Genomic DNA, 132,743 nt, shown 5'->3' on the forward strand with positions numbered 1-132,743 from the left:
TACATAAACCACTGAACCATAATCTTCAAATACAAAAACAACATTTAATAAAATACTCTGAAAGACACAAAGATAAAGGCATATATCTCGTCCAATATGCTAGGACAAATTTGTACAAATACTCCTTCTAGCAGGAATTACCAAATGTTTCAATCTATCTACGACAATTGCTGACCTCAAGTAATTCTTCATTAGTTTCAGGCGCGAGAAGCTTCTTTGACCAGATTCCACAATAACGGGTAATGCATAATGTCGTTTTTATTTATCGCGCGTAGAATTGGCGTTTTCCATTTTGAATGACACCCCAAAATGACAATTTTTGTCAATATATTTCAGGATATTTTTTTTTTTAGTTTTCAAAAGAATTTAATAATTTCAGGAGATTTCCATGACTTTTTCGTATATTTTGCAATTTCTGGAGATTTCAAGGAGCTCCTGGTAAATCAGGAGGCTGTGGGAATTCTATTATAAGTTATAAATTGGTTTAATTTAATAATTTACACCTAGAATTAGCGCGGCTCCTTTGAAAGTGTGGACCCTCTGCGGTCGCATAGGTTGCATTGACCTAAGGCCGGCCCTGCAAAATATGTATGCTACGCCGTGGGTAGTTAATTTATAAAGTTCTTGAATATTATAAAGGCTGCATGCAGAAATACACGTAGACGTCTGGTGTGTCCAAGAAAAATCTATTTTCGTTCTATGGACAAATGTCAATTTGTTTGGACAACAAAACTACAGTTTTCCCATTTTGACCAACGCGTCAGTACATCTTTTCCCAACGATATACAGCAGGTGTCAATTTTCTAGGAAATTCATTAGAGCCGTTTTCGAGAATCGCGTCACCCACCCAGACGTTTTTAGCCAGATTGTAAGATTGTGTTTACTTGAAGCTACGAAGAGATGACAGGTATTATAATAAAACGAGATGTTTTAAGGTAATAAGTTTGTTCCAAAACTGATACACAAATAGTTGCTAAAGTACTGATCCTGTGTCTAAATACTGTAGAACCAAGAGTCATTTTTTAAAATTCCGACAACTGTCATAAGCATGATTTGCAGTTAATTATAGTCACATCTGGAAGAATGTATGCAAGAAACGTGTATGCTGTTTATTATAGTCACATCTGCAAGAATGTATGCAAGAAACGTGTATGCTGTTTATTATAGTCACATCTGCAAGAATGTATGCAAGAAACGTGTATGCTGTTTATTATAGTCGCATCTGCAAGAATGTATGCAAGAAACGTGTATGCTGTTTATTATAGTCACATCTGGAAGAATGTGTGCAAGAAACGTGTATGCTGTTTATTATAGTCACATCTGGAAGAATGTATGCAAGAAACGTGTATGCTGTTTATTATAGTCACATCTGGAAGAATGTATGCAAGAAACGTGTATGCTGTTTATTATAGTCACATCTGGAAGAATGTATGCAAGAAACGTGTATGCTGTTTATTATAGTCACATCTGGAAGAATGTGTGCAAGAAACGTGTATGCTGTTTATTATAGTCACATCTGCAAGAATGTATGCAAGAAACGTGTATGCTGTTTATTATAGTCACATCTGGAAGAATGTGTGCAAGAAACGTGTATGCTGTTTATTATAGTCACATCTGGAAGAATGTATGCAAGAAACGTGTATGCTGTTTATTATAGTCACATCTGGAAGAATGTATGCAAGAAACGTGTATGCTGTTTATTATAGTCACATCTGGAAGAATGTGTGCAAGAAACGTGTATGCTGTTTATTATAGTCACATCTGCAAGAATGTATGCAAGAAACGTGTATGCTGTTTATTATAGTCACATCTGCAAGAATGTATGCAAGAAACGTGTATGCTGTTTATTATAGTCACATCTGGAAGAATGTATGCAAGAAACGTGTATGCTGTTTATTATAGTCACATCTGGAAGAATGTGTGCAAGAAACGTGTATGCTGTTTATTATAGTCACATCTGCAAGAATGTATGCAAGAAACGTGTATGCTGTTTATTATAGTCACATCTGCAAGAATGTATGCAAGAAACGTGTATGCTGTTTATTATAGTCACATCTGCAAGAATGTATGCAAGAAACGTGTATGCTGTTTATTATAGTCACATCTGCAAGAATGTGTGCAAGAAACGTGTATGCTGTTTATTATAGTCACATCTGCAAGAATGTATGCAAGAAACGTGTATGCTGTTTATTATAGTCACATCTGCAAGAATGTATGCAAGAAACGTGTATGCTGTTTATTATAGTCACATCTGCAAGAATGTATGCAAGAAACGTGTATGCTGTTTATTATAGTCACATCTGGAAGAATGTATGCAAGAAACGTGTATGCTGTTTATTATAGTCACATCTGCAAGAATGTATGCAAGAAACGTGTATGCTGTTTATTATAGTCACATCTGGAAGAATGTATGCAAGAAACGTGTATGCTGTTTATTATAGTCACATCTGGAAGAATGTATGCAAGAAACGTGTATGCTGTTTATTATAGTCACATCTGCAAGAATGTATGCAAGAAACGTGTATGCTGTTTATTATAGTCACATCTGCAAGAATGTATGCAAGAAACGTGTATGCTGTTTATTATAGTCACATCTGGAAGAATGTATGCGAGAAACGTGTATGCTGTTTATTATAGTCACATCTGGAAGAATGTGTGCAAGAAACGTGTATGCTGTTTATTATAGTCACATCTGCAAGAATGTATGCAAGAAACGTGTATGCTGTTTATTATAGTCACATCTGCAAGAATGTATGCAAGAAACGTGTATGCTGTTTATTATAGTCACATCTGCAAGAATGTATGCAAGAAACGTGTATGCTGTTTATTATAGTCACATCTGCAAGAATGTATGCAAGAAACGTGTATGCTGTTTATTATAGTCACATCTGCAAGAATGTGTGCAAGAAACGTGTATGCTGTTTATTATAGTCACATCTGCAAGAATGTATGCAAGAAACGTGTATGATGTTTATTATAGTCACATCTGCAAGAATGTATGCAAGAAACGTGTATGCTGTTTATTATAGTCACATCTGCAAGAATGTATGCAAGAAACGTGTATGCTGTTTATTATAGTCACATCTGGAAGAATGTATGCAAGAAACTTGTATGCTGTTTATTATAGTCACATCTGCAAGAATGTATGCAAGAAACGTGTATGCTGTTTATTATAGTCACATCTGGAAGAATGTATGCAAGAAACGTGTATGCTGTTTATTATAGTCACATCTGGAAGAATGTATGCAAGAAACGTGTATGCTGTTTATTATAGTCACATCTGCAAGAATGTATGCAAGAAACGTGTATGCTGTTTATTATAGTCACATCTGCAAGAATGTATGCAAGAAACGTGTATGCTGTTTATTATAGTCACATCTGGAAGAATGTATGCAAGAAACGTGTATGCTGTTTATTATAGTCACATCTGGAAGAATGTGTGCAAGAAAAGTGTATGCTGTTTATTATAGTCACATCTGCAAGAATGTATGCAAGAAACGTGTATGCTGTTTATTATAGTCACATCTGCAAGAATGTATGCAAGAAACGTGTATGCTGTTTATTATAGTCACATCTGCAAGAATGTATGCAAGAAACGTGTATGCTGTTTATTATAGTCACATCTGGAAGAATGTATGCAAGAAACGTGTATGCTGTTTATTATAGTCACATCTGCAAGAATGTATGCAAGAAACGTGTATGCTGTTTATTATAGTCACATCTGCAAGAATGTATGCAAGAAACGTGTATGCTGTTTATTATAGTCACATCTGCAAGAATGTGTGCAAGAAACGTGTATGCTGTTTATTATAGTCACATCTGCAAGAATGTATGCAAGAAACGTGTATGCTGTTTATTATAGTCACATCTGCAAGAATGTATGCAAGAAACGTGTATGCTGTTTATTATAGTCACATCTGCAAGAATGTATGCAAGAAACGTGTATGCTGTTTATTATAGTCACATCTGGAAGAATGTATGCAAGAAACGTGTATGCTGTTTATTATAGTCACATCTGCAAGAATGTATGCAAGAAACGTGTATGCTGTTTATTATAGTCACATCTGCAAGAATGTATGCAAGAAACGTGTATGCTGTTTATTATAGTCACATCTGGAAGAATGTATGCAAGAAACGTGTATGCTGTTTATTATAGTCACATCTGGAAGAATGTATGCAAGAAACGTGTATGCTGTTTATTATAGTCACATCTGGAAGAATGTATGCAAGAAACGTGTATGCTGTTTATTATAGTCACATCTGGAAGAATGTATGCAAGAAACGTGTATGCTGTTTATTATAGTCACATCTGGAAGAATGTATGCAAGAAACGTGTATGCTGTTTATTATAGTCACATCTGGAAGAATGTATGCAAGAAACGTGTATGCTGTTTATTATAGTCACATCTGGAAGAATGTATGCAAGAAACGTGTATGCTGTTTATTATAGTCACATCTGGAAGAATGTATGCAAGAAACGTGTATGCTGTTTATTATAGTCACATCTGCAAGAATGTGTGCAAGAAACGTGTATGCTGTTTATTATAGTCACATCTGGAAGAATGTATGCAAGAAACGTGTATGCTGTTTATTATAGTCACATCTGGAAGAATGTATGCAAGAAACGTGTATGCTGTTTATTATAGTCACATCTGGAAGAATGTATGCAAGAAACGTGTATGCTGTTTATTATAGTCACATCTGGAAGAATGTATGCAAGAAACGTGTATGCTGTTTATTATAGTCACATCTGGAAGAATGTATGCAAGAAACGTGTATGCTGTTTATTATAGTCACATCTGGAAGAATGTGTGCAAGAAACGTGTATGCTGTTTATTATAGTCACATCTGGAAGAATGTATGCAAGAAACGTGTATGCTGTTTATTATAGTCACATCTGGAAGAATGTATGCAAGAAACGTGTATGCTGTTTATTATAGTCACATCTGGAAGAATGTATGCAAGAAACGTGTATGCTGTTTATTATAGTCACATCCGGAAGAATGTGTGCAAGAAACGTGTATGCTGTTTATTATAGTCACATCTGGAAGAATGTATGCAAGAAACGTGTATGCTGTTTATTATAGTCACATCTGGAAGAATGTGTGCAAGAAACGTGTATGCTGTTTATTATAGTCACATCTGCAAGAATGTATGCAAGAAACGTGTATGCTGTTTATTATAGTCACATCTGGAAGAATGTATGCAAGAAACGTTCATGCTGTTTATTATACTCACATCTGGAAGAATGTATGCAAGAAACGTGTATGCTGTTTATTATAGTCACATCTGGAAGAATGTATGCAAGAAACGTGTATGCTGTTTATTATAGTCACATCTGGAAGAATGTATGCAAGAAACGTGTATGCTGTTTATTATAGTCACATCTGGAAGAATGTATGCAAGAAACGTGTATGCTGTTTATTATAGTCACATCTGGAAGAATGTGTGCAAGAAACGTGTATGCTGTTTATTATAGTCACATCTGGAAGAATGTATGCAAGAAACGTGTATGCTGTTTATTATAGTCACATCTGGAAGAATGTATGCAAGAAACGTGTATGCTGTTTATTATAGTCACATCTGGAAGAATGTATGCAAGAAACGTGTATGCTGTTTATTATAGTCACATATGGAAGAATGTATGCAAGAAACGTGTATGCTGTTTATTATAGTCACATCTGGAAGAATGTGTGCAAGAAACGTGTATGCTGTTTATTATAGTCACATCTGGAAGAATGTATGCAAGAAACGTGTATGCTGTTTATTATAGTCACATCTGGAAGAATGTATGCAAGAAACGTGTATGCTGTTTATTATAGTCACATCTGGAAGAATGTATGCAAGAAACGTGTATGCTGTTTATTATAGTCACATCTGCAAGAATGTGTGCAAGAAACGTGTATGCTGTTTATTATAGTCACATCTGGAAGAATGTATGCAAGAAACGTGTATGCTGTTTATTATAGTCACATCTGGAAGAATGTATGCAAGAAACGTGTATGCTGTTTATTATAGTCACATCTGGAAGAATGTGTGCAAGAAACGTGTATGCTGTTTATTATAGTCACATCTGGAAGAATGTATGCAAGAAACGTGTATGCTGTTTATTATAGTCACATCTGGAAGAATGTGTGCAAGAAACGTGTATGCTGTTTATTATAGTCACATCTGGAAGAATGTATGCAAGAAACGTGTATGCTGTTAATTATAGACACATCTGGAAGAATGTGTGCAAGAAACGTGTATGCTGTTAATTATAGTCACATCTGGAAGAATGTGTGCAAGAAACGTGTATGCTGTTTATTATAGTCACATCTGCAAGAATGTATGCAAGAAACGTGTATGCTGTTTATTATAGTCACATCTGCAAGAATGTGTGCAAGAAACGTGTATGCTGTTTATTATAGTCACATCTGCAAGAATGTATGCAAGAAACGTGTATGCTGTTTATTATAGTCACATCTGGAAGAATGTATGGAAGAAACGTGTATGCTGTTTATTATAGTCACATCTGGAAGAATGTATGCAAGAAACGTGTATGCTGTTTATTATAGTCACATCTGGAAGAATGTATGCAAGAAACGTGTATGCTGTTAATTATAGTCACATCTGGAAGAATGTATGCAAGAAACGTGTATGCTGTTTATTATAGTCACATCTGCAAGAATGTGTGCAAGAAACGTGTATGCTGTTTATTATAGTCACATCTGCAAGAATGTATGCAAGAAACGTGTATGCTGTTTATTATAGTCACATCTGCAAGAATGTATGCAAGATACGTGTATGCTGTTTATTATAGTCACATCTGCAAGAATGTATGCAAGAAACGTGTATGCTGTTTATTATAGTCACATCTGCAAGAATGTGTGCAAGAAACGTGTATGCTGTTTATTATTGTCACATTTGCAAGAATGTATGCAAGAAACGTGTATGCTGTTTATTATAGTCACATCTGCAAAAATGTGTGCAAGAAACGTGTATGCTGTTTATTATAGTCACATCTGCAAGAATGTGTGCAAGAAACGTGTATGCTGTTTATTATAGTCACATCTGCAAGAATGTATGCAAGAAACGTGTATGCTGTTTATTATAGTCACATCTGAAAGAATGTATGCAAGAAACGTGTATGCTGTTTATTATAGTCACATCTGCAAGAATGTATGCAAGAAACGTGTATGCTGTTTATTATAGTCACATCTGAAAGAATGTATGCAAGAAACGTGTATGCTGTTTATTATAGTCACATCTGCAAGAAAGTGTGCAAGAAACGTGTATGCTGTTTATTATAGTCACATCTGAAAGAATGTATGCAAGAAACGTGTATGCTGTTTATTATAGTCACATCTGGAAGAATGTATGCAAGAAACGTGTATGCTGTTTATTATAGTCACATCTGGAAGAATGTATGCAAGAAACGTGTATGCTGTTTATTATAGTCACATCTGCAAGAATGTGTGCAAGAAACGTGTATGCTGTTTATTATAGTCACATCTGGAAGAATGTATGCAAGAAACGTGTATGCTGTTTATTATAGTCACATCTGGAAGAATGTATGCAAGAAACGTGTATGCTGTTTATTATAGTCACATCTGGAAGAATGTATGCAAGAAACGTGTATGCTGTTTATTATAGTCACATCTGGAAGAATGTATGCAAGAAACGTGTATGCTGTTTATTATAGTCACATCTGGAAGAATGTATGCAAGAAACGTGTATGCTGTTTATTATAGTCACATCTGGAAGAATGTGTGCAAGAAACGTGTATGCTGTTTATTATAGTCACATCTGGAAGAATGTATGCAAGAAACGTGTATGCTGTTTATTATAGTCACATCTGGAAGAATGTATGCAAGAAACGTGTATGCTGTTTATTATAGTCACATCTGGAAGAATGTATGCAAGAAACGTGTATGCTGTTTATTATAGTCACATCTGGAAGAATGTATGCAAGAAACGTGTATGCTGTTTATTATAGTCACATCTGGAAGAATGTGTGCAAGAAACGTGTATGCTGTTTATTATAGTCACATCTGGAAGAATGTATGCAAGAAACGTGTATGCTGTTTATTATAGTCACATCTGGAAGAATGTGTGCAAGAAACGTGTATGCTGTTTATTATAGTCACATCTGCAAGAATGTATGCAAGAAACGTGTATGCTGTTTATTATAGTCACATCTGGAAGAATGTATGCAAGAAACGTGTATGCTGTTTATTATAGTCACATCTGGAAGAATGTGTGCAAGAAACGTGTATGCTGTTTATTATAGTCACATCTGGAAGAATGTATGCAAGAAACGTGTATGCTGTTTATTATAGTCACATCTGCAAGAATGTGTGCAAGAAACGTGTATGCTGTTTATTATAGTCACATCTGCAAGAATGTATGCAAGAAACGTGTATGCTGTTTATTATAGTCACATCTGGAAGAATGTATGCAAGAAACGTGTATGCTGTTTATTATAGTCACATCTGGAAGAATGTATGCAAGAAACGTGTATGCTGTTTATTATAGTGACATCTGCAAGAATGTATGCAAGAAACGTGTATGCTGTTTATTATAGTCACATCTGGAAGAATGTATGCAAGAAACGTGTATGCTGTTTATTATAGTCACATCTGCAAGAATGTGTGCAAGAAACGTGTATGCTGTTTATTATAGTCACATCTGGAAGAATGTATGCAAGAAACGTGTATGCTGTTTATTATAGTCACATCTGCAAGAATGTATGCAAGAAACGTGTATGCTGTTTATTATAGTCACATCTGCAAGAATGTATGCAAGAAACGTGTATGCTGTTAATTATAGTCACATCTGGAAGAATGTATGCAAGAAACGTGTATGCTGTTTATTATAGTCACATCTGCAAGAATGTATGCAAGAAACGTGTATGCTGTTTATTATAGTCACATCTGCAAAAATGTGTGCAAGAAACGTGTATGCTGTTTATTATAGTCACATCTGCAAGAATGTGTGCAAGAAACGTGTATGCTGTTTATTATAGTCACATCTGCAAGAATGTATGCAAGAAACGTGTATGCTGTTTATTATAGTCACATCTGAAAGAATGTATGCAAGAAACGTGTATGCTGTTTATTATAGTCACATCTGCAAGAATGTATGCAAGAAACGTGTATGCTGTTTATTATAGTCACATCTGAAAGAATGTATGCAAGAAACGTGTATGCTGTTTATTATAGTCACATCTGCAAGAATGTGTGCAAGAAACGTGTATGCTGTTTATTATAGTCACATCTGAAAGAATGTATGCAAGAAACGTGTATGCTGTTTATTATAGTCACATCTGGAAGAATGTATGCAAGAAACGTGTATGCTGTTTATTATAGTCACATCTGGAAGAATGTGTGCAAGAAACGTGTATGCTGTTTATTATAGTCACATCTGGAAGAATGTGTGCAAGAAACGTGTATGCTGTTTATTATAGTCACATCTGCAAGAATGTATGCAAGAAACGTGTATGCTGTTTATTATAGTCACATCTGGAAGAATGTGTGCAAGAAACGTGTATGCTGTTTATTATAGTCACATCTGGAAGAATGTGTGCAAGAAACGTGTATGCTGTTTATTATAGTCACATCTGCAAGAATGTGTGCAAGAAACGTTTATGCTGTTTATTATAGTCACATCTGCAAGAATGTGTGCAAGAAACGTGTATGCTGTTTATTATAGTCACATCTGCAAGAATGTATGCAAGAAACGTGTATGCTGTTTATTATAGTCACATCTGCAAGAATGTGTGCAAGAAACGTGTATGCTGTTTATTATAGTGACATCTGGAAGAATGTATGCAAGAAACGTGTATGCTGTTTATTATAGTCACATCTGCAAGAATGTATGCAAGAAACGTGTATGCTGTTTATTATAGTCACATCTGCAAGAATGTATGCAAGAAACGTGTATGCTGTTTATTATAGTCACATCTGGAAGAATGTGTGCAAGAAACTTGTATGCTGTTTATTATAGTCACATCTGCAAGAATGTGTGCAAGAAACGTGTATGCTGTTTATTATAGTCACATCTGCAAGAATGTATGCAAGAAACGTGTATGCTGTTTATTATAGTCACATCTGCAAGAATGTATGCAAGAAACGTGTATGCTGTTTATTATAGTCACATCTGCAAGAATGTATGCAAGAAACGTGTATGCTGTTTATTATAGTCACATCTGCAAGAATGTGTGCAAGAAACGTGTATGCTGTTTATTATAGTCACATCTGCAAGAATGTATGCAAGAAACGTGTATGCTGTTTTTTATAGTCACATCTGCAAGAATGTATGCAAGAAACGTGTATGCTGTTTATTATAGTCACATCTGCAAGAATGTATGCAAGAAACGTGTATGCTGTTTATTATAGTCACATCTGCAAGAATGTATGCAAGAAACGTGTATGCTGTTTATTATAGTCACATCTGCAAGAATGTATGCAAGAAACGTGTATGCTGTTTATTATAGTCACATCTGCAAGAATGTATGCAAGAAACGTGTATGCTGTTTATTATAGTCACATCTGCAAGAATGTATGCAAGAAACGTGTATGCTGTTTATTATAGTCACATCTGCAAGAATGTATGCAAGAAACGTGTATGCTGTTTATTATAGTCACATCTGCAAGAATGTATGCAAGAAACGTGTATGCTGTTTATTATAGTCACATCTGGAAGAATGTATGCAAGAAACGTGTATGCTGTTTATTATAGTCACATCTGGAAGAATGTATGCAAGAAACGTGTATGCTGTTTATTATAGTCACATCTGGAAGAATGTATGCAAGAAACGTGTATGCTGTTTATTATAGTCACATCTGGAAGAATGTATGCAAGAAACGTGTATGCTGTTTATTATAGTCACATCTGGAAGAATGTATGCAAGAAACGTGTATGCTGTTTATTATAGTCACATCTGCAAGAATGTATGCAAGAAACGTGTATGCTGTTTATTATAGTCACATCTGGAAGAATGTATGCAAGAAACGTGTATGCTGTTTATTATAGTCACATCTGGAAGAATGTATGCAAGAAACGTGTATGCTGTTTATTATAGTCACATCTGCAAGAATGTGTGCAAGAAACGTGTATGCTGTTTATTATAGTCACATCTGGAAGAATGTGTGCAAGAAACGTGTATGCTGTTTATTATAGTCACATCTGGAAGAATGTGTGCAAGAAACGTGTATGCTGTTTATTATAGTCACATCTGGAAGAATGTATGCAAGAAACGTGTATGCTGTTTATTATAGTCACATCTGGAAGAATGTATGCAAGAAACGTGTATGCTGTTTATTCCAGCAGTTTCACTAACATTTTAGAATAGTCTATTAATGTCACGTGATACGCCTATGTATAGCCGAGGACCTTTGACCTTATGATGGTAGCAATAAGCATGACCAACTAGAAAATAATATATTTGTTATTATATGAATATATTCAAGGGTGAGTTGCTTTTTCACCAGAAATAACTTTCTACCTTAATATACTGTACCTACTTAGTCTTTCACTTGGCTTGCTTCACCAGAATCACATTTCCTTTCTATGTATGCTCCAAAAATGTTCTCTTTATGTCTGGCTTTGTTAAGATTCAAATTGCTCACGTATTCTTTATGTTCAGGTCAGGGTCACCTTCGCTAGTTGAGCTACTTTGAGGCACTGGCCGCGGGGGAGGGGGGATTTTTAGATTATATATGTTGGCCGGTTTGGTGGAGTGGGGAAGCCATAGCATCTACTGTACTCCTTAACCCTTCGAGTGGGGGGGGGGGTAAGGCGATCCAATATTTAAGCAGAAATCATAGTGTGTGAACACAGTCGAATATCTTTATGATGTAATCTAGTTATTACTTTTTGAACCCATTGTTTATTATGTCGCAACACATTTAAAATCTCAAATTAAATCATATAGTAAACATAAAATGAAAGAGGGTGGTCGGTACCAGGTGGAACCGTGGGAGGGGCGATGCAAAAAAAAAGACCAACACTTTTTCTATCGTACACAATTGTTTTTTAATCTGTCATTAATATGAGGTGTATATGCCTTATGGAGGCGCGGTGGCTGAGCGGTGAAGCACTTGACTTTCGAACCGGGGTCCCGGGTTCTAATCCCTTTGAAGACTGCTATTTTTAAATTTCGAGATTTTTGGTCCACCTAGCTCTAACATTATCTGGGGAAAGTGAAGGCCGTTGGTCGTTGTGCTGGCCGCATGAGATCCTCGTGAACTGTTGGTCACAGAAACAGATGACCTTTACATCATCTGCCCTATAGATAGCTTGGTCTGAGGCGGAAACTTTTAAAGGCTATATATTACATTTTTATATAGAGTCGCCCAAACACCTATTCTCTAATATCCAATGCAATCATATTAACAATAATTATAAAATGGAGAGAGGACTCTTGCTTGATTAATCTTTTAGACTTTACCACCTCCTTCCCTGTGTAGACAAAAACATGCCTGTTAAACTGAATAGTCCAATATGGAGACATTCTATGCACATGCTAGACAATTTCTATCCTCTGGCATGAATTTGTCATAATTATTTAAAGAAAAACTTTTTTTTGGAAAATTTAGAATTTTTGAGAAACTTTTAAGCATAAGAGTAATAACAGAAATGAGTTTTGAACCCAATTTTTTTTTCTATTCGCTTTTTTCCCAACCATTTCTTTTGTATAACTAACTTTGAGACTTGAATTCACAATTTATACTTAAATCTTAAAAATACACAAAATTTAAGGTAGAAAATAATTTATAATTTCTCCTCTTTGTTCAGAGCTTTGCATTATATAGAAAAACAAAGTTACAAACTGGCGTGTTGAACAAAATGAACCACTTATAAATAAACGCCTTTTTCAAATATTATTTTTCGAAAGCAATTCTTTTTTTTTCGGTGGCGACCCTCAAAGCCTTAATATAAGTCTGTGGGGTATCTTTTCTTTTCAAGGAACGAATCGGTTTTATTTGCAATATAGTTATGGCCTATACATTTATAATAGAATATTTTTATGTCTAATCATTATTCAAAATGTTCTGAAAAATTAGGCATTTTTGCGATCGTCAAAACGGTCGAACATATAAAAGCGTTTAACCATCGTTCTCTTGGCGTCTTACTCTGACCAAAACAAGTCAACTACAAGTCTCACTTAACGATAAATACCAACCATAAAGATATGATTGCGCTGCTTGTGGCATCGAATGTCAGTCACATGTCAGTATCTGCCCTATGCCCCACGTTACTTTAGTTTACTTAATTCGAACTTTTTAAAAAGGATGAATAAAAAGTCTTAGCTGTCAGGAGAATGTGTTTCTGAAGTGGAGAATGCAAGAACACAATGCTGTCAAAAGAAAGGCCGCCAACGTACAACGTAACTTGTTTTTTTCACGAAGGTTAAGAAACACTGCTCTAATCATGGCCTAGATAACTTTTGGTTTGTCTCTGATATATATATATATGTTGTTGTTGTAATTCTATGGCAGGCACCCAACAAAGGAAGAATAACTGTGATAGTGATTTAATAAATACAATAAATAACACACACACAAACCAACAGGACGCCAAGTTCTCTTAGTTCTTCTTCTCCACTCAGCCGGAATTCATCATGTCTCTCTTTCCTATCTTGTATTTTTACCTCTCGTGTGGAACAGTGTGCTAGTGCGCACCATGTATATCAGTGCGGGAACAGAGTTACAACACTTCTCCCCCCTTATCAAACCTGTTCGTCCCGAACAGAACCTGTTCCGCCACTATACTGATGGAGTCATTCCACATGGACGACCTTCAGTTTGGACCTTGAACTTTTTTGTATCCTATGGACTCTTTACGACGCGGTATGGACCTTCCCAGTCTCTTTGTAGCTTTGGAGATCTGCATTTTCGCCTCTGAGGGTTGTACAACCATACCATCTGAAATAGTCTACTAGTGCTGTGCGTCGCACTTGGAACACTAAGGCCAGCAAAAGCGAATAAAAGCTCCATTTCACCAGCCTAAATTGGGCAGCGAGTTCCTCCTTCCCGCCACCCTGACCGACAGGGGGTGAGACTCGAGGTTAAACTTTTTTTTTATGCGTTCACTTCCAATGGACACGGACACTCCAGTCTCGAGGGCTAGAGACGCGGCCGAAAGCCGCACCACTGGATTCCTCCGTCGTTCTCGTAAACTGTAGCAGGCTAACCGTGCGGGACACGCCATTTATGTAACGGCTCTTGAGGGACGGCGCCTGGACGTTGACAGATCGCTGCGGGAGCTTTTTACATCCCTGCACAGTGTAAATGGAGATGCTCTCGCACCACCTTAGGCACTCCCGCGGGAGCCTTGTTTCGCTACCCTTTTGCCTAGTCGTCCCCTCGCATTACGGTTTCCACCCGGGCACCACTATGAGGCAGGGTAGCAAGCCCGGGGTACAACCATACCAGATCGCTCTCTTGAAACCCAGAGGAATTGGCCCGTTGTCATATCGTGTCTTCATCGAGTCGCTATTGATCTTGATCTTCTTACGGGCTAGACCATGAACACACTCCAATCTTTTTCAAAGATTGAATACATACTCAGATGCACTGACTGGTGTATCTCCCGGAAGAGCAAATAATAGGTCACATGGTAATCTAAGTTCACGGCCAAAAAACATCTTTTCTGGGGTATATCCTGTGCTGGCGTGAATGGATCTTCTATATGACATGAGGAACAACGGAATATAAATATCTAAGTCGTCTTGTCGTTCATCGACAAACTTTAAAAGGTGTTGCTCCATGGTTTGGTTGAATCCATCCACCATCCATCTGATTGGGGTGAAGAGGGGTATTGCGAGTTTTCGTGATTCCTAATATCTATCACATTTCTTGGAGGACTTTGGATTCAAAGTTTCGGCCCTGGTCGGAGTGTAACTCAATAGGGGCACCAAACCGACTTATACAATTTTATATTAGTTTTTCAGCTACCGTGATTGTTTCTTGATTGGGAATTGCATATGCCTCAGGTCATTTGGTAAAGTAATCAATTGCCACCAAGATGTACCTATTCCCGTTTTCGGTTTCAGGAAATGGCCCTGCTACATCAATTGCTATTCTCTCAAAGGGGACACCCACGTTGTGGCTGTGCTGCTGCATATGCCCCCTTATTTTAGTTGCGGGCCTTTTAATGCTGCATAGACGTCGCATCTTCGACATCATTCCTCCACGTCTTCTCAGTACCTGAACCAGTAGAAACGTTGGCGAACCCTTTCCAAAGTCTTGCTTACACCGAGATGAGATCCACTGGAGCCATTATGCATCTCTTGTAGTACTTTACACACTTTCACTTTAGGCAACATCAGCTGAAGACTATTAGTTGTGCCGTCTGCGGATTCTCAAACCCTCTTGATGATACCATTAACGACGATTAGCAAGTCCCACTGAGCCCAGTATGCTTTGGTGGCAGCCACTTTCTCTGAGATGTGTTGAAAGTCTGATCGTTGTCCCTCCTCCTACCACAAGAGAATGAAAGTTAAATCTTCATCTTTTAGTTGGTCTTCCCGTATCTTTTCATTGGACTAGGATGATCCGGAAACATCCACTTACGATGTGCAATGTCCAATTCATAAGTTTGTAGACATTCAATCTGTCTGGCTACCTGACCTTCGGGACTATTAAATGAAATCAACCATTGGAGGGCTGCGTGATCAGTTCTTAAAAGAAATTTTTCTCCATATAAGTATTAATGAAAATATATGAAAACGTTTTACTGCATCCACAATAGCCAGGAGTTTACGTCTTGTGGCACAGTCTTGATGATACCATTAACGACGATTAGCAAGTTTCAGCCTTTGACAAGCTACGACTGAAATAGGCAATGACTCGTTCAGTTTCATCCACTTTTTGGGACAAGACGGCGCCTATTACGGTACCACTCGCATCTGTGTCCAGTCTGAATGTCATGCCTGGTATAGGGTAGGCCAATATGGGGGATGAGGCAAGTGTGTTTTTCAGCCTTTCAAATGTTTCTTGACATTCCTTCGTCCTAATAAATTGCTTCTTTTGCTCTGCCAGTTGATGAAGAACCCTACAAACGTTGGAGAAATTAGGCACAAAACGTCTGTAATATGTACAAAGCCCCAGAAAGCTTCTCAATTCATGAATATTCGCTGGGACAGTCCATTGAGTTACTGCCTCGACCTTGTCGGGATCAGTGCTAACTCCGTCCTTTGAAACGATGTGCCCAAGATATTTAACACTCTTTCCAAACAAAGAGCACTTCTTTGGGTTGAGTTTCATCCCAGCGCCTCTTTGAAACACCTCCTTCAAATTTGCAAGATGCTCTTCAAACGTCCTACCTAAGACGATAATGTCATCCATATAGACAAGGCGGTTGTTCCAGTTAAGTCTATATAAGACACTCTCCATCAATCGCTCAAAGGTGGCGGAGCATTGCAGAGCCCAAAAGGCATTACAGTAAATTGCCAGAGACCATTGCTTCTAGAGAACGCCGTTTTCTCTCTATCTTCGGGATGCACACCAATTAGCCAATAACCGCTTTTTAAATCAAAAGTAGAGAATATCTGTGCTCCTGTAAGCGTATCCAATGTGTCGTCAATTCTATGTAAAGGATAACTGTCCTTATGGGTGACCTCGTTCAACTATCTATAGTCTACACAAAATCGCATAGAACCGTCTTTTTTCTTCACTAAGACTATTGGCGAACACTAAGGACTATTTGAAGGCTCAATGACTCCTTGTCGTCTCATGCATTCTATCATGTCCATGGCTTCTTGTAGTTTTGCCAGAGGAAGACGAGGTGGTGGATGTCGAATTGGTCTGGTGTTTCCTGTGTCGATACGATGTTGAACCATATTCATACGGCCGCATTCTGTCTCATCAGTCGGCAAGATATCACCAAACTCACAAAGCAATTTTTCGGCATTGGCATATTGTTCCTCTGATAAATTCGTCTTAATCTCTAACAGGAGCTTTGTAATATGCGGGTGGGCTGATTCAGTGCTGTCACTGGTGATGTTATCATCGCTGCAATTTTGGATTAGGTCAACCGTATGGCAAACAGCTATGATGCTGTCTTTTTTTTAGGTTTTTTTTCACCCAAGCCAAGGTTCATAACTCTAACAGGTACTTTCTGATCTCTATCGATCATGACCAACGTCTTACCTACGGCAAATTTACTGTAGTTATCTTCCTTGCCCTAAACCAGTGCCGTTCTCGTCTTTGTATGATCAGGCTCTAATTTTCCCCAAATAATTAATTCAGATAGTGCAGGCAAGCTCGTATCAACATGATTCTTCTGATTCGACCATTCTCTTCCTCATCCTCGTCATTTAGCAAAGGAATGTCTACGTCCCCACATATCAAAGCTCCTCCGCCAATGTTAATGAAAAACCCAAATTTCTGCATAAAGTCAAGTCCTATATTACAGTCATCGGTTATATTGGCTATAAGGAATTCATGAATGAATAACTGATTCCCGAGCTCGAATTTAAGACTCGTGAATCCTTGTACAGGCATCAGTTCAATCCTTGTACAGGCATCAGTTCAATCCTTGTATAGGCATCAGTTCAATTCTTGTACAGGCATCATTTCAATCCTTGTATAGGCATTAGTTCAATCCTTGTATAGGCATAGGCATCAGTTCAATCCTTGTATAGGCATCAGTTCAATCCTTGTATAGGCATCAGTTCAATCCTTGTATAGGCATCAGCTCAATCCTTGTATAGGCATCAGTTCAATCATTGTATAGGCATCAGTTCAATCATTGTATAGGCATCAGTTCAATCCTTGTACAGGCATCAGTTCAATCCTTGTACAGGCATCAGTTCAATCCTTGTATAGGCATCAGTTCAATCCTTGTATAGGCATCAGTTCAATCCTTGTATAGGCATCAGCTCAATCCTTGTATAGGCATCAGTTCAATCATTGTATAGGCATCAGTTCAATCATTGTATAGGCATCAGTTCAATCCTTGTACAGGCATCAGTTCAATCCTTGTATAGGCATCAGTTCAATCCTTGTACAGGCATCAGTTCAATCCTTGTATAGGCATTAACTAACCGCTGGCGGTGTTTTAAGGAGTATGAGTTCACTTTTGTTATTTTGTTTTTGTTGACGACACCTGGCCAATTGACTGATCGAGATGCCCCAGTGTCAAGAAGAAAGCGATAATTTTCAGCACCGATTTTGCCGTCTACCTTCAGACCCTTGCGACGGGAATAATATTTAATAGGGGTCCCCACTTTGTATAGATTTCTCCTTTTGGCAATTACTTAACATTCCAATAATCTCGTGATGCCGGGAATACAAATGTCAACTATCAATTCAAAACTGAGATCCTTAAACAATAGATACAAAACTTTATTCTGGAACAAGGAATCACTTGAATACTATAGACGATGTACAATTTCAACATATACCCCGTCATCGTTCAAGCTCCCAAGTTGACATGTATCTCTTTAAATAATTGTTACAATCCCTTTTCCCGCTTTTTTCAAAACCTCCCCAAGCTTCTCGCGCGCGCTTGGAATTTCCAACCATTCCTTCTGTTATTTTTAAGACTGATGTAGATCCCGTCAACAATATACTGCCAAGATCTTATGCTGCAAACATTCAACCAAAGAAAGAATAATAAATTGTAATCCAAAATGACCTTGCTTGCTTTCGCTCAGACTCACATGATTCCAAAATGAAGAAGCTTATAATTTAGATCTTTTACAATACTTGTATTTTAAAAAAATGCATTCACAGCAGGAATGTCGATGAATGTCATGAGGTCAGCAATACATCACAGTCTTTTTACAATTCTTTTTGAAGCTAATTTATTAGTAAATGTTATTTTTTTATATTTGTATTATTTTTTTATGTGGAAATTCCAAAATTTAGAACCATTTGTAAGGTAGAAGAACGCGTACTTGGAATCTAAATATGCCAAGACTCTCATCAAAGTTCGTTTCCAGCGTTGGACTTAAAATGAAGATTGATAATAAAAGAGACATGTTTGTACAAGAGAAAGATTCATAAATAAGAAATGATTGATGTCTACTTCGAGTACATCAAGACTTCTCGTTAGCCTCAAAGCGTTACTTTATTTGTTGAAACTTGAAGCTGCACAATGATTACTCCCCACTTCTGCTTACAATTTGTTCTATGACCTAGTTAAACCTAAACGCTGCAAGATTTATATGCGTGTCAATTAAATTTGTTGAAATTTTGTTTGTTGGCGAAACAGTTGGTAAGTAATGAACAAACTGACCGCAGGGCAAGGAAATGTAGTATCAAGACTTTCAGTTCTTTGGTTTCTCATTATTTGCTGCAGACGACAAGCAATATGGCGGTTTAATCATACAGAGACAACTTTCCAACTAATAAATTACACACACACACACACACACACATTTTACGTCTTCATAAGGTAGAAAACACATGCGCTAGATCACAAGAGAATACAAACAGAAGAGTGCAAACAGGAGAATATAAACATGGGGGGGGGGGACAAAGAAAAGAGAGGGAGGAGTCCAAACCAGAGAGTACAAAGATTAAAATACAAACAAACGACTACAAAAGTAGAATAGCATTGAGGGAGTAAAAAAGTACAATTATTAGAATACAAACCGGGAAGTACAAACAGGGAAGTACAAACAGGAGAGTACAAACAAGAGAGTACAAACAGGCACGTACAAACAGGAAAGTACAAACAGGGAAGTACAAACAGGAAAGTACAAACAGGAGAGTACAAACAGGGAAGTACAAACAGGGACGTACAAACAGAAGAGTACAAACAGAGGAGTACAAAAAGAAGAGTACAAACAAGAGAGTACAAACAGGCACGTACAAACAGGAAAGTACAAACAGGGAAGTACAAACAGGAAAGTACAAACAGGAGAGTACAAACAGGGAAGTACTAACAGGGAAGTACAAACAGGGAAGTACAAACAGGAGAGTACAAACAGGGAAGTACAAACAGGAGAGTACAAACAGGGAAGTACAAACAGGGAAGTACTAACACGGAAGTACAAAAAGGTGAGTACAAACAGGTGAGTACAAACAGGGAAGTACAAACAGGGGAGTACAAACAGGGAAGTACAAACAGGAGAGTACAACAAGCAAAATACAAAAAAAATATTTACTGTTGAAACAAAAAACAAAGCTTATATTAATGTGTATCAATTAGTTTGCATCAGTCATGTAAATAAATGTGTAATAGATCTAGATTAACAATAATAAATCTGCGCGATTAGAAATATTCTTTTACAAATTGTTTTTGTTGAGCGATACTTCATGCTTTGAGCTTTCTCAGTTGAATGACAGTAGATACTAGTCCTTCGTCAGCTAGGGTGCCATCACCTCTCCCCTAGAGGGGACGGGCTGAGCCACGGAGCCAAGCGTTTTTGTTTCCTAAATTCTGAGCGTTTTCAGAGGTATCTAAAGCGCAATGTCCTGCTATAGTTCTAACAAAAACAAAAAGGTCAAATATCAACACTACTATTCACTGCCCTCTATTTGTTACAGCCTAGCGACTGATACACAATGTGTGCATGAACTGGAGAAGGGTTGAACTTTTACTTTTACTTTTTTTGGTAGGAGGAGGGAGGATGTCATACCTTAGCGTTCGTGGAATTTGGTAATTGTAGTATTTCTTTAGTCTTTACTGACGGAGAGGGCTAAACATTTATTTTCAACCCCTAACTAATCTCATCTAGTGCGGTAACTGTAATATTGCTCGAATTTTTATTAGGGGTGGTGAACCTATGCACCCCTCCCTTAGAGTTTAGTGCCTAGTTTGCCTTACCTAAGGTTGTCGTTTAAATATTCTCCTAAGTTTACTTTTATTTAATTTTGGGAATAGTTTGAGCCTAAAATAAAAACCTTCCTGGCTACGTCAACGTATCTCTATATAATTGTGTCACTTTGGAAGGTTCTGTGAGTACTCATTTTCTCAACATAATACTTTTCTAAAAAGCAACGCTCTCCTCTTGACAACGCTAAAACCTTTATCAAATAGTTTCTTTGCCGCCAAGTCTAAATATCACCAAAAGTGGCACACCATGTTGATGACGTCACAGACGTACTTTAGTTCCTAGGATGATACTAACTTTAAACTGGCAACAACCATCCACACTGGCCAGGTCTCTGCAGGTGACCTGTCTCAAGTATCATTCACTCAAAATAAAGCCCACTAAACAGACTCTCTCGTATGTCTGCAAGCAGATACACACACACACACACACACACACATAGAGACACAGAGAACTAGCGCTCTAAAGTAAAGCCACCAGTAAACGGTAAAAATGGCGGCAATGAAATGGGTCGTCATCCCACCAGGAAGTGGATGTACCTTCAAAGAAACTCAACGTGATGCTTGGAAGGTTTTGTTTCACTTTGTCATTAGGTTTAGCTAAAATCTCTTTGTCAGTATTTCATTTCCTTTTTACAACTCACGCATTCTGTCTGGTAAAAAGTGTGTACACGTTATTTCCCCTACACCCTTTCTCGGATCAAGATTAAATTTTGCATAATTATCTTGAGTAAAAAAAATTACTAATTAGTTTACTTACTACTGCTAATTAATTGTTTTTGCTTGGTATCTAACAAAGGAAAGAAATTGTACTTGACAGATGTGGTGGTATACGTTGAATTAGTCCTCTTTAGGAAGCTTGAGCCATGAGTGAGTTCTTTTTAATGCACTTCAAAAGAGATCACGGTAACATTCATTCAGATATCTCTTATCCCCATCCCCAACTGGTCCAGACAAGTGATAGGAGTTTAGACAAGTGATAGGAGATTAGACAAGTGATAGGAGTTTAGACAAGTGATAGGAGTTTAGACAAGTGATAGGAGTTTAGACAAGTGATAGGAGTTTAGACAAGTGATAGGAGTTTAGACAAGTGATAGGAGTTTAGACAAGTGATAGGAGTCCAGACAAGTGATAGGAGTTTAGACAAGTGATAGGAGTTTAGACAAGTGATAGGAGTCCAGACAAGTAATAATAATAATAATAATAATAATCTTTATTATCCGTAAAGAAATTTGTCTTACTATTTGTGCATTACCAAACATAAAACATTTTAACTATAAGAAACCAAAGTGTACATTCACACCAGACTCACTCATAATTTACATGTGACAAAGTTTGTACCAGATTGTTCTTATTTAATGATTTGATTGCCAGGGGAACAAAAGAGTGTTTGTGTCTGTTTGTCTTTGCTATCGGTGTCTTGTATCTCTTTTGTGATGGTAAAATCACAAAATCCTGACACAAAGGGTGATTCTTTATTTCAAGGATCTTGTTAGCTTTTTTATAGATGTTTGTCTCAAACAACTGCCCAAATGGGGTTTGTTTTTTGCCAATGATTTTGCCAGCAGCATTGAGGATTCTATTAAGTTTATTCCTATTTTTAATGCTCAGATTGCCATACCAGGCAGTGATATTGAAACTGAAAACATTGCAGATGTGAGCGTGATAAAACATAGCCAAGGCCTTTTCGCTAACATTAAACGAGGACAGTTTTCTTAGTAGTCGTAATCTTTGTTGCCCTTTTTTGCTGATATAATCAGTATTTACAGTAAAATTTAGTTTATTGTCTAGGATAGTACCAAGGTATTTAAAGGTTTGCACAATTTCAATAGTTTAGACAAGTGATAGGAGTCCAGACAAGTGATAGGAGTCCAGACAAGTGATAGGAGTCCAGACAAGTGATAGGAGTCAAGACAAGTGATAGGAGTCCAGACCAGTGATAGGAGTCCAGACAAGTGATAGGAGTTCAGACAAGTGATATGAGTCCAGATAAGTGATAGGAGTCGAGATAAGTGATAGGAGTTCAGATAAGTGATAGGAGCCCAGATAAGTGATAGGAGTCCAGACAAGTGATAGGAGTCCAGACAAGTGATAGGAGTCCAGACAAGTGATAGGCGCCCAGACAAGTGATAGGAGTCCAGACAAGTGATAGGAGTCCAGACAAATGATAGGATTCTAGACAAGTGATAGGTGTCCAGACAAGTGATAGGAGTCCAGACAAGTGATAGGAGTCCAGACAAGTGATAGGAGCCCAGACAAGTGATAGGAGTCCAGACAAGAGATAGGAGTCCAGACAAGTGATAGGAGTCCAGACAAGTGATAGGCGCCCAGACAAGTGATAGGAGTCCAGACAAGTGATAGAAGTCCAGACAAGTGAAAGGCGCCCAGACAAGTGATAGGAGTCCAGACAAGTGATAGTTGTCCAGACAAGTGATAGGAGTCCAGATAAGTGATAGGAGTGCAGATAAGTGATAGGCGCCCAGATAAGTGATAGGAGTCCAGACAAGTGATAGGAGTCCAGATAAGTGATAGGAGTCCAGACAAGTGATAGGAGTCCAGACAAGTGATAGGAGTCCAGACAAGTGATAGGAGTCCAGACAAGTGATAGGAGTCCAGACAATTGATAGGAGTCCAGACAAGTGATAGGAGTTCAGACAAGAGATAGGAGTCCAGATAAGTGATAGGAGTCCAGACAAGAGATAGGAGTCCAGACAAGTGATAGGAGTCCAGACAAGTGATAGGAGTCCAGACAAGTGATAGGAGTCCAGATAAGTGATAGGAGTCCAGACACGTGACAGGAGTCCAGATAAGTGATAGGAGTCCAGACACGTGATAGGAGTCCAGATAAGTGATAGGAGTCCAGACAAGAGATAGGAGTCCAGATAAGTGATAAGAGTCCAGATAAGTGATAGGAGTCCAGATAAGTGATAGGAGTCCAGACAAGAGATAGGAGTCCAGACAAGAGATAGGAGTCTAGACAAGTGATAGGAGTCCAGACAAGTGATAGGAGTCCAGACAAGTGATAGGAGTCCAGACAAGTGATAGGAGTCCAGACAAGTGATAGGAGTCCAGACAAGTGATAGGAGCCCAGACAAGTGATAGGAGTCCAGACAAGAGATAGGAGTCAAGACAAGTGATAGGAGTCCAGACAAGAGATAGGAGTCCAGATAAGTGATAGGAGTCCAGACAAGAGATAGGAGTCCAGACAAGTGATAGGAGTCCAGACAAGTGATAGGAGTCCAGACAAGTGATAGGAGTCCAGATAAGTGATAGGAGTCCAGACACGTGACAGGAGTCCAGATAAGTGATAGGAGTCCAGACACGTGATAGGAGTCCAGATAAGTGATAGGAGTCCAGACAAGAGATAGGAGTCCAGATAAGTGATAAGAGTCCAGATAAGTGATAGGAGTCCAGATAAGTGATAGGAGTCCAGACTAGAGATAGGAGTCCAGACAAGAGATAGGAGTCTAGACAAGTGATAGGAGTCCAGACAAGTGATAGGAGTCCAGACAAGTGATAGGAGTCCAGACAAGTGATAGGAGTCCAGACAAGTGATAGGAGTCCAGACAAGTGATAGGAGTCCAGACAAGTGATAGGAGTCCAGACAAGTGATAGGAGTCCAGACACGTGATAGGAGTCCAGACAAGTGATAGAAGTCCAGACAAGTGATAGGCGCCCAGACAAGTGATAGGAGTCCAGACAAGTGATAGGAGTCCAGACAAGTGATAGGAGTCCAGACAAGTGATAGGAGTCCAGACCAGTGATAGGCGCCCAGACAAGTGATAGGAGTCCAGACAAGTGATAGGAGTCCAGACAAGTGATAGGAGTTTAGACAAGTGATAGGAGTCCAGACAAGTGATAGGAGTCCAGACAAGTAATAATAATAATAATAATAATAATCTTTATTATCCGTAAAGAAATTTGTCTTACTATTTGTGCATTACCAAACATAAAACATTTTAACTATAAGAAACCAAAGTGTACATTCACACCAGACTCACTCATAATTTACATGTGACAAAGTTTGTACCAGATTGTTCTTATTTAATGATTTGATTGCCAGGGGAACAAAAGAGTGTTTGTGTCTGTTTGTCTTTGCTATCGGTGTCTTGTATCTCTTTTGTGATGGTAAAATCACAAAATCCTGACACAAAGGGTGATTCTTTATTTCAAGGATCTTGTTAGCTTTTTTATAGATGTTTGTCTCAAACAACTGCCCAAATGGGGTTTGTTTTTTGCCAATGATTTTGCCAGCAGCATTGAGGATTCTATTAAGTTTATTCCTATTTTTAATGCTCAGATTGCCATACCAGGCAGTGATATTGAAACTGAAAACATTGCAGATGTGAGCGTGATAAAACATAGCCAAGGCCTTTTCGCTAACATTAAACGAGGACAGTTTTCTTAGTAGTCGTAATCTTTGTTGCCCTTTTTTGCTGATATAATCAGTATTTACAGTAAAATTTAGTTTATTGTCTAGGATAGTACCAAGGTATTTAAAGGTTTGCACAATTTCAATAGTTTAGACAAGTGATAGGAGTCCAGACAAGTGATAGGAGTCCAGACAAGTGATAGGAGTCCAGACAAGTGATAGGAGTCAAGACAAGTGATAGGAGTCCAGACCAGTGATAGGAGTCCAGACAAGTGATAGGAGTTCAGACAAGTGATATGAGTCCAGATAAGTGATAGGAGTCGAGATAAGTGATAGGAGTTCAGATAAGTGATAGGAGCCCAGATAAGTGATAGGAGTCCAGACAAGTGATAGGAGTCCAGACAAGTGATAGGAGTCCAGACAAGTGATAGGCGCCCAGACAAGTGATAGGAGTCCAGACAAGTGATAGGAGTCCAGACAAATGATAGGATTCTAGACAAGTGATAGGTGTCCAGACAAGTGATAGGAGTCCAGACAAGTGATAGGAGTCCAGACAAGTGATAGGAGCCCAGACAAGTGATAGGAGTCCAGACAAGAGATAGGAGTCCAGACAAGTGATAGGAGTCCAGACAAGTGATAGGCGCCCAGACAAGTGATAGGAGTCCAGACAAGTGATAGAAGTCCAGACAAGTGAAAGGCGCCCAGACAAGTGATAGGAGTCCAGACAAGTGATAGTTGTCCAGACAAGTGATAGGAGTCCAGATAAGTGATAGGAGTGCAGATAAGTGATAGGCGCCCAGATAAGTGATAGGAGTCCAGACAAGTGATAGGAGTCCAGATAAGTGATAGGAGTCCAGACAAGTGATAGGAGTCCAGACAAGTGATAGGAGTCCAGACAAGTGATAGGAGTCCAGACAAGTGATAGGAGTCCAGACAATTGATAGGAGTCCAGACAAGTGATAGGAGTTCAGACAAGAGATAGGAGTCCAGATAAGTGATAGGAGTCCAGACAAGAGATAGGAGTCCAGACAAGTGATAGGAGTCCAGACAAGTGATAGGAGTCCAGACAAGTGATAGGAGTCCAGATAAGTGATAGGAGTCCAGACACGTGACAGGAGTCCAGATAAGTGATAGGAGTCCAGACACGTGATAGGAGTCCAGATAAGTGATAGGAGTCCAGACAAGAGATAGGAGTCCAGATAAGTGATAAGAGTCCAGATAAGTGATAGGAGTCCAGATAAGTGATAGGAGTCCAGACAAGAGATAGGAGTCCAGACAAGAGATAGGAGTCTAGACAAGTGATAGGAGTCCAGACAAGTGATAGGAGTCCAGACAAGTGATAGGAGTCCAGACAAGTGATAGGAGTCCAGACAAGTGATAGGAGTCCAGACAAGTGATAGGAGCCCAGACAAGTGATAGGAGTCCAGACAAGAGATAGGAGTCAAGACAAGTGATAGGAGTCCAGACAAGAGATAGGAGTCCAGATAAGTGATAGGAGTCCAGACAAGAGATAGGAGTCCAGACAAGTGATAGGAGTCCAGACAAGTGATAGGAGTCCAGACAAGTGATAGGAGTCCAGATAAGTGATAGGAGTCCAGACACGTGACAGGAGTCCAGATAAGTGATAGGAGTCCAGACACGTGATAGGAGTCCAGATAAGTGATAGGAGTCCAGACAAGAGATAGGAGTCCAGATAAGTGATAAGAGTCCAGATAAGTGATAGGAGTCCAGATAAGTGATAGGAGTCCAGACTAGAGATAGGAGTCCAGACAAGAGATAGGAGTCTAGACAAGTGATAGGAGTCCAGACAAGTGATAGGAGTCCAGACAAGTGATAGGAGTCCAGACAAGTGATAGGAGTCCAGACAAGTGATAGGAGTCCAGACAAGTGATAGGAGTCCAGACAAGTGATAGGAGTCCAGACAAGTGATAGGAGTCCAGACACGTGATAGGAGTCCAGACAAGTGATAGAAGTCCAGACAAGTGATAGGCGCCCAGACAAGTGATAGGAGTCCAGACAAGTGATAGGAGTCCAGACAAGTGATAGGAGTCCAGACAAGTGATAGGAGTCCAGACCAGTGATAGGCGCCCAGACAAGTGATAGGAGTCCAGACAAGTGATAGGAGTCCAGACAAGTGATAGGAGTCCAGACAAGTGATAGGAGTCCAGACAAGTGATAGGAGTCCAGACAAGTGATAGGAGTCCAGACAAGTGATAGGAGTCCAGACAAGTGATAGGAGTCCAGACAAGTGATAGGAGTCCAGACAAGTGATAGGAGTCCAGACAAGTGATAGGAGTCCAGACAAGTGATAGGAGTCGAGATAAGTGATAGAATCATAGCGAAAGCTAAAAGCATGAAATTGCGCTAAACAAAAACAATTGGTAACAAGATAAGCCTGATTAATACTTTGAACAAAAACAAAGTGTAATTGTATCAATTAGTTTGGATCAGTCATGTAATTAAATTGTCAATAGATCTAGGAAAATAACAATAAATCTGTGCGATTAATAATATATTTACCAATTTATTTTGTTGAGCACTCCTTCATGCTTTTAGCATTCTCAATACGTGAGATACATACTGGACAACTTCTTAGCATCAACAGATTGTATAAAGATCTCTCCACTATGGTTCATCAAACTTTCATGCTTGACTATCCCAAAATTTTAATTATAGTTATATTCCGGAATTATATATATATATATATATATATATATTAAAAAGTAAATTCCCTTTAAAGACCTTGCGATCTCTCTCTCTCTCTCTCCATATATAAATATATATATATATATATATATATATATATATATATATATATATATATATATATATATAAATATATATATATATATATATATATATATATATATATATATATGTATATATATATATATATATATATATATATATATATATATATATATATATATATATATATATATATATTGTTATAAACCTGGTGGTGGCACAGATGGGGGTAGTGGTGTGTGTGTAGTCAGCCGACGCAAATCGCCCCAGGTCAGCGCTAGACGAGCGGTCAACCGTGACGAGTTACGACTGTCAGCCGAGTCGAGTGTCAACAGGACAGTTCGGGAAGGATCGCCGACGTGAACAGAGCTCAGGAGCGTCACGAGAGTTGTAGTCATCTGACCACCTAGAAACGTCGAGCGGCGTTCTGTCCGGTTCGAGAAGGCCAGCAGGGACCCTATATAAAGAGCGAAGTCAGTCACAACTTCCCGATCTACAGTTCGTTACAACGGCTCAGTACAAGTCCGAGACGAGACAGAGAGACCAGTGCAAGAGTTGATACGGCGGAGAGATATTTGTACAGTCTTGTGTTACGGGCTGCCAATTGTACAGTATTGGCTGTTATTTATTGACATTAAACTATTACGTTATTTTCAAGCCCAGAGTTGTCAAGTTCTTTAAGTTGGTGGTGTCGTTTGGTGCAATTTGCAGAGAGCCTGGATAGTGAGATTCGTAACAACTGGTGTCAGAAGTGGGATCACGACAGGAGTTCAGAACACGTGTATGCTGTTTATTATAGTCACATCTGGAAGAATGTATGCAAGAAACGTGTATGCTGTTTATTATAGTCACATCTGGAAGAATGTATGCAAGAAACGTGTATGCTGTTTATTCCAGCAGTTTCACTAACATTTTAGAATAGTCTATTAATGTCACGTGATACGCCTATGTATAGCCGAGGACCTTTGACCTTATGATGGTAGCAATAAGCATGACCAACTAGAAAATAATATATTTGTTATTATATGAATATATTCAAGGGTGAGTTGCTTTTTCACCAGAAATAACTTTCTACCTTAATATACTGTACCTACTTAGTCTTTCACTTGGCTTGCTTCACCAGAATCACATTTCCTTTCTATGTATGCTCCAAAAATGTTCTCTTTATGTCTGGCTTTGTTAAGATTCAAATTGCTCACGTATTCTTTATGTTCAGGTCAGGGTCACCTTCGCTAGTTGAGCTACTTTGAGGCACTGGCCGCGGGGGAGGGGGGATTTTTAGATTATATATGTTGGCCGGTTTGGTGGAGTGGGGAAGCCATAGCATCTACTGTACTCCTTAACCCTTCGAGTGGGGGGGGGGGTAAGGCGATCCAATATTTAAGCAGAAATCATAGTGTGTGAACACAGTCGAATATCTTTATGATGTAATCTAGTTATTACTTTTTGAACCCATTGTTTATTATGTCGCAACACATTTAAAATCTCAAATTAAATCATATAGTAAACATAAAATGAAAGAGGGTGGTCGGTACCAGGTGGAACCGTGGGAGGGGCGATGCAAAAAAAAAGACCAACACTTTTTCTATCGTACACAATTGTTTTTTAATCTGTCATTAATATGAGGTGTATATGCCTTATGGAGGCGCGGTGGCTGAGCGGTGAAGCACTTGACTTTCGAACCGGGGTCCCGGGTTCTAATCCCTTTGAAGACTGCTATTTTTAAATTTCGAGATTTTTGGTCCACCTAGCTCTAACATTATCTGGGGAAAGTGAAGGCCGTTGGTCGTTGTGCTGGCCGCATGAGATCCTCGTGAACTGTTGGTCACAGAAACAGATGACCTTTACATCATCTGCCCTATAGATAGCTTGGTCTGAGGCGGAAACTTTTAAAGGCTATATATTACATTTTTATATAGAGTCGCCCAAACACCTATTCTCTAATATCCAATGCAATCATATTAACAATAATTATAAAATGGAGAGAGGACTCTTGCTTGATTAATCTTTTAGACTTTACCACCTCCTTCCCTGTGTAGACAAAAACATGCCTGTTAAACTGAATAGTCCAATATGGAGACATTCTATGCACATGCTAGACAATTTCTATCCTCTGGCATGAATTTGTCATAATTATTTAAAGAAAAACTTTTTTTTGGAAAATTTAGAATTTTTGAGAAACTTTTAAGCATAAGAGTAATAACAGAAATGAGTTTTGAACCCAATTTTTTTTTCTATTCGCTTTTTTCCCAACCATTTCTTTTGTATAACTAACTTTGAGACTTGAATTCACAATTTATACTTAAATCTTAAAAATACACAAAATTTAAGGTAGAAAATAATTTATAATTTCTCCTCTTTGTTCAGAGCTTTGCATTATATAGAAAAACAAAGTTACAAACTGGCGTGTTGAACAAAATGAACCACTTATAAATAAACGCCTTTTTCAAATATTATTTTTCGAAAGCAATTCTTTTTTTTTCGGTGGCGACCCTCAAAGCCTTAATATAAGTCTGTGGGGTATCTTTTCTTTTCAAGGAACGAATCGGTTTTATTTGCAATATAGTTATGGCCTATACATTTATAATAGAATATTTTTATGTCTAATCATTATTCAAAATGTTCTGAAAAATTAGGCATTTTTGCGATCGTCAAAACGGTCGAACATATAAAAGCGTTTAACCATCGTTCTCTTGGCGTCTTACTCTGACCAAAACAAGTCAACTACAAGTCTCACTTAACGATAAATACCAACCATAAAGATATGATTGCGCTGCTTGTGGCATCGAATGTCAGTCACATGTCAGTATCTGCCCTATGCCCCACGTTACTTTAGTTTACTTAATTCGAACTTTTTAAAAAGGATGAATAAAAAGTCTTAGCTGTCAGGAGAATGTGTTTCTGAAGTGGAGAATGCAAGAACACAATGCTGTCAAAAGAAAGGCCGCCAACGTACAACGTAACTTGTTTTTTTCACGAAGGTTAAGAAACACTGCTCTAATCATGGCCTAGATAACTTTTGGTTTGTCTCTGATATATATATATATGTTGTTGTTGTAATTCTATGGCAGGCACCCAACAAAGGAAGAATAACTGTGATAGTGATTTAATAAATACAATAAATAACACACACACAAACCAACAGGACGCCAAGTTCTCTTAGTTCTTCTTCTCCACTCAGCCGGAATTCATCATGTCTCTCTTTCCTATCTTGTATTTTTACCTCTCGTGTGGAACAGTGTGCTAGTGCGCACCATGTATATCAGTGCGGGAACAGAGTTACAACACTTCTCCCCCCTTATCAAACCTGTTCGTCCCGAACAGAACCTGTTCCGCCACTATACTGATGGAGTCATTCCACATGGACGACCTTCAGTTTGGACCTTGAACTTTTTTGTATCCTATGGACTCTTTACGACGCGGTATGGACCTTCCCAGTCTCTTTGTAGCTTTGGAGATCTGCATTTTCGCCTCTGAGGGTTGTACAACCATACCATCTGAAATAGTCTACTAGTGCTGTGCGTCGCACTTGGAACACTAAGGCCAGCAAAAGCGAATAAAAGCTCCATTTCACCAGCCTAAATTGGGCAGCGAGTTCCTCCTTCCCGCCACCCTGACCGACAGGGGGTGAGACTCGAGGTTAAACTTTTTTTTTATGCGTTCACTTCCAATGGACACGGACACTCCAGTCTCGAGGGCTAGAGACGCGGCCGAAAGCCGCACCACTGGATTCCTCCGTCGTTCTCGTAAACTGTAGCAGGCTAACCGTGCGGGACACGCCATTTATGTAACGGCTCTTGAGGGACGGCGCCTGGACGTTGACAGATCGCTGCGGGAGCTTTTTACATCCCTGCACAGTGTAAATGGAGATGCTCTCGCACCACCTTAGGCACTCCCGCGGGAGCCTTGTTTCGCTACCCTTTTGCCTAGTCGTCCCCTCGCATTACGGTTTCCACCCGGGCACCACTATGAGGCAGGGTAGCAAGCCCGGGGTACAACCATACCAGATCGCTCTCTTGAAACCCAGAGGAATTGGCCCGTTGTCATATCGTGTCTTCATCGAGTCGCTATTGATCTTGATCTTCTTACGGGCTAGACCATGAACACACTCCAATCTTTTTCAAAGATTGAATACATACTCAGATGCACTGACTGGTGTATCTCCCGGAAGAGCAAATAATAGGTCACATGGTAATCTAAGTTCACGGCCAAAAAACATCTTTTCTGGGGTATATCCTGTGCTGGCGTGAATGGATCTTCTATATGACATGAGGAACAACGGAATATAAATATCTAAGTCGTCTTGTCGTTCATCGACAAACTTTAAAAGGTGTTGCTCCATGGTTTGGTTGAATCCATCCACCATCCATCTGATTGGGGTGAAGAGGGGTATTGCGAGTTTTCGTGATTCCTAATATCTATCACATTTCTTGGAGGACTTTGGATTCAAAGTTTCGGCCCTGGTCGGAGTGTAACTCAATAGGGGCACCAAACCGACTTATACAATTTTATATTAGTTTTTCAGCTACCGTGATTGTTTCTTGATTGGGAATTGCATATGCCTCAGGTCATTTGGTAAAGTAATCAATTGCCACCAAGATGTACCTATTCCCGTTTTCGGTTTCAGGAAATGGCCCTGCTACATCAATTGCTATTCTCTCAAAGGGGACACCCACGTTGTGGCTGTGCTGCTGCATATGCCCCCTTATTTTAGTTGCGGGCCTTTTAATGCTGCATAGACGTCGCATCTTCGACATCATTCCTCCACGTCTTCTCAGTACCTGAACCAGTAGAAACGTTGGCGAACCCTTTCCAAAGTCTTGCTTACACCGAGATGAGATCCACTGGAGCCATTATGCATCTCTTGTAGTACTTTACACACTTTCACTTTAGGCAACATCAGCTGAAGACTATTAGTTGTGCCGTCTGCGGATTCTCAAACCCTCTTGATGATACCATTAACGACGATTAGCAAGTCCCACTGAGCCCAGTATGCTTTGGTGGCAGCCACTTTCTCTGAGATGTGTTGAAAGTCTGATCGTTGTCCCTCCTCCTACCACAAGAGAATGAAAGTTAAATCTTCATCTTTTAGTTGGTCTTCCCGTATCTTTTCATTGGACTAGGATGATCCGGAAACATCCACTTACGATGTGCAATGTCCAATTCATAAGTTTGTAGACATTCAATCTGTCTGGCTACCTGACCTTCGGGACTATTAAATGAAATCAACCATTGGAGGGCTGCGTGATCAGTTCTTAAAAGAAATTTTTCTCCATATAAGTATTAATGAAAATATATGAAAACGTTTTACTGCATCCACAATAGCCAGGAGTTTACGTCTTGTGGCACAGTCTTGATGATACCATTAACGACGATTAGCAAGTTTCAGCCTTTGACAAGCTACGACTGAAATAGGCAATGACTCGTTCAGTTTCATCCACTTTTTGGGACAAGACGGCGCCTATTACGGTACCACTCGCATCTGTGTCCAGTCTGAATGTCATGCCTGGTATAGGGTAGGCCAATATGGGGGATGAGGCAAGTGTGTTTTTCAGCCTTTCAAATGTTTCTTGACATTCCTTCGTCCTAATAAATTGCTTCTTTTGCTCTGCCAGTTGATGAAGAACCCTACAAACGTTGGAGAAATTAGGCACAAAACGTCTGTAATATGTACAAAGCCCCAGAAAGCTTCTCAATTCATGAATATTCGCTGGGACAGTCCATTGAGTTACTGCCTCGACCTTGTCGGGATCAGTGCTAACTCCGTCCTTTGAAACGATGTGCCCAAGATATTTAACACTCTTTCCAAACAAAGAGCACTTCTTTGGGTTGAGTTTCATCCCAGCGCCTCTTTGAAACACCTCCTTCAAATTTGCAAGATGCTCTTCAAACGTCCTACCTAAGACGATAATGTCATCCATATAGACAAGGCGGTTGTTCCAGTTAAGTCTATATAAGACACTCTCCATCAATCGCTCAAAGGTGGCGGAGCATTGCAGAGCCCAAAAGGCATTACAGTAAATTGCCAGAGACCATTGCTTCTAGAGAACGCCGTTTTCTCTCTATCTTCGGGATGCACACCAATTAGCCAATAACCGCTTTTTAAATCAAAAGTAGAGAATATCTGTGCTCCTGTAAGCGTATCCAATGTGTCGTCAATTCTATGTAAAGGATAACTGTCCTTATGGGTGACCTCGTTCAACTATCTATAGTCTACACAAAATCGCATAGAACCGTCTTTTTTCTTCACTAAGACTATTGGCGAACACTAAGGACTATTTGAAGGCTCAATGACTCCTTGTCGTCTCATGCATTCTATCATGTCCATGGCTTCTTGTAGTTTTGCCAGAGGAAGACGAGGTGGTGGATGTCGAATTGGTCTGGTGTTTCCTGTGTCGATACGATGTTGAACCATATTCATACGGCCGCATTCTGTCTCATCAGTCGGCAAGATATCACCAAACTCACAAAGCAATTTTTCGGCATTGGCATATTGTTCCTCTGATAAATTCGTCTTAATCTCTAACAGGAGCTTTGTAATATGCGGGTGGGCTGATTCAGTGCTGTCACTGGTGATGTTATCATCGCTGCAATTTTGGATTAGGTCAACCGTATGGCAAACAGCTATGATGCTGTCTTTTTTTTAGGTTTTTTTTCACCCAAGCCAAGGTTCATAACTCTAACAGGTACTTTCTGATCTCTATCGATCATGACCAACGTCTTACCTACGGCAAATTTACTGTAGTTATCTTCCTTGCCCTAAACCAGTGCCGTTCTCGTCTTTGTATGATCAGGCTCTAATTTTCCCCAAATAATTAATTCAGATAGTGCAGGCAAGCTCGTATCAACATGATTCTTCTGATTCGACCATTCTCTTCCTCATCCTCGTCATTTAGCAAAGGAATGTCTACGTCCCCACATATCAAAGCTCCTCCGCCAATGTTAATGAAAAACCCAAATTTCTGCATAAAGTCAAGTCCTATATTACAGTCATCGGTTATATTGGCTATAAGGAATTCATGAATGAATAACTGATTCCCGAGCTCGAATTTAAGACTCGTGAATCCTTGTACAGGCATCAGTTCAATCCTTGTACAGGCATCAGTTCAATCCTTGTATAGGCATCAGTTCAATTCTTGTACAGGCATCATTTCAATCCTTGTATAGGCATTAGTTCAATCCTTGTATAGGCATAGGCATCAGTTCAATCCTTGTATAGGCATCAGTTCAATCCTTGTATAGGCATCAGTTCAATCCTTGTATAGGCATCAGCTCAATCCTTGTATAGGCATCAGTTCAATCATTGTATAGGCATCAGTTCAATCATTGTATAGGCATCAGTTCAATCCTTGTACAGGCATCAGTTCAATCCTTGTACAGGCATCAGTTCAATCCTTGTATAGGCATCAGTTCAATCCTTGTATAGGCATCAGTTCAATCCTTGTATAGGCATCAGCTCAATCCTTGTATAGGCATCAGTTCAATCATTGTATAGGCATCAGTTCAATCATTGTATAGGCATCAGTTCAATCCTTGTACAGGCATCAGTTCAATCCTTGTATAGGCATCAGTTCAATCCTTGTACAGGCATCAGTTCAATCCTTGTATAGGCATTAACTAACCGCTGGCGGTGTTTTAAGGAGTATGAGTTCACTTTTGTTATTTTGTTTTTGTTGACGACACCTGGCCAATTGACTGATCGAGATGCCCCAGTGTCAAGAAGAAAGCGATAATTTTCAGCACCGATTTTGCCGTCTACCTTCAGACCCTTGCGACGGGAATAATATTTAATAGGGGTCCCCACTTTGTATAGATTTCTCCTTTTGGCAATTACTTAACATTCCAATAATCTCGTGATGCCGGGAATACAAATGTCAACTATCAATTCAAAACTGAGATCCTTAAACAATAGATACAAAACTTTATTCTGGAACAAGGAATCACTTGAATACTATAGACGATGTACAATTTCAACATATACCCCGTCATCGTTCAAGCTCCCAAGTTGACATGTATCTCTTTAAATAATTGTTACAATCCCTTTTCCCGCTTTTTTCAAAACCTCCCCAAGCTTCTCGCGCGCGCTTGGAATTTCCAACCATTCCTTCTGTTATTTTTAAGACTGATGTAGATCCCGTCAACAATATACTGCCAAGATCTTATGCTGCAAACATTCAACCAAAGAAAGAATAATAAATTGTAATCCAAAATGACCTTGCTTGCTTTCGCTCAGACTCACATGATTCCAAAATGAAGAAGCTTATAATTTAGATCTTTTACAATACTTGTATTTTAAAAAAATGCATTCACAGCAGGAATGTCGATGAATGTCATGAGGTCAGCAATACATCACAGTCTTTTTACAATTCTTTTTGAAGCTAATTTATTAGTAAATGTTATTTTTTTATATTTGTATTATTTTTTTATGTGGAAATTCCAAAATTTAGAACCATTTGTAAGGTAGAAGAACGCGTACTTGGAATCTAAATATGCCAAGACTCTCATCAAAGTTCGTTTCCAGCGTTGGACTTAAAATGAAGATTGATAATAAAAGAGACATGTTTGTACAAGAGAAAGATTCATAAATAAGAAATGATTGATGTCTACTTCGAGTACATCAAGACTTCTCGTTAGCCTCAAAGCGTTACTTTATTTGTTGAAACTTGAAGCTGCACAATGATTACTCCCCACTTCTGCTTACAATTTGTTCTATGACCTAGTTAAACCTAAACGCTGCAAGATTTATATGCGTGTCAATTAAATTTGTTGAAATTTTGTTTGTTGGCGAAACAGTTGGTAAGTAATGAACAAACTGACCGCAGGGCAAGGAAATGTAGTATCAAGACTTTCAGTTCTTTGGTTTCTCATTATTTGCTGCAGACGACAAGCAATATGGCGGTTTAATCATACAGAGACAACTTTCCAACTAATAAATTACACACACACACACACACACACATTTTACGTCTTCATAAGGTAGAAAACACATGCGCTAGATCACAAGAGAATACAAACAGAAGAGTGCAAACAGGAGAATATAAACATGGGGGGGGGGGACAAAGAAAAGAGAGGGAGGAGTCCAAACCAGAGAGTACAAAGATTAAAATACAAACAAACGACTACAAAAGTAGAATAGCATTGAGGGAGTAAAAAAGTACAATTATTAGAATACAAACCGGGAAGTACAAACAGGGAAGTACAAACAGGAGAGTACAAACAAGAGAGTACAAACAGGCACGTACAAACAGGAAAGTACAAACAGGGAAGTACAAACAGGAAAGTACAAACAGGAGAGTACAAACAGGGAAGTACAAACAGGGACGTACAAACAGAAGAGTACAAACAGAGGAGTACAAAAAGAAGAGTACAAACAAGAGAGTACAAACAGGCACGTACAAACAGGAAAGTACAAACAGGGAAGTACAAACAGGAAAGTACAAACAGGAGAGTACAAACAGGGAAGTACTAACAGGGAAGTACAAACAGGGAAGTACAAACAGGAGAGTACAAACAGGGAAGTACAAACAGGAGAGTACAAACAGGGAAGTACAAACAGGGAAGTACTAACACGGAAGTACAAAAAGGTGAGTACAAACAGGTGAGTACAAACAGGGAAGTACAAACAGGGGAGTACAAACAGGGAAGTACAAACAGGAGAGTACAACAAGCAAAATACAAAAAAAATATTTACTGTTGAAACAAAAAACAAAGCTTATATTAATGTGTATCAATTAGTTTGCATCAGTCATGTAAATAAATGTGTAATAGATCTAGATTAACAATAATAAATCTGCGCGATTAGAAATATTCTTTTACAAATTGTTTTTGTTGAGCGATACTTCATGCTTTGAGCTTTCTCAGTTGAATGACAGTAGATACTAGTCCTTCGTCAGCTAGGGTGCCATCACCTCTCCCCTAGAGGGGACGGGCTGAGCCACGGAGCCAAGCGTTTTTGTTTCCTAAATTCTGAGCGTTTTCAGAGGTATCTAAAGCGCAATGTCCTGCTATAGTTCTAACAAAAACAAAAAGGTCAAATATCAACACTACTATTCACTGCCCTCTATTTGTTACAGCCTAGCGACTGATACACAATGTGTGCATGAACTGGAGAAGGGTTGAACTTTTACTTTTACTTTTTTTGGTAGGAGGAGGGAGGATGTCATACCTTAGCGTTCGTGGAATTTGGTAATTGTAGTATTTCTTTAGTCTTTACTGACGGAGAGGGCTAAACATTTATTTTCAACCCCTAACTAATCTCATCTAGTGCGGTAACTGTAATATTGCTCGAATTTTTATTAGGGGTGGTGAACCTATGCACCCCTCCCTTAGAGTTTAGTGCCTAGTTTGCCTTACCTAAGGTTGTCGTTTAAATATTCTCCTAAGTTTACTTTTATTTAATTTTGGGAATAGTTTGAGCCTAAAATAAAAACCTTCCTGGCTACGTCAACGTATCTCTATATAATTGTGTCACTTTGGAAGGTTCTGTGAGTACTCATTTTCTCAACATAATACTTTTCTAAAAAGCAACGCTCTCCTCTTGACAACGCTAAAACCTTTATCAAATAGTTTCTTTGCCGCCAAGTCTAAATATCACCAAAAGTGGCACACCATGTTGATGACGTCACAGACGTACTTTAGTTCCTAGGATGATACTAACTTTAAACTGGCAACAACCATCCACACTGGCCAGGTCTCTGCAGGTGACCTGTCTCAAGTATCATTCACTCAAAATAAAGCCCACTAAACAGACTCTCTCGTATGTCTGCAAGCAGATACACACACACACACACACACACACATAGAGACACAGAGAACTAGCGCTCTAAAGTAAAGCCACCAGTAAACGGTAAAAATGGCGGCAATGAAATGGGTCGTCATCCCACCAGGAAGTGGATGTACCTTCAAAGAAACTCAACGTGATGCTTGGAAGGTTTTGTTTCACTTTGTCATTAGGTTTAGCTAAAATCTCTTTGTCAGTATTTCATTTCCTTTTTACAACTCACGCATTCTGTCTGGTAAAAAGTGTGTACACGTTATTTCCCCTACACCCTTTCTCGGATCAAGATTAAATTTTGCATAATTATCTTGAGTAAAAAAAATTACTAATTAGTTTACTTACTACTGCTAATTAATTGTTTTTGCTTGGTATCTAACAAAGGAAAGAAATTGTACTTGACAGATGTGGTGGTATACGTTGAATTAGTCCTCTTTAGGAAGCTTGAGCCATGAGTGAGTTCTTTTTAATGCACTTCAAAAGAGATCACGGTAACATTCATTCAGATATCTCTTATCCCCATCCCCAACTGGTCCAGACAAGTGATAGGAGTTTAGACAAGTGATAGGAGATTAGACAAGTGATAGGAGTTTAGACAAGTGATAGGAGTTTAGACAAGTGATAGGAGTTTAGACAAGTGATAGGAGTTTAGACAAGTGATAGGAGTTTAGACAAGTGATAGGAGTTTAGACAAGTGATAGGAGTCCAGACAAGTGATAGGAGTTTAGACAAGTGATAGGAGTTTAGACAAGTGATAGGAGTCCAGACAAGTAATAATAATAATAATAATAATAATCTTTATTATCCGTAAAGAAATTTGTCTTACTATTTGTGCATTACCAAACATAAAACATTTTAACTATAAGAAACCAAAGTGTACATTCACACCAGACTCACTCATAATTTACATGTGACAAAGTTTGTACCAGATTGTTCTTATTTAATGATTTGATTGCCAGGGGAACAAAAGAGTGTTTGTGTCTGTTTGTCTTTGCTATCGGTGTCTTGTATCTCTTTTGTGATGGTAAAATCACAAAATCCTGACACAAAGGGTGATTCTTTATTTCAAGGATCTTGTTAGCTTTTTTATAGATGTTTGTCTCAAACAACTGCCCAAATGGGGTTTGTTTTTTGCCAATGATTTTGCCAGCAGCATTGAGGATTCTATTAAGTTTATTCCTATTTTTAATGCTCAGATTGCCATACCAGGCAGTGATATTGAAACTGAAAACATTGCAGATGTGAGCGTGATAAAACATAGCCAAGGCCTTTTCGCTAACATTAAACGAGGACAGTTTTCTTAGTAGTCGTAATCTTTGTTGCCCTTTTTTGCTGATATAATCAGTATTTACAGTAAAATTTAGTTTATTGTCTAGGATAGTACCAAGGTATTTAAAGGTTTGCACAATTTCAATAGTTTAGACAAGTGATAGGAGTCCAGACAAGTGATAGGAGTCCAGACAAGTGATAGGAGTCCAGACAAGTGATAGGAGTCAAGACAAGTGATAGGAGTCCAGACCAGTGATAGGAGTCCAGACAAGTGATAGGAGTTCAGACAAGTGATATGAGTCCAGATAAGTGATAGGAGTCGAGATAAGTGATAGGAGTTCAGATAAGTGATAGGAGCCCAGATAAGTGATAGGAGTCCAGACAAGTGATAGGAGTCCAGACAAGTGATAGGAGTCCAGACAAGTGATAGGCGCCCAGACAAGTGATAGGAGTCCAGACAAGTGATAGGAGTCCAGACAAATGATAGGATTCTAGACAAGTGATAGGTGTCCAGACAAGTGATAGGAGTCCAGACAAGTGATAGGAGTCCAGACAAGTGATAGGAGCCCAGACAAGTGATAGGAGTCCAGACAAGAGATAGGAGTCCAGACAAGTGATAGGAGTCCAGACAAGTGATAGGCGCCCAGACAAGTGATAGGAGTCCAGACAAGTGATAGAAGTCCAGACAAGTGAAAGGCGCCCAGACAAGTGATAGGAGTCCAGACAAGTGATAGTTGTCCAGACAAGTGATAGGAGTCCAGATAAGTGATAGGAGTGCAGATAAGTGATAGGCGCCCAGATAAGTGATAGGAGTCCAGACAAGTGATAGGAGTCCAGATAAGTGATAGGAGTCCAGACAAGTGATAGGAGTCCAGACAAGTGATAGGAGTCCAGACAAGTGATAGGAGTCCAGACAAGTGATAGGAGTCCAGACAATTGATAGGAGTCCAGACAAGTGATAGGAGTTCAGACAAGAGATAGGAGTCCAGATAAGTGATAGGAGTCCAGACAAGAGATAGGAGTCCAGACAAGTGATAGGAGTCCAGACAAGTGATAGGAGTCCAGACAAGTGATAGGAGTCCAGATAAGTGATAGGAGTCCAGACACGTGACAGGAGTCCAGATAAGTGATAGGAGTCCAGACACGTGATAGGAGTCCAGATAAGTGATAGGAGTCCAGACAAGAGATAGGAGTCCAGATAAGTGATAAGAGTCCAGATAAGTGATAGGAGTCCAGATAAGTGATAGGAGTCCAGACAAGAGATAGGAGTCCAGACAAGAGATAGGAGTCTAGACAAGTGATAGGAGTCCAGACAAGTGATAGGAGTCCAGACAAGTGATAGGAGTCCAGACAAGTGATAGGAGTCCAGACAAGTGATAGGAGTCCAGACAAGTGATAGGAGCCCAGACAAGTGATAGGAGTCCAGACAAGAGATAGGAGTCAAGACAAGTGATAGGAGTCCAGACAAGAGATAGGAGTCCAGATAAGTGATAGGAGTCCAGACAAGAGATAGGAGTCCAGACAAGTGATAGGAGTCCAGACAAGTGATAGGAGTCCAGACAAGTGATAGGAGTCCAGATAAGTGATAGGAGTCCAGACACGTGACAGGAGTCCAGATAAGTGATAGGAGTCCAGACACGTGATAGGAGTCCAGATAAGTGATAGGAGTCCAGACAAGAGATAGGAGTCCAGATAAGTGATAAGAGTCCAGATAAGTGATAGGAGTCCAGATAAGTGATAGGAGTCCAGACTAGAGATAGGAGTCCAGACAAGAGATAGGAGTCTAGACAAGTGATAGGAGTCCAGACAAGTGATAGGAGTCCAGACAAGTGATAGGAGTCCAGACAAGTGATAGGAGTCCAGACAAGTGATAGGAGTCCAGACAAGTGATAGGAGTCCAGACAAGTGATAGGAGTCCAGACAAGTGATAGGAGTCCAGACACGTGATAGGAGTCCAGACAAGTGATAGAAGTCCAGACAAGTGATAGGCGCCCAGACAAGTGATAGGAGTCCAGACAAGTGATAGGAGTCCAGACAAGTGATAGGAGTCCAGACAAGTGATAGGAGTCCAGACCAGTGATAGGCGCCCAGACAAGTGATAGGAGTCCAGACAAGTGATAGGAGTCCAGACAAGTGATAGGAGTTTAGACAAGTGATAGGAGTCCAGACAAGTGATAGGAGTCCAGACAAGTAATAATAATAATAATAATAATAATCTTTATTATCCGTAAAGAAATTTGTCTTACTATTTGTGCATTACCAAACATAAAACATTTTAACTATAAGAAACCAAAGTGTACATTCACACCAGACTCACTCATAATTTACATGTGACAAAGTTTGTACCAGATTGTTCTTATTTAATGATTTGATTGCCAGGGGAACAAAAGAGTGTTTGTGTCTGTTTGTCTTTGCTATCGGTGTCTTGTATCTCTTTTGTGATGGTAAAATCACAAAATCCTGACACAAAGGGTGATTCTTTATTTCAAGGATCTTGTTAGCTTTTTTATAGATGTTTGTCTCAAACAACTGCCCAAATGGGGTTTGTTTTTTGCCAATGATTTTGCCAGCAGCATTGAGGATTCTATTAAGTTTATTCCTATTTTTAATGCTCAGATTGCCATACCAGGCAGTGATATTGAAACTGAAAACATTGCAGATGTGAGCGTGATAAAACATAGCCAAGGCCTTTTCGCTAACATTAAACGAGGACAGTTTTCTTAGTAGTCGTAATCTTTGTTGCCCTTTTTTGCTGATATAATCAGTATTTACAGTAAAATTTAGTTTATTGTCTAGGATAGTACCAAGGTATTTAAAGGTTTGCACAATTTCAATAGTTTAGACAAGTGATAGGAGTCCAGACAAGTGATAGGAGTCCAGACAAGTGATAGGAGTCCAGACAAGTGATAGGAGTCAAGACAAGTGATAGGAGTCCAGACCAGTGATAGGAGTCCAGACAAGTGATAGGAGTTCAGACAAGTGATATGAGTCCAGATAAGTGATAGGAGTCGAGATAAGTGATAGGAGTTCAGATAAGTGATAGGAGCCCAGATAAGTGATAGGAGTCCAGACAAGTGATAGGAGTCCAGACAAGTGATAGGAGTCCAGACAAGTGATAGGCGCCCAGACAAGTGATAGGAGTCCAGACAAGTGATAGGAGTCCAGACAAATGATAGGATTCTAGACAAGTGATAGGTGTCCAGACAAGTGATAGGAGTCCAGACAAGTGATAGGAGTCCAGACAAGTGATAGGAGCCCAGACAAGTGATAGGAGTCCAGACAAGAGATAGGAGTCCAGACAAGTGATAGGAGTCCAGACAAGTGATAGGCGCCCAGACAAGTGATAGGAGTCCAGACAAGTGATAGAAGTCCAGACAAGTGAAAGGCGCCCAGACAAGTGATAGGAGTCCAGACAAGTGATAGTTGTCCAGACAAGTGATAGGAGTCCAGATAAGTGATAGGAGTGCAGATAAGTGATAGGCGCCCAGATAAGTGATAGGAGTCCAGACAAGTGATAGGAGTCCAGATAAGTGATAGGAGTCCAGACAAGTGATAGGAGTCCAGACAAGTGATAGGAGTCCAGACAAGTGATAGGAGTCCAGACAAGTGATAGGAGTCCAGACAATTGATAGGAGTCCAGACAAGTGATAGGAGTTCAGACAAGAGATAGGAGTCCAGATAAGTGATAGGAGTCCAGACAAGAGATAGGAGTCCAGACAAGTGATAGGAGTCCAGACAAGTGATAGGAGTCCAGACAAGTGATAGGAGTCCAGATAAGTGATAGGAGTCCAGACACGTGACAGGAGTCCAGATAAGTGATAGGAGTCCAGACACGTGATAGGAGTCCAGATAAGTGATAGGAGTCCAGACAAGAGATAGGAGTCCAGATAAGTGATAAGAGTCCAGATAAGTGATAGGAGTCCAGATAAGTGATAGGAGTCCAGACAAGAGATAGGAGTCCAGACAAGAGATAGGAGTCTAGACAAGTGATAGGAGTCCAGACAAGTGATAGGAGTCCAGACAAGTGATAGGAGTCCAGACAAGTGATAGGAGTCCAGACAAGTGATAGGAGTCCAGACAAGTGATAGGAGCCCAGACAAGTGATAGGAGTCCAGACAAGAGATAGGAGTCAAGACAAGTGATAGGAGTCCAGACAAGAGATAGGAGTCCAGATAAGTGATAGGAGTCCAGACAAGAGATAGGAGTCCAGACAAGTGATAGGAGTCCAGACAAGTGATAGGAGTCCAGACAAGTGATAGGAGTCCAGATAAGTGATAGGAGTCCAGACACGTGACAGGAGTCCAGATAAGTGATAGGAGTCCAGACACGTGATAGGAGTCCAGATAAGTGATAGGAGTCCAGACAAGAGATAGGAGTCCAGATAAGTGATAAGAGTCCAGATAAGTGATAGGAGTCCAGATAAGTGATAGGAGTCCAGACTAGAGATAGGAGTCCAGACAAGAGATAGGAGTCTAGACAAGTGATAGGAGTCCAGACAAGTGATAGGAGTCCAGACAAGTGATAGGAGTCCAGACAAGTGATAGGAGTCCAGACAAGTGATAGGAGTCCAGACAAGTGATAGGAGTCCAGACAAGTGATAGGAGTCCAGACAAGTGATAGGAGTCCAGACACGTGATAGGAGTCCAGACAAGTGATAGAAGTCCAGACAAGTGATAGGCGCCCAGACAAGTGATAGGAGTCCAGACAAGTGATAGGAGTCCAGACAAGTGATAGGAGTCCAGACAAGTGATAGGAGTCCAGACCAGTGATAGGCGCCCAGACAAGTGATAGGAGTCCAGACAAGTGATAGGAGTCCAGACAAGTGATAGGAGTCCAGACAAGTGATAGGAGTCCAGACAAGTGATAGGAGTCCAGACAAGTGATAGGAGTCCAGACAAGTGATAGGAGTCCAGACAAGTGATAGGAGTCCAGACAAGTGATAGGAGTCCAGACAAGTGATAGGAGTCCAGACAAGTGATAGGAGTCCAGACAAGTGATAGGAGTCGAGATAAGTGATAGAATCATAGCGAAAGCTAAAAGCATGAAATTGCGCTAAACAAAAACAATTGGTAACAAGATAAGCCTGATTAATACTTTGAACAAAAACAAAGTGTAATTGTATCAATTAGTTTGGATCAGTCATGTAATTAAATTGTCAATAGATCTAGGAAAATAACAATAAATCTGTGCGATTAATAATATATTTACCAATTTATTTTGTTGAGCACTCCTTCATGCTTTTAGCATTCTCAATACGTGAGATACATACTGGACAACTTCTTAGCATCAACAGATTGTATAAAGATCTCTCCACTATGGTTCATCAAACTTTCATGCTTGACTATCCCAAAATTTTAATTATAGTTATATTCCGGAATTATATATATATATATATATATATATATTAAAAAGTAAATTCCCTTTAAAGACCTTGCGATCTCTCTCTCTCTCTCTCCATATATAAATATATATATATATATATATATATATATATATATATATATATATATATATATATATATAAATATATATATATATATATATATATATATATATATATATATATGTATATATATATATATATATATATATATATATATATATATATATATATATATATATATATATATATTGTTATAAACCTGGTGGTGGCACAGATGGGGGTAGTGGTGTGTGTGTAGTCAGCCGACGCAAATCGCCCCAGGTCAGCGCTAGACGAGCGGTCAACCGTGACGAGTTACGACTGTCAGCCGAGTCGAGTGTCAACAGGACAGTTCGGGAAGGATCGCCGACGTGAACAGAGCTCAGGAGCGTCACGAGAGTTGTAGTCATCTGACCACCTAGAAACGTCGAGCGGCGTTCTGTCCGGTTCGAGAAGGCCAGCAGGGACCCTATATAAAGAGCGAAGTCAGTCACAACTTCCCGATCTACAGTTCGTTACAACGGCTCAGTACAAGTCCGAGACGAGACAGAGAGACCAGTGCAAGAGTTGATACGGCGGAGAGATATTTGTACAGTCTTGTGTTACGGGCTGCCAATTGTACAGTATTGGCTGTTATTTATTGACATTAAACTATTACGTTATTTTCAAGCCCAGAGTTGTCAAGTTCTTTAAGTTGGTGGTGTCGTTTGGTGCAATTTGCAGAGAGCCTGGATAGTGAGATTCGTAACAACTGGTGTCAGAAGTGGGATCACGACAGGAGTTCAGAACACGATCGACTACAGCACAGTTCAACGGTGTGGTTCTGTACGGAGCATTACGACGGTTCAGTGCGGAGTACTATCAAGTACAGTTGAGACGAACGGCGTCTTGATCTTGGTCTGTGATCGAGTCCGACACAACGAGCCTAGTGTGTGAAGTCAGTCCTGAACTGTTGAACCCAGTGAAAGCCCGGAACGAGACGGAGAGGCCAGTGCAAGAGTTGATACGGCGGAACGGTGTTATCGAAGAGGTATTTGTACGGTCTTGTGTTACGTGCTGCCAATTGTACAGTATTGGCTGTTATTTCTTCAACTATTAAAGTGTTACGTTACTTTGGAGCCCTGAGTTGTCAAGTTCTTTAAGTTGGTGGTGCATGGTGCAGTTTGCAGAGAGCCTGGATAGTGAGATTCGTAACAAAATGTCAAAATTATCACTTCCTCCTAGATACTGGTGCCTCACGATCAGTCATCCGGACGGATAAAGTGGACAGTAGCAAGAAAACGCCAGTTAGAGCCTACTCGTTGAAAACAGCCAGTGGAGAACTGATGCCCATAAAAGGCCTGATCGACATAACAGTCGAGATCGGGAATCAGTTATTCAAACACGAATTCCTGATTGCTGACGTCACAGATGACTGCATAATAGGGCTCGACTTCATGTTGAAATATGGCTTTTCCTTAAATATCGGTGGAGGCACTTTACAATGTGGAGACCTCGAAGTACCCTTGCTTGGCGACGAGAATGAAGAAGATGGCCGAGTCAGAAGGATTGAGTTGGTGGAAAATACAACCTTGCCTGCGAAGTCTGAAATGATCATTTGGGGGAAAATTGAGGACGGCTATCCCACGACAGGAACAGCGCTGGTAGAAAGCTTGGACACCAACCACAACGGGATAGCAGTAGGAAAGGCACTAGTCACGATTGGGAAAGACCTAATGGTACCAGTAAGAATTATGAACCTCGGTACAGTAGAGAAACACTTTCGGAAAGGTAGCACCATCGCTGGTTGCCATGCTCTTGAGATGATAAGAAACTGTAGCAGTGAAAACCCCGACGAAAGACTCGAGTCCAGTGAACCGCAGGTTACTAAATTTCTGACAGAAGTCAAAACGATATTGTCGAAAGAACAGTACACCAAAGCAGAACAATTCCTCAGAGAGTTTTCTGACATATTGCCATCTGATGAAATGGACTTTGGGCGGACAAATCTAATCCAGCATCGAATAGACACAGGAAACACTAGGCCTATACGACAGCAACCACGTCGCCTGCCGCTAGCAAAACACCAAGAAGCTATGGACATCATAGAACGGATGAGGCAGCAAGGGGTTGTTGAACCATCCAACAGTCCATGGTGTTCACCCATCGTCTTGGTAAAGAAGAAAGATGGATCCACGAGATTTTGTGTCGACTATAGATTATTAAATGACGCCACACACAAGGACAGCTACCCGCTCCCTAGGATTGACGACACATTGGACACACTTGCTGGGTCACAGATCTTTTCCACCCTTGACCTGAAGAGCGGTTACTGGCAAGTAGGACTACACCCCGAGGACAGAGATAAAACGGCCTTCTCTGCTGGTAATGGTCTCTGGCAATTTACCGTGATGCCTTTTGGACTCTGCAACGCCCCAGCCACCTTTGAAAGACTAATGGAGCATGTGTTAAGAGGACTCAACTGGACCACTTGTCTTGTCTACTTAGATGACATTATCGTCATAGGCAGAACCTTCGAGGAACATATCGCAAACCTGAAGGAAGTATTCGAACGAATCAGAAACGCTGGCATGAAATTGAATCCAAAGAAGTGCTCCTTGTTCAGAAGGAGCGTCAAGTACCTTGGGCATATCGTGTCGAAGGAAGGAGTCAGCACAGACCCGAATAAAGTTGAAGCCGTAAATGAATGGCCGATCCCCGCTAATATCCAGGAGTTAAGAAGCTTTCTTGGACTCTGCACGTACTACAGACGTTTCGTACCAAACTTCTCTAGCCTCTGTAGCGCCCTTCATCAATTGACAGAACCGAAGCGGCCGTTTATTTGGACAACGGAATGCCAGGAGGCCTTTGAGCGACTTAAAAAGGCTCTTGTTTCATCACCCATTCTGGCCTACCCGATACCAGGCGAGACGTTCATACTTGACACCGATGCGAGCAATACTGGAATAGGCGCTGTCTTATCCCAAAAGATAGATGGAACTGAGAGAGTCATAGCTTACTTTAGTCGGAGATTGTCCAAAGCCGAGAGAAACTACTGTGTCACAAGACGTGAGCTACTGGCAGTCGTGGATGCCATACAACATTTCCACAAATACTTATATGGGCAAAAATTCATCCTTAGGACAGATCACGCTGCTCTTCAATGGCTGTTGTCATTTAAAAATCCTGAAGGACAAGTCGCCAGGTGGATTGAACGTTTGCAAACCTATGACTTCGAGACACAGCACCGAAAAGGCCAAACTCACCAGAATGCTGACGCGCTGTCTCGACGGCCTTGCAGAATGGAATGTAAACACTGCAGCAAGGTTGAAGAAAAGGGTGGTATCATTGATTGCCAACGTCTTGGAGTACAAGCTTGTGGATCATGGTCCGACGAAAGAATCCGAGAAGACCAGTTAAAAGATGAAGATCTGGCTCCCATTCTGCTTATGAAGGAAGACGGACAAAGACCGGAATGGCATCACCTTTCTGATAAAGGAGCTGCTACCAAGGCATATTGGGCACAATGGGACTCACTGACAATTGACAACAGAGTTCTCAAGAGGGTCTGGGAAACCGCAGATGGAGAAAGCAATCGCTTGCAGCTGTTGCTGCCTAAAGTAAGAGTTGCCGAGGTGTTGCAAGAAATCCATAATAATTCTAGTGGGTCACATTTAGGTGTCAACAAGACCTTTGAAAAAGTGCGCCAGCGGTTTTACTGGTTCGGCTACCGGGATGATGTAGAAGAATGGTGCCGAAGGTGCGACACGTGTGCAGCAGCGAAGGGCCCGCACAGGAGAACGAGGGGACGTATGCAGCAATACAACGTCGGTAATCCCTTCGAAAGAATAGCTATCGATGTAGCCGGACCGTTTCCTGAGTCCCAGAGAGGAAACAAGTACGTTCTAGTGGCGATCGACTATTTTACTAAGTGGCCTGAGGCGTATGCGATACCAAACCAAGAAGCCACCACCATAGCGGAAACCCTTGTAGAAAATTGGATTAGCCGATTCGGTGCTCCCACAGAGTTACACTCCGACCAGGGCCGAAACTTCGAATCCAAGATCTTCCAAGAGATGTGCCAGGTACTTGGCATCGAGAAGACACGCACAACCCCTCTTCACCCCCAGTCAGACGGGATGGTAGAACGATTTAACCGAACACTGGAACAACACCTGTCGAAAGTCGTCGATGATCGTCAAGATGACTGGGACACCTATATACCAATGTTCCTTATGGCATATAGAGGATCGATTCACAGCACCACTGGTTACACTCCAGCAAAGATGTTGTTCGGCCGAGAGCTGCAACTACCATGTGATTTGCTATTCGGGATTCCGGGAGATGTGCCAGCCTCCTCGACAGACTATGTCGCAAATCTCCGAAAACTGATGGAGAAAACTCACGCTCTTGCCCGCAGGAACATCAAGATCAACAGTGACCAGGTGAAGACAAGGTACGACAAACGGGCCAACGCCGCTGGGTTTCAGGAGAACGATCTGGTGTGGCTTTACAATCCACAAAGACGAAAAGGCAAGTCCCCAAAGCTTCAAAAAGACTGGGAAGGACCCTACCGAGTGATAAAAAGAATAAACGATGTTGTGTATCGAATACAGAAGAGCCCAAGGTCGAAACTGAAGGTCGTTCACATCGACAGACTCAACAAGTACTATGGTGAAGCTGGATCTGCCCGGGACGGACAGATCTAAGGAGGGGGCAGTGTTATAAACCTGGTGGTGGCACAGATGGGGGTAGTGGTGTGTGTGTAGTCAGCCGACGCAAATCGCCCCAGGTCAGCGCTAGACGAGCGGTCAACCGTGACGAGTTACGACTGTCAGCCGAGTCGAGTGTCAACAGGACAGTTCGGGAAGGATCGCCGACGTGAACAGAGCTCAGGAGCGTCACGAGTGTTGTAGTCATCTGACCACCTAGAAACGTCGAGCGGCGTTCTGTCCGGTTCGAGAAGGCCAGCAGGGACCCTATATAAAGAGCGAAGGTATCAGAGACCAGTCAGTCACAACTTCCCGATCTACAGTTCGTTACAACGGCTCAGTACAAGTCCGAGACGAGACAGAGAGACCAGTGCAAGAGTTGATACGGCGGAGAGATATTTGTACAGTCTTGTGTTACGGGCTGCCAATTGTACAGTATTGGCTGTTATTTATTGACATTAAACTATTACGTTATTTTCAAGCCCAGAGTTGTCAAGTTCTTTAAGTTGGTGGTGTCGTTTGGTGCAATTTGCAGAGAGCCTGGATAGTGAGATTCGTAACAATATATATATATATATATATATAATACTTTTTTAGTCCTACTAAGCAGAGTGACGTTGTGGAAAGTTTCTTTCATTTGATGTTCGGAAAGATTTTATGAAACGAAATACTATAAGATTTAACGATTTTCGTTAACATTTGGAGGTATGTATATCTTTGGAAAAAAAAATAACTAGCTAACTGAACACTAAAGTGAAAACTCTGGTTTGACCGTTAAATTTTTCATAAATAAATTGATCATCTTAAAATGAACGTCCTGTGTACAAAAAGTAAGAGGAAAAGGATGTACACTCACACATGAAGTTCTCCAGATACTAAGGTAAACATAACTATACTCACACATGGAAGCCTCCAGATACTAAGGTAAACATAACTATACTCACACATGGAAGCCTCCAGATACTAAGGTAAACATAACTATACTCACACATGGAAGCCTCCAGATACTAAGGTAAACATAACTATACTCACACATGGAAGCCTCCAGATACTAAGGTAAACATAACTATACTCACACATGAAGTTCTCCAGATACTAAGGTAAACATAACTACACTCACACATGAAGTTCTCCAAATACTAAGGTAAACATAACTATACTCACACATGAAGTTTTCCAGATACTAAGGTAAACATAACTACACTCACACATGAAGTTCTCCAAATACTAAGGTAAACATAACTATACTCACACATGAAGTTTTCCAGATACTAAGGTAAACATAACTATACTCACACATGAAGTTCTCCAAATACTAAGGTAAACATAACTATACTCACACATGAAGTTCTCCAGATACTAAGGTAAACATAACTATACTCACACATGAAGTTCTCCAGATACTAAGGTAAACATAACTATACTCACACATGGAAGCCTCCAGATACTAAGGTAAACATAACTATACTCACACATGAAGTTCTCCAGATACTAAGGTAAACATAACTATACTCACACATGAAGTTCTCCAGATACTACGGTAAAAATAACTATACTCACACATGGAAGCATCCAGATACTAAGGTAAACATAACGATACTCACACATGAAGTTCTCCAGATACTAAGGTAAACATAACTATACTCACACATGAAGTTCTCCAGATACTAAGGTAAACATAACTATACTCACACATGAAGTTCTCCAGATACTAAGGTAAACATAACTATACTCACACATGAAGTTCTCCAGATACTAAGGTAAACATAACTATACTCACACATGAAGTTCTCCAGATACTACGGTAAAAATAACTATACTCACACATGGAAGCATCCAGATACTAAGGTAAACATAACTATACTCACACATGAAGTTCTCCAGATACTAAGGTAAACATAACTATACTCACACATGAAGTTCTCCAGATACTAAGGTAAAAATAACTATACTCACACATGGAAGCCTCCAGATACTAAGGTAAACATAACTATACTCACACATGGAAGCCTCAAGATACTAAGGTAAACATAACTATACTCACACATGACAGTCCCCAGGTACCAGGGTAAAAAGAGATGTACAACATACTAGACCCAAGTACCGGGTGGAAAGGAAAATGTTCTCACAAAATTAAGGCCCGTAAGTATCCTGAAAAAAAGATATGTACTCAGTACTAGTTATCAGGGTAATATATATATATATACTTACACATGAAAGCCCCCAGATACCAGGCCTCTTTGGCGAAGATGTCCACTACAACCGTTGGTCCGGTAATGAGCAAGGCAAAGAGGTCAGCTAGGCACAAATTTAAAAACAGCAGATTTATAGAAGTCCTCATGGACCTGTGTAGAAATGAAATAGACAACATAGTATCTTAAATATCTTCTATCAGCAGGGGTCAGACAATACACAACATAGTATCTTAAATATCTTCTATCCGCAGGGATTAGACAATACACAACATAGTATCTTAAATATCTTCTATCAGCAGGGATTAGACAATACACAACATAGTATCTTAAATATCTTCTGTCAGCAGGGATTAGACAATACACAACATAGTATCTTAAATATCTTCTATCAGCAGGGATTAGACAATACACAACATAGTATCTTAAATATCTTCTATCAGCAGTGATCAGACAATACACAACATAGAATCTTAAATATCTTCTATCAGCAGTGATTAGACAATACACAACATAGTATCTTAAATATCTTCTGTCAGCAGGGATTAGACAATACACAACATAGTATCTTAAATATCTTCTGTCAGCAGGGATTAGACAATACACAACATAGTATCTTAAATATCTTCTATCCGCAGGGGTCAGACAATACACAACATAGTATCTTAAATATCTTCTATCAGCAGGGGTCAGACAATACACAACATAGTATCTTAAATATCTTCTATCAGCAGTGATCAGACAATACACAACATAGTATCTTAAATATCTTCTATCAGCAGGGGTCAGACAATACACAACATAGTATCTTAAATATCTTCTATCAGCAGGGGTCAGACAATACACAACATAGTATCTTAAATATCTTCTATCAGCAGTGATCAGACAATACACAACATAGAATCTTAAATATCTTCTATCAGCAGGGATTAGACAATACACAACATAGTATCTTAAATATCTTCTATCAGCAGGGATTAGACAATACACAACATAGTATCTTAAATATCTTCTGTCAGCAGGGATTAGACAATACACAACATAGTATCTTAAATATCTTCTATCAGCAGGGGTTAGACAATACACAACATAGTATCTTAAATATCTTCTATCCGCAGGGATTAGACAATACACAACATAGTATCTTAAATATCTTCTATCAGCAGGGATTAGACAATACACAACATAGTATCTTAAATATCTTCTGTCAGCAGGGATTAGACAATACACAACATAGTATCTTAAATATCTTCTATCAGCAGTGATCAGACAATACACAACATAGAATCTTAAATATCTTCTGTCAGCAGGGATCAGACAATACACAACATAGAATCTTAAATATCTTCTATCAGCAGTGATCAGACAATACACAACATAGTATCTTAAATATCTTCTATCAGCAGTGATCAGACAATACACAACATAGAATCTTAAATATCTTCTGTCAGCAGGGATCAGACAATACACAACATAGAATCTTAAATATCTTCTATCAGCAGTGATCAGACAATACACAACATAGTATCTTAAATATCTTCTATCAGCAGTGATCAGACAATACACAACATAGAATCTTAAATATCTTCTATCCGCAGGGATTAGACAATACACAACATAGTATCTTAAATATCTTCTATTCGCAGGGATTAGACAATACACAACATAGTATCTTAAATATCTTCTATCCGCAGGGATTAGACAATACACAACATAGTATCTTAAATATCTTCTATCCGCAGGGATTAGACAATACACAACATAGTATCTTAAATATCTTCTAACAGCAGGGGTCAGACAATACACAACATAGTATCTTAAATATCTTCTATCCGCAGGGATCAGACAATAGACATAGTTGTTTACAAACATGTCCCAATCTGTTTGCTCCAGACAACTTTGTAGCCGTAAAACCAGACCATGACTGGAAGGATTGTACTTTGGGTTTTGTTGTTTTTAAAACCGGTTTGTACGTGGGTGTAAGATGGATCATTTTCCGACTTTCCGAGGGGCAATAACGATCGAGATGTGTAGGCCATTTTTATGTTGCTATAACACATGTCAATGGTTTTATCGTTCCGTGTTGGACAATTAACATATTGAGTATATGTTGGCAAGTGTTGAGCTAACGAAAGATGATTGAAATCTCCCATAACTCGTCGGACAGCATCAGGACTTAATCGCACGAATGGTATATACAATGTCTAGTATATGTCTTGTTGCTTTCTCTGTGTTGGCTGTGGGTGGTATATACACAAGTATGACGTAAAATTGTGTAAACTCTCTCGGCAGGTAGTATAGCCTGAGATTGTTACATAGTAGTTCAATATCGGTCGTACACACTTTAGTTTTGATTGAAATATTGTTGACACAACAGTACTGTTTATTGACATAAATGGACAAAACGATAGATTTTAATCGCCCTGATCTCCTGTTTATTGATAAAAAGAAAAAAAAAGCTACTTTTTTTTTTTTGGCATCGCAGTACCACTGTCTCATAATATATATATATATATATGTATGAAGATGGATAAACACAGACAAATGTGGAACCTAGGCTTGGAGATTAAGTGTCTATGGAAGTGATCTAAACACGTTATCTACAATATCAATTTTGCTCTTTCAACCGAGGGGACAATAACAACAGACCTCACATCTACCTTGAAGGCCCTTAACATTCCTAGTAACATTCTCGTTGCCTGTCAGAGGTCGGTACTCCTGCAACATTCCCCATCAGCAGTTCCTCACTGGAAACTGATAAAGGGACTACGATACATTTTGTCTCCCTTTAAAAAAAAACTCGACCCTGGCAGCGCCAGAGAAATAATACTCGTTCGTTTCTAACGTTTCTAACGTTTATAATAATAATAATAGAACATTCTCGTTGCCTGTCAGAGTGTGGTACTTCTGCAGACCTGCCACATCACCAGAAAATTCCTCGGTAGAAACTGATAAAGGGACTACGATGAATTTTGTTTCCCTTTAACGAAACTCGACCTTGGCTTCGCCAGAGAATGAATACTCGCTCTTTTATAATAATAATAATAATAATAATAATAATAATAATAATGGCATTGTCCTCGATTCCGACGATTAAAGATGATTGCAGTGTTTAAGCCCATCTGCGACCTGCATGATTTTCGACATCTGATGCAGACAAGCCGTTGTCTGCTCGGGCTTTTAAGTTTTCTTTACGTATTCTGCGCCTGTCTTCTACAATGGCCTTTCTCAGGGCCTCAAATGTTTTCCACGGTTTTGGTAATGGCTCTTCAACTGTCTCTTTCAAAGTTCATCTGCTGCCAGCTACTTTCGTGTGGGCAAGGATTGGATCTTTTTAGCGCAAATGGGGAGGGGCAACTCTGTTACGCCGTACTCCTTTAATCTCGCCTAAAATGATCACTTTTGCCATGCTGTCATCCGATCGCAGCTCTGTCGAATGGTAAGTTATCCTTCTATACTGTCAACAGTACGGGTTTTGTGAAAGATATTTAGTGTTTCTCTTCATCTTCGTGGCCATAATTAAGCGACTTATTAGAAACACATTAAGGGTTCCTTGGGAAATGGGTTGTACAGTGCACAAAAACAATATTTCTTGCGCTCACATTTTAAATGCTTAATTTTATGGTAGCGCAGATCCTGTACGATTTTTTTTTAATTCCAAAGTTGTTGTCATTTGAAGCTTTTGCGTTTGTACTTTTAGTTGTAACAGTGACCTCCCATGGAGCATTGGTGAGGTTAAGTTATTAAAGGATTAAAGTTAGATAGTTTGTACAAGACTTCCAACTAATTCCCCCCCCCCCCACCTCTATCAAATGTATTGAGTAGATTACACCAGTACTCAATGAACTCAAATGAAATCTGAAGTAAGTATGGCAGGCAGACAGTGCTGGAACAATATATAAAGGACTAGTTCTGAAGTGTTTGTAGATTTTCTGTATAAACATTAAATAAATTCAACGTTGATTTTCAAATACTGACGTCCTCTTCAAAAGTAGTCAAAGTATATTTTTCAGAACTTCCAACTAAAGGGCAGATGATGTAAAGGTTATCTATTTCTGTGGCTCACTTTTAACGAGGGTACCATGCATGGGCGAAGCCAGGATTTTTTTTCGGGGGGGGGATTTTTTCGGAACACGTTTATTGTGCCCGAGAATAGGTTCTTCCTGTAGTTAGTGGAAAAATTGTTGACTCCCATCCATTGCTGGCAAGGGGGTCTGGGGAAGCGCTAGGAGCTGCCCCCAGCGCGGGACAGAGCCCCGCCGCCGAAAAGCACTATTTCTGGTATTGAATGCCAACAAAATGCATATTCTGAGGTATCTACAGTGCATTTTCCTGCTATTAAAAAGTCTTATTTCAAAAACCTAGTGTGCTATTCTTACTGACTTACACCCTCCCGCGCCGTTCGGCGCATTTGCCGTCAAGCTGTTTCCACAAAAATCTGTCACTGGTAATGTCTGAATCCTCTTCTCATCTGCTCTGAGGACCTCCATGAAAGTGTGGCGCCAAGTTGTACTAGGATGTCATCCCATTTCTTATTATGCGAAATTCATTTTGTCGGAGAACATGTCCCGCAAACCTCATGCGACGCTCTGTCACAATCTTACTAAGAGGTCGACTTCCAGGATTTCCTTGATTTAGACGCGATCTCTATAACTGACTCCTAAAATCTGTCTTAGCCATCTTTGTTAAGCCACATTTAATAATTGTTCAATTTCGGCAGATGACTATTCATTGCACTTTATTAATGGAGCCCCGCCACTGGTAGAAATGTGTAACCTCTCGTGAATACGCTCTTGCAATTAGGTGACTGTAGTTTGCTTTAGATTTCATATCGAATAGGGAAGTTTTATCTTCAAAATCATCTGTTGGGGGTTTTAAACTAAAATATCTCTGGAGTTATGTTGTTGTTTTTTAATTTCAAAACCCCATTTAGCTACGGACATAGAATTTAGTAACTGTAGTTTGCTTTAGAATAATATTGAAGATAGAGATTTTCCACCTCAAAACGCTCTGTAGGGGGATTTTAAACTCAAAACCATCTTGAGGGGTTTTAAACTTTAAAAAAAGCCATCTGTAGGAGAGGGATTTAAACTCAAAACCCCCAATTGTCTTGGCTACACTCAAATAATTTTTGTGTGTAATTTGCTTTTTTTATATTGAAGAGGTATTTTTTAGCATCAAACCGCTCTGAAGGGGGGTTAAAACTCAAAATTCCTTTTGGCAACGCTCATAGCATTTTGAGTGCGTAATTTGCTTTCATTATTACATTGAAGATGTATTTTTTTAGCTTCAAATCCCGCTTGAGGGGGGGTTTAAACTCAAAACCCCTTTGGCTACGCTGATAGATTTCTGAGTGTGTAATTTTCTTTTTTTTTATATTGAAGAGGGGAGTTTAAACTCAAAACCCCTTTGAATACACTCATAACATGTTGAGTGTATAACTTGTTTTGTTTTTAATATTAAGGAGGTATTTTTTACCTTCAAACCCCGCTGAAAGGGGGTTTAAACTCAAAACTGAGTCAAAATCCATTTAGCTACGCTCATAATATTTTGAGTGCGTAATTTGCTTTTTTTTATATACCGGATATTGAAGACGTATTTTTTAGCGTCAGATCCTACTGAAGAGGGGGTGGGGGTTAAATCAAAACTCCTTTGGCTACGCTCATAGAATTTTGAGTGTGTAATTTTCTTTTTTTATATTGAAGAGCGGGTTTATCGTAAATTTTGGAGGGGGGTTAAAAATCAAAAACTTCCTTAACTGTGCTCGTGAAATTTGGGGATTTGTAGTTTGCGGAAACCCCTGGTAGGGGGTTTTAAACTCAAAAACCCCTTGTAGGGGGTTTTAAACTCAAAACTTCCTTTGCTGTGCTAGGGCAAGTGATAGTTTAGTCTTAAAATCTCACCTAAAATAAACAAAATCAAAGCAAAAAATCAGTCACTAAATTCCGATCCCCCCCTCTGCGGGGGGGGGGGGGGATTTCATTTCGGGGGAGGGGGTTTGAACCCTAACCCCCCCCGGCTACGCCCATGATATTAATAATATATTTATTATAAATGTATTGATAATTTGAACACAATTTTAATTATTAAGGCAATAACTTATCTTCTGATAGCTTAGGAGTGCGGATTTATTTATTATGTAAACAACAATATCACATTAAGAAATGAATCGGATAGAAACAGAATAAAACACCATTACCCGTTAACAAAAGGCCTACTATTCATGATCATAACATTAGCCTAGGTTCAGTAATTTGAATATTTAACGTGTTAATTCATACGAGTTCTAGTCTAGATAGTAGATTCTATATCAAGATTTATATCTAGTTCTAGATCTAGATCTAGACTTAGATCTAGAAATAGACTTAGATCTAATTCTAGATCTAGACTAAGATCTAGATCTAGATCTATACGTAGATCTTGAATCTAGGTTTAGATCTAAAACTAGGTCTAGATCTAGCTAGATCTATGTCTAGTTTGTATGACAAATTGGAATGGAGATATTAATTTTTATTTGCAATGGGAAAGTCTTGTTAAGTCATTTGTACAGAACAACGCCGCTCGAATAGTCCTTAAAAAAACTAGACAAGATTCTGCTACTACGCTCTTGCGCACGCTCCATTGGCTTCCCGTGAAAGCGAGAATCGATTACAAGGTCGCCACAGTTTGTCATCAGTGTATATATAACAATGAGATGCCCTTGTACCTTAGCGAACTGATTACTCCATATGTCCCCCAGAGAGCCCTGCGCTAAATGGACTCAACGCTTTTAGTAGTGCCACGTTTCTCCCTCAAAAGCTACGGTCTGCGTGCTTTTTCAGTTCACGGACCAAAGGTTTGGAACTCACTCCCCATTGATCTCAGACAACATGCTACACCACTTTTAAGAAGAACATTAAGACCTATCTGTTTAAAACTTTTTTAGATTAACTGTCATTTTAGCTCACGTGTTTTTGTTTGTAATGTTGTTACAGCGCCTTGAGCCTACATTTTGTTTGTTAACAGCGCTTTATAAATAAAATTATTATTACTATTATTATTATTACACAATTGTAGCTTAAAGTAGGTCAAGAATTATTTTCGTGTTGCCAATATATCTAATTTTGTAAGAAGAATAAATCTTTTTTATTTTCTCTTTATTTCATGTTACATGCTATTAATTTTGAATGTATGGATAAGGTTAATAACATGGGCGTAACCAGGGGGGGGGGGGTTGAACCCCCACCAACCCCCCCCCCCCGAAACGGACTTTAGTGACTGATTTCTTGCTTTGATTTTCTTTATTTTAGTGAGATTTTAATACTAAACCATCACTTGCCCCAGCACAGCCAAGGGTTTTTTAGTTTAAAACCCCTTACCAGGGGAGTTTTGAGTTTAAAACCCCCTACCAGGGGTTTTAGCAGTTAAATCCCCCTCTTCTATAATACAAAACAAAAAAAAAATGCAAACGACAATCCCAAAATTTCAAGAGCACAGTAAAGGAAGATTTTGATTTGAAAACCCCACCAAAATTTACGATAAACCCCCAATATAAAAAAAGCAAATTACACACTCAAAATTATATGGGCGTTGCCAAATGGGGTTTTGAGTTTAAACCCCCCTTCAGAGGGATTTGATACAAAAAAATACCTCTTCAATATAAAAAAAGCAAATTACACACTAAAATTATTTGAGCGTTGCCAAGCCAATTGGGGTTTTTGAGTTTAAACCCTCTCCTACAGATGTTTTTTTTTTAAGTTTAAAACCCCTCCAGATGGATATGAGTTTAAAATCCCCTTACATTGCGTTTTGAGGTGGAAAACCTCTATCTTCAATATTATTCTAAAGCAAACTGCAGTTCTAAATGGGGTTTTCAATAATAATTTTAAAAACTCCAGAGATTAAAACCCCCACAGATGATTTTGACGATAAAACTTCCCTTTTCGATATAAAATCCAAAGCAAACTACAGTCACCTAATTCCAAGAGCGTATTCAAGAGAGGTTACACATTTCTACCAGTGGCTGGGCTCCATTAATAAAGTGCAGTGAACAGTCATCTGCGAAATTGAAAAACACTAAATGTGGCTCAACAAAGATGGCTAAGAGAGATTTTTGGAGTCAGTTATACAGATCGGGTCTAAATCAAGGAAATGTTATGCCGAACTGGGAGTCGACCCCTTAGTAAGATTGTGACAGAGCGTCGCATGAGGTTTGCGGACATGTTCTCCGACAAAATGAATTACGCATAATAAGAGTTGCGATGACATCCTAGTACAACTTGGCGCCATACATTCATGGAGGTCCTCAGAGCAGGTGGGAAGAGGCTTCAGACATTACCAGTGAGAGATTTTTATGGAAACAGCTTGACGGCAAATGCACCGAACGGCGCGGGAGTGTCTAAGTCAGTAAGAATAGCACATTAGGTTTTTGAAATAAGACTTTTTAATAGCAGGAAAATGCACTGTAGATACCTCAGAATATGCATTTTGATGGCTTTAAATACCAGAAATAGTGCTTGGCGGCGGGGCTTCGCCCCGCAATGGGCGAGCTCGTAGTGCTCCCCCCAGACTCCTTGCTGGCAAAGACGGGGAGTCTACAATTTTTCCACTAACTCCGGGAAGAAATTCTAGGGCACAATAAACTTCTTCCAAAAGAATGAAGGATCAGAATGTAATAAAGATTATGTACCCACACGCACACATATACATATAAATATATTTTTTTTGCGGAGGGGGGACGGGAGGGGGGAGAAAATAATACCCCCCAAGCCCGCCCCCCTAAAAAAATCCTGGCTACGCCCATGGTTAATAATAATTATTTTTTAAAATATAAGTGTACGCTAAATGAATATATGGAGATGCTGTGGCTGAGGGGTAAAGCACTTGGAACAGGAAGTCCCGTGTTCGAATACTGCTGAAGACTCTCGGTGGACAACGTCGGAGGCCGATTTTGAGTTTGTTTCCACACAAACTGTCTTTATAACCTTGTTTATTTTATAAGTTACTTGCTATGTTTTTACCCGTCTTTTTTCGGGTCTTTTCGTTCTGTTTTTGCTTACGTATATAATAAAAGGCATCTGTGATGTTTAAATACTTAAAATCTATGTCAAGATGTCTCATTAATCAAAATCTAGTAAGCTCTCTTGTTGTAGATATGTACATCTCCTAAGATCACGGCTATTGTGTAAGGAACGTTCACGCTAAGTTTCATTGAGATTGGTCAAATTGTTTTGATCTCTATAAAAGACATACTTTTATTCATATATATATAGTGCTTACATTCTACTTTATATATTAGATGTGCTATTTCCCTCTTTTAAATATATATATGAAATAGATATATATCAGCGTAACTCATCTTGGGAGACCCGACTTGCTATGAAGAGAGGGAAAGGCTGTCTTTTTTTCTAAAGACAATAGTAAGTTCAAATTGCATTATAGTTACGAATTTGTATGTGAAAATAATTAACAATGTTAAATAGTTGTTAAAAAATGTTAACTGTTATGCAGCAAGTTCAATTTTGAGGAAGACATTTCAATACGTCTTCGACAATGCGATTCTAGATTCGTAACGGGAAAAAATTTTCCCAATACGATTAACGTTTTTTTGTGTGAATAAAATAAGCCCACTACAAGACGTCTTATAACGATAAAGTCTACTAAGAGACGTTTTACAACGATGAAGCCCACTACAAGACGTCTTACAACGACGAAGCCCACTACAAAACGTCTTACAATGATGAAGCCCACTACAAGACGTCTTACAACGATGAAGCCCACTACAAGACGTTTTACAACTATGAGGCCCACTACAAGACATTTTTACAACGATGAAGCCCACTACAAGACGTCTTATAACGATAAAGTCTACTAAGAGACGTTTTACAACGATGAAGCCCACTACAAGACGTCTTACAACGACGAAGCCCACTACAAAACGTCTTACAACGATGAAGCCCACTACAAGACGTCTTACAACGATGAAGCCCACTACAAGACGTTTTACAACTATGAGGCCCACTACAAGACATTTTTACAACGATGAAGCCCACTACAAGAGGTCTTACAACGATGAGGCCCACTACAAGAGGTCTTACAACGATGAGGCCCACTACAAGACGTCTTACAACGATGAAGCCCACTACAAGACGTTTTACAACTATGAGGCCCACTACAAGACATTTTTACAACGATGAAGCCCACTACAAGAGGTCTTACAACGATGAGGCCCACTACAAGAGGTCTTACAACGATGAGGCCCACTACAAGACGTCTTACAACGATGAAGCCCACTACAAGACGTCTTACATTGATGAGGCCCACTACAAACGGCCTGGCTCTAATGCCTTAAGCGTCTCTCACAATTCACAACACCCTAAATGGCTAAGGGGGGAGTAAACATACATTTTGTTCAAAGAGGGCCATCACTAGTAAAGGTTTGAGAAACACTGATTTATATCTCTGATAATTGTTCTAATGCATTTTAGATACCCGAAGCGAGAAAAGTAATTTGACGAATGTGCTCGCCCACACGTTGTGAGCTGGCTAAGCCAGAGGCTAAATGTCTCAAGGCTTCCATTTTATTTTCAGTAGTTCTGAATCTAGAAACAAGAGTTCTGAGATCGAGAGTAGCTTGACCCAGTAACACGACAGGCTCAACTTAATTACTAGTCCTGAAGTATCCAACAGTGGAGCTGAATTTCACCTCGATATTTAGTCAATGAGTGGGGAGGGGCAAATTATGAAACAGTGTTGGGGACATATTATTTGGACTGATTTTACTAAATGTTGGAAACTTGGGTACAATCCATTCTGCTTGAAAAATAACGATAAAATCTAACAGTGGATTTAATTTTGAATTGAAATTCGGATTCTAGCTCCAGTTTTGGAAGGGAGAGAAGAAATTGGTTGAGCAGTGAGGTTGCAAATAACATCTGTGTGAGGAAAGAGTACATTCCCCTTTCTCTCCAAATACACTAAACAAGTGAAATCGAGTGTTATTATAAAAATATGGAAATATCAACAAGCTCTTAACTAACGATTATTATTCCACTCACTAAAATATGCATTCTCAATCATTCTCATTGTCCGTAATTTACATAAAAAGAACTATTTCCCTTTCAGTGAATAATTTGCTTCTATTATTAGTATCATTATTATTTATACATATAATTCTCTTCTTCCCTCAACAGTTTAAACGAGAAGAAGAAGTAAAGGAAAGATAAATCTCTTATTTCTGCGGATAGTTACCCCACAAAAAAAAACAAGATTACAAAGAGAGTTTGTGTTGCACAAACTCAGAGGCGGCCCCCGTCGAAGTCGGATCCATGTCGGATCTGCATATTCGCAAATAATATTCAAAAGGTGATTTAATTTTGATGGTCATAAGTAATAATGTTTCAAAGATTCATTTGCGTAAATTTAAATTTAAATTAAATAAAAAATAGTAGATTAGTTTTAGTATATTATAACATTGCAATATTGATCAAAACGTTTGGAAATGAAAATCTACACTTTTTTTACACTTTATGTTTAGAAATTGAAATTCTACATCTTAATCTAGTCTATTTTAGTCTAAACTAGATCTAGAAATTCTAGATCTAGATTCTAAAATAATGTTAATTAGAATATAAATCCAGATCTAGATATACTGTAATAAAAATCTAGATCTAGTTTTAAAAATCTAGATTAGATCTAAATCAAGATATCATTCCTTTTTAAACGCGAGTCACATAACGAGGCTTAATAAACATTACTATACCGAGTTCTTTTTTCATTTCGTTTGAAGAATTAATTCCATATAACGTCAGAGGGAAAAAAAACACTACGTCACATGGCCTAGCTAGACTAAAAATCGCCTTCATCAATACGAGCCATTTATCGAGTGTTCATAGACTTTGGTGCACCGAGTGCGTTCTTTTAGCATTTCTTTTAAAGAATTCATTCCATATGACGTCAAAGGAAAAAAAAACACTACGTCACACGGCCTAGCTAGACTAAAAATCACCTTCATCAATACGAGCCATTTATCGAGTGTTCATAGACATTGGTGCACCGAGTGCGTTCTTTTAGCATTTCATTTAAATAATTCATTCCCTATGACGTCAAAGGGAAAAAAAACAATACGTCACACGGCTTAGTTAGATTAAAATATGTTTTCATCAATACGAGCAATTTTTCGAGGGTTAATAGACATTGGTGCACAGAGTGCGTTCTTTTAGCATTACATTTAAAGAGTCCATTCATATGACGTCAAAGAAAAAAAATTCCATTACCTCACAATAGGCTAGTACCGGTACCATAAAAAATGTCTTTATTTACACGAGATATTTAACGAGGGTTCAGAGACATTGGTGCACTGAGTTCTATTAGAATTTATTTAAAGAGGATCAAAGCCGCATTGTTTTTGTGTTTTGTCTGTAAGTCGGTCTGTCCGTCATCTTGATATAAAAAACAACAACAACTAAAAGTTATTAAAAATTGATTAACCTTTATTTTACGTTTCAAAACATCGCAATAATTTTTAGGTCTGAACACAATTGAAAAGTTTATATAATAGATTGTTCCGGATGTTTGTATAAATAGTAAAAGAAAAAGAGAATTTCAGATAAATGTAATACCGTTAATTAAATTTTTTGGATGGTCTCGTATAAAAATTAGATTACTACAGCCATGTGGAGAGATTTTCATACCTTTGGTGTTTGGATTCTGTTTTCCTCAAAAATCGGAACATAATATTAACGATAATTAGATTTTTTAATTTTTTAGGTAGAAAGTTAAATGTACTTTAAGAGAGTAGTGAGTTAAAATATTTTTCATAAAAATCCGTAAAAACATTATTTCGTAAATGAGAAGATTATTTGTTTATTAATTAGAAGAGGGAGTTCAAACAATTATTTGGCGTTAGTAGATTTTTAAATAAATTCGATTTGTAAGAAACAAAATCCGGAACATTCTTTATCGATTACAAAACTTCTATGTTATGTTTCAGCAAGAAAATTAAATGTCTAAAAAGTAATTTTCAGTAATCAATTCTAGTAAATTACTTTTTTTTTAAAGCCCTGAAAAACCTTTTGTCGATATTTTTAAAATTTGTTTAAAGATGAAAATACGGAACAATTTGATATTACTAACCAAATTATAGTGACGCATTGTCAAATAATATAAGTGTAATATTAGTAAATTATGCGATTTCAAACAATCATTAGGCATAATTCATGTTTTATAAAACAATATCCGGAACATTTTTACACTTAATGAAATGTAAGACAGTATAGAGATTTTGATTTAGCATTAATATGCTATTTACATAAAAAACGGAACAACATATTATTGATATTGTGTTTTTGCAACGTTAAAGCATGGAAATTGAATGTAATATAAGTTAGTAGAGCAAACAAACATTTGTTGGCTTTGATTAGTTTTGCACAAAAAAAATCCGGAACAATCAATTTTAGATACTTAAAACTATTGAGATGTTACGTGAGGAATATTAAAGGGTAAATCAGACTTTCAATAGCTTTTAGAGTTTTAGTTTTTTTTAATCTAATGGTAGCGGACAGACCGACCAACAGACAAAACGCACAAAAATAATCTTCTTTTATTCGGATGGGGGCACTAAACAGAAAATAAATAAAATCTGATTTTTAAAAAAAGTTTAAGGAATCGGTTTAGCCCCTGATCATGTTGCGACGTTACGCTACTGCACAAAAATCGCTGTATAAAAAATCCATTTAAAAAAAGTGTGCGTGATATTTACATACAAAGTGCATTATTAGCCTTTATAAACAAACAGAAATGTTTTCTTTTAATTTTAGCAGCTATTTGACCAGGAAAAACATCTTTAACTATTATTTACATTTGTTGTAAACATTTCCTGTACATTTTTAAAATATATTTGACTTAGTGATACTGAAAATTTACAAAAAGTGTCAATCTTTGTTAGCATATTGTAACATTGCCTCCCTTACATTTACGTAATTGTTTTAGAATTGGTGTATTTTTATGAAAAAATCGCTTGCATAATTAATATTATAAATTAAACGGTTTGCTTTTAGAAAACCAAAAGTAGCCGTTGCACCTAAACTTTTCAAGCCGCATTTAATGATGAAATAATATTTTTCATATCTCTTCTAGTTTCGGATATCTGAGTGTGACAGACGGACAGACGGACAGACGGACAGACGGACTGACGGACATTTTGCACAAACCTAATAGCGGCTTTTTCCCCTTACGGGGGCCGCTAACAAGAAGGGGAGGGGGAGAACATGTTTTCACAGCTCGCTACGGATGGCTGCGGGCTGGACTGTCAAAACCTGCCCGCTCCCATCCCCTTCGTCTTGCGGGATGTTTGGACTAGGAAGTAAACTATCGTCAACTCTGAAGGAATCTCCGAAACATGTAAAACATTTTACAAACACTAAATAGCAGGGCCGGACTTAAGCATTGTGGGGCCCTTTTTGAAACGGATTTAGCGGAGCCAAGTTTGGGTAGGGAATAAGTGAAATTAAAGAGTTTGTATTAGTAAATAAATTCGATAATGCATTTTATTCATTTTTTACTACGTACAGAATTACATTACGAGCCTTGTGTGTAGCAAAGTTATACAGTATATCATAATAATTTTGTTTCCTACATAGATCCCGCTCAATGGCAAGAATTACCATATATTTCAATCTATCTTTGAGAATTGTTGACCTCAAGTAATTCTTCATTAGTTTGAGGCGCGAGAAGCTTCTTTCACCTGATTACACAATTACGGCTAATGCATAATGCCTTTTTTATTAATAGCGCGCAGGATTGGCATTTTCTATATTGAATGAGCAGTCCGATCACAGATAGACTACAGCCTACCTGTGCAAATTTATGGCTCTAGGACTGCTCTGTAACAACTTGATAAAATACAGTCCCAAGCACTAAGATTTGTCTGTGGAATCTTGTCCAGTAAATGCGGCTGAAATAATGGCTAATGTAGGTCCACTAAACCTTAGGAGGCAAAGATCAGAACTGACCTGCTTTGAGAGGTATAAAAGGCTGTATGAATACCTCCCAGCTAGAAAACTATTGGATGGTTGGAGATGCAGAAGACGTATTCAGATGCAGTCTTTTATGCATCATGCCACTAGACTATCTGAAAAAGCAGGCCTCTCCACCAACCGACAAAACATTCAACGTTTTCATCCCCTTCCCCCTTGGTGTCGCCCAACGACCCCAGACATACGTTTGAAACTTGTAGACCCTAATGCCATTAAGCAAAGTCGTTCATCTAGAGACCTTCAAATTCTAGCATTGGAGACCATTAATACCTTCAAATCCAGTGCTATTTTTGCATACACTGATGGGTTGGCATCGATAGATTCTGGAAGAGCAGGCTATGGAGCCTACATCGACTTTCTTGGCTCTCACTCAGTCAAAATCTTTGGACTATGTGGTAGTGTTTGCAGTTTTGATGCGGAGACCATGGCAGTCTGTGAAACCTTAAAAGTCATTGACTCTCATCTCGGCGAGGGACATTTGAGGGAAACACAGATTGTTGTGGTCATTGACTCAAAATCTATACTACAGGCTTTGCAAAGCCCCGGACCATGGCCTCCTAATATCGACACTGTCATCATGGCTTCACACAACATAAAACAACGCTATGGCACCCCTGTAATAATGCAGTGGGTCCCGAGTCACAAAGGTGTGACTGGCAACACTGTTGCAGACTCCTTGGCCCACCAGGGAGGGCACATTCCACCCACTGAACAGGCTGTAAGTTTCCATCATGCTCTGGCTGTAGTTCAAAAAAACAAATGGAAAAGTGGTTTGAGTGCTGGGACTATTCCCAAAAAGCCCGTGGAGTCTGGGAGCGCATGAGGCGCCCTGACCGCACTTCCCCGTGGTGAAGGCTGTCCAGGCCTGAGCAAGCTATTATAGCACAGTGCAGGACAGGCTCATATTTCTCACGGCTATGGTCAAATTTCGATTCACGGTGCCCCCGCTGCGGGGAGGAAGAGGAAACCGTGCCTCATATTCTGTTTGACTGCCCAGACTTGCTGATCTCCGTCTCGACAGGTCTGGGAAACCAAAAATTCTCGACCTGTATGGCGACATTTATGCACTACGTAAGACAGCAGGGTTTCTGTCCAGGGCTTTTGCAAGAGAGGATTTGAACCCCTCAAGCCCTCACTCAAATGGTGTTTGATGATGATGATGATATTGAATGACAACCCAAAATGACAATTTTTTTCTATATATTTCCGTATATTTTAAGGACTTTTTCGTATATTTTGCAATTTCGGGAGATTTCCACGAGCTCCGGGAAATCTGTTTTAAGTTATAAAATGGTTTAATTTAATAATTTATACACCTTGAAATAGCGCGGGACCGATGAAAGTGTGGATTCCTTGGTCGCGTAGGTTGCAGTGGCCTAAGACCGGCCCTGCAAATTAGCGGCGTATGCTACGCCGCCGGTAGACTAGTTATTATTATTTTAATTACGGTTTGGATGTTGTATTTAAAAAAAGATTTGTATTTACATTTTGCATATTAATTTAGGAAACCAAAAAGTTCTCTTTTAGAATGTAACATGTGGTCTATGCAATTATGTTACCTTAGTTTATCTTATTCAATACTTTACTTCTTATAACTACTTTACAAAACAACGCCTTGTTTCAGTTTTTAAAGTTTTTTACGACATGTTGCGTTTGAGATTTCCATGTCCAGTCAAGGTAGAATACATATCTGTGGTAAACTCTTACTAAGTATGACATTACGTTAGCATTACAATTTGATTATCTACAATATCTAGGTTGTGTGTGTGTGTGTGTTTCTAGTGTAAGAGCTCTGTGTTTCATAAAAGGAAATATTGACGTAAAGTAAAAAAAATACTTCAGTTTCAATTTCAAGTTCTGCTCACTGAGTTCGTCTAGCTTCTTGCAGTGATATATATTCCCCATTATATTTTTTGTAAAGAATTAAGGTGTAGCCTAATGTTTGAAACTAATAATAGATAAATATAGAATCTTCTATTTTCATCAGCAATTCGCTGGCACAGTAATTAAAGTATGACCTTAAGGAGAATGTATCGCTCAAGTTTGAATTCAAATCGTACAACTTTTTTTAAAAATAAAAATTTATTTAAAAAGCGATTATGATCATGGTGATATTTAGCCAGATATTTAGCCAGATATTTGGCCAGATATTTAGCCAGATATTTGGCCAGATATTTAGCCAGATATTTAGCCAGATATTTGGCCAGATATTTAGCCAGATATTTGGCCAGATATTTAGCCAGATATTTAGCCAGATATTAGCCAGATATTTAGCCAGATATTTAGCCAGATATTTGGCCAGATATTTAGCCAGATATTTAGCCAGATATTTAGCCAGATATTTAGCCAGATATTTAGTCAGATATTTGGCCAGATATTTAGCCAGATATTTAGCCAGACATTTAGCCAGATATTTGGCCAGATATTTAACCAGATATTTAGACAGATATATAGCCAGATATTTAGCCAGATATTTAACCTACCCAGATACCTCGTTCTATCTCCCCGCCCCCCCCCCTTTCCCTTTTCCCAAGTGGCCTAGACAATTGATAGGATTATAGATTGTTGAGAAATACTAAAACTATGCAATTGCGCTAAACAAAAGCAATTGGTAAAAAAAAATAGTTCTAATAGCAGTTTCGCAAAGTTTTATTATTGTTAGCCTAGATCTATTGCAGATTTTACATGGTTGTTCCAAACCAATTGATACAATATCATTGAAGACCAGTTGTTATTATGCTGTGATGTCTAGAGTGGTTTGCAAGAAGAGGCGCCAGTAAGAAAGACGATATTCCTGTTTGTGGTTTCATCAGACTGCAGCTGCTAGTTAAAATGATCTCATTTATAAACCTTATATTTACACACTGCATCTGTCTGACTGTCTGTCTGGGTAGATTCTTTTACACTTTTTGTTTCTCCCACTTCCCATTCTTGGATCAAGTTGAAATTTTGAACAATTATTCATTGTCGATGACAACACACGAATCAATAAAAAAAAAATTAAACAATTAGTTAATTAATTAGTGAAAAAAGGAGAAAAAAACGAGTATTATTGAGAGATATTACAGCAATGGAACGGTGCGCCTTCTTTACTCAACATAAGCCATTTATATCTAGCTTGTGTATTTTGTATTTGTCTGAGTGATAAACATCATTAAAGTAATGCGCCGTCATGTTTTATGAGTATTGTCCTACAATGTACTTGGAAGTTTTCCCGAGACTAATGACTCTGATTAAAATCTAAATTCATTTCTTGAAATTGTACAAACCTTGTTCATCTGATTTTTTTTTCATTGCATGCGTATATTTTTTAAAAAGTCTAGTTGAACAACTAGAAAGAGTATATTTGAAAGCACTTTAAAAATGTAGATGATCTCATTGATCTGCCCTTCGATATTAAACTGCCTTGGAATTTTTGTGTCCAACTCAGAACGAAAAGATCAATGATTGGACTGAATGATCAGATCAATGATTGGACTGAATGATCAGATCAATGATTGGACTGAATGATCAGATCAAGTAGAAGAACCAGAGAGGCCGAATGAAACAATGTCCTACATTGTCATACAGATTTTATCTGGACTTCTTCACGACACGGACATTGTATTGTTTGTACATTTGTTTCTTCAAACGAAAAATGAGTACGCACAAAGACACACATCGGGTAGGACAATATGGAGTCAGTATCAATTTAAAATACGCTTGTATTTGTGTCACGTAGTTAATGATTCTCTGATATTATTATTTTAATCAAGAAAAGTATAGAAAAAAATATTTAAAAAAAAAAGCAATTGTAAGGGAAAGAACTACACAATCACTGCCATAGCTCTCAGTACAACAAGACGTATCCCCCTTTTCCCAAATAAAACACGTATGATTAACTAATTGATTAGCTGATTGGTAAATTTTTAAAAAATTAATTTGTGTTGTCATCGACAATAAATAATTGTACAAAGTTTCAACTTGATCCTAAAATGAGAAGCTTGAGAGAGAACGTGTTGTACCAGAGAGACAGTCAGAGGGAGGTGATAGAAGCTTTGTTTAACTAGCAAGATGATAAGAATCAGAACGCAAACTCTAAGGCGGTCAGTAGTTCAACAACTAAATTACCCGAGGATCTGAAGAAAATTATTTCATACTATTGATAAGCGTGAACTGTTGTTTTTAATTAGAACTGAAGTTTTACACCAAATGGTTCACTTTTAGATGTCAATGCACATTTCTTTGAACACGATAAAGGTGATGGTAAAATCAGATTTTTAAAAGCGCATTTAGGTATTCAGATAACACGACAGACAGACAAACAACACAAAAACAGTATAGGCATTTTTCACTAATGGGCCTTTAAAAATTTATTGAAAATATAAAAACATGATTCTCTATATATTTTCCCAAATATTTGCTATTTAAAAAAAATATTGTTATTATTTTGCAGAATTGTAAAAATGGTATTTCTTAAAACTATTTGTTTCGTAATTCTCCTGGTTTGGAATTTGTTTTTTCCACAATTTAACTCAATCTAAAAGAGACACGTAGCGCACGTTGTCGTCAGCAACTGACATTATTGATGACACAGGCCTCCGTTTGGTCGTGTCCCATAGAACTGGTGAAGTAATAACATTAGAAGAATATCCTGGCATTGTATTTCCTAGTAGCGCTAATAATGTTAGACAAAATTAAGAAACAAAGAAGGTATTTTTTCTTGAAACATGAAATTTCGAAAAGTTGATGACAAGAGAGATTTTTTTTCAAACTGCCAACTACAAATCCAAAACACCCGATAATAGAAGATTTTGTGTTCATATCAGTAAAAATGACTTGTCTTGTACATTAAATACGTTCAGTCAGACATTCAAACAAAAGATAATTACGCCCTGCGCGTATTCTTATGCTAATCTTGTAGTGCGTGTTTAATTTAAGTCTTAAATTCTGCTAAGTCATTGGTTTTCCTGTCTTATTTCAAGCAGTCTGTTCCATGCTCTAATGACACTTGAGAAGATAGAGCATTTACACCAATTTTTCCAAGCATATGGAATATGAAATGTGCCATTATTTTTGTGTCCTTCTGAATATTGTATCCACGTGAATGATACCATCATTATCAATTTTATCGACCACTTTAACCTTTTGATCTACATGACAGAGAATGAAGGTCTGTGTTTTCATTTCAAGGCCATTCCGTTAGTCTGAATGTTATACTTCATGTCCATAAATACATCATTGATATGGCCAGACAGTTACGTAATTCTGATGATGTTATTGTCAAATAATGTGTATGAAAACACTCCAGGCGTAATCCACGTTGATGTTTCGCCCCCCCCCCAAAACAAATACATATCAATGACCTTGTAGGTGACTGAGCGTCCGTGTGGTCGTGAAGCTCTAGATGTGTCTGAATTTATTAACAAATATTTAGTCATGTAATACAATTACATCATTCCGTGTTTCTCGACATTTCACAGTGGCTGGCTAGCGAACATTTGGTCAAGTCAATTAATTAGCACGTCTACCGTACGTTCTATGGAAAGTGATATAGTGGTCAAGGTTTAATGGAAAGTGATATAGTGGTCAAGGTTTAATGGAAAGTGATATAGTGGTCAAGGTTTAATGGAAAGTGATATAGTGGTCAAGGTTTAATGGAAAGTGATATAGTGGTCAAGGTTTAATGGAAAGTGATATAGTGGTCAAGGTTTAATGGAAAGTGATATAGTGGTCAAGGTTTAATGGAAAGTGATATAGTGGTCAAGGTTTAATGGAGAACATGTAGACTGGGACTCTTAGGCAGATATAATGAAATCATTTTATATTAGGTGTGATTGCTTTTTATCTAGTCTTAATGCCAACCTGATAATAATCCATCAGTAGAGTAAGATATGCTAGTGTCACTGGATTAATCCCCTGTATTATAACAGTACCATAGGCTAACAAAATATACACTTAAAATATCTGTATTGTAAAACTAGCATACAGCTAAAGTACCTGTATTGTAACACTAGCACACAGCTTAAGTACCTGTATTGTAATACTAGCACATAGCTAAAGTACCTGTATTGTAACACTAGCACACAGCTAAAGTACCTGTATAGTAACACTACCAAACAGCGAAAGTACCTGTATTGTAAGACGACCAGAATGACAGCTATGTTGCCAACCAATCCCAGAATGAAGATGGCAATGTAAAGTATCGTGCATATGGCCAGCAGATGTGTTGGGGGCTGGAACATATCCCGCATGGTGTGGTCATTGCTGACGTGACCGTCACTTCCGTTGACGATATGTTTGTATAAAGACTCCAGCATTGACCTGTTGAGCTTTGACCAAAACAAAACAAGACATTAAATGACAAAGTAAAACAATTTCTATTGACTAGGATAACAATTTAACCCATTGTATCTTGAAGAAACTCTTGAAAATACGATGTCAATTAATCGATATGAAATGGTTGTCATTAATAGATGGGGATTGAGAATAATAGATGGGGCTGTGAAAAAACTATTTTTTAACAGAAGGGGTGGTCATTTGTAAGGTAGTCTTTAATAAAAATAGATTTTCAATACAAGGGCTGTCGGTAATAGGTAGGTTGTCAATAATACGTTTGTCCTTATTAGGGTTATCAATAAACGTTAGTCATTGAAAGGATTGTCAATAATACGTTTCTCATTAACAGGGTTTGTCAATAATATGGTTGTCAGTCATTTGTTTGTCATTAATAGAGTTGACATATAGAAATGAGTGTCATTGACTGATAGGGTTGCTAATAAACTGAGTTTTACATATAAGATTGCCAAAATTTGGGGTAAATATGTCTCTGTTGCCGAAGATCTTATGGAATGTTTTTGGCTAACTTGGGCTGAATTAGTCACTCCAGTGGAAGTATTGACTAGTCGCATTCAAGGAAATACATAAGTCTAGATGAAATATGAGAATGTGTCTTAGTTCATTAGATATTAGACACGTTACATTATATTGGATATATAGACAGTTGTTTTTCTATGGGATATATAGACAGTTGTTGTCTTTTTTCTACGGGATATGTAGACAGTTGTTGTCTTTTTTCTACGGGATATGTAGACAGTTGTTGTCTTTTTTCTACGGGATATGTAAACAGTTGCTGTTTTTTTTCTACGGGATATGTAGACAGGTTTCAATCTATGGCATTGATTCCCAAAATGCCCCCGCGGGCAACACCCTGCACGCGACGTGATTCCAGCCGGCCCGCCGAAACGTCGGCGCAAAGTGTAGAAAACTGCTAAAACAAAATACATATCTCTCCGTACGTTAGAGTATCTGGATTGGTACCAATAATACACCAACAAATTTGTTTTATAAAGAAAATGGAACTCTTTTAGAGAACATTGTTCTAAACAGCTTTATAAAACCGTACGCATACAAAAATAATGTGGCTTCCCTGATTTGAGACGCGATTGAGAACATTTACCAAAGAGAGACAAGAAAATTAGTCGATGGTAAATAGAGACAAGAAGTTGTTTTCCTATGACGTATTCATTTCAAAAGTGCGTACAAGATATTGTCAGGGTTCTATTCTTGCTTGTCTTTGGCTTGGATAGTTATGGGTTACACAATTACTAATTCCAATTAATTAATACTTGCTTGGCTCATTACTCAAATACGAACAATTATCACTAAACAAACTCGAACTCCAAATATATATGGATAACACAAATAATACTTTAGTAATATCCGATTCAATAAATATTTAATACACAAACCACCAGTCCAGGAAGCAACCGTCCAACCTTCCTGGACCAGGGACCAGATCTCACTAACACACTGTCTCGCACATTCAAAGAAGATTAAATCATTCAGTTCATAACAGGTGCAAGATTATTCACATTCATAATCTGGGAGTACATAACAAGGGGATATAACTATCATACCAAAATATCTAAGTAACATATTCACTCTCGCCATACCTCCCCCTGAAAGATATGATGGAAGAAATGTGACCTGCAAAGATGTATGCTGTTAAAACTGTCACACTTTCTCATGACAAATACAAGCAAGTCGAGAGAAAGATATTGGTAAATACCTCCATTTAAAACTAACAACAAAAAAGATTTCGAAAATGTTTCTATTGGCGTTGACGAGTCTATCAAAAACTCTGATGCAGCTCAAAATCTTGTTTTTATTGACGGTACAAACAGATGATAGTAGTTATGGTAAACATGCATGGGACCAGCACTGGCTAAGTTCTGTCTCGAAGAAGTTTCAACCATGACACAGGATCTCTCTCTTCCTTGGGAAAAAATAGTAGAATACTGATGGTGCCAGACGTATGGTTGACATCAAGATTTATTAGAAGAGTTGTCGAGTCCAATGGAACCGAGACTGTTCATTGCTCCCCAACAAAATGTATAGAGCAATTAGTGTTCAGTCCAAACCATATGATGATGATCGTGTTCAGACAGAGCTGCAACTGGAACTGACTGACAGAGCTGCAACTGGAACTGATTGAGATACAAAGCCAGATTGAGAACTTCCAAGTGATGCAGACAATTCATTCCTTCTTCATGTAGCTTACAGAAACTTGTCTAAATCTCCGAACACAAGCGTTGACCAGCACTTAATTATGAGGACAAACCTTTTCAATGATGAATCTTGTGTAGTCAATGTCACCTAATGGTCTCATGGACAAACATCTAGAATTTTGCTTCAACTTTAAAATATTGTCTATTTTCTATTTTTTAAACTTTTTTTTTGATGTGGCTCGCGACATGAATGTCGGAAATTAAAATGTTACTCCGGCCGAATAAGTTTGAGCTGATGTATGAGATATGTAGACTGGACACGATGATTCCAGTTTTATTGGTCATAAAAGTAAAGTATTTATAAACAATGATTGGATTCGTGACAATCATTTATCACTAATTAGATTTCATTGTTGACTTTTTATTTCTCGTATTCTGGCTATCGTTCTCCGTCCCCCAGAGATTTCTTGCCACTGAGCCAACATTTCTCATCTCATTATTGAGTTCAACATTTCTCATCTCATTATTGAGTTCAACATTTCTCATCTCATTATTGAGTTCAACATTTCTCATCTCATTATTGAGTTCAACATTTCTCATCTCATTATTGAGTTCAACATTTCTCATCTCATTATTGAGTTCAACATTTCTCATCTCATTATTGAGTTCAACATTTCTCATCTCATTATTGAGTTCAACATTTCTCATCTCATTATTGAGTTCAACATTTCTCATCTCATTATTGAGTTCAACATTTCTCATCTCATTATTGAGTTCGACATTTCTCATCTCATTATTGAGTTCGACATTTCTCATCTCATTATTGAGTTCGACATTTCTCATCTCATTATTGAGTTCGACATTTCTCATCTCATTATTGAGCTCAACATTTCTCATCTCATTATTGAGCTCAACATTTCTCATCTCATTATTGAGCTCAACATTTCTCATCTCATTATTGAGTTCAACATTTCTCATCTCATTATTGAGTTCAACATTTCTCATCTCATTATTGAGTTCAACATTTCTCATCTCATTATTGAGTTCAACATTTCTCATCTCATTATTGAGCTCAACATTTCTCATCTCATTATTGAGCTCAACATTTCTCATCTCATTATTGAGCTCAACATTTCTCATCTCATTATTGAGTTCAACATTTCTCATCTCATTATTGAGTTCAACATTTCTCATCTCATTATTGAGTTCAACATTTCTCATCTCATTATTGAGTTCAACATTTCTCATCTCATTATTGAGTTCAACATTTCTCATCTCATTATTGAGTTCAACATTTCTCATCTCATTATTGAGTTCAACATTTCTCATCTCATTATTGAGTTCAACATTTCTCATCTCATTATTGAGTTCAACATTTCTCATCTCATTATTGAGTTCGAGTTCAACATGATGGTGCACTTGTTTATGTCAGCCTGTCTCATTAACTCAATTTTTTTCCGAACATTTAAATTTTTTTCCTGAACTCACATATAGATCATCTAAGTAAATGCCTTCATGAACTGAAAACCGGAAGTTGAATGTGATTTATGAAGGACAGGTTGTCCAGCCAATAATCTCTGTTTGACCCTATGTTTCTAGGGAAATACAAATTAAAGTTTCCATACACATAATTTCGACTACTTTAATTTTTTTATTACAAAGCTTCTATCAACTCTCTCTGTCAGTCTGTCTGTCTGGTAAAAGGTTTGTACACGTTATTTCTGCCTCACCCAATCTCGGAATATTCTGAAATTTTACACAATTATTTATTATTCCTGACAACACAAGAATTAAAAAAAAAAAAAATAACTATTGGTAATTAATTATTTTGTTTGGTATCTTGGACAAAGTATAGAAATCGTACTTGACAGATGTGGTGGTCTAAGTTGAATTATTTCCCTTGAGTACTCTTGAGTACTGAGTAAACATTTTTTATGCATTGAAAAATCGATCATGTAAACATTGACAAGATAGCCACCTCTTCCCTCCCCCTTTCCCAACAGACAAAAGATAAGATCATAGCTAATTGAGTAAATCTAAAAACTAAATAAAAACAATATGTTAAAAATATTTTTAATCGCACAGATTCATTATGTCTAGGTCAATCGCACATATAATTACATGACTGATTCAAACTAATTTATACAAATACACTTATTATAAGCTATGTTTTTTTTTTAATTTATGTTTTTTTTCTAACTAAATGTAGCAGTTGTAAAATAAAAGCGTCCTTTAAGTTTTTAGTTCATAGTACAATTTAACTCTTTGATTTTAACAAGATTAAAAAAAAATATATGTGCTTCTTTACAAGACAAAGAGCCACGATGTCTGGTTATTTCAAACTAATTCATATGCTAGATCTACAGTTAGCTATATAGATATATATATCTATCTATCTCATAGTTTGAAATAGTTTATGGACCACACATACATTATATACATTGATAACACTTTGTCCAGTTATTCTTAGACCAGATCTATACTATAAAGATCTAGCACTTTCTTTCAAGTAGTTCTTTGACCTGATACACATTATATAGCCTAGAATTAGCTTTTTGATTCAAGTACATAGACCTGATGTAGATTCAAGCTCGTAGACCTAATATATATTATATAGCCTAGGTGTAGCTTTTTGACATTGTTTTTAGGCTGATGTCAGTAGAAATGCATTAGCGGGTCTTGTTCAATAAAATAATTAAAATGTTTAACAAGAAGCCAGAACAATTTCACGTAACAGGGAGTTAGATGGTTTCCTTTGGATAAAGAAACATGGACAGGGAGAAACATGGACAGGGAGAAACATGGACAGGGAGAAACATGGACAGGGAGAAACATGGACAGGGAGAAACAGACAAAACGAAAAAAAAAGCAGACAGACAGAATGACGATAAGAAGCAAAGAGGGATGAATGAGTCGGATAGATGGTTATTGACTCTCTTAATGTTGTTTGATCTTAACACTATTGGTTACCATGTGAACAATTTCTTACTTCTTAAGTATCCAACTTAATGTTGTATCATAGTGTTTCTCAAACTTTTTACTAGTGTCCCTCACCCCTTTCCAAAAAATATGTTGTCGCCAAACTTAGCCAGCTAGAGGGCTGGGGGAGCACTGTCAGCTCTACGGCGGTACCTCTGTCGCAGATGTCTGCATGTCAAGCTTGAAAGTTCGTGGCATCTTCAAGACAAAACAAGTTTTAGAAGACCCGATACTCAAGTGTGAGACTCATTGGAGGCAGAAGAGCAGGAAAGTTGGCACTGGGCTTCAGGGTAGTAAGATCATCTTCCTGCTCTGTCCATCGTTTGTAGAGGACGTAATGTATTCACACACCAAGACGTCAACCCAACGTTTACAACTCACTCTTACAATTCTGTGGTAAGAAAGACGGGAATCTGCAACGGCATTATGCAGGCCTATTGAAACGTCTTCTCTGAAAGAATGTTTATGAAACGCTTCTCCTAGCTGCAGCATCCAATACCCTACTTAGAGGAGGAGAACAAACAAACACGTCTCCCCCTCCCCACACACTTTTTAGCACGTCACGTTTCCTAGGATGCGCTGATTACATTTTGAGAAACGCTGATCTTGAACAATTTAATCAATGTTAAGTCTGAAGGTAGATGTCAAACAAATTTAAAAGTGATGAATGGTCAAAGAGACTTCAGGTGGTCACTAAGCGTGACATACAGTTAAGTTCATGTTGAAGTCTTTCCTGTATACATGATGAAATCTCAATAAGAAAAAAGCTAATTAAATTTGGGGAATGTCGACTATTTTTACAAAACTTTTATGAACTCACTCTGTCTGTCTGTCTGTCTGTTGAAAAGTTTGTACATGTATCTTTCCAAACACCCAGTCTCGGATCAAGTCGGAAATGTGCTCAATTATTTCTTCTACTTGAGAAAACAAGAATCAGTTTAAACAAATAAACAATTGGTTTATTAACTATTGGTAATTAATTATTTTATTGAATATCGAACAAGGAAAAGATAGTGTACTTAACAGATGTAGTAACAGTGGTGGTATAAGTTGAATTAGCCCCCTTGAGGAGGCTTGAAATTCAAGACTTACAACACTTTTAATGCAATAAAAAAAGCTTTTGACCAGGTTTGACATGATGACCTGTGGCAAGTGATGAAGGAATTCAACATAGATACAAACATGATTGATGTTACCAAAACCCAATAGTAAATAGCTCAGTACTTCTGATCAACCAAATTGGAGAAAGTTTTAGGACATCCATTCGAGTGCGACAAGAAGGTTTTCTCTTTCCAGCTCTGTAAGAGTGATGTGACAGCGTAACTAATCCTCTGCATTAGCTGATCAGCAGCTGTTCTTAGCAGGATTCTTTTATGTTGTCTATTCTTCCCTAGTAATCTATGTACACACGGTTGTGAAAGTTGGACAGTGAACGCTGAGGCTGAAAGAATAATCCAAACTTTTGAGAGTCAACGCTACAAAAAAACAATGCACACTATCAGATTCCAGGAAAAGAAGACAACTGAGTTTGTACTTGTACAAGTCAACACGCTGGCTGGCAAGATGGAGGAACCTAATACTGGGAGGAGACGAAAGCTGAGCTGCTTTGGTCATATTATAAGACATAACTCACTATTAAAAGTCTTCCTTCAAGGTACAGTGGAGGGAACACGAAGAAAGGCTCGTCCAAAGGAAAGCTGGCTGGACAACATAAATGAATCCTGCTAAGAACAGCTGCTGACCAGCCAATGCAGAGGGATTCGTTACGTTGTCACATCACCCCTACAAGGAAAGTCAAAGGACAGATGGAACAAGACAAAAATAAGACAAATAAATTGAATTGAATAAAGTCTTGCTTGAAAAGACATCATGACCTTGATGTTCAAAGTATAATGAAAAAAAAATTAAATGAAAATGGATAAACGCAATTTCAACAATTATAAATAATTAAATACCAATTGTATTAGCGTAATTGTGTTATAGAGAAAAAAAAACAATTTCTGTTGCTAAGCAATTATTGAACACTTGACCGAGTTTCATTCAATTTGACAGTCTCGTTTTTTTGCATTACAAGAAACTGTCTCGTTGACATGTCTATATATGTCTGGACAGTAGAAGAACAAAACAAAGACGTTTACATGTAGACCAGGACTGCTGCACTGGTCAAGTATTCTTGTTTTCTTTTTCCTGGTGTCTTAAGAGTGTTTATCTTGGACAATGTGAGACAAAGATAAATCTGGTGTGGGATATGATAATGAGATAGGAGAAAATGAGATATGATAATGGAATGTGAATGAGATGAAAATGCAATGCGATACTTTAATATCACGTTTTAGTGTAAACTAGAAAAAGAATATGTAAACTATTTTCATTACAGCCTAGTATAGACATAGCTTTAGGGCATAACTGGTTGGATCGATAAAGTTTTAAAATAGGTCTCTAGATTCTTGAATAAAGTGAGGACTGAAATAGAACAAGAAGAAGAGTCTCACACACACACAAACACGACGCAAGCTCAGACACTCCCAATCCTCAAGTTCGTAGGTTTAGGGCAACTGGAGGAACAGAAGAACATAAGCTGGCGCTGAAGACACCGATGTCTATTACATATTGAATGAAGTTCATCTTTCGACATCTTGGATCATGTTTTACAAAGTGCATTGAAGTGTGTCTCAGATTCATGGTTCGCGACCTTTACATATTTACATACTCACCTACACGTACCTAGACTCACACAACACACTAACCATCACCTGTATATTTAGCTCAGTGTTTCTCAAATATTTACTAGTAACTCTCCATGAGTAAATAGGTTATATTCACGACCCATCTCCCTTGCAGGCTATAGGGCATGGGCGTAGCTAGGGGGAGTTGGGGTTCAACCCCCCTCCAGAAATTAAATCCCCCCAGGGGGGGGGGAATTTAGTGACTGATCTTTTTTAATTTTTTTTTGGGAGAGATTTCAATATTAAACCATCACTTGCCCCAGTGCAGCCAAATGCTTTTTGAGTTTAAAACTCCCTACCAGGGGGTTTTGGTGTTAAATCCCCTCCTCTTCTATAAAACAAAACAAAAAAAGTGCAAACGACAATACCCAACTCCCAAGAGCATAGCTAAAAAAGATTTTGATTTTAAAACCCCCTCCGAAACTTATGATAAAACTCTTCAATATAAAAAAGCCAATTACACACTCAAAATTCTATGAGTGTAGCCAAAGGGGAGTTTGAGTTTAACCCCCCACCAGTGGAATTTTTAAGCTAAAAAATAACTCTTTAATATAAAAAAAAGCAAATTACACACTCAAAACGCACTAAAAAATACTCTTCTATTTAAAAAAAAAGCAAATTACACACACAAAATGATGTGAGCGTAGCCAAAGAGGGCTTTGAGTTTAAACCCCCCTTAAGCGGGGTTTGATGCTAAAAAAATACCTCTTAAACCCTTCTCCTCCAGATGGCTTTTTTTTAAAGTTTAAAACCCCTCCAGATGTTTTTGAGTTTAAAATCCCCAACAGAGAGTTTTGAGGTTGAAAACCCCTTGTTCAATATTATTCTAAATCAAACTACACTCACCGAATTCTTTGAGCGTAGCTAAATGGGGTTTTGAATTTGTTAAAAAAAAAACTCCAGAGCAAGCAATGTGCGGGTGATGCGGGCCGCACGGGGCATCAAGTGGTGGGGGCATCTAACTGAGGACAAACCTCACGACATTTTTATTTCATAAATAAAAACAAACACATCTATTTGTGTTAGTAATTTGTGATGTCCTATATTCTTTCTCAAATTACATTAAATGTAAGCTGTAGACCAGCTGGAATCAAATTTTACCAGATTGGTTTAAATCTCTTTTACACTTTTGTTTGAAGCCTTACATGATGTTACTTCATTGTTCAATGCACTGGTTATGGACACGTTTCTAAAGTTTTGTCTTTTATTAAATTACTATTAAGTAATGGTCCAATGTCTTTTGTGGACCAGTGTGGGGAGGGGGTATCTAGGAGAAGGTTTTTCAACCGCTCAGCAAACACAACCATTCTAGAGTCGGGATTTGAACTCAAGCCCACTTTTGTGGTGGCCAAGCCGTAACCAAGAGGTTTTAGCCTCTTAGCCACACATCACTTTCTTGGAGGGAACTTGACGTTTGTCTGTGGCTAGGAAACAATAGTAACAGCAAGACTCAAGATTTAAATATGCAAGAGGGGAAAATGTAGAGAATCTTGGACATCATGAGTTTTCTCTTAATGTAGATCTGGCACTCCGTGGGCATCACGAACAAGTTGAGGAACAATTTGCAGTACAAAATCAAAGAAATATCCTGGAGTGAAATTACAATCCAAGTACAATCCATTCCTGAGAGACCGTGTATGTACATGTCCCAACAAATATAAGTGCTCAAGAAAACAAAACAAAAATCATACAGAAAGTATAAAATGTAAATATTTCTCGATTATTTTCCACAGTACACTAAAGATCTAAAATCTAGATAAAACTGTTATGGTACATTGTCATGCAAAGACTCAAAGACGTATTGGCCACAAGAAAAAATTGCCAGGCGAATAAAAAGGAAGATAGATTTTTTATCAACACACAAGAAAGAGCTACTGATTGAAATACTTTCCTTGGACCGTATTGTTCATGAAATAATAACTCCATAAGAACAACGTCATGATAAATAGGAATTTTAGTCGACTTTATTGAGTCCTCAGATGGAAATCAACTTCGATGGTTCTCCCAGCGACATAAACAAAAATTATTTTTTGTTTGGGGGTTTCAGGTAATTGTCGTAGTTTTTTCAGAAGTCTCCGAACTACCAACACAAGAATCTATTGAGCTTTAGAATTTTATTTTTTTAAAAATATGTCTGGACCCGAATATTGCCATCTTGATTCGCAAATTTTTTTATTCTATTGTGCTAAGTGTGGCTACGTGGAAGCGAGGTTTTCTCAAACTTACTTTGATGAAGAAATACTTACGATCAACGATGACGAATTTACGACTCACAAATTTGCAATTTCGTCTATTGAACAAGACCTAGCGGAAAAAAATGATTTCGATAAAATTATTGATAGTTTGCCGGCTAGAAAGCACGTGAGATTTACTTGTGTTATCTTTTTTTTTTTTTGTAAAATCGATTCTTTGCAAAATAGCAATGCTTTAAAAATGAATACATTTTATTTCGAATTTAAAAACTTTTATCTGTTTTAAAATTATTTTTTTTTGGAGGGCATCATGAGGAACTGCCGCACATGGCATCAAATACCCTAGCTACGCCACTGTCCAGAGATTTTTTAGTTTAAAACCCCCCAACAGATGATTTTGACGATAAAACTTCCATTTAAGGGAAGACGAATCGAAATATCTTCTTATAAGAAACGTCTTGCAATAATCTTATTGCAGACGTCTCTCGTGACAACACCCTAAAAGGTTATACCGAAAAGATGACAGACATCACTTAATTTAATATTATTTTTAAATATTAGTTTATACGTTTATTTTTATATCATTATTTCTCAAATATTGATTTATAGCTTCATGCAGAACAATATTTCTTATTTGTCCTTGAAATAAAAAGGACACTGCGAGGGTGGGTGGTAACATGTATGAGATACCCCGTTATATTAGATTTATAGTTAATAATATTAAACTTATTTTATACTTTCCATTTAGGGTTAAAGAACGTGATACTTGGACTGTAGTTTGTTAAGCTGATATTAACTCTCTCCGTCTGGTACAACTCTGTACACGTCATGTCTCCCACTTCCCATTCTCGAATCAAATTGAAACTTTACATAATTGTGCATACTTCATTTAATAAAAAAAACACAATCAATAAAAATAAAACCAATTAAGTAATTAATTAGTGGTAGTTAATTAAGGTTCTTAGATATAGAAAAAGAGAAATGAATCTTACAGTATTGATAGACATGGCTGTAAATAAGTAGTTCTTTCCCCAATATAAGCTTTGCTTGTACTGGACTAGTGTCCCGAGTAGTGTACCGACATAAAGATCTCCTTTACTATTTACTAATGGGTTATTTTACCTTTCACAAAAAGCTCAGCTTCTTTCCATGTAAAGATGAGAAGTTAAGATCGTATGTCATTGCCCGCAACAAAACAAAGTTATTGATGACTTAAGTTTCTGGTGCTCGGAGTACCAGGTATTGTTATAGTTTGTGTCAATGTTTTTCTTTCTCATCTAGAGAGTATCTGTGTACTTTGAAATATGTTGTTTGTTTATAGATAGATAGATAGAAAGAAAGAAAGAAAGATAGATAGATAGATAGATAGATAGATAGATAGATAGATAGATACATAGATAGATAGATAGATAGATAGATAGATAGATAGATAGATAGATAGATAGATAGATAGATAGATAGATAGATAGACAGATAGATAGATAGATAGATAGATAGATAGATAGATAGATAGATAGATAGATAGATAGATAGATAGATAGATAGATAGATAGATAGATAGATGTGTTAAGTTGTCAGACCTCGGTATCAACTCTGTTATAATAGCAGTTCCTTGAAAGATCAAGTTGTTTTAGAATCTCTCTCGGCCAAGACTATAATAGACTCCTTCACCGACCCTCCATCCCATGTTAAAAAAATTAGTAAAAAAGTAAAAAAAAAACGAAATGTAATTAATTTCCACTTTCCTCTCGAGACTGTGGCAGACGATGGTAGTGACTCTCTAATCTTTAGAGACCAAAATATCAAAACTATAATGTCAACTAGATTGTTCTGGCGTTAAAACTTCATTTCTTTTTCATGAAACCTATGCTTAAACTTCGAACAGTTCGTAAAGAGCACAGTGCTCTGCCCTTGCCTAGTTCTGTAGCAATAAAAAGAACATTAGCTAGATATAATGGCTGGAAAGAAACCTAGCCAGCCAGAGACACAACATACTTTTAGGTACATTGTCATTTGAAGACAAAAGGGACTCTTAGTTTTCGTTTGTTCCGCCTGTCATTTCGTCCGTCTGTCTATTCCTACGTCGTTTATTAGTCCAAATGTCACGTTTAGATGTCAATACAATGTATTATGGCATTACATGTCATAAATTGTTGCTTGCTAAATGTAGGCACAATGGTAACTTGTTGAGACCTTAGACTATAAGAAATAATTTCTTCCTGGAAATGAGAGATTAACTGTACATCAACCTTATTTCTAGAGCCTGGAAATGAGAGATTGACTATCAACCAACCTTAATTCAAAAGCCTCGAAATGAGAGATTGGCTGTCCATTACCCTTTTTGTTTCAAATATCTCCCTTCAACCAGATAATCATCTAATTTCATCTTCTTTTGCATGGTCAATTCTTCTTGGGTTTTAGCCCTGTTACCTTGCTTTTTGTAAAGCCGGAGGTCAAGCCCCAAGAGGTAGTCCTTCGTATACATTTTATGTAAAACCTGAAAAGACCGCTGCATCAGTTTGCGATGTGGAAGCGTCATCTGTTTGCGAGACTCTCTTTCTTCCTTGACACGTGTTACTGGTTACTTCGTTAAGCCACGAAAAGGTTATGGTTCCTTTTCTTCGTTCCACTTATGGACCTTACCAAGAGAGTGCCTCGATGAATGCAGGAATTGATCATCTCTTTGTCTGCATGTAAGATAATGTTTACCTAGCCGTATTCGGATAGGCAAGATAATGTTTACCTAATCGTATTCGGATAGGCAAGATAATGTTTACCTAGCCGTATTCAGATAGGCAACTAACAAAGCATGTGTCATCTTGTTGAAGTAACGCTTTTAAATATTTATAAGATTATTAAAAGATACAATGAGATAACAATGTTTTCCTCAAGGAGAGTTAAGATATAGTATTATTATGTTAGAAACGAAAGAGTATTTATTCTCTGGCACTGCCAGGGTAGTGTATCGCTAAAGAGAAACAAAATTCATCGTAATGTCCACTGAGGAATTTTCTGGTGATGAGGCAGGTCTGCAAAAGTACCACCCACTGACAGACAACGAGAATCTTCTTGGTAATGTTAAGGGTCTTGAAGGCATTTTTCGGGAATGGGGAATGTTTTCTCTACCCCCCCCCCCCAAAAAAGCACACAAAATGTGTGTGTGTCCGTGTGTGTGTGTGTGTATGTGTACATAATTAATCTTAATCATTCTGACCCTTCAGTCTTCAGTAGACGTTTATTGTAGAATAGAATAGGTTCTTCCTGGAGTTAGTGGGAAAATTTTATAGACTCCCCAGCAAGTGGAGCGATGCGAGCTTCCCCAGCGCGGGTCGGAGCCCCGCCGCCAACCACTATTGAAAATGCATATTCTGAGGTATCTACAGTGCATTATGCTGCTATTAAAAAGTTTTATTTCAAAAACCTAATATGCTATTCTTACTGATTTAGATCCTCCCGCGTTGTTCAGCGCATTGTCACTAGCAATGTCTGAAGCCTCTTCACACCTGCTCTGAGGACCTCCATGAAAGTGTGGCGCCAAGTTGTACTAGGATGTCATCGCAACTCTTATTTTGCGTAAATCATTTTTTCGGAGAACATGTTCCGCAAACCTCGTGCGACGCTCTGTAACAACATTACAAAGGGGTCGACTCCCAGTTCGGCATAGGATTTCCTTGATTGAGACCCGATCACTATAACTGACTCCGAAAATTCGTCTTAGCCATCTTTGTCGAGCCACATTTAGTCTTTTTTAATTTCGTTAGATGACTATTCACTGCAGTTTATTAACGGAGCCCAACCACTGGTAGAAATGTGTAACCTCTCTTGGCTACGCTCTTGGAATTAGGTATTGTAGTTTGCTTTAGATTTTATATCGAAAAGGGAAGTTTTATTGTCAAAATTATTTTTTGGGAGGTTTTAAACTAAAAAATCTGTCGAGTTTTGTTTTTTAAAATTCAAAACCCCCTTAGCTACGCTCATTGAATTTGGTGAATGTAGTTACTTTAGAATAAAATTGAAGAGAGAGGTTTTCAACCCCAAAACTCTCTGTATGGGGGTATTTAAACTCAAAACCATCAGGATGAGTTTTAAACTAAAAAAAGCGCACTGGAGGAGGGGTGTTCAAACTCAAAACCCCCCTTGGCTTGGCTACGCTCATAGAATTTTGTGTGTAATTTGCATTTTTTATATTGAAGAGGCTTTTTTTTTTTAGCTTCAAACCCCGCTGAAAGGTGGTTTAAACTGAAAACCTTCTTTGGTTACGATTATAGTATTTTGAATGTAATTTTTTTTTGTTATATTCAAGAGGTATTTTTTTTAGCTTCAAACCCGTTGGAGGTGGTTTGAACTCAAAACCCCCTATGGCTACGATCATAGTCTTTTGAGTGTGTAATTTACTTTTTTTTTTAATTCAAGGGGTATTTTTTTTAGCTTCAAACCCCGCTGGAGGGGGGTTTGAACTCAAAACCCCCTATGGCTACGATCATAGCATTTTCAACGTGTCATTTGCTTTTTTTATATTGAAGAGGTGGTTATTAGCTCTAAACCCCGCTGGAGGGGGTTTTAAACACAAAACCCCTCTTGGCTACGCTCATAGAATCTGGTGACTGATGTATGTATAGTCTTATATTGAAGAGGGGGGTTTATAGTAAATTTCGGACTGGTTTTTAAAATCAAAATCTTCCTTATTATTGCTCTTGGAATTTGGGTATTGTCGTATCCATTCTTTTTTTTTTGTTTTGTTTTGTATTATAGAAGAGGGGGGTTTGAATGCGAAACCCCTTGGTAGGGGGTTTTAAACTCAAAACCCCTTGGCTGCGCTGGGGCAAGTGATGTATTAGTATTAAAATATTATAAAGCAAAAAATCAGTCACTAAATTTCGATTTCCCCCCCCCCCCACGGAGGGGATTTCATTTCGGGGGGGGGGGGGAGGAACCCACCCCCCTCCACTGGCTACGCCCATGCTTGAAGGTATCTGTGAGGTCAGTTGTCATTATCTCTCGTTTGATGTAACAATGGGGTACATTGTTACTTTAGATAATGTCCCATAGTTTCTTTGTTTTTCCATGTCTGTTTTTCTTATAAGACAGTGGCACGGCGATATCAATAATGGTAGCGTTCTTTTTTTATCAATAAACAGCAGATCAGGGAGATTAAAATCTACCTTTTTGTTAGTCAAAATAAACCTATCACAGCATAATAAGTGACCAGTAGACCCGAGAACCTCTTGCGGCAAGTATTTATGTTGTTGTTGAAAGGTGAAGGCCAGGTCTTCATCTTAAAAACAACTCCACACTAGCATCCTGTAAGAAAATGTCCTAATGGCTTCCTTCTCCAGACTTCAAATTATTTGTATTTTTTTCAAATCCAATTCGTACCACTCTTGACTGTACTTTTAATGTATTTTTTGATCGGTCCACTTGACGCGTCTGTGTTATGACACTTTATCTTCAAGCTAAAAAAAAATGTTTTAGGCTAGTTCAGTTTAGTTCATTTTTGTTACAACTATTTTTGACCACTTATTTTAGGGGGAAAAAAGTAATACTAAAGATATTATTAGACAAAATTCAAACTAAAACTGAAGACTAACAATGTACTTGAGATTTGTAAAGTACAGACTATGAGAGCAAGGAAGTGGCTGAATCTGTTCAAGTTCTTCACTTCATGGATCACGAGAGGTCTGGCACCTTTTTAGAATAAACTAGAAATGAAAAGAATTGAAAAGAACATTTGTTTTTCAATAATGCACATTTGATATAATTATTTTATTTTATTATCAAAGTTTGTACATTATTTTAGAAATGATTTTTTAATATTACTGAACAGATGAATAGAGAGAGTTTCAAATGTGTTTTGTTAAGAATAATTCAAATGAATTATCAAAGTCATACATTTTGATACCAGCATTTAAAATGTATTGACTCTATGTGCGAATACGTATCTTGTTTCTAAAAAACAATTATTAGCACACAAAATGTATACAGATAATATAGGCCTACAAAATGTTTTGAAATAATTAGCGTCTTTAGACAAAGTAGGAAATACATACATCTATGTGACTTCCTACATTGACTAGACATATATGAATCTATGTGACTTCATACATTGACTAGACATACACAAGTGACTTTCTTCATTGACTAGACATTCTATAACATGACTAAGACTTGTTTAGAGAACTTGTAAAAACTTGATTAGAATTTATTTGTCTTGATCACCCTCATCATTGTCTGAATATCCATTTATTTTTTATTAGTTAAGGATTTTTCCTCTTTTTTTTAATAACTCATCTCATCTTTTTACTTTGGTCCGTCTGTACATATGCTATCAACCAGCTTTCTCCAGACTCTCTGGTCTCCAACTGTCTTCACGTTTTTCACATTCTGCTTGGAGTATGCTTCCAAATTGTGGCGACAAGTATTTCTGGGCCATCCCCTGTTCTTCTTTCCTTGGTGGTTCAAGGTGAGGGCTGATCTTGTAAAGTTGGATGCAGGCTTGCGAAGGGTGTGACCAGATGAACTATACATCTCCAGCGTCTCTGAAAGAAATCTACTTCAATGGGCTGAAGCTTTGCTCTTTGCCAAAGTTCCTCATTTGAGATCTTGTCAGGTCATTGGAGATAGTATTATCTATTTTTCAAATAAGAAGAAGTCGTTTGTTTTCTCTTTGAGTATGATGTAGTAAAAAGATGGCACCCAAATGTAAGATTGTTGTAATTGATTGTGTGTGTTTGTGGTTATTGATATAATTTATGGATTTTGATAAGATTCTGTTGCAAATAGTATATTTTTACACTCATAGTGACAGCTTTATTTTTACATATGAAATATAATTGCAAGCCTTCATTAAAATGTTCTCATCTGTTACATTGATATTTTAAATGTTCCTCTAAAAAGCCTTGACTCCACATTGAAAAGTTGTGACTGAATTAGAAATCATAGCTTACATAAAAGTGAAAATATTATTTCGAAGATAGTCTCCTCACTTTATCCCTCATGTTAACTTCCATGGTTTATCCCCAATTAAAATGTCCATGCTCCTCTCGAGCTCATTTCAATTCCCCTCCCCCACTCCTCAATGTAATCCTGAACTCTGGAACGGCCCTAGAGGATGCTTAGTTGCTGTCCATAGCCACGATCCTTAAGCACATGTACTTCTTGTGCCGTGGAGTCCATTAGGACATGTACTTCTTGTGCCGTGGAGTCCATTAGGACATTTCATTTCACCCACATGTACTTCTTGTGCCGTGGAGTCCATTAGGACATGTACTTCTTGTGCCGTGGAGTCCATTAGGACATTTCATTTCACCCACGTTTCCTTCTTTGTGGCTTTAAATATTACGAAAATATTTTTTTATTCTCTAGTTTAAAAAAAATAAAATTAGAAAAAAAAAACCATTTAGTCAATGTCATAAAAGATGGAAATACTTTGATGACTCGCAATAGAAAGAGATTTCGCTTCCAAGTTACTTAGGTCATTAGCCTCTGCCCCTGTCCATTAGCCAGATGAACTACAATTAAACGTCTGAAAGGTGTGTTAGCGGTTCTCAGAACTCCGCAGAGTATTTCAAGCGAATGTTTCGACACTTGATGATCGACTGGATGTTTAGAGACGTTTAAAAAAACATTTCACAACGCTAGAGACAAAGAAAATGTTGGTTTGAGGCTAGCTCTCTCTCTTCTTAAAATGCTTTGTAGATGCCAGGAGAAAGATTTTCTGAAGCTCAGAACGTAGGACAACGCTTGGTGCTGGGTCTCCGCCCCCGGATGCCGCTTAGGAAGCTCACAGCGCTCTCCCAACCCCCCCCCCCCCCACCACACCCTTGATGGGTGGAGAATGAAGATGCTGCCTCCCCAATATTAATTCTAATAAGAACTTTTCTAGCATAACGTAATATTCTTTCATAAATATTTACCTTTTCCTTTTCTTGAAACCCTCCCGGACTCTACTGCGATAGTCTACAGCGGTCTACTCGGCCCACAACTTGCTAAGGTGGGTGTGAACGAAATATTATTTATTTAGGGGTCACCACCGGTAAAAATTTGAGAAACACCGCACTACCCCATAGAACGACATATCTCTATATTTAATCGAAATGATCCAACTCTGGTATTATGTTACAGTTCAATTTATTCCATTTCCCAACCATTACCGTATCAAACATTTCTTCATTAATGGTCTGATTTGTTTAAGTAATATAGGCCTAATATCAATACTTTACATATATATTTTTAGCTGGCATTTTTTAAAACTGTATTTAATATTAATTTATTACCGAACTGATAAGTTCTTGACGAAATAGAGTATAGTTTTAGCTTCTCTCAATAAACAAAAAAAAAACAGCGCAAAAATTAGCGACATTACAAGTGATAAACAACGATGGTTGAAATACTGCTTGCATAACGTAACCAAATGGAAATGTAAATAGCGTATATTTTGACATGCACAGAATACGAACAAGTCTACGGTCTGAAGTTTACTTCAACTCCTGACCGTAAAGCTCTCCACTGCTGGGGGCACGTCAAAGACAATAGAATGCGCAGCTTTAGTGTCTCAGCCGTTTTGGCGCAGGGGAGTTTAAGCGCTGCCGTTGATTGAATATTGAATACTAGTCGACCGGCGCCGTAGCATACGCCGCTATTTTGCAGGGCCGGCCTTAGGCGACCGCAGTGGGCTCCGAACGTATGCGACCGCAGTGGGCCCCGCACTTTCATAGGACCCGCGCTAATTCTTGGTGTATAAATTATTAAATTAGACCATTTAATAACTCATAACAGATTTCCCGCGGCCTCCTGTCAATTTACCAGGAGATCCTGAAAATCTCCTGAAATTGCAAAATATACGAAAAAGTCCTGGAAATATCCAGAAATTATTAAAATCTTTAGAAAACTCATACGAATCTCCTGAAATATATAGACAAAATTGTCATTTTGGGGTGTCATTCAATAAGGAAAATGCCAATCCTAGGCGCGATAAAAAAAACGGCATTATCCCGTAATTTTGGAATCTGGTGACAGAAGCTTCTCGCGCCTCAAACTAATGAAGAATTATTTTAGTTCTCGTAGATAGATTGAAACATTTGTTAATTCTTGCTATATATCTATGTAGGAAATGAGTGAAGAAGAGAATTATATATATAGATAGTGATACTTATATAGGTTTGTGTGTTAGTGTTACTATTCGTATTTCTTTATAAAGAAACAGTTACTTTTTCCGATAGATTTTGGATGTAATCATTCGTAAGTCAATTATGTCAAGTGAGTGGATTTTAATATTGTCTAAAAAAAACTAACAAATCGAAACAATCATAGGAAAAAAATCGATGCATTTTATTGTACACATCTGGTGATTTATTTCATTTATGGTATCTCCTACTAAATATAAAAAAATTGTAAAAGAAAACTGATGGATGGCATCTTGTATTTGTCACACATGTAAGGGGTCAAACCTCTCCACAGTCTCGTGTAGGAGTCTAACCTCTCAAGGTGCGCAATATATAATCCTGAACAAATCAAAAACTCTAAATACCACAGTATAGCAGTGAAACAAACAAAAAGTTGTGTGATAGTTGTTTTATAACGTCAGAACTTCTAGCACCAAAACGGACCACGCCAAAACAGATCGTACCGACCATTTACCTATTAGTCGGCTTTTTACAAAGCTTATATCAACTCACTCTGTATTTCTGTTGTTTGTCTATCTGTCTGACTGTCGGTCTGGTAAAAAGTATGTACACTTTATTTCTCCGACACCCAATTTCGAATGAATTGAAATTTTGCACAATTATTTCCCCTACCTGACAATTTCTTTCCCTTGTTTGCTACCAAACAAAATAATTAATTACCACCAATTAATTAACTTTTGTTGTTTTTTTTTATTTATTTAATCTTGTTTTGTCAGATACAGGAAATAATTGTGCGGAAATTCAATTTAATCCGAGATTGGGTGTGGGAGAAATAACGTGTACAAAACGTATACCAGACAGAGAGAATGTGCTAATAAGTAGGTAGATCAATACTCACGAGTCCATTAACAACGTTTCAAGAAACTCGTGGACTAGCGCGTGGAGGGTTAAAAGATACAAATAGAAATAGCTCAACGGTTGATACTGTTATCTAAGCCAGACCATTTAGTGATAGCAAGTATAAAAGTATAAGCAGTTGGTATGTATAATAAAGAAAACAATGTTGTAAGTTTAAAAAGTGAACATATTGTAAATACAATTTTAAAAAAAACATTTTGTAAGTTTAAAAGTAAACATTTTGTAAGTATAATAAACCAAAGAACGTGTAGGCATTCTAATTATGCGTTTAGAGTTTTAGCTTTTTTTTTTAAACTTAACAATCTAAGTTGCTTCTAATTTTGTTCTAGTGTTCGTGCGTGTCTGTGTGTGTTATTTGTGTGTTGTGTCTGTGTGTTGTGTCTGTGTGTGGTATTCATGTTTCTGAATCTGTAAATGTGCCTTTTTTAAAAAATAAACTTGAATACCTACTTGTATTAAGTTGTTTGCCTACTTGTATTAAGTTATTTGCCTAATTGTATTAAGTTATTTACCTACTTGTATTAAGTTATTTACCTACTTGTATTAAGTTGTTTACCTACTTGTATTAAGTTATTTACCTACTTGTATTAAGTTATTTACCTACTTGTATTAAGTTATTTACCTACTTGTATTAAGTTATTTACCTACTTGTATTAAGTTATTTACCTACTTGTATTAAGTTATTTACCTACTTGTATTAAGTTATTTACCTACTTGTATTAAGTTATTTACCTACTTGTATTAAGTTATTTACCTACTTGTATTAAGTTATTTACCTACTTGTATTAAGTTATTTACCTACTTGTATTAAGTTATTTACCTAATTGTGTTAAGTTATTTACCTACTTGTATTAAGTTATTTACCTACTTGTATTAAGTTATTTACCTACTTGTATTAAGTTGTTTACCTACTTGTATTAAGTTGTTTACCTACTTGTATTAAGTTATTTACCTACTTGTATTAAGTTATTTACCTACTTGTATTAAGTTATTTACCTACTTGTATTAAGTTATTTACCTACTTGTATTAAGTTATTTACCTACTTGTATTAAGTTATTTACCTACTTGTATTAAGTTATTTACCTACTTGTATTAAGTTGTTTACCTACTTGTATTAAGTTGTTTACCTACTTGTATTAAGTTATTTACCTACTTGTATTAAGTTATTTACCTACTTGTATTAAGTTATTTACCTACATGTATTAAGTTGTTTACCTACTTGTATTAAGTTATTTACCTACATGTATTAAGTTATTTACCTACTTGTATTAAGTTGTTTACCTACTTGTATTAAGTTATTTACCTACTTGTATTAAGTTATTTACCTACTTGTATTAAGTTATTCACCTACTTGTATTAAGTTACTTACCTACTTGTATTAAGTTATTTACCTACTTGTATTAAGTTATTTACCTACTTGTATTAAGTTATTTACCTACTTGTATTAAGTTATTTACCTACTTGTATTAAGTTATTTACCTACTTGTATTAAGTTATTTACCTACTTGTATTAAGTTATTTACCTACTTGTATTAAGTTATTTACCTACTTGTATTAAGTTATTTACCTACTTGTATTAAGTTATTTACCTAATTGTGTTAAGTTATTTACCTACTTGTATTAAGTTATTTACCTACTTGTATTAAGTTATTTACCTACTTGTATTAAGTTGTTTACCTACTTGTATTAAGTTGTTTACCTACTTGTATTAAGTTATTTACCTACTTGTATTAAGTTATTTACCTACTTGTATTAAGTTATTTACCTACTTGTATTAAGTTATTTACCTACTTGTATTAAGTTATTTACCTACTTGTATTAAGTTATTTACCTACTTGTATTAAGTTATTTACCTACTTGTATTAAGTTGTTTACCTACTTGTATTAAGTTGTTTACCTACTTGTATTAAGTTATTTACCTACTTGTATTAAGTTATTTACCTACTTGTATTAAGTTATTTACCTACATGTATTAAGTTGTTTACCTACTTGTATTAAGTTATTTACCTACATGTATTAAGTTATTTACCTACTTGTATTAAGTTGTTTACCTACTTGTATTAAGTTATTTACCTACTTGTATTAAGTTATTTACCTACTTGTATTAAGTTATTCACCTACTTGTATTAAGTTACTTACCTACTTGTATTAAGTTATTCACCTACTTGTATTAAGTTATTTACCTACTTGTATTAAGCTGTCTGCCTACTTGTATTAAGTTGTTTACCTAATTGTATTAAGTTGTATGTACAGATCTCTTTCTCAGTCTTTCTCAATGTTGTGTTTAAATTAGAAAATTAAGAGCATTAAGAAGTGCAGTGTCACACGAACGTTTTTAGAAGAGTCACACACACACGGCAACAATAGGGTTACCATGGTTACAATACACCAGCATGCCCATAGAAGGGCAAAAAAAGGAAACCAAAAAAAAAACAAGGTTAAAAAGACAGTTTGTGTGGAGACACAAACTCAAAATCGGCTCCCGAAGTGGTCCACCCAGGCAGGTAAAAAGGCAGGTTTCAAATAATTTCAGAAAGAACATGAGAATGAAATTCTATCAAAGACAAATGACAGAGAGGAATGGAGAAAAAAGGATGACGGATCTTGTGTGGTGCGACAGCGGTCCACAGACCAAAGGATAGGTGAAAGTAAATGTGAAGTTAGATGTGAACCTGGCCTAACTAATGTCTTATAATAAATATATAAATGATCTAATTGTTTTGTAAAGGGACAAACTCTTATTCCTCAAGAAAAAAAAAAACATTTCGTAAAAAAAAAATTAAATAATCCTTTAGTTCAGGGTTCTATTGTGATGGTGTATTTCTGCAATTCACGCGATAATATGAAATATTACTTATTAATTATTGTTTTAAATTATGTCCAACTTATATGCATACTAAAAAGATTTTTTCTCTTTAAAAATATAACAGAGAGCAATACAAATGTTAAAAAAATATTTTTGACAAAAATATAAAACCGTTTGTATTTGTGATAAAAATATAGTTTATTGCTATCTCCCCTACTAAGGAGCCTCCCGTGTTTGTTAGTATTAATAGTGAATAGTTGTAAAAGTGGTGTATTTTTATGAAAAAAAAACTGCTTGCATAAGTGATTTTAAAAAATAGATTTTTCGGTTTCAGAAAAGAAAAAAGTAGCCGTTGCTTCAGAACTTTGAATGGTCTAAAAAATTATGATGTCGGATTTTCACTATCTTTTCTAGTTGACGAGATCTAAACGGGACAGACGGACAGAAATTCCACACAAAACTAATAGCGTCTTTTGCCCTTTCGGGGGCCGCTATAAAAACTAAGTAAACCTTAATAAAACTAGACCTAGGCATTGGCGGGAAAAACCCAAAAGATCATTATACTTCCCATAAAGTGACTTTGTGAGATATTCACAAGCAACTCAACAGTGTCAAGGACGCTAAATGAAACGTCACTGTTGCCAACTAAATACGGAACAAATGAGCAGAATTTGAACACTTAATCTCACTGCGTGGCAGTTCATCTCAGAGTCAAGTGTTTCAGTTGAACAGCCTTTAATAAAGGAACACCCGTTTCTGAAGGATTGATCAAACAATTGTGTCACCTTTCTTCTGTTACTAGGTGAGTTTGTGAGCTGAAACCAATTTTAAAACATTGAAACATTTTAATACTAAAAGCCGGACCCAAAACAAGACCTTAAATGGATGTCCTTCTGCTAACACTTAGTAACAAGAGGTTCTGTTGTTTGGCTGCTTGTTTGTCTGCTGGAAGAATGAAGATTAATATGCCTTACTTTTTTTTTTATCTAATCCCCCCCCCCTCTCTCTCTCCTCTCTCTCTCTCTCTTTCATCAGTAGAAATTACGTCAGCGATAACTGTCATTGTTGATTACAACTACATCTTTCACAAATTATCGATTTTAATAATCATATCATCTTTCAAGCAAAAAAAAAAAAGAAAAAAAAAAAGATTTTTCAGTTGATAATCAAAGCGAATATTTTTTTGTAGTTATTATTATTTTTATGATCGCATCTTGTTGAAGCAACAAAAGTCATTCTTTGCGTTTTCTGTTGTCTTCTTTGTTTTTTTAACATCAGCAGCTCGTCCATTGACTAATGTTTCTTTTCTGACTAAAAACAAACAAGTCTCCTAGCGTGGTGAGTGGGGTTGAGAGAGCATAGTTTACTAGGGGGGGGGGGGGCAAAGAGCCCTCTCTCTCCTACAATGTATCACGAAATAAAGACGTCTCGGAGATAAAAGACCTTAAACCCAACCCGTCCCTTAGTTCGCACGAGATGATCTTGGAAGTGTCTGAATGATCTAAAGACATTTATACAGTCTCTTTGAATGTCTGAGCCCGTAGAGAACAGGATAGGGGCGGGGCTTGCAGTGATGATCTAATATCCGGTAATTATCCTAATTTTCTTTTGAAGCCAGACTTTCTCCGACAGACAACATTAATGATAACTTATGGTCGTTTGTAATTAAGCTTTTTGGCAGACGATAATTAGGACATTGCCAGACAGTCATTTTTTTCCTTACCCCTTTTAAAGCAGAATTTATGGACTACAAAGTTAGAAGAAAGCTTAGATTACAAAGGAAAGAACCACAAATTGCTGTATTCTTGAAGCAAGAACAAAGGAATCTTTAGAAAGTATGTCGACACTATTTTAGGTATCATTTAGGTTTGGTGTCTCGGTGCCCTGACATGTAAAAGTCACCGGACAGCTAATCAAATTACTTATAATGTGTTTATTGGTCAAGCATGAGAGGGTATTGATAATGAAAGAAATGTGATGGAGTGTGACAAAGCCAAGACAATGAAGCGATGCAAGCAACCACCAAATGATACAGTAGATGCTACTGTTGGTGGATATCTCTCTCAGTAGGATGTGCTGTAGATAGTGTTACATAGCACTACAGAATACATGTGTACTGGTTAGTTTAGAGTACGCCCGATATGACGCCTCTACAACAACAAACGAATAATGTCCTGCTCAAAGCCATCATCCACGGATATCTCGTCCAGCCCAGGGCTGAATTTACCTTTGGGCAATAAAAGCCATAGCCTAGGGCCCTCGCCCCAAATATTGTTTTAAAGAAAAAGCAAAGGAATAAATTACATAGTGTTCATTACAAGGGACCCCATTCTCAAATAGCTTCGGGCCTTGCCAAATTGAAATACGGTCCACGTCCTGCCCTATATGGATGACGAAGGCCCATTGTTAGCCTATGACGATACAGTTTCAGCTCGAGATTTCAAAGGCCCATTGTTAGCCTATGACGATACAGTTTCAGCTCGAGATTTCAAAGGCCCATTGTTATACTAGGACGATACAGTTTCAGCTCCAGATTTCAAAGGCCCATTGTTAGCCTATGACGATACAGTTTCAGCTCGAGATTTCAAAGGCCCATTGTTATACTAGGACGATACAGTTTCAGCTCCAGATTTCAAAGGCCCATTGTTATACTAGGACGATACAGTTTCGGCTCGAGATTTCAAAGGCCCATTGTTAGCCTAGGACGATACAGTTTCGGCTCGAGATTTTGAGACCTAATAGACCTGCAAGACGCTTAAAGAACGAACCCCTAAGATTCAATCAGACTCACCCCACACGGGGCTAACATAGAATAGAAAACATTGTCACAAAACTTCACGGGAAAAGACTAAAAGACAAAAAAAAAAACTTACGTACTGGTTTGGTTATATTAAGTGTGATTGTAACAATTAAATTGGACCAGTTACGTGATTAAATTTGTAATAGATCTAGACTAACAATAATAAATCTGAGAGATAGAACTATTTTTACTAAATGTTTTTGTTTAATTCAATTTCACTGCGCTATGCTATCACTTGTCTGGACCAGTTGGGAAAGGGGGGGGGGGGAGAGAGAAAGAAGGGCGTGTCTCAGATTAGTAAACGTTTCCATGATAGCCTTTTTCAATGTATAAAGTTGAAAACCTCTGAGCTATACAAAATATAATTAAAAATCTTTATTAAAAAAACGCACCATCAAGTATCATTGTACAACTAGTTTTAGTAGAAGCGGAGATATTTATTCACAAGGTCCAAAATTGACTACACAATGGTTCGTGTAGAGGCGTGCCTCGAGGGAAAAAAAAGGAGGGTCAATGTAAGTCCCTAAAAAGTATCAAATAATCTGTGGTGTTTTTGTGTTTGTTTGTTTGTTTATTTATTTGTTTTGAGCGACCTCCGTTAGATGAAAAGCGCTATTAGTTTTGTGTCGTATGGCTGTCGGATTGTCACTTGAAGATCGAAAAACTAGAAAAACGGATTTCTCATTTTGCCAATATATTAATATATTATTATCGAAAAAAAAAAAGTCAGTTTGTGTTCAAGTTAAAAACAACGTCAAATGATTCTTTGTTTTAATTGTGTTACTGGAAACAATCAAAACAAGATGAATTATCAATGTCCATGGGCATATCCGGTGGGGGCCATATCGTAGCTTTTGTAATGTTGATATATGTAATAGATGTAATATATGTGTCTTCTAGTCCGAAGATGGATGAAGCTGATAGTGGTCTACCATTTCTCATTCTATTTTGTTCTTGTACGGTTTCACTATTGCAAAGAGTCTTCCCACAGAGCTTTACACAATCAAGTTCTGCTACTACTGTTCATTTAATTTACACAATCAAGTTCTGCTACTACTGTTCATTTAATTTACACAATCAAGTTCTGCTACTACTGTTCATTTAATTTACACAATCAAGTTCTGCTACTACTGTTCATTTAATTTACACAATCAAGTTCTGCTACTACTGTTCATTTAATTTACACAACCAAGTTCTGCTACTACTGTTCATTTCATTTACACAACCAAGTTCTGCTACTACTGTTCATTTCATTTACACAATCAAGTTCTGCTAGTACTGTTCATTTCATTTACACAACCAAGTTCTGCTACTACTGTTCATTTAATTTACACAACCAAGTTCTGCTACTACTGTTCATTTCATTTACACAATCAAGTTCTGCTACTACTGTTCATTTAATTTACACAATCAAGTTCTGCTACTACTGTTCATTTAATTTACACAATCAAGTTCTGCTACTACTGTTCATTTAATTTACACAACCAAGTTCTGCTACTACTGTTCATTTCATTTACACAATCAAGTTCTGCTACTACTGTTCATTTAATTTACACAACCAAGTTCTGCTACTACTGTTCATTTAATTTCTTCATAATACGGTGCTCAAAATGTTCAAGAACTTCTATTTCTTTATTATTCAACTCTCTACTAAATACGAAAAAAACATTTGACTCGAGTGCGGGAATTCCCGCTGAAAGCGTGTTCAAAACAGTCAATATTTATTTTAAGATTTTGAAAATTTTAAAGATAAAAAAAAAAAAAAGATTTTTCATTGTGTATGTGTGTGTTCGATTAGCTAGTATTTGTTTTCTCAAACGATATAATAAACTGTCTTGGTGTTATGGAGTGTGTGTGTTTCTATGGTGACTGTGGGAAGAGGTTAGCGATTGGTTGTGAATGATGCAAGATAGGTGGAATTGTCGTCATTTGGTCTTTGTTAGGACACAACTCCAGACTAAAAGGTTGTTTTATTGTAGTGAGTTAGATTTTTTTAAAAATATTATTTCTTAAGTCTAGTACATCTATTTGATCTCATTTCAACTTGATTGTGTCCATAGTAGAATACAAGTTAGAGATAGTATTGGTCACAAAGAAGTTACTCAAGCTATTTCAAGTTTTATTAAGCGTTTGTTTGTTTGTTGTGGTTTTGTTGTCTACCAGCAGTTTGGTGCTACAAGTCAACGACCGGCAACGACACTTGGAAAATCGTTAGAGCGGTTTCGAAATATCCATCCAGTGTCCAATATCCAGTTTAAACCCATGAAGAGTTTGCAAGCTAATAGAAGGAATTGTACAGCAACTCCAACTATTCATCAAACAATAAAAATGAAAAAAGAATTTAAAAGTAAATTAGATAACAATATGTATGTCAAATATTTGCTGTAAGTTCTAAGTGGAAAACTTTGTGTTCTTGATTTACTGAGTGTTCCTTGCTAAGTGGATCTATTGGCTATAATACTGGCTAACTCTTCGTAACTTGCCTAGGCATATTCAATTTCTTTCTGCCATTATTCCCATTCGCCATCTTTGTCAGTTGAGATGAATCTAAATGTATCATGGGACATGGTTACTTCCGTTTCAAGCACGTGTTTGTCAGAAAGAAAGATATGTCAGGAGGCAGTAGCCACGTCGCTCAAGATATCACTCAACATCCAGCGACATTCGGGAAGAAAGATGTTTGATCTAAGTTGCCATACATTATCACTGGCCACGATTGTCGTCCGCTGATCACGTGACCGGTTTCTTTCTATTGCATCGTTTCCCGGCCTAACTCTACGAGGCTTTAAAGTTCTACTAACAGCTTTCATGGCATCCATATTCATGACTTCCTTATCTTGGGCACAGTAAACCAGAAATATATGTTGATATGTTAGTTCCTAGAGTCTGAGATAAAAGTGTACGTCAACGGAACAATATTAATTGGAATCATTCCTATTGTTTTAAATGTCAACAGTTGGACGGTAAAGACAGTGCGGTACATTAAACGTTATCAATAGATCTGCTACATTTGGATGGCCACGTTCGCTGACACGAGCTGGAAAGTGACAAGTCTTGTGTCAACACAGATATGTTTATTTATTATATATGAGTCACTATGTATGTCACTTTACAAAACGACAAGAACAAGACAATCATGTTTAAAATATTTTTTTTTTAAAGACAACCATTCCACTATTAAACTTCAAATATAATAAAAATATTTTTTTTTAATTAATATAAAAAAAACATTTGGTTCAATTTGGGCATGGAACCCATCACACCGTCAACTGCTTGAATTTAGGCATTTTCTGATTATTAACTTCAATAAAATTAAAGCAACGTTAAATTTACTCAGTTATTGTTTAATTACTGAGAGATACAGCTGACTACGCAATGTTGCCTCTTGACCGAGATATAGTCTCAAGCCAAATATACATTTTTTTATTACTTTTAAAAATTATATCGGTCAAACTACAGTTTTCCCCGTGTGGCCAACGTGCTAACAATTCTTTTCCCAGTGATTTACACCAACTGTTACATTTCTATGAAAATCGTTAGAGGCGTTTTGAGATCAGCTGTCCAGGTTCCTGGATCCAGGTTCCATGAAGTTCCGACTTGAATAGAGGTATTGTAAAAAAAAAATACTTTTTTTTACAATAGCTTTAGCCCTCCAGTTCTAATTCAGATCGTTCACCTTTTTCTTATATACATTCATTTAGAAAGCGATCACCCAGATGCCCCCTTCTTTCTCCCTCCCTTTTTGTACAAGTGGTCCAGGCAAGTGATAGGATCATAGCGCATTGGGAAAGCTTAAAAAGTAAACTTGCGCTAAACAAAAGCAATTGGTACAATTATTTCTAATCGCGCAGATTTATTATTGTTAGTCTAGATCTATTACAGATTAAATTACATGACTGATTCAAACTTGTAGATAAAATTACAATTAATATAAGCTTTGTTTTTAAACATATTTTCTGTTTATGTTTTTCTAGTTTCTTAAGAATGAAAACTTTGAGACAGAAATGTTCACGTTTGAGTTCTAGAGGACTAAGGAGTTATTTACCCTTTGTAGTGTCCCGTGTTGCTCAAAGAGTCCCACCGGAAGGGCCGACATGGTGTGAGTCTGGTCAATGAATAGGTCCAGTTAGAATGGAATCACCTTGTCCATACAAGTGGACATATTCTTGCACGGATGAACTTCCATAATGGTACTTCGTTAAAACAAAGCGGTTATAATCCATGAGTTGATTATAAGCCTCCATGTCCAGATAGAGAATACACTAATTGATAACATCAAGACTAGACATTGAGTTCAGAAACAATAAACAGGCTCTAGACAATAAGATCCGCAGTAGGCAGAAGACGTTTTGCTGCTTTCACGAGAAACAGAAGACCATCATTTGGTCCCGTCACCTAAATCTATGTGACGTCCGAGGCTTGGCGTGGCCGCAGATCAAGAGACAAGCCAGGCGGGTTGTCACTGACTTCTCAATGAACGGCCGTGGCCATTATACCATCACGTGGTCGCTAAGTGGGTCACGATCAATCGTGGGGACCGCTTGAAGCCTACTAGATTGACGAGATTTATCTGCTAGGAAAACAAAGGGGAATAGTTGACAGACGGAACCCTTACATTGCTTCGTGGCTCCCTCCAGGATTCTGCCATATATCGTTTAATATGTATAATCTACACATTTATCTCGGCATTTTAATACTTCTGTCTCCCCCACCCCTCCACACACACACATTGCCTCCAGCGCACACACTTTGTTTCCCATCTGACTTCTTTTGTTTCTCCGCCTTTTTAATTTGATCTTAAGCTGACTAGGTCACGAAGCTCTTTCTCTCAATTGTTGTACAGCATTATCAAGGAGATGTTCTTTTTTCGTGCGAATTTTCTCTCTCTCTCTCTCTCTCTCTCTCTCTCTCTCTCTCTAATACTCCCCTCCCCAAATCATCTTTCTCTTTTTTCTTCACTGTCCACAATCGATCATACGCCATATGATGCTGTTTCTGAGGCCTCGACTCTTTATTTCTATCTTTCTTACTCTCTCTCTCTCTTTCTCACTCTCTGATCTATCTTCCAACCTTCTTCTCTCTATATCTCGATATTTCTTACTCCTACTCTAATTTCTCTCTTTCTATCAATATTCTGCTGAGTTAACCTTTGCTATGGAGTGTGTGTGTGTGTGTGTGTATTGACAATAGACTGCATGTGACATGTCATCACAAAAAAAAGTTAATGGACGATAAAAGGGGACAGACTAAAACATGGCGGACTGTTAGATTGTAAATAAGTTACAATATATTTCTGAAAATCCTCCGACGTCCTCTGAGTCAACCAATTAGAAATTTCATACGTATATATATATAAATATATATATTACAACATGGGCGTAGCCAAGGGGGGGGGTTGGGGTTCAACTCCCCCCCCCCCCCCGAAATGAAATCCCCCCCGTAGGGGGGGAGTAACGAAGTTTAGTGACTGATCTTTTACTTTTATTTTGTTTATTTTAAGTGAAATTTTAATACTAAACCATCACTTGCCCTAGCACTGCCAAGGGGGTTTTGAATTTAAAAACCCCTACCAGGGGGTTTTGAGGTTTTTTGAGTTTGAAACCCCCTACCAGGTGGTTTTAAGTTTATAACCCCCTACCAGGGTTTTGAGGGGTTTTGAGTTTGAAACCCCCTACCAAGGGGTTTCGAGTTTGAAACCCCCTACCAGGGGTTTTGAGTTTAAAACCCCCTACAAGGGGTTTTGAGGGGTTTTGAGTTTGAAACCCCCTACTAAGGGGACTTTGAGTTTTAAACCTCCTACCAGGGGTTTTGAGTTTAAAACTCCCTACCAAGGGGTTTCGAGTTTAAAACCTCCTACCAGGGGTTTTGAGTTTAAAAGCCCCTACCAGGGGTTTTGAGTTTGAAAACCCCTACCAGGGGGTTTTGCATTTAAATCCCCCTCTCTATAAAACAAAAACAAATGCAAACGACAATCCCCAATTCCAAGAGCACATCTAAGGAAAATTTTGATTTTAAACCCCTCTCCAAAATTTACGATAAACTCCTCTTCAATATAAAAAAGCAAATTACACATTCAAAATTGTATGAGCGTAGCCAAAGGGGTTTTGAGTTTAAACCCCTCTTCAGCTGGGTTTGAAGCTAAAATTACCTATTCAATATAAAAAAAAAGCAAAGTACGCACTCAAAATGCTATGAGCAAAGCCAATGTTTGTTTTTTTTTAACCCCCCCCCCCCCCGCCAGTGGGGTTTGAAGCTAAAAAATAAATCTTCAAAATAAAAATAAAAAAATTTCGTAATCAAAATGATATGAGCGTTGTCAAGCCGATTGGGTGTTTTGAGTTTAAATTTCCCTTCAGAGGGGTTTGGTGCTAAAAAATACCTCTTCAATAAAAAAAAAAAGCAAATTACGCACTAAAATTCTTTGAGCGTAGCAAAGCCAATGGGGGTTTTGAGTTTCAACCCCTCTCCTCCAGATGGCTTTTTTATAAATTTAAAACCCCTCAAGATAGTTTTGAGGTTTAAAACCCCCCAACTGATGATTTTGACGATAAAACTTCCCTTTTCGATATAACATCTAAAGTAAAATAGTCACCTAATTTCAAGATCGTAGTCAAGGGAAGCTACACATGTCTACCAGGGGCTGGGCTCCATTAATAAAGTGCAATGAAATTGAAAAGCACTAAATGTGGCTCTACAAATAAGGCTAAGACAGATTTTAGCTGTCAGTTATAGAGATCGGTTCTAAATCAAGGAAATCCTATGCCGAAATGGGAGTCGATCCCTTAGTAATGTTGTGACAGAGCGTTGCATGAGGTTTGCGAGACATGTTCTCCGACAAAATAAATTACGCATAACAGTTGCGATAACATCCTAGTACAACTTGGCGCCACACTTTCATAGAGGTCCTCAGAGCAGGTTGGAAGAGGCTTCAGATATTGCCAGCGACAGAATTTTGTGGAAACAGCTTGCCAGCAAATGCGCCGAACGGCGCGAGAGGGTCTAAGTCAGTAAGAATAGCACATTACGTTTTTGAAATAAAACTTTTTAATAGCTAAATAATGCACTGTAGGTACCTCAGAATATGCATTTAGTTGGCTTTCAATACCAGAAATAGTGCTTGGCGGCGGGGCTCCGCCCCGCGCTGGGGGAGCTCTCAGCACTCCCCCAGACCCCTTGCGAGGACGAGTAGTCTACAATTTTTCACTAACTCCAGGAAGAACCTATTCTAAGGCACAATAAACGTCTTCCAAAGGAATGAAGGGTCAGAATGTAATAGAGATTAATTATGTACACACACACATTTATACATACAAACATATAAAGATTATTAAAGATATATATAATTTTTTTTCGGGGGGGGGCGGGGGAGAAAAAAATTCCCCCCAACCCCCCAACCCCCGAAAAAAATCCTGGCTACGCCCATGTGTTACAAGAGAAAAGACCCTGAGTGATTCATTGATTGACTAGCATAGCATTAATTCTCCCACCTATTACTTTTCGGGTGCCTTAACTAAGCACCTATCACGATCGAAACCGCAGCGGTTAAATTTACCATAGTCGATTCTTTATTCACAATGTCCACCCAATATGAATTTGAAAGACATAATACAAAACCAGCACTTCCGTTTCACTTCAGCCTATAGGCCTCATTGTCATTCTTCCTAAATGGTTTACATTTTTTAACCATTTAGATCTAGATTAAAACATGTTAAGTCCTTGGCATCTGAAGCAATGCCTACTATTTTATTACGACTCTCTGCCACAAGAAATAACGTTTGTAATTTATACTAAAAGATTAGATCTTGATGGGCATGTATTATAGATCTAAAACTAAATATCCAACAAATTCTCACAGTTAATAGGAGGTACATTAATCTAGAACCAGACGTTATAGACACAGAGCTATTTAAAAAGTACAAAACTAGACTGTAGTTTGTAAGCACTTTACTTTTGGTGCGTAATTTCCTCTAATATTGAATGCTAATAACACTCTGTCAGTTCAGTCGTAGCGCACCAGACTTTAAATAGGAAGGTCAGGGGTTCAAGTCCCAATCGCTCGAAAACGTTTTTCGCACAATTTAATTCGATCTACATTAAAATTGAAACAGAATTTATAACCTCAGTACTAAGATGAGTTTTCAATACTTGATTTGAAAGTTGTTGGTGTTGGAAAGCATCAGACAATCTTCCAACTATTTTGATAAAAAGCTGAAAAGGTCGAAGAATACTGTAGGTACGACTGCAGGACTATTTTATAAGGCGTAGAGTGTGTGTGTGTGTGTGTAGGGATTGGGGTGGAGTGCTGAATAAGTTATATAGGTTATCGAATTCTTGACAAAAAAAACTTACTTAGGAGGGGTAGGGTTACTAAAAGGGGCGTGCCTATTGTAATGTAAAGGATACTAAAATTCTAGTGTTTTGAGGGTCGGTACAAAGGAAAGGGGCGTGGAGAAAGGTTGTATAGAGTTCAACAGGCCAGAAGTGATTTTAAAGCGGGTCGTAACACATATTAGGATACACTGGACAAGAGTGGAGTTATTGAAAGTGGCAATGAAAAAAAAAAAGGAGGGATAGAAGAAGGGGGTACTCGGAAATACGGGCTGGATAAATACAACGTAATTGAAATTTCATTGTACCGCATTGCACTTTAGCAAAATGAAAACTTCATATTATTATAATGTTAGAAATAAGAAAAAAAAAGGTGCAGGTCTAATTGATTAAATGTACTAATTACTAAAATTAGATGTCCAAAGGAAGTGTGTAGGAACGTTTATATCTATATCATTATAATTTCATTTATTAAAATTTTATTATAAATTATAACGATACAGAGTTAAATGAAATATAAATGAAATAATGTCTGTTACACACGCATATATACATATTATATATATATTATATATATATATATATATATATATATATATATATATATATATATATATATATATATATATATATATATATATTCAAGTTATATACACAAGTGCGTTAATTTAGTTTTAAATTGAGGAGTTTGTACGTTTATGCCAATGTCTATTCTAACTAAACTAATAGGCCCACAGGGTGGATGGAGTTAGCTGTCTGGAGTTACATCCCAGCACACCGCCCACCTCAACACTTTTTCTTTCTCTCTCCATCTTTTTTATATTTGTTTTCTCCCTTTCACTCCTGTACTCCTTATTTCTTTCTCTCTTTTTCATTTTTGCTCTTTCTTTCTATCTCTCATTTGTCTTTTTCTCTTTCTTTCTAGTTTCTCTCTTTATCTCTCACTCTTTCTCTTTCTCTTTTCTTTTTTTTATTTTGTTGTCTTTCACACTGTTCATCTCTCTTTTTCTCTCTCTTTCTATCCTACTACTTTTCTCTTCTAGCTTTCTCTCTCTTTCTTTAGTTCTGGGTCGATCTTTATCTTACGCTCTCTTTCAACTCGTTACAAAAGACTTGATGTTTGAAGCATTTTTTTCTAATATCGAAATGGTAGACATTGTATTTGTAAGTATCCCTTCCACCTATAGCATTGGTAATGTCTCCATCTATATAAGTTACTATGTTTAATCAATTGCTTGTAGGACACATATTTCATCTGTTTTTTTTCCCCAGAATTCACCAATTTCTCAAGTCTCTCTGAAGACGATGCCTTTTTCTTTTTCCCTTCAATCTCTGCACTTGTCTACAATCTCATAACTCATATGTTTCTCCTCGACTATCTCTGATGCACAAGCAGCTAGACAATACGTTACCTCCCTTCACCAGAGAGCTCATTTTCAGACCTGTCACAAAAACCAGACGGTTAGAAAGAGAATAAAATACTGCCCAGGGAAAAACACAAAAAATTGTATTTCACTCATAGGAAAAATGGAAATTTTAGCAGCTTAGATCGACGTAGCTATCATTGCCATAGTATGGGATAGCTTTTTTACAACGATGAAGGTTTAAAGGTTGTATTATTTAATATATATCTCAAATAATTTTATAAAATATAATCATCTCTAATTTGAATTTATGTCTGTATTTTGTTTAGGCTGGAATTACAGCACTCTACGCTTACAAGTCCCTTCGTCTTCAGTAACGAGTTGAATCTATAATCTATTTACCAAACATTGATCAAGAGAGCTCTTAAACTGTCGTATAGATCCGCGTGAAATTTCGTATACAGGTGGGGTTTTTTTTACCTCCTAGGTGATTACTAAGAACCGGATTTGACATCTTCGCAACCTGACGACCGATGTACGTGAAAAAAACCGAAAGCTTTCTATCAAACTTTTCTATTTTTCGATATTCCAAAAGGCCGCAGTTTACATACAAAACATATTTAAAATATCACAGATTCTGTATTTTTAAAGCAATTTTTTTGTCTTTTTCCCTAAAGTTTAGTTATTTTTATCTGCAATGCGTCATTTCCGCTTCCTTTCAGACGCAGTCGAAATAAAAAAAACAACTCTCCCCATAGCATTCATAAGATAAGATATAAAGAGGCTTTTTTGTTGTCTTTTTTTTTTGTTCGCGAGAAACAAATACAATATTACAATAAATAAAAACCAAATTGATATTTATGTTTATCTAGAGAGGAGCGGGAATCTGTTCAAAGGATTAACTTTTGGTTTTTGTCGGAGGAAGGGAGCGGATAAGTAAAAATGCTTAGACAAACATGTCCTCACCCCATACCAACATGGCTTTAGGAAATATAGATCATGTGAAACACAAGTATTAGGACTAATTGATGACTTTTCAAAAGGTTTAGATAATAGTGAACAAATAGATGCTATCTTACTAGATTTTTCTAAGGCTTTTGAGAAAGTTAACCACCATAGTTTGCTTAAAAAATTAAAATATTTTGGCATTAATGGTTCACTGCATCAGTGGATTAAAGATTTTCTGATAGGGAGAGAACAAACTGTAATAATAAATGGCTCTAAATCAACACCGATAACAGTAAACTCAGGTGTACCTCAAGGAACAGTCTTGGGTCCACTACTATTTTTAATTTACATAAATGATTTACCAAATTGCGTTACCTCAGGAACAAAAGTCAGATTATTTGCAGACGATTGCATAATATATAGAACAATAAAAACAACACAAGACACAGATATTTTACAAAGAAAATTAGATGAATTACAAAAAAGGGAATCAAATTGGAGCATGTCTTTCCACCCAGAAAAATGTCAGTTGTTAAGAGTAACAAAAAAACTAAAACAAATTAATTGCACTTATCTTATTCATGGCAAACCAATAACACAGACTAAAAACGCAAATACCTAGGTGTTATAATAAATGAAAAACTGTCATGGAATCCACATATTGATGAAACTATAAAAAAAAAATCAAAACAAAGCATAAGGGTTTATTAAAAGAAATTTCTATAAATCAAAAAAGGCCAATAATAGAATATGCATCCTCCGTTTGGGACCCCTCAACTCAAGATAACATTAAGAAACTGGAACAGACACAAAATAGAGGAGTGAGATTCATAACTAGCAAATATTCACACCTTTAGTAAAATCTCTAAATTTAGAAAGCCTTCAGGACAGAAGACTCAAAAGTAAAGTAGCAATTATACATAAAACACTGAACCATAATCTTCAAATACAAAAACAAAATTTAATAAAATACTCTGAAAGGGTACAAATACTCATTCTCCCGTAGTGCTATTAGAGCATGGAATGGGTTGCCTGAGCTAGCCATGAAAACCAGTGACTTGGCAGAATTTAAGTCATTGGTTAATATGCATGACTAAATGCATGACGCGTAGGACGTAATCATCTTCTTTTTTGCATTAACGTCTGTATTATATAAGATAAGATAAGATTCGCTTCTTAATGTGATGCTTTCGTATCATAAATACATACCGTATCGTAAAAAAATCTGCACCCCTAAGCAGTCAGAAGCTAAGCTTAAAAATTAATAATAATTTATAGATGTAGATTTTGTTCAAACTATTCATTTATAACTAAATCTAAATCTAGATCTGAACTTTATTTCGTCTTATTTAAATCATCTATTTATGTATGATAATACCAGGAAAGAATGCGCGTTATAAAAATAGTCCGTTGTTTTTTTTTACATTTATATCTAAAGCGAAGTTCGTATAAAAAATCTTTTTTTAAAAAACAACATTTGAATTAGTATTTCACCAATGAGCTAGTTGATAAATGGAAAATATATTTTAAAATGAGACATTGATAATTTTTCTATTGTAACCTGATGTGTAATTTTTGTTGACCAATGCGCGAATCTATGAATGAGGTAGATGATACGATTGAAGAAATCGGATCTTTTTAAAGAACTTACCTATTCTTTTTTTTTTTTCATTCAAAAGTGATGAATTTTTATGAAAAAAATCTGTTTGCATAGCATTAAATAAAAAAAAAATTAAATGGTTCATTTTCGGAAAAGAAAAAAATTTGCATCAGAAATTTGAAAAGTCTAAAATATCAAGATGTCTGTTTTTCATTTTCTGTTCTAGATTCTGAGGTCTAAACCGGACGGACAGACCATATAAAAGTAATAGCGGCTATACCGCTTTCCGGGCTGCTAATAATGGCTCAATTGAGGGCCCGTCACTCTTAAGTGTTGACTGAAACAAATATTATTGTCCCCTTTTTCCACTGTTAGTCTCAGAAACTTTGGGAGTGAAAAACTCAGTGACCTCTGGCGGGAAATCTATAAGTAATACATCTGTCTAGTAGATTTTCATCACTTGGTACGGAAGAGTGAGTACTTAGCCGCACTTCAGTCTCGGAGAGCTCGACTCTCTTCCGGCAAATGTCTGGCAAATTAGAGCTATTTTCTTATCCTCATTTGTATTCCTCCATGTTTTCCGGCATTTGTTGTTGAACCTTCTAGCCCAAAGTACTTCCCAGTGTTGACATCACTTCCAGCGATGGGCGTGTTCTTTCGATTTCCTTGGCAGTGGGTTGAAAAATGACTTGGATAAAAAGTTTTTGTTTGTCTGACTGGTTAATGTCTGGGATCACATTCTGTGGTGTGACCTTGATGCTAGAAGTACATTGCGCTCAGTGGATGCTTGTTGGCGCAGTATTGGCCTCGGGCTGCCATCACGATGGTCCTGGGTTGGAATCCTTGTAATTAAGTAATTATCTTCAACTCTGAAGGAACATCCGAAACATGTAAAACATTCTTTAAGCCTGGCAAAGTTTAGTCGCTGGTGACTTGGCCTTAGACCACGTACTACCCCGTGAGTAAGCAGTGTTCAGACATCTGGAAATGGCAATGTTGATCATTGAAACATCGGCTTCGATCCTCGTCAGACATAACGTCTTGTTCAGTCAGGCTGGTAAGAGGATTAGAGTTTCATGAGCCTTGACAGATCAAACTAGTATTATTGCCGTTCATGTTGTGTTCGAAAAATTTATTATTTTTTGTTATGAAACGAAAGACATTCTCTATCGCTTATTTAACTTAATTTTATTTTTTTAACCTTGCAGTAAATTCAAGCACAAACAAGAAAAACATTTAAAATATTATTTTTCTCTTAATAACTAATTAATGTTATATTCAAAAAAGTTTTTACCCCGCTACCCCCCTCCCTCCACCGAAAAAGAATCCTTGTTAAGCGAATGTATAGATCTACTAGATATTATAATATTCTAACGACAGACCTTTACATCTACACGTTGAAAACAATGCGCACAAATTTCCTTTTATTTTCATTGATTTCTTAAAAACTTGAATAACGCTTTACGAATGCGTTAGTCATTAAAAGAACGCGATGTTAGATCTAGACCTATATCTAGTTCTCTTGCCAAATTTAAATTTACTTCATTTTCTCTTTGAAAAATGATAACGGTTAAATTGGATTTTCCCCCTTGTGGCCAACGAACTAGTAATTCCTTTCCTATCAATATACATCAACTTTTAAATTTCTAGAAAAATCGTTACAGCGTTTGTTTGTTTTTTTTATATCAGTGTCCAGGTTCCCCCTTCTACCCTGCACCCGTCCACACTCCATGAAGTTCTGACTTGAATAGAGGTATTGTAAAATAAAAACTTATAATGTTGAAATGTAAAGATTCTGATATATTGTATACTGTTTATCTAGCGAATCTAGCCATTATATCGAGTTGGGATAATAGATTATGCCTCAAATAGAGCGTAATTCCTTCCACTAATGTATAGACTCTTGATGTTTGAATGTGATGGAGAACTTCAAGTCTGGACTATTGCGTCGCGCTCTTGTAGTGTTCTGAGCCCTATCCAAACATTGACAAAGGATTACCAAGACAGAAAATCTCTTCTCTTAAAAGCTGTCTTCGGTCAAAGGTTAAAATATATCATCATTTTATTTTACTTTTGGGTTAAGATGTTTCCTGCAGGCCGGGTATGCAGAGTGTACTATTGCATAGTGCATCAAGGCTGAAGATTCTTCTTTTTAATTTTTGTTCACTTAACTCGTCACTATGCTTGTATTTAACGTAGTGGTATTAATTAATTAAATTCGTAATAGATCTAGACTAACAATAATAAATCTGTGCGATTAGAAATATTTTTATTCTAAAGCCTCCATCTCCGCCTTCTCAAACCGTCCCACTAACCACTAAACCAGCGAATCGCTTACGAAAATAGAAAGTTTTAGTTCTGTATTGTTAGCTTCAAACTTAAAAGCCGCGACCTATAAAGAATAAAGGGGGTAAATTCAACTTAAACCACCACATCATCAAGTACAATTTCTTTCCTTTGCTAGAGATACCAAACAAAATAATTAATTCCCAATAGTTAATTAACTAATTATTCTTTTATCGATTCTTGTTTTGTCAGGAAAAAGAAATAATTGTGCAAAATGCCACGTTAATCCGAGATGGGGTGTGGGAGAAATAACATGTAGAAACAATGCATCAGATACATAGACAGATTGAGTTGATATAAACTTTATAATTAACCAATCCCTTTCATTTCATGGTGTTACGTACTTTGTTTTTAAAAAGTGTTTTTGTTTCTATTGCTTGTTTTTGTTAAGTCTTGTTAGTGATCTTAGGATGAGGTTTTTCCCCGCTGCTCTAAGTTAGAAACCAACCTCTTTGAAGTATCAAGGAAATATTTTTTTCAACATTTTCTGAATCAGTTCCCATCCGTCCACCTCCCCAGCACTTCTGCTAATTCGGCCCTGATTATGCTAATGAATTTAGTTGTCATCGTAAAATAATTGCCAATGAGATGAAAATATTTTGTGGCTTTTGAAGAGATTACGCCTATGATAGAAATTGAATTGAAATAAATACGCCGTTGACTGTATCACTAGCTAGTCATTGTATAACATATTGCTTTTAAAGTACAAATAACGTTTGAAAAATAGAAAACAAACTCTGCAGATATTTGGCATTCAAAAGACTTCTCGGAATAATTCAATACATATCATGTTGATTTACAGACTCTCCTGGAAACTGTCTTTGGCAGTCAGTGACATTTGTAGGCTTTCTTAATTTCACTTGAAAAATACTTTCTGAATGTTTCCTTTCTTACTAAACAGACGTCAGAGGCGGAGAAAAATTAGAACAAAAGAAATCTTAGATGGATACATGAATCAAATAGTGGACCTTAGAAAAGACTTTCATTTATGGAGAACATTTTATGGAGCTTTTCTTTCATCTTGAGTCCCATGAATAAACATTGCTCAGTTTAAAAGGTTTCCTTAGATCTAAAGATGTTCATTGCTTTGGCTGCCTGGTCGTGCGGTTTGCGCGCTGGACTGTCGTTCAGATTTATCGATGGTCGAGGGTTCAAACCCTGCCCGCTCCCATCCCCCGTCGTTCTGTGGGAGGTTTGGACTAGGAAGTAAGTATCTTGAACTCTGAAGGAACATCCGAAACATGTAAAACATTTTACAAACATTTTACAACGACCAGATGAACATTTTATTGTCAATAGACTTACCAGAAGAACATTTTATTGAGAATACACTGACCAGATGAACATTTTATTGAGAATAGACTTACCTGAAGAACATTTCATTGAGAATACACTGACCAGATGAACATTTCATTGACAACACACTGGCCAAATGAACATTTCATACTAATTGTGTATGGTCTGCCTTGACAAGACAATTACCAAATAGCTATTTTTAAAACTATTTTTAAGACTAGTTTGCGCTGCATTGATACCTGAATGTTGACATCTAAACAAATGTTATAGAAAACATTTACTCCCCTGTCATTTCATCAATCTAAGGCTATTTTGAAACGAACAAGAAATATATTTTAAAAATATGTTTTTCAAGAGAAATAAGGCTAATATGAAGTGTAATTGTATCAATTAGTTTGGATCAGCCAAGTAACAGATCTAGACTAACAATAATAAATCTGTGCTATTAAAATTTATATAACAAATTGTTTTTGTTTAGCGCAATTTCATGCTTTTAGCATTCTGAATGCCATAAGATTCTATCACTTGTCTGGACAGTTGAGTAAACGCGGTGTCTGTGTGAATGTCTCCGTGATCGCTTTTTAGATGCATTACATAAAACGTTGTTCCACTGGACTCAGGGCTCAGGCTTCCTCAAGGGAACTAATTCAACCACCAGATCTAGCAAGTACAATTTTTTTCCCTGCTCGATATCGATCAAAATAATTAATTACCAATAATAAACTAATTGGTTAATTGTATTTTTATATATTCTTATTTTGTCAGGTATTTGTGCTGATGCTCTACCGACTGAGCCATCCGGGGAAATTGAGCAAAAAAAGTAAAGAGTTAAAAACGGAAGCATAATCTTTTTAAAATGTTGATGTCTCCTGAGGTACGTCGTGTTACACTGACGAATAGAGAATGATAAATAGTAAATGTCACAGCTGTGGTTTAGGTCGTACCGATGATAAAGGCAAGAGATAAGCGAATTACTGAAAGGTGAGTTTTTCAATCATTGTAAATATATGGATAGATTTAACCTTAACACACAATAAAATAGATCATTGCATTACAAATGCACATTTTCTCAAGTGTTTTTACTTTATTGATATGTTGTCTTCCTTGAAATAAAAAAAGGAAGTTAAACCATGGTCAATTTTTAAAATTGTATGGGGACTACAATGGAGAAAAGTCGTTTCCATCTCAAATCAAATTGTAGATAAACATTAAAGGGAATGTAATCGTCATATGTCTGAGCTTTTGCAGTCGAAAATGACCTAATTTATGTCACCTACAGGTCATGGAAACTTTATAAATGGCCACCATTTCCAAGCCCGTGAATATCAGCGCGAATCATCCTTGTAGCTTAATGTTTGCGTCCTGATCCTGGCAGGAACAATAGTCATTCATCTAAATGTAGAGACCACCTCGGCTTGACATCAATGTAACAGTTGTAGATCTTTGTTTGGCTTCTCTTTAACAGAGTTGTCTCTCTGTTTGACTCTTTTTCTTCTGCCCACTCTTCGTCTCCAGTTCTCCTCTCTCTGCCTCTTACTCTCTCCATCTCTCGCTCTCCTCTATTTACCCTTTCTTTCTTTTTCTCTCTCTCACTCCGTTCCCTCTCTCCATCTCCCTGTCTCTCTCCATCTCCCTGTCTCTCTCGATCTCCCTGTCTCTCTCCATCTCCCTGTCTCTCTCCATCTCCCTGTCTATCTCCATCTCCCTGTCTCTCTCCATCTCCCTGTCTCTCTCCATCTCCCTGTCTCTCTCCATCTCCCTGTCTTTGTCCATCTCCCATTCTCTCTTCTTCTTCCTTTCTCTCCCCTCTCTTGATCTCGATCCTTCGTTCTTTCTGTATCGCTCTCTCGCTCTCCCTTTCTTTCTCTCTTTCTCACGTGAACACATACTCTATGTCTGTGTCACCCTCTCACTGTTTTATTTCCCTCCTTCTTCCTATCTTGTTTTTTTTTTTTTAAATTCTCCTTGTCGTCTTCTCCCCACACATCTCAGATAGCATCGCGTGTTTTCTTGGCGGAGATTTTTAAAATATCATTTGAACTGTGTAGGCGCTCATCATAGTAGTCAGGAGAAAAAAATTGTCACAACTTTCGATATTAAATCAATATCCATTACTGAAGCATTATTAGATCTATTAGCTAGGAATAAAATTAAGCGTTAAAAACAACTTTAAACTGATTGTACATTTGTCAATTTAAATTAAACTACAGTCAACAAAAATTAATAAATAGACTAGAAAAAAAACAATAATGTAGATACTGATACCGCTGAAATTATGTATGAATTAAACTCTATGATATAACTCTTATAACGAACAAGTTTACATGATGTAACCCTAGACGGGGAAAAAAAACATTTGGATGAAGCACCAGAGTTCTTGTCATTTTAAAGTCTGTGAGAAAGGAACATTAAGTGAAGTGTCTCATAATGTACTAAAAGTCTTTAAACAAGAACAATGACTAAAGATAAGTTTTAGAAAAAAAAACATATCGCTTTGATTTCCAACCACAAAAACAATTGAACATGGTGGCTAAGGCGGATCCAGGAGTAAAATCATTATTCAAAAGGTTTTAAAAAATGAGACATTTTGTGTACGTTAACTCGGGGACACGACAATTCGTTCACTGACATTTCGTTCACGCGACTATTCGTTCACCAGACATTTCGTTCACCAGACATTTCGTTCACGCGACTATTCATTCACGCGACTATTCGTTCACGCGACCGAAAAAACACTGCTCTAATTGTAAATGTAGTCCACTTTTTTATTTTCTTATATATATATATTAGGGTTAGGGTTTGAAAAATGATGTTAGTATAGCTAATATAAAATAAGTAAAACATTAAAAAAATACTTTAAAAAAGCAAGGCTTATATGAGCTTATAGCCATACCTCTAAATGCTGTAAAATTGTTTCTTTGTATATATACAAAAAAAAATTATTATCACTCACTAATTGATTGGTTAATTTGATGACTGATTCATGTTTTTTAGGGACAATGACTAATTGGATCCAAGAATGGGAACTTATTAGAAATAACGAACAAATGTATATCAGACAGACAGACAGAATTGATATAAGCTTTGTAAAAAGCCTGGTCACTGCAACGATGACGTCAAAGTGAAGCGGAAGTTCTGAAATGTTTTCCTTGTCAGGACGATTACATTGTTTTGTTTGTACATCCGATGAGCTGGGTTTTTTTTCCCCCTAACCTGTCACGTCGAAGCAGACGTCTTGTGAAGGCTAACAGTCGATATACTTGACCAACAGATGACATTATAGTCAGCTTTGAGAAACTTTTTGAACACAAACTAAAAGAGAGCTTAGCTTATTTTAATCATGTCAGGAAATTAACTATCAGAAAAAAATCTTTACCAACACCAAATTCTGTGAGCGTAAACAAAATCCCAAAACTTACAGTCACCAAAATATTAGCTGGAGTTATTAAGGTTGAACCCCATCAGCTCCACCCTACCCCCACCCCCTCCAAAAAAAGCAGAATAACAATTACCAACCTACTTGATCGTATCGAGCGGAGTGGATTCGAAGTTCACCCCCCCCCCCCATACAACTTTTACATAGTGATCTGTTTTCCTACCCGTGGCGGACTCCTTTAGTAAAGGATAGTAGATTACTAGGGAGGGGTGCAAAGGTGCTCTTTCTTTTTAAAAACAAAAATCGGTTGTATTAGCATTGTAGCTATTGTATATTTTAGTATTAAAAAGAAAAAATCGACTTATTACCAAATTTTAAGAAATTAAATTATTAATTTAAGGGACATGGTTTCATCTTATAAGTAGAACATGTCTACCTTAGCAACACGAGTAGAACATGTCTACCTTAGCAACACGAGTAGAACATGTCTACCTTAGCAACACGAGTAGAACATGTCTACCTTAGCAAGACGAGTAGAACATGTCTACCTTAGCAACACGAGTAGAACATGTCTACCTTAGCAACACGAATAGAACATGTCTACCTTAGCAACACGAGTAGAACATGTCTAGCTTAGCAACACGAGTAGAACATGTCTACCTTAGCAAGACGAGTAGAACATGTCTACCTTAGCAACACGAATAGAACATGTCTACCTTAGCAAGACAAGTAGAACATGTCTACCTTAGCAACACGAGTAGAACATGTCTACCTTAGCAACACGAGTAGAACATGTCTACCTTAGCAACACGAGTAGAACATGTCTACCTTAGCAAGACGAGTAGAACATGTCTACCTTAGCAACACGAGTAGAACATGTCTACCTTAGCAAGACGAGTAGAACATGTCTACCTTAGCAACACGAGTAGAACATGTCTACCTTAGCAACACGAATAGAACATGTCTACCTTAGCAACACGAGTAGAACATGTCTAGCTTAGCAACACGAGTAGAACATGTCTACCTTAGCAACACGAGTAGAACATGTCTACCTTAGCAAGACGAGTAGAACATGTCTACCTTAGCAACACGAATAGAACATGTCTACCTTAGCAACACGAGTAGAACATGTCTAGCTTAGCAACACGAGTAGAACATGTCTACCTTAGCAACACGAGTAGAACATGTCTACCTTAGCAACACGAATAGAACATGTCTACCTTAGCAACACGAGTAGAACATGTCTACCTTAGCAACATGAGTAGAACATGTCTACCTTAGCAACACGAGTAGAACATGTCTACCTTAGCAACACGAGTAGAACATGTCTACCTTAGCAACATGAGTAGAACATGTCTACCTTAGCAAGACGAGTAGAACATTTCTACCTTAGCAAGACGATCGATGTCACAGGTTCGTTGAAAGAAAACATTAGCATGGGCCTCTTCACCAATTAGATCGATGTCACAGGTTCGTTGAAAGAAAACATTAGCATGGGCCTCTTCACCAACATGATCCTATAGTCTACCTCCTTTGTACAGTAGAACGGACCCATGTCTCCCGCTTCAAGACAACTTGCTTAACAAGCACAAGCTCATTATAAACTTGCTAGGATCTCAAGCAGTGCGGGGCACTACGTGGGAGGGGGGAGTGCGACGTCATGACCATAGGGGAGGGTCGAAGCTGTTTAAATTATCTAACGAGGGTAAAATTTAAAAGTTGTATTTTCATTTTAGTTATCAAATAAACGTTCGTATATTAACCCAGTAAAGTATTATTAATATTAATAAAGTTAAAATCTTGTGGGTTAAAGACTTCATCTAAGGACATTTTTAAATGTCTAACGTTTTATTGTGAGTGGCGTTAGAGACAATATCAATTCAAAACGTTTTATTGTGAGTGGCGTTAGTGACAATATCAATTCAAAACGTTTTATTGTGAGTGGCGTTAGCGACAATATCAATTCAAAACGTTTTATTGTGAGTGGCGTTAGCGACAATATCAATTCAAAACGTTTTATTGTGAGTGGCGTTAGCGACAATATCAATTCAAAACTTGTTATTGTGAGTGGCGTTAGCGACAATATCAATTCAAAACTTGTTATTGTGAGTGGAGTTAGCGACAATATCAATTCAAAACTTTTTGAAGAAGACATTTCAAAATTTGTCCGCGTACATGATTCTTCTCGAATGGTCCAAATTGTCTCCTATAGTGAAAGACCTTTGTGTGACAAAAATTAAAAAGTTCGTGGCAACGATTATAACTTAATGCGAAGATTATCTTCCCTTGTCCCACTCCGTTGTACTTTAACAATGACATGAGTTATTCTTTGTTCGTACTACGGGAAGAAACATGCGCTGAAGACGCCAAAGAAAGAATTTATGAGGCTCTGAACGGAGGAAAACGCTTTAGTAACCAACAGCTTTCCCAGACTACCTTAGTAGATTGAGAGAGAACCTCATACCTCTCTAATACTGTCTCCAGAAAAAAAACTTTTTCGGTTTACAAAACACTTTAAAATTATCTACAAAAAACTCTATCTGAAAATAAAAAGACTTAACGTTTAGCGCGGCGCGAGCGGTATATATTCAAGAAACTCTGATAATTGGCCTGGGATGAAGTCCGCTGATTCTCCTACTTCAAATAAGACCAGTCCGACCCTTTCTTAATTTAATTTTGTGACTGTCACATCATTGTTCGGTAGTTAGTCACATTTATTGGTTGAGGATCACGAGACTCACTTGTCTATGGAGAATATGATCTCGCACGGGGAAATCAAGGGGCCACAGTTGAATTGTGAGGTGTTAATCACATGGTCAAGTAGTAGTCGCGAGGTTCTTGAGCTGTAAGGATGTATAACGTAGTTTATTCATTGATTTAATATCAATTGTGTACTTAGAATATTTCATTGGACGTGTGTAGTATAATATGTATTTCTTTGTAGCTCTAATGCCAGTGAACTGTTATTGTACTTTACGATGAATAAATCTCGTCTGCTAACCAAGATCTAATTGGATGAATTGTAATACGTGTTACTCTGTTTTAATTGGAGTGGACTTGCGCGACATCAAGTAGTACAACTCAAGTAAATCAAGGCATCTTCAATCATTTTAATAAATATAATCCAATGTCACTCAATAAGGAGTTGACAATGATATGAAATCTTTTTACTAAGAGAAATAGTACAAGCTAGATTTAATGAGAATGAGTTTCTAAAGCTCAGTAATGCTGAAAAGCTCTTGGCGCCCGGGGCTCTGACCTGGACTCCGCTGAGGAAACTTTAAGCGCTCACCCAGACCAATTGCTGACTAAGGGGGTGGTAAACGTACATTTTCTGGTCTAAATGATAGTCAAAGTTTGAATAACACAGCATAATGTTATACCTGTTCCGCCTAAAAGTCAAAGGAAACATGTTCATGAGATGTGAAGTCTGTTTCTAATTTTAATAAGCTTTCACTGTAAAATATACAATAAATATTTAATACAGTGGCGTAGCTAGGAATTAGCCACCATTTAGGGCCCTGGGGGGGCTTGACCTCTTTGGGGGGCCCGAACCTTGAGTTATTAAGACTTAGATTCCCCAGCGCCGTTCGGCGCATTGGGCGCCAAGCTGACTCTACGAAGCTATTTCCCTAGCAATGTCTGAAGTCTCTTCCCACATGGTGTTCACGGCTCAGAGGTCCTCCATGAAAGTGTGGCGCCTAGTTATACGAGGACGTTCCTGTTTGCGCTTTTCTCGTATTTGCCTTCATGTCATCACAACTTTTGGTATGCGTAGTAACCTTTTGTCGGAGAACATGTCCCACAAACCTCATGCGACGCTCTGTCACAATCTCACAATGTGGTCGACTCCCAGTTCGGAATAGGATTTCCTTGTTTGAGACCCAATCTCTAAAACTGACTCCTAAAATCCGTTGTAGCTATTCTTGTTGAGCCACATTTAGTCTTTTCTCAATTTTGGCAGATGACTTTCAGGTCTCACATGCATATGTTGCTGTTGGGATGACGATTGTGTCAAGTGTTGGCCCGGGGGGGATTTTTAATTTTCCCGCCCTCCTGCCACCCTAGCTACGCTACTGATTGAATAGATGACATGAACTTTATATTAGAATTGACACTAATTTTACATGTTTTTACCTCTCAATGAAAGTCATCAGCTCACTGTATTGGTTTAACACAATGGACAAAGTCGCGAGAGTGTTTAGTGGGAAAAGTTTAGAGAACGTTGATTTGACACCCTGAGCTAACCGCACCGTGCGACACCTACCCTAGTGACGCCACTGGATAGATTTAATGATAGATAGATAGGTATTTTTAGATCTAGGGTTACATTTAAATATAAAGATGTCTGAATGTGTTTTAGTGTAAAAAGAAATAAAGGGAAAAATCACATCCTTCTTTTTGAACCCACCTCCCGTTGGAAGAAATTCCTGGCTGCGCCATGGCTTCATCTAAATGTTTTCTGTTTGCTTCAAACAAAATAACTGTAAAATAATTGTAACCTACCCTCCCCCCTCATTTTTTTTTTCATCATTGTTTTTTACCACAATCAACCTGAAACCGTATCTAAATGTTGACGAGATTCTATTTTAGGAAATGTCCATTAAGATGTGGACGACAAAATTTTGGGTAGATTCAGCTATTCTATATCATTTCAAACCTCCTTTATTCATAGTGAATTTTTACAAAGCTTTATCAACTCACTCTGTCTGTCTGGTCAAAAGTTTGTACACGTTATTTCTCCCACACCCATTCTTGGATCAAGCGGAAATTTTGCATAATCATTTCCTTTACATGACAACACAAGAATCAATTAACAAAATGTTAACCAATTAGTTGATTAACTATTAGTTATTAATTATTTTGTGTTGTATCTCGAACAAAATTGTACTTGAGTGAAGTGGTGGTATAAACTGAATCAGGCCCTTTCTTAGGTCGCCGCTCTAAATTGAAACAAACTATCTTCTGTAGTTGTCTTAAGTACCTCACTAGCAGTGTGGTGACTATCTTCTGTGTGTGAATACCAAGCTAGCAGAGTGGTGACTATCTGTTGTGTGTGAATACCAAGCTAGCAGAGTGGTGACTGCTGTGTGTGAATACCAAGCTAGCAGAGTGGTGACTATCTTCTGTGTGTGAATACCAAGCTAGCAGAGTGGTGACTATCTACTGTGTGTGAATACCAAGCTAGCAGAGTGGTGACTATCTGCTGTGTGAATACCAAGAAGATTATGGCACATCCACTTTCTGAACAGTTAAATATAAACGAGTTTTGAGGTTTTTGTCAATCAAGTGACAGCTTAGAAATAAATTAATAGATCTGGATTGTTTTGCTGGAGTATTCACCCTGCCCTGATGTAAGAAGTTTGACTTTTTGGACGTCAGGAGAGTCATGCTAAGTTTTGATGAATTTCCTTGATACTTTTTAGCGGCCCCCGAAAGGGGAAAAGACGCTATTAGTTTTGTGCGAATGTCTGTCCGTCTGTCCGTCTGACCGTCTGTCCGTCTGTCCGTCCGTCCCGTTTTTTTTTTTAAGGATTCGAATAAGAGATTGAGCCTTTTCATAACAATTAGATCAATTATAAGACATCAGTTAGGCCAGGGGAGGCGAGGTGGCTGAGCGGTAAAGCGCTTGGCTTCCGAACCAGGGGTCCCGGGTTCGAATCCTGGTGAAGACTGGGATTTTGAACTTTGGGCGCCTCTGAGTCCACTCAGCTCTAATGGGTACCTGACATTAGTTGGGGAAAAGTAAAGGCGGTTGGTCGTTGTGCTGGCTACATGACACCCTCGTTAACCGTAGGCCACAAAAACAAATGAACTTTACATCATCTGCCCTATAGACCACAAGGTCAGAAGGGGGAACTAGTTAGGCCAGGTTCACATCTAACTGTACATTCACTTTCACCTATCCTTTGATCTGCGGGACCGTTGGGGCACTACACAAGATCTGTTAACCTTCTTTCTCCATTCTTATCTCTCATTTGTCTTTGATATAATTTCATTCGGATGTTCTTTCTGAAAATATTGAAGCCTGCCTGGGTGGACCACTTCGGGGGCCGATTTTGAGTTTGTGTTTCCACACAAACTGTCTTTTGTAATCTTGTTGTGCAAAAAATATGAAAATTGAGCCTGTCCTGCACTGTGCTATAATAGCTTTCTCAGGCCTGGACAGCCTCCACCACGGGGAAGTGCGGACTGGCCGCCTCATGCGCTACCAGACTCCAAGGCTTTTTGGGACTTGTCCCATCAGTCAAACCACTTTTCCATTTCTGTTTTTTACTTACAGCCAGAGCATGATGAAGACTCGCAGCCTGTTCGGTTGGTGGTGTTTGACCTCCCTGGTGGGCCAAGGAGTCTGCAATAGTGTTGATAAGATTAGGTAAATGTGTTTAATGAATATTAAGAGTTGGATGAATCGTTAGGAGTTAGGCTTCTCTTTTGGTTTCTCTTTGTCTTCTCTTTCAGCTTTTTATTGGGTTTCTCTTTTGGATACTGTTTCTCTTTTAGCTTCTTTTTTTATTTTGGTTTCTCTAAGGCTTCTCTTTTAGCTTCTTTTTTATTTTGCTCTTTCCCACTTTGGATGAAGAGCTTGATCACAGTAACCGACCTGGTCATCCAGTGATCACTGTAACTGGCCTGGTCATCCAGTCATTGATCACTGTAACTGGCCTGGTCATCCAGTCATTGATCACTGTAACTGACCTGGTCATCCAGTCATTGATCACAGTAACTGGCCTGGTCATCCAGTCATTGAATGGAAAACGTAATGAGATCCGATAATGAACAAAACGCTAAGGAAGTGTCTGGGGTCATAAAGCATTTATTCTAGATTTAAGTTTCAACATCATCCAGTGAGATGCGATAGTCTTCATAATTCATAACAAATATAGTACTTATTTCTCTTTGTCCAGCTTTCAGAAATATGTCATACTATAGAGAAGTTAGGCCTTACAAAACAATAAGATACATGGTAAGAAAGCGAGGATATGTATATCCTTTTAAAACCATTCCAACTTTCTCTCTTTACAGTTATTTAGTTGTTCTCCTACTAATGAACTCGTGATAGTCTTTTTGGGTGTTTTTAGTGAAAACAAAACTGGGAAAGTAATACCATTACCATTACAGAACCACTTTTTGACTGGGAAAGTAATACCTTTACCATTACAGAACCACTTTTTGACTGGGAAAGTAATACCTTTACCATTACAGAACCACTTTTTGACTGGGAAAGTAATACCATTACCATTACAGAACCACTTTTTGACTGGGAAAGTAATACCATTACCATTACAGAACCACTTTTTGACTGGGAAAGTAATACCATTACCATTACAGAACCACTTTTTGACTGGGAAAGTAATACCATTACCATTACAGAACCACTTTTTGACTGGGAAAGTAATACCATTACCATTACAGAACCACTTTTTGACTGGGAAAGTAATACCATTACCATTACAGAACCACTTTTTGACTGGGAAAGTAATACCATTACCATTACAGAACCACTTTTTGACTGGGAAAGTAATACCATTACAGAACCACTTTTTGACTGGGAAAGTAATACCATTACCATTACAGAACCACTTTTTGACTGGGAAAGTAATACCTTTACCATTACAGAACCACTTTTTGACTGGGAAAGTAATACCATTACCATTACAGAACCACTTTTTGACTGGGAAAGTACTACCATTACCATTACAGAACCACTTTTTGACTGGGAAAGTAATACCATTACCATTACAGAACCACTTTTTGACTGGGAAAGTACTACCATTACCATTACAGAACCACTTTTTGACTGGGAAAGTAATACCATTACCATTACAGAACCACTTTTTGACTGGGAAAGTAATACCATTACCATTACAGAACCACTTTTTGACTGGGAAAGTAATACCATTACCATTACAGAACCACTTTTTGACTGGGAAAGTAATACCATTACCATTACAGAACCACTTTTTGACTGGGAAAGTAATACCATTACAGAACCACTTTTTGACTGGGAAAGTAATACCATTACCATTACAGAACCACTTTTTGACTGGGAAAGTAATACCATTACCATTACAGAACCACTTTTTGACTGGGAAAGTAATACCATTACCATTACAGAACCACTTTTTGACTGGGAAAGTAATACCATTACCATTACAGAACCACTTTTTGACTGGGAACAAAACTTTCTACAGAAATACTCAATGGAAGAACGGAGACGGAGAAATCAATTAGTGACTACAACACACACACACACACAGAAACGTTCAACTTGTTCACTTCTCTTAGTCTTGGAGTTTCTCTCTCGTTCAGTTTTAAATTAACTTTTTAGAGACGATCTAATATAGGAGAAGGAATAACTTCCGCTGTTTTGCAACATGGGAAAAGTTTGGTGAGACAACCTTGAGGAAAAAATCAGGATCGGTGAACCTTCTGCAGCCTGTAGCCCTCTTACAGACTCTGTGACGTTGCTGATTTCCAAAGCTTATATCAACTAGCTCTGTCTGTCTGTCTGTCTATCTGTCTGTTTGTCTGTCTGGTAAAAAGTTTGTACACGTTATTTCTCCCACATCCTATTTCGGATCAAGTTGAAATTGTGCACAACTATTTCTTTTACCTGACATCACAAGAATCAATTAAAACTATAACCAATTAAGTATTGGTTATTAATTATTTTGTTTGGTTTCTCGAACAAGGGAAAGAATTTGTACTTGACTGGAGTGGTATAAGTTGAACTAGTCCCCTTTATAGGCCGACGTCTGAGTCTTAGTGAACACAATATGAAAAATAAGACGAGTCTATAGAAACAATAGATAACATTACAATCGTCCATATTCATGAGCTCTCCACTAGCATAGTGGTTTCCGTGTTGGCTTGAGAAGGCTTGAGCCATGAGTTCGAATTCATTCGTTTTTTATTTATTTTTATAAATGCTTCTTTTTTTATTGCTAGTCAAGATCTATTACAAATTTAATTACATGACTAATTCAAACTAATCGATACAACTAAACTTAATACAAGATTTTAAAAAAAATATGTGTGTAAGTATTTTTTAAAATATTTTATGAACTGTATCAGATTTTTTCTCGTTCCATTGAACAGCTGCGTGGACAGCGTTCCGTCGATAGCCGATGGCCAGAAAGTTCTTCTGTGCTTCTGCTGAAGACAGCCAATGAATGTAGAAGAGCTTTTGTAAAATAGATGTCACTAGTACATTTTTTTCTAATTTATTGAAGCCTCATTATCTTTTTTAAAATGTTCGTCCAGACAAGGCAGGGTTGAGAGTATGGCTATTGATCCTCTTGTTTCAAGGCTGTCAAAACGGCGCAACACTTTGGATGACACGTTTCCTTCGCAAAAGTAGTCTTCAACTAGTTTTGTACTGCTACACCGTAAAAAATAGTCCTAATGTATATTCAATCTGGTTATCTATACTATAAAGCAGAATGTTTGGCGTATGTATGTATGTATGTATGTATGTATGTATGTATGTATGTATGTATGTATGTATGTATGTATGTATGTATGTCCCTGTATAGAAATAAAAACCGCTTGACCAATCTTGATAAAACTTGGCAGAATGTTCCTTGGGTACCAACTTAGACCGTAGTGTATGTATTGTGGCCCTAAAACAAACTTAAGACCCTCAAAATAAAAAAAGACCAACTCTATTACAGTATTTTATGGATCTAGTCCATGTTTACAATGTTGACATGAGAAAAGATCGAAAGGATTTAGATCTAGATCTAATTTTAAGAAATACACTTTGCGCAGATAGTTTTTTACTTTGACACATGAAAATAGAAAAGAAGGTCCATTGATTTTATTATATAATAAAATTAACCTTCAAATTTGTGTTTCAAAACCAATATTTTACATACAGTAGTTCCTTATATCTGTGACTACAGATTTCCTGACGAACATTCTTTCGTTAGATTCCTAGATCTAAAACTCTAAGATGATAAAACTTCTCTTAGAAAAGATAGTTTTATACTTTAATACATGAACATACTAATTATCGTTCATTCATTTCATACTTTGATCAAATTAACATTCAAATTTGGTTTTCTAAAGCATTTTTAATACATTCGTTTACAAAAGCTGCGAAGCCGTGTTGAGATAGGCCTGGATCTATATTCATTCATGAATCGCGTACTAAAAATTATTTCGTTTAATTGTTCACTTTATAGTCCCATTCATTTAACAAATCGGGTAAACCCGTTTTTAATTGTACTATTAATCTATCGCTCTTTTCGTTTTTAAAAGATATGTATGTATCGGCTTCGGGTAAACCCATTTTCGCAAAACTAATTATATTTTCGTAGCGAAAGAGAAAAAAACTTGAAAGGATCATTAGCTAAGTTTAACATACATCTAAATCCAATCCACTAGATTAGTAAACACAAACTTAGACCCGCAGGCCGCGGGTAATGTCAGGCTAGTACCTATATAAGTAAAAGAGACTTTGACATTTGTTACTTATATTTTAACTTGAGCATCTCACAAGATTTTAAAATCTCACGAGGCTTGGAAAACCCAGCAGTGTTCTACAAAGTTCAAATTTCTTTGGTAAATGAATACTTCATGTACCAGGTGTCGACCAATAAGCTGTAGGTTACATGTATCATACTTCATGTACCAGGTGTCGACCAATAAGCTGTAGGCTACATGTATCATACTTCATGTACCAGGTGTCGACCAATAAGCTGTAGGCTACATGTATCATACTTCATGTACCAGGTGTCGACCAATAAGCTTTAGGCTACATGTATCATACTTCATGTACCAGGTGTCAACCAATAAGCTTTAGGCTACATGTATCATACTTCATGTACCAGGTGTCGACCAATAAGCTTTAGGCTACATGTATCATACTTCATGTACCAGGTGTCAACCAATAAGCTGTAGGCTACATGTATCATACTTCATGTACCAGGTGTCGATCAATAAGCTGTAGGCTACATGTATCATACTTCATGTACCAGGTGTCGACCAATAAGCTGTAGGCTACATGTATCATACTTCATGTACCAGGTGTCGACTAATAAGCTGTAGGCTACATGTATCATACTTCATGTACCAGGTGTCGACCAATAAGCTTTAGGCTACATGTATCATACTTCATGTACCAGGTGTCAACCAATAAGCTGTAGGCTACATGTATCATACTTCATGTACCAGGTGTCGATCAATAAGCTGTAGGCTACATGTATCATACTTCATGTACCATGTGTCGACCAATAAGCTGTAGGCTACATGTATCATACTTCATGTACCAGGTGTCGACCAATAAGCTGTAGCCTACATGTATCATACTTCATGTACCAGGTGTCGACCAATAAGCTGTAGGCTACATGTATCATACTTCATGTACCAGGTGTCGGCCAATAAGCTGTAGGCTACATGTATCATACTTCATGTACCAGGTGTCGACCAATAAGCTGTAGGCTACATGTATCATACTTCATGTACCAGGTGTCGACCAATAAGCTGTAGCCTACATGTATCATACTTCATGTACCAGGTGTCGACCAATAAGCTTTAGGCTACATGTATCATACTTCATGTACCAGGTGTCAACCAATAAGCTGTAGGCTACATGTATCATACTTCATGTACCAGGTGTCAACCAATAAGCTGTAGGCTACATGTATCATACTTCATGTACCAGGTGTCGATCAATAAGCTGTAGGCTACATGTATCATACTTCATGTACCAGGTGTCGACCAATAAGCTGTAGGCTACATGTATCATACTTCATGTACCAGGTGTCGACTAATAAGCTGTAGGCTACATGTATCATACTTCATGTACCAGGTGTCGACCAATAAGCTTTAGGCTACATGTATCATACTTCATGTACCAGGTGTCAACCAATAAGCTGTAGGCTACATGTATCATACTTCATGTACCAGGTGTCGATCAATAAGCTGTAGGCTACATGTATCATACTTCATGTACCATGTGTCGACCAATAAGCTGTAGGCTACATGTATCATACTTCATGTACCAGGTGTCGACCAATAAGCTGTAGCCTACATGTATCATACTTCATGTACCAGGTGTCGACCAATAAGCTGTAGGCTACATGTATCATACTTCATGTACCAGGTGTCGGCCAATAAGCTGTAGGCTACATGTATCATACTTCATGTACCAGGTGTCGACCAATAAGCTGTAGGCTACATGTATCATACTTCATGTACCAGGTGTCGACCAATAAGCTGTAGGCTACATGTATCATACTTCATGTACCAGGTGTCAACCAATAAGCTGTAGGCTACATGTATCATACTTCATGTACCAGGTGTCGACCAATAAGCTGTAGGCTACATGTATCATACTTCATGTACCAGGTGTCGACCAATAAGCTGTAGGCTACATGTATCATACTTCATGTACCAGGTGTCGACCAATAAGCTGTAGGCTACATGTATCATACTTCATGTACCAGGTGTCGACCAATAAGCTGTAGCCTACATGTATCATACTTCATGTACCAGGTGTCGACCAATAAGCTGTTGGCTACATGTATCATACTTCATGTACCAGGTGTCGACCAATAAGCTGTAGACTACATGTATCATACTTCATGTACCATTTGTCGACCAATAAGCTGTAGGCTACATGTATCATACTTCATGTACCAGGTGTCAACCAATAAGTTGTAGGCTACATGTATCATACTTCATGTACCAGGTGTCGACCAATAAGCTGTAGGCTACATGTATCATACTTCATGTACCAGGTGTCGACGAATAAGCTGTAGGCTACATGTATCATACTTCATGTACCAGGTGTCGACCAATAAGCTGTAGGCTACATGTATCATACTTCATGTACCAGGTGTCGACTAATAAGCTGTAGGCTACATGTATCATACTTCATGTATCAGGTGTCGACCAATAAGCTGTAGGCTACATGTATCATACTTCATGTACCAGGTGTCGACGAATAAGCTGTAGGCTACATGTATCATACTTCATGTACCAGGTGTCGACGAATAAGCTTTAGGCTACATGTATCATACTTCATGTACCAGGTGTCGACCAATAAGCTGTAGGCTACATGTATCATACTTCATGTACCAGGTGTCGGCCAATAAGCTTTAGGCTACATGTATCATACTTCATGTACCAGGTGTCGATCAATAAGCTGTAGCCTACATGTATCATACTTCATGTACCAGGTGTCGACCAATAAGCTGTAGGCTACATGTATCATACTTCATATAAATAATTATCATAGAATCATTTTAATATGACGACGTACGCATAGTTTTGTTATAGGTTTGATATAGATTTGTTATAGATTTGTTGTGGATTTGTTATAAATTAGTTATAGTCTGGTTATAGATTTTTTATAGATTTTTTATCGTTTTGTTACAGATTTGTTATATTTTTTTCTAGATTTGTTATTATTTGTTATAGATTAGTTATAGTATTGATATAGATTTATTGTAGATTTGTTGGTACTGCTGTTGTTCAACGAACGTGTCAAGAAAAAAAAATGAATGGGTTATTTGAAAAGACAGAAAAAAACCTTTCAAGTTTTTTGTCTGAGGTGAAATAACTGCTATTACAGAAGTCTGTGAAGCACCGGCTATGACGTATGAGCTTTCCGCTAAATCTATAAATCACAGCATCACTCACTCACACACACACACACACACACACAAGCGTTAATGTTTATCGATTTGACTCGGTGACTTTCTTGACGTCACATGGACTGGGACCCACCCACTCACTCGAACTCTTACTTACACACAGACCTTGACAAACACACAAACACATATACTCCTAATATATCCCCTCTCACACAATCGCCCCAGTGGCAGTGGTGACACGTCAGTGGTGATCTCGGCGGCGTCCCTTCTGGCATAGATTGCTTGTCCTGTTTCATAACCAGCACGTCAAAGGTCAGTACGCCTCGTCCGAATTTTTAAGTCGGTTGATCGTAACAGGGGTGAATGGCTGTAAGATTTTTGCAAAAAGAAAAGACTTTAAAAAATACTTTAAACTAAAAACAACAAAGTTAATACTAAGTGTTATTGTATCAATTAGTTTGGAGAAGTCATGTCATTATGTTTGTAATAGATCTAGACCAACAACAATAAATCTGTGCGATAAGAAATATTTTTGCTCTATTATTTTTTGTTTAGCGCTTTTTCATGTTTTTTTTTTTTTTGCGTTCTCAA

The 132,743-nt window shown here is 37.6% G+C and overlaps 1 protein-coding gene across 1 annotated transcript; it reads right to left on the minus strand.

The window, feature by feature from the left end:
* Positions 1-51,472: 51,472 nt before the first annotated feature.
* Positions 51,473-103,776, minus strand: LOC129927356 (somatostatin-like receptor F_48D10.1). The gene is made up of 4 exons (XM_056035955.1): positions 103,333-103,776; positions 73,366-73,565; positions 52,260-52,393; positions 51,473-51,495 (listed from the first exon to the last, which is right to left on the minus strand). The coding sequence occupies exons 1-4, from the start codon at positions 103,381-103,383 to the stop codon at positions 51,473-51,475; spliced, it is 408 nt and encodes a 135-aa protein (XP_055891930.1). The 5' UTR covers positions 103,384-103,776.
* Between the last annotated feature and the right edge of the window lie 28,967 nt (positions 103,777-132,743).

The sequence above is a fragment of the Biomphalaria glabrata genome, chromosome 7 (genome assembly GCF_947242115.1).
Source record: "Biomphalaria glabrata chromosome 7, xgBioGlab47.1, whole genome shotgun sequence".
Lineage (NCBI taxonomy): Eukaryota > Metazoa > Mollusca > Gastropoda > Planorbidae > Biomphalaria > Biomphalaria glabrata.

Excerpts from the sequence above, each read along its gene's own strand:
- LOC129927356 (XM_056035955.1), bottom strand. The coding sequence starts at position 103,383 with ATGTCGGCCCTTCCGGTGGGACTCTTTGAGCAACACGGGACACTACAA. Across the intron at positions 73,566-103,332 it reads AACACGGGACACTACAAAGG|CTCAACAGGTCAATGCTGGA; the intron begins GTAAATAACTCC and ends TTTTGGTCAAAG. Across the intron at positions 51,496-52,259 it reads GTATCTGGGGGCTTTCATGT|TATCTGGAGGCTTCCATGTG; the intron begins GTAAGTATATAT and ends TGTTTACCTTAG.